Source organism: Rattus rattus, chromosome 1 (genome assembly GCF_011064425.1).
Source record: "Rattus rattus isolate New Zealand chromosome 1, Rrattus_CSIRO_v1, whole genome shotgun sequence".
Classification (NCBI taxonomy): Eukaryota; Metazoa; Chordata; class Mammalia; order Rodentia; family Muridae; genus Rattus; species Rattus rattus.
Genome location: NC_046154.1, coordinates 27753838 through 27874470, shown reverse-complemented (window position 1 = coordinate 27874470; position 120633 = coordinate 27753838). Strand labels below are relative to the sequence as shown.

General features: G+C 47.5%; 3 protein-coding genes, 2 non-coding genes and 1 pseudogene across 7 annotated transcripts in view; 3 read left to right on the top strand and 3 right to left on the bottom strand.

Annotated features, from left to right (window-relative positions):
- LOC116890480 overlaps positions 1-117 on the bottom strand; it is a 188-nt gene extending 71 nt beyond the window's left edge. Inside the window, exon 1 of the transcript XR_004386668.1 lies at positions 1-117. This exon is cut by the window's left edge and continues 71 nt beyond it. This is a non-coding gene — a non-coding RNA (small Cajal body-specific RNA 16).
- A 27578-nt stretch (positions 118-27695) lies between these two features.
- On the top strand, positions 27696-34548 carry Fabp3 (fatty acid binding protein 3). The gene is made up of 4 exons (XM_032897011.1): positions 27696-27891; positions 31367-31539; positions 33024-33125; positions 34264-34548. Exons 1-4 carry the CDS (start codon positions 27819-27821, stop codon positions 34315-34317), a joined length of 402 nt encoding a protein of 133 aa, XP_032752902.1. The 5' UTR covers positions 27696-27818; the 3' UTR covers positions 34318-34548.
- Zcchc17 (zinc finger CCHC-type containing 17) lies at positions 34467-76230 on the bottom strand. 3 transcript variants are annotated; one of them, XM_032897004.1, is made up of 8 exons: positions 76136-76230; positions 70171-70291; positions 65255-65312; positions 54110-54210; positions 52390-52481; positions 46479-46579; positions 44376-44521; positions 34467-35855 (listed from the first exon to the last, which is right to left on the bottom strand). In XM_032897004.1, the coding sequence occupies exons 2-8, from the start codon at positions 70234-70236 to the stop codon at positions 35694-35696; spliced, it is 726 nt and encodes a 241-aa protein (XP_032752895.1). In that variant the 5' UTR covers positions 70237-70291; positions 76136-76230; the 3' UTR covers positions 34467-35693. The 3 variants fall into 3 exon arrangements, with proteins under 3 accessions (XP_032752895.1, XP_032752899.1, XP_032752896.1); XM_032897008.1 differs by lacking the exons at positions 65255-65312; positions 70171-70291 and having other exon boundaries at positions 76136-76215; XM_032897005.1 differs by lacking the exons at positions 65255-65312; positions 76136-76230 and having other exon boundaries at positions 70171-70281.
- Positions 58107-58209, top strand: LOC116890406. Its single transcript, XR_004386608.1, has one exon. It is a non-coding gene; the product is annotated as a U6 spliceosomal RNA (small nuclear RNA).
- A 177-nt stretch (positions 76231-76407) lies between the features above and the next one.
- Snrnp40 (small nuclear ribonucleoprotein U5 subunit 40) lies at positions 76408-108215 on the top strand. Its single transcript, XM_032897001.1, has 10 exons — positions 76408-76608; positions 78593-78722; positions 81066-81159; positions 83945-84110; positions 92949-93071; positions 98582-98702; positions 101558-101640; positions 103311-103372; positions 105993-106096; positions 107739-108215. The coding sequence occupies exons 1-10, from the start codon at positions 76465-76467 to the stop codon at positions 107786-107788; spliced, it is 1077 nt and encodes a 358-aa protein (XP_032752892.1). The 5' UTR covers positions 76408-76464; the 3' UTR covers positions 107789-108215.
- A 4007-nt stretch (positions 108216-112222) lies between these two features.
- LOC116893390 lies at positions 112223-114182 on the bottom strand (annotated as a pseudogene).
- Positions 114183-120633: the final 6451 nt, after the last annotated feature.

Sequence of the window (120633 nt, the reverse complement as noted above, 5' to 3'; positions counted from 1 at the left end):
ACCCCAGGGAGGATGCTCCTCTGGGAATTTACTTTAGGTCAAGGTCGAGCTATCTGGTACAGGGCTGCACCCACCTCGGGCAGGGTCAACCACACAAGGAGCCTTTCCCCAGACCATCAGAAATATCATGTTATAAAGAGGAAAAATGAAACAGGAAAGATCAAATAGGGTGGAGGATGGGAGGGCAGGATGGAAAAGGAAGTGTGGGAGTAGGGAACACTGAAGGCCTTTGGAAAACTCCAATGGAAACCTGCTAATATCTAGGCTTCCATATATTCATATGCATATATATGTATAGGTATACATATACATATACACACAGATATATCATATACATATGAGTTTGAATATGTATACATACCTGTATGTGTATATATACATGTATGTATACATGTGTATATATGTATGTATATGTCTATACATATATACATATATTATATATACATATACAATATAAATATATATGAGAGAATTTGAATCTAGGGAGTTACCCTGTAAAAGGGGACAAAACCCCAAGTAGATACCATACACTAGTAAGTCAAAACCCTAGTACTAGAAATGAGTCTCCTTAAGTTGTTGGCCAATGAGATCTCATAGATCCTAGACACGGTAGCTACTGCCATTACTCTTGGTTGGCCCCCAGAACACGACAGGAAGAGCCTATTGTTGAAGACACAGGGTACTCGAGTCATCGGGTAAATACTAACCTGGAAATTCCACTTACTGGCTAGGTGCTGGGAGATGCTAGTGGTGTGCAGTGTTAGAAAAGCAAGCATTGGGGTTGGGGATTTAGCTCAGTGGTAGAGCGCTTGCCTAGGAAGCGCAAGGCCCTGGGTTCGATCCCCAGCTCCAAAAAAAGAACCAAAAAAAAAAAAAAAAAAAAAAAAAAGCAAGCATCGTTCTCACTGGCCCGTTTTGTAACCGCCATCTTTCATCCCTTTTTTCTTTGCTCTGCTTGGCTGGTTTTTGAGTTGGAAGCTCCCTGTGTAGCCCCGAGCTCCCGAGAGCTGGAAATTTCCTGAATCTTGTGGATCCCATGTGTGCTGCCACACCCAACCTCTTTCACTTAAGATTTTTTTTTAAGATTTATTTATTTATTATAGATGAGTACACTGTAGCTGTCTTCATACACACCAGAAGAGGGCATCAGATCCCATTACAGATGGTTGTGAGCCACCATGTGGTTGCTGGGATTTGAACTCAGGACCTCTGGAAGAGGAGTCAGTGCTCTAACCACTGAGCCATCCCTCCAGCCCTTAAGATGTTTTTAAAATAACAATGTTGGCAAAGGCTCGTCCATGTTGGTGCTTGCATCCACACATCATTCTTAGACTTCCAAACACTTGACTGTTTAGAGCTGTCCAGCGTGTGTTTAACAGTTGATAGGCGTGCAGACTGCTTCCAGTCTGGCCTGCTATGAGAAGGTTAAAATACAAACGTCTGCGTGCACACAGCTGTCGGTTCTCTACAGTAATACCTGGGAGGTAAATTTCTGACTGATCTGGAAACCCTTTGCCTACCTTTTGAGGCTCTGCCACACTTTTCCAAAGCTACCTCCTCAAAATGCTTCCAGCAGCACAGGGGTATAGAAGGAAGTAACTTTCCTCTCCTCTGCCCTGGGGTTTCTCCCCAGATTTTAAAGAATTACTTAATCATTTTATTTACATGAGTACACTGTTGCTGTCTTCAGACACACCAGAAGAGGGCATCAGACCCCATTACAGATGGTTGTGGGCCACCCTGTGGTTGCTGGGAATTGAACTTGGGGCCTCTAGGAGAGCAGTTCATGCTGCTCTTAAGCATCCTCCTGCCTCTGCCTCCTGAGTTCCAGGGTAAGGTGTGCTCCACCATGCCTGCCATAATGCTCACTTTGTAGCTTTAAAAGTGTCTTGGCCTGCAGGGAGCTTTGCCATGGGACAGGCCCGTGGATGATGGAGAGTTTCTCTCTCTCTTCTTTGTGTACCTTGTTCTGCAAGCACACACACACACACTCAGGACATGATGGCCTGCCTGCAATCCCAGCACTCACGGACTGACTGTGTAGTGAGTTCAAAGCCACACTGAGCTACTGCGTAAGACTCTGTCTCAAACAAGCAAATAAATGTGATCACGCGGTCAGAGCCATTTAGAATCATGGGTTGTAGTTCCACTTTAATTAAAGAGCCGCCTGCCGCTGGACCTGACCATGTAAACCTGCAGTCTCATCATATGTGAGGCTGAAGTAGGAGGATGGCTTGTCCAAGCCAACATAGGCTCTGTAGAAAACCCTGTCTGAAAGAAAGAAAGAGAGAGAGAGAAAAGAGAGCAAGAAAGGAAGAAAGAAAAAGACAGGAAGGAAGGAAGGAAGGAAGGAAGGAAGGAAGGGAAAGAGAGAAAGAAAAAAGAAAGGAAGGAAGGAAAGGAAGAGAAAGAAAGAAAGAAAAAGAAAGAAAGAAAGACAGACAGACAGACAGACAGAAAGGGAGGAAGAAAAAGAAAGAAAGAAAGAAAGAAAGAAAGAAAGAAGAAAAAGAAAGAAAGAAAGGAAGAGAGAAAGAAAGAAAGTAAAAAGAAAGAAAGAAAGAAGAGAGAAAGAAAGAAAGTAAAAAGAAAGAAAGAAAGAAGAGAGAAAGAAAGAGAAAGAGAGAGAGAAAGAAAGAAAGAAAGACAGGAAGGAAGGAAGGAAGGAAGGAAGGAAGGAAGGAAGGAAGGAAGGAAGGAAGGAAGGAAAAAAGTAATTCCCAAGTGGCCCTCAGGTCTGACTGCAGCTGTCTTGCCCTTCTCTCTCTCTGCAGTGCTGTATGGGAACTTTCAGTTTCCAAAAATAGGTGTGTAACACCTCTTCTCCTGACTTTGGCAGTTGTGGCCATGACCTCTGCTCCGGGGGAACTGACCAGCACCAGCACCTCCGTCTCTGACGGACTCCCTGCGAGCAGGGCCAGCTTCCACGGTACACAGCCTCCACAGAGGAGCCTGCTGGTCAGGAAGGGCTCCGGGTCACCTTAACTCTCCACTGTCACCCTTGAAATGCATCATATTGTTTTAACGAGGGTCACCGAGTTTTCGTCCTGTGCTGGCACCTGCCAATTAGGTGACAGAGCACGCTTTGCCTTCAGCCTCTCACAAGGCATGAGTGCTTTGTCCTCAAGGATGTCCCGGCTCCTCTTCTGATCTCAGTGTCTGGTGGAATGAGCACGAATGAATGAATGAATGAATGGATGGATGAATGAATGAATGGATATGAGTGAATGAATGGATGGATGGATGAATGCTCAAAATGAATGACTGAATGGAAGTTCAGGCCAGCAGAATGGATGGGAAGGAGGGAGAAAAGAAGGAAAAGGAGGATGGGAAGGAGGAGAGGGAAGGAGAGGAGCCATTGAGGCCATGGGGAGCAGGGTAGTAGGAATTTCAAGATAGATGGAAGTTGGGAGACCATTGCCAAGCAGAAGGAACAGCACAGGCGAACAACCTAAAAAAATTCTGAAAGTGAGTCTTCTGGGGAGAACTCTGTGGCCTCCCTGGCCTCAGCCAAACCCCAGAAGTATGAGACTTGGACAATGGCTACCTTCTAGAAGCAACTGTTTCCCTGGCTCAGGGCTGAGAGAAAGGCCAGATGCAGAAGACAAAGCATGAATTAGTGCCCAGAGAGGGCCTCTCCTGTCATGGTGGAGGTGGCAATAAGTCAGGCTAGGAAGTCAGGGGGCTGATGGGATAGCTTGGCCTACAGTCAGACCTCCGTGGCTTGGTCATCTGACTGAACCATCAAAGAGCCTTCTCTTCTACTTTGCTACTTCTGAGTCCAGATCAGCAGCTCCGCCCTGAATCCCTCTCATCTGCTCCTGGGCTTTCTCTGGACCCCAGAGCATCCATTTCAGCCAGATCTTGGCTTCCCAACTCCCCATCCCAGGACCTGCATGGCTCTCAGTGAACTAGAAGAACCAGTGATTACAGTGGCCTCTGCAGTGGGCGTCCCAATGCCCATGGGGATGGGGCTGTAAAGACCTCTGTGGAGGTGGAGTTGTAATGACCTCTTAGGGTTTATGCTTTGAGACCTCAGCAGGGCCTAGCAGGAACAAAGAGGCCCCGAGAGCTGCTACAAGCCTCGGGAGAGACTGAGTAGTTGTCAGGATCGCCTGGCCCAGAGCGTTTATATATATACACTAGCCCCTTGCAAGATCAATACAGGCTCTTACCTGGAGCTTAGCAGGAACATGAGGCTGTGTCAGGATTTTATTTTGACGTGTAGGTGCTATAGGTTTGAATTCAGGTCCTAATCCTTGCGCAGCAAGCACCCTTCCCTGTGTGCCACCTCTCCAGCCCCTCGTTGTGTAATTAGTTCATTTTGATTTTTAAGTATGTGTATGCGTGTGAGTGTGTGCACATGAGCACAGGTCTATGCTGAGGCCAGAAGCATCAGATGCCCTGGAGCTAGAGTTAAAGGCAGTTGTCAGGCGCCTGGTCTGGGTGCTGGGACCTGAATTCTGGGCCTTTGCAAGAGTAACACAGGCTCTTAACTGCTCAGTTGTCTCATTAGCCTCTAGTTCTATGCTGCAGCTGCTGCTACTGCTGTCTTTCTTCTCCTCCTCCTCCTCCTCCTCCTCCTCCTCCTCCTCCTCCTCCTCCTCCTCCTCCTCCTCCTCCTCCTCCTCCTCCTCCTCCTCCTCCTCCTTTTTTTGATTCTGTGTAGCCTTGGCTGCCCTGAACTGACTCTGTAGACCAGGCTGACCTCAAACTTACAGAGATCTGCCTGCTTCTGTCCCTGAGTGCTGGGATCAAAGGCCTGTACCCCCACCACATGGAACATGAATATAACATGAAATTTTTTTTTAATATGACTTGTTTTTTTGGTTTTGGGTTTTTTTTTTTTTTTTTTTTTGTTTTTTTGTTTTTTTTTTTTTTTTTTTTTTTTTTTTTTTTTTTTTGTTTTTTTTTTTTTTTTTTTTTACCCCCTGTTTTTTTTTTTCCCCCTCTTTCTTTTTTTTTTTTTTTTTTTTTTTTTTTTTTTTTTTGGGACCTTGGGATCTGAATCCAGGGCCTTGCGCTTCCTAGGCAAGCTCTACCACTGAGCTAAATCCCCAACCCTTCTCTTTTTTTCTTAATTATTGTTGTTGTTTTAAATTTATTTTAGGGGCTAAAGAGCACTTCTCTTACAGAGGATCTGGGTTATATTCCCAGAACCACGTGAGGCAGGTTACAATGACCTGAACTGCAGTTCCAGGGGATCCAGCACCCCTGGCCTCCTCAGGCATCAGCATGAATGTGATATACATAGATTCATGCAGACTCAGAGGCACACACAAATTACATGTGTATATATATGTATATATATGTGTGTGTGTATATATATATATATACATTTGCAAGAGCAATACAGACTCTTAACTGCTGAACCATCTCTCTAGCCTCAAGTTTTTTGCTTCTTCTTCTTCTTCTTCTTCTTCTTCTTCTTCTTCTTCTTCTTCTTCTTCTTCTTCTTCTTCTTCTTCTTCTTCTTCTTCTCCTCTTCTTCTTCTCCTTCTTCTCCTTCTTCTCCTTCTTCTCCTTCTTCTTCTTCTTCTTCTTCTTCTTCTTCTTCTTCTTCTTCTTCTTCTTCTTCTTCTTCTTCTTCTTCTTCTTCTCTTCTTTGACAGGGTAGCCTTAGCTCTGTGTGTGTGTGTGTGTGTGTGTGTGTGTGCCCACACCCAGAGGCTATAAGAGGGCATTGCATCACCTATAGCCAGAATTACAGATAAATCCCTCACCATGAATGCTGGGACTGACTTATGTGTGTTTATTTTGAGTGTGTGTGAATGCTGTGGGCACATGCAGAAGTCAGAGGACAGTTTCAAAAGCTGGTCTCCTTTTGCACTGTGAGGTTCCAGTGACCAATCTCAGGTCAGCAGGCTGTGCTGGACACCTTTACCTGCTGAGTCATCTCACTTTCCCTTGGTTTGATTTTTGAGACATAGTTGGGCTATTTAGCCCTAGCTCAGAACTTGTTTTTATCAATCCTCCTGCCTCAGCCTCCCAAGGGCTGAGATCACAGTTATGTGGTGCTGGACTCAGCTTCACAATATTTCAGTAACTCTGTGACTAAAGGAGAGTTTGTGTACACTGAACCATGAGAAAGAAAAGGACTCATCTAGGCATGGTGCTATACACCCATAATCCCAGCACTGGGGAGACTGGGGCATTGCTAGGAGTAGGAATCCAGGCTGGGCTACATAGTGAATACTGTATCTGAGTACCAGAGCTACATAGCAAGTCTCTGCTTTAAATAAACAAACAAATGAACAAACAAAGGTTTCAAGCCAAGCCTGGTACCCAGAACCTGTGGTACCAACTACTTGGAAGGCTGACTCAGGAGAAGCAAAAAGTCAAGGTATTCCTGGGCCACAGAGAAAGTTCTAGGTCAATCTGGGCAACTTTGTGCAACCTTGCCTCAATGAAGAAAGTACGGTGAGCACGGTGGCTCACGCTTGCCACCCTAGCATTTGGGAAGTAGAGACAAAAAAAAAAAAAAAAAAAATCACCAGTTCAAAGTCATCCTCCACTATATGGTGAGTTTGGAGTTTGAGGCCAGCCTAGGATCCATGGAGACCTCGTTTCAAAAAAAATAAAATAAACAAATAAATAAGCAAGTAAACCAAAGAGGGCAGGAGAGACGCTCAGTGAGTAAGAGCAATGGCTGTTCTTGCAGCGACATGATCTGAGTCCCAGTACCAATATGGCGGCTCCCAACCATCTATAACTGCAGTTCCAGGAGAACCGACATCCTTCTCTGGCGTCTGTGAGCACTGACATACATGCAGGCAAAAACACCGGTGCACTAAAAACAAAATAAGTCATCTTTTATAAGAGGCGTAAGGGTGGAGATCGGGTCAGACCATTGCCCAGTTTAGGAAAGGCTTACGGGCTCTGTCCCAGCACTGGGGCGGGGGCGACAGAGGCAAAATCCAGGGACCAGAGAGGATAACTCTGCGGCTACGAGTATCTGCTGTCTTATCTGAGGACCAGAGTTGAGATCCCAGCACCCGCGTCAGGCAGCTCACAGAGGATTGTAACTCCAGCTCCACCCTCTTCCGACTTCCCAGAACACCTTTGGAGGTGCACATAACCCCCCACCCCACAACAGACATCCATATATAATTAAAGTAAATCAAAGTCGTAATGAATACATTTTTAAAAAAAGGGAAACCACTCATGGGCCAAGTAAAATATCAGCGCTCAATCTGACTTGGTTTCTCAGGTCAACAGAAACGTTGGAAACAATGAAACGCCCAGGAAGTGGCTGGTCCAGGGGCAAGGTGGTATTCTTCTAGAAGGATGGCTTTTTTCTTTATTTGATTTTATGTTTTACACTTTCAAAAATGTATGCATTCTCTTTTCATCACAGTACCAGTCCCCCTCTCGTTCCGCTGCACCCTTAGATTTCTATTTACGCACACGAGTGTTTTCCCTGCATGTATACATGCGTACTGCCTATGTGCGCTGGTGCTGGGGAGGCCAGAAGAGGGCACTGGGTCCCCTGGAACTCAGGTCAGTGCTGGGAACTGAACCTGAGTCAGATTGACCTCAAACTCTTGGAGATCTGCTTCCCAAGTGCTGGGATTAAAGGTGTATACCACCGGGCTGGAGAGATGGCTCAGTGGTTAAGAGCACTGGCTCTTCTTCCAGAGATCCTGAGTTCAAATCCCAGCAACCGCATGGTGGCTCACAACCATCTATAATGGAATCTGGTGCCCTCTTCCGGTGTGTCTGAAGACAGCTTCAGTGTACTCATATATAATAAACACATAATTTTTTTAAAAAAGAATGTTTTAAAAAAAAAAAAAGGTGCGTACCACCACTGTGGCTATCCCAGAAAGTATTTTGTATTTTTAGTGAAGTACTAGCTTTTATTAATCCCTGGGAGAGGGAAGAATCATTTTCATATCGACCCTCATTGATCCAAAGACACTTAGACTTTCTCACAGAGAGCAGGGATGAGGCCGAATGTGCCCAATGACAGTCAGTGTCCAGGTAGAGGGATAAACCCCAGGAGGGGTAGGGACACTGCCAGCCACCCAGAATATGCAGCTGATTGGTGTCAGAAGGCCCAGCTCAGAGGCTAACCCTGTCCCTATCTCTCGGGGTGACCTTTAGAAGTCTCCTTGGAATCTAATCTGACCCAAATGAGGATGAACTGTAAGGTGCTCCTAACCTGTCTCCTTGGTGCCCCCTGGTGGACATGTTGGTGTATGACACTATCTGCATTCACTACAAGACCTCCTGACTCTGGAGAAACTCAGGTGTCAATGTCCCCCAATCCCAGGTCTCAAGAGGAAAAGAAGGATGTCTGGGTGCCAGAGAAACCTTCACGTCAGTCCCTGTCACTTACTCTAAATCCTCTCTCTGAACCCGTTTTCTATCTCTTAGAAAGGAATGAGCGGGGGTTGGGAATTTAGCTCAGTGGTAGAGCACTTGCCTAGAAAGTGCAAGGCCCTGGGTTCGGTCCCCAGCTCTGAAAAAAGAAAAAAGAAAAAAGAAAAAGAAAGGAATGAGGGGTGTGAGCCACATGAGCCCACGGGCTGGGGTGTGGCTCTAAGCAAAGCTTCTCTCTAGCACGCAGGAAGTCTGGGTGGCTCCACAGGGCTGCACAGGCCCAGTATGCTGCACACCTGCAACCCTGGAATGCAGGAGCAGAGGCAGGAGGATCAGAAGCCCAGAGTCATATGAAGTTCAACAAAACACAACAGGATCAGACCAGGGTTTATGGCCTAGGTTTAACCACTCCCTGATATCATTAAAAATAATTAATAAGGCTGAGGACTGTAGGTCACACTTTTAATCCCAGCTCTTGGGAGGCAGAGGCATGTGGATATCTGTGAGTTTGAGACCAGTTTGGTCTACACCAGTGATTCTCAACATTCCCAATGCTGCAACCCTTTAATACAGTTCCTCGTGTTGTTGGGAATCCCAACCATAAAAAAAAATCATACCTGTATCTTTGCTGCTGCTGTGAAGTATAATGTGGACATCTGTGTTTTCCAGCAGTCTTAGGCTACCTCTGTGAACGACCCTCAAAGGAGTCATGACCCACAGGTTGAGAACCTCTGCTCTATATGGTGAGTTTCAGGTGACTCGGGGCTAGACAGTGAACCCCCATCTCAAAGGAAAGGAGAACGAGTCAGGCAGTGGTGGCACACAACTTTAATCCCAGCACTCAGGAAGCAGAGGCAAGTGGATCTCTGTGAGTTCAATGCCAGCCTGGTCTACAGAGTGAGTTCCAGGACAGCCAGGGCTACAGAGAGAAACCCAGTCTTGAAAATCAAAAAAAAAAAAAAAAAAAAAGGGACGAAAGGAAGGAAGGAAGGAAGGAAGGTGGGAGTAGAGGTGGGAACATGGGTGTGCATCTGGACATCAGAGGACACACTCAGCTTCTGTCCTCAGGGTCATTCTGCCTTTTGCTTGAGACTGTCTGTCACTGGCCTGTCTTCACCACAGGCTAGCCCACAGGTTTGCAGAGGCTCACCTCTTACTCCTCCATCACTGGGACGATGGGGCACGACATCACATTGTACTTTTTTTTCTCTCCATCTCTTATGATTTTTCTAGACAGGGTTTCATGGGCACTACCCAGTGAGATCCAAGCCAGCCCAGGCTGCGGTGCTGCAAAAGAAAAGAAAAGAAATCATATCACAGGTCAACAGAAGAGCACTGAGCACTGAACACGCAGGTATCCCTCATACCTCCTCCTTGTCCTGTTTTGGAGATTAAACCCAGGGCCATGTGTGTGCTCGACACGCTTATCACTGAGCCAAACTTCCAGTCCCATCTACTTTAGAAAATAATCGTTTGCTTTGTTTTGTTTTGTTTTTGTTTGAAATGGGGTCTCACTGTTACCCGGGCTATGCTCCATGCCAGGCGTTGCGGTTGGTGCAGGACTTACAATAAAGAGCGCAAAGGACATAGTCTTTACCCTTCGCATGCCAGCCGAAGGCACTTACTAGCACAAAGATGTTTACACTCTAGTCTGAACAAACCGCAACGGGAATGTGAACAAGTTAAGGGTGTTACTAGGGTGAACAAGAGCTGTCAATGGCTATGGCGAGTGGAGTGGATCTCAGCGTAGGTTACAGAGCTGGGCCGAGGCCAAGGGTAAGGCAGGTCTGCCTAGACGTAATAATGAAAAACGAACCCGCATTCTAATATGCAGGAACAAATCCATGGGGCCTCGTTGGCCGGCTTGGATCTTGTGGTTCCTGGATCAATTCTCGAAATAGAGAGGATAGATAGACTTTGGAAAGTCCAAATAATACTCCTGGCCTCAGGGCCACACCTTCTGGGCGGGGCTAGGGGGAAACTAGGTTATCAGTGAGGCCCCATTAAAGACAGCGTTCCCTTGGTTTCTGCCACTGAGAAAGTCCCTTAGACCAGGAAACGTGCCACTGTGAAGTGTCTGTGACTGACCACACACTCCTCAATGAAAACGCTTTGGCATAAAAAATACCAACCACAACCCCGGCAGTGGCGCTCGCCTTTGATCCCAGTACTCAGAAACAGAGGCAAGCGGATCTCTGATTTTGAGGCCAGCCTGGGTCTACAGAGTGAGTTCTAGGGTCGTCAGGGCTGCACAGAGAAACCCCATCTCTAAAAACAAAAACAAACAAACAAACAAACAAACAAACACCAAGCACAAGTCCCAGGACAACCTCAGCTACACAGGAAGTTCACGCCCACCGTGGGTTACGTGAGAACCCGTCAGAAACAAAAGCTGGTGGTGGCAAGCTAGCTCACTGAGGTACACAGCGCAGTGGGGCGAGGGCTCGGGACGAGACTGAATCCATAGCTCTATGTTAAGAGAACTTGCTACTCTTGCAGAAGACCCTGGGTTAGAAGCATCCACATGGCAGCTCACGACCAACCGTAACTCCAGTTCCAGGGAATGTGGCGCCCTCTTATGATGTCTGGAGGTGACAAGCACAAACCTACATGCAGGCAAAATTATGACATTAAAAAATAAAATAAAATAAAATAAAATAAGGGCTGGAGAGATGGCTCAGTGGTTAAGAGCACTGACTGCTCTTCCAGAGGTCCTAAGTTCGAATCCCAGCACCCACATGGTGGCTCACAACCATCTATAATGAGATCTGATGCCCTCTTCTGGTGTGTCTGAAGACAGCTACAATATACTTATATAAAAATAAATAAATCTTTAAAAAAAATAAATAATAAATCTTGGGCTGGAGAGGTGGCTCAGTGGTTAAGTCCTGAGTTCAACTCCCAGCAACCACATGGTGGCTCACAACCATCTGTAATGAGATCTGGTGCCCTCTTCTGGTGTGTCTGATGACAGCTACAGCGTACTTATATATAATATTATAAACATATCCTTAAAAATAAATTAATTAGGGGTTGGGGATTTAGCTCAGTGGTAGAGCACTTGCCTAGCAAGCGCAAGGCCCTGGGTTCACTCCCCAGCTCCGAAAAAAAGAAAAAAGAAAAAAAAAATAAATTAATTAATCTTAAAACAAACAAAGCCGGGGTTGGGGATTTAGCTCAGTGGTAGAGCGCTTGCCTAGCAAGCGCAAGGCCCTGGGTTCACTCCCCAGCTCCGAAAAAAAGAAAAAAGAAAAAAAATAAATTAATTAATCTTAAAACAAACAAAGCCGGTGTTGGGGATTTAGCTCAGTGGTAGAGCGCTTGCCTAGCAAGCGCAAGGCCCTGGGTTCGGTCCCCAGCTCCTAAAAAAAGAAAAGAAAAAACAAACAAACAAAGCCCAGAGACGGTAGTATGTGCCTTTAATTCCAACACTCTGAAGGCAGAAACCGGCAAACCTCTGTGAGTCCGAGGCCAGCCTGGTCTACAGAGCTAGTTCTAGGACAGCAAGGGCCACACAAAGAAACCCTGTCACAAAAACAAAACAGAACAGAACACAATGCTTACTGGGTAAAGGCCCTTGCTACGAAGCTTAATCTGGGTCCAACCCCCCAGAACCCACATAAAGTTGAGAGAGAGAACTAACTCCACAAAATGTACTCTGGCCTCCACACGTACCACTCTCTCCTGCATACAAAATCAGTAAATACATGTCATTTTAAAACTAAAAACCAAAACGTGGTGGTACAAGCCATTTAATTCCAGCACTCAGTGGGCGGAGGCAGAAAGATGAGGAGTCCAAGGCCATCTGTGGCTACATGTCCAGTTCGAGGCCAGCCTGAGCTACATGAGACCCGGTCTCAAAACAAACAACAACCAAATGCCAACTAGAAAGCATGGTTGGGCACATGAGGCAGGAGGATGCTAAGTTTGAGGTCCGATTGGGCTACACAGTAGTTCCAGGCCAGCCTGAGGTACATAAAAAGACATTCTTAAAAAACTAGATATAGAAATAGACATGTAAGTTATACAGATGTGTAGATGAGGAGCCATGTGGGGAGAGGTACAGCATGGGGGGGAGAGGTACAGCATAGGGAGGAGAGAGGTACAACATAGGGGGGAGAGGTACAGCATGGGGGGGAGAGGTACAGCATAGGGAGGAGAGGTACAGCATAGGGAGGAGAGGTACAACATGGGGGAGAGATACAGCATGGGGGGAGAGGTACAACATGGGGGAGAGGTGCAGCATGGGGGGAGAGGTACAGCATGGGGGGAGAGGTACAGCATGGGGAGGAGAGGTACAGCATGGGGAGGAGAGGTGCAGCATGGGGGGAGAGGGTACAGCATGGGGGGAGGTACAGCATGGGGGGAGAGGGTACAGCATGGGGGAGGAGGGCAGCATGGGGGAGGTACAGCATAGGGGGGAGAGGTACAGCATAGGGGGGAGAGGTACAGCATAGGGAGGAGAGGTACAGCATAGGGAGGAGAGGTACAGCATGGGGGAGGGTGCAGCATGGGGGGAGAGGTACAGCATGGGGGAGGTACAGCATGGGGAGGAGAAGTACAGCATGGGGGAGGGGTACAGCATGGGGGAGAGGTACAGCATGGGGGAGAGGTACAGCATGGGGGGGGCAGCATGGGGAGAGGTACAGCATGGGGGATATATAGGATGTGGATGTAGTCTGTCTTTATCACATGGTTACCTAGGGGCTTGGCCTGACTGGATCAATAGATTCAGGGACAGGTGCTAGAGTTTTATGAGAAAGTCAAGCAGGAGGCTGGCAGCATGGCTCTGGGGGTAAGGCACTTGCTACGAAGTCTGAGAACCAGATTAGATCCCTGGGACCCACACAGTATAAGGAGGGAACCAACTCCCACAGGTGGACCTCTGACTTTTCCTTGAAAACATACACACTCGCACAGACACACTCACACACACACAGAGACACACAGAAACACACACACAGACACACATACTACACACACACACAGAGACAAACACACACACAGACACACACACAGAGACACACACAGAGAGACACACACATACATACACAGAGAGAAACACACATACATACACACACACTACACACACACACAGAGAGAGACACACATACATACACACACAGACACACACAGACACACACACATACACACACACACACAGATACACACACACATACACACACACACATACAACACTTTATGCCCTGCCTCTTATCTTTAACACTGCAAATTGACAGCGTAACACACACATGCACACTCACTAGGAGGCACACACACTAATAAATGATTTTGTTTTGTTTTGAAAGATACTTTTTTAAAAAAAGATGTATTTATTTTATGTATGTGAGTACACCATAGCTGTCTTCAGACACATGAGAAGAGGGCACTGGATCCCATTACAGATGGTTGTGAGCCACCATGTGGTTGCTGGGATTTGAACTCAGGACCTGAAAGATAGTCGTTCAATGTAGCTCTGGCTGGCCTGGAACTCACCATGTACAACAGATCTGCCTGCTTCTACCTCTGAGGAGCTGGGATTAAGAGTACATGTCACCACCATACTAGCAATACACATAAAATTTAAAATAAAAAGAGAGAAAAAAGTCATATGTGTGTGTGTGTCTGTGTGTGTATTTATTGTCATATGCACTGTGGTGTGCCAAGAGGCCATTAGAGGGTATTTGATCCCTCTCAAACTGGAGTACAGATACTAGGAATTAAGCCCAGGTCCTCTGGAAGAGCCAGTGGTCCTAACCACTGAGCCATCTTTCCAGCCCCAGGCTGTTTTCCTGGATCACTAACTTTAAGTCTGAAGTTTAGTGGCCAGCAGTCCCTGGCCACCTTAGCCCTTACCTCCTGGTCTGGAGTAACAAGCCCACCCTGCCATGAACATTTTACATACGTGCTGGGGACCTGAACTTGGGCAGTCATGCTTGTGTGGAAAACACATGGCCCACCGAGCAGTCTCCCCGTCCCCACAGACACCCTCCTTGTCAGGTAAAATGACAACTCTGCTTTGAAAGAAATAAAATAGAGGTATTTTTCTGAGCCAGGAACACAGGTTCACAGCGTCCCGAATGGGGCTGTACCTCAGAAAGACTGATAGGAAGGAATGAATGCTTTCTTTGGCTGTAAACACAAAAGAAAGTTATAAATCAACATATTGACCAGTCATCTGGATGAGAGAATCAGATTAGGGGGCCGGAAGGCTACAGTGCACCTAGGAAATCTCTTCTGGGCTCAGATGTTGTTTTCTTGGTTTCTTAGCTTTAGGACTGGTGCCGGCTGGAGGTCTACAGAGAAATTTATCTGTTAAGTCACGAGAATGTCAGGTCCGATATAAGTTAATGGGGCTCTTCAAGGAATCAAGGTGGCTGGCAGTAATTCTTGCTTTAAGAAATTAAGATAGCCTGTGATAATTTTGTCTTAAGGGAATCAAGATGTCTACTCTAATTTTATCTTAAAGGAATTTAGACTGCTTCTGGAAAATCTTATCTTTAAGGAATCATGGTAGTCCATGATAATTTTGGCTGCGGATCTGTCACATTCCACATCTCCACAATCACATGCTCACACCAGCCGAGGTCAAGCAGTCTGCGGGGTCTTTAATACGGATGCAGCTTCTTCAGCGATTTCCAGGTCCCGCTCTCCACCTTAAAGTCTTCGCGCATGAGCAATGCTATAAAGAGCACAGTGCTAACACTGTGCCCTTCTGGGATTGTTGTCCTCCCTCCGGTTTCCTTATCCAGCCCTCCTGGGGTCTTCTACTTTCCCTCTCACTTTATTGGACAAACAGGGAGAGGGCAAAGAAAGTCAGGTACTTACCCGGTCAACTCAGAAGGACGGGGCTGCAATGCCTTACCTTTCCAGAAGGGGGCGCGTCGACCACGGACACCACAAGATGCTAGTCTAGAGAGGTGCTGTACCACTCCAGGACTGACTCCGCTCTACTGTTTTTGTGTTTTGGTTGTCTTGATTTTTTTTTTTTTTTTTTTGGTTTTTTTTTTCGGAGCTGGGGACCGAACCCAGGGCCTTGCGCTTCCTAGGCAAGCGCCCTACCCCTGAGCTAAATCCCCAACCCAGGCTTGTCTTGATTTTGAAGACCAGGTCTCACTATGTGAGACTATAGATGGCTATATAGATGGCGCTAGTTTTGAACTCCCAGAGATCTGCCTGCTTCTGTCTCCTGAGTGCTGGGATTAAAGTCACGTACCTCCACACTTGGCCCTACCTATCGATTTTCATATCGTTTGGCCAGAGGACAAAGACAAGCGATCCACATACTCTAGTAGGGAAGCCCAAGGTCCAGAGAGGGCAGTGGTGACCCCAGACTGGAGACCTGGGGTTTTATGGAGGTCCTTTTAAAGCAAGTTTGACTCACAGTTAGCTAAGAGCCCCATCTTCTGCCTGAGGGTGCCCAAAGTCTACAGCCCTGTGAACAGGACTAGGGAAGGGACTCCCGGCTGGGCTGTATCAAGCTGTGGAGTCCAAAGGAATGAGGTTCTAAAATTTTTACTTATTTGTATGTGTGCCCCCCGCCCCCTGAATACATACATGTAAAGATCAGAGGATAATGTCCAAAAATTCATTTTCTCTTTCTACCCTGTGGGTCCCAGGCTTTGAACTCATATCATCTGTCTTGAAGCAAGTACCTTTCCTGCTGAGTCAGCTCTGAACCAAGGAGATCACTTTTTTTATTATTTTAATTTAAGATTTTTTATTTTTTTTTTTCCGGAGTTGGGGACCGAACCCAGGGCCTTGTGCTTGCTAGGCAAGCGCTCTGCCACTGAGCTAAATCCCCAACCCCTTTTTTTTCTTTTCTTTTTTTTTTATTAATTTAAGATTTATTTTATTAAAAAATGTTTATTTATTATATATAAGTATACTGCAGCTGTCTTCAAACACAACAGAAGAGGGCATCAGATCCCATTACAGATGGTTGTGAGCCACCATGTGGTTGCTGGGAATTGAACTCAGGACCTCTGGAAGAGCAGTCAGTGCTCTTAACCGCTGAGCCATCTCTCCAGCCCTTATTTTATTTTATATGTATGTTTTGCTTACCTGGAAGTTCATGTATCATGTACATTCTTGGTGCCCAAGGAGGTCAGAAAAACTAGAGTTGTAGACAGCTGAGCCAGCAGGGAGGTGCTGGGAGGAACAGCCATGCTCCTAACCACAGCCATCTCTCCAGTCCAGGGAGAGCTTCTTCTTTTTTTTTTTTTTTTTTTTTTTTTTCGAGCTGGGGACCAACCCAGGGCCTTGCGCTCCCTAGGCAAGCGCTCTACCACTGAGCTAAATCCCCAACCCCAGGGAGAGCTTCTTAAGTCATCCATTCACACAAAGACACACACACACAGACACACACAGACACACAGACACACACACACACAGACACACACAGACACAAACACACACAGACACAGACACACACATACAAACACATACAAACACACACACAAACACACAAACACGTACAAACACACACACACACAAACACACACACACAGAAACACACACATACACACACAAACACACACACAAACACACACACTCTCTCACAAGCTTGCAAAGCCAACCTTCCTCTCTTCTCCCAGGACCCCTGTGTCATGTTTGAAGTATCCTTGGACTCAGTTAAACTATGGGATATGGTGGAGGGGCCGAAAGGCACAGCCCACAGACCTGCCTCACTCCCCGCTGGGAACTCAGATAACACTGTCCCAGAATTCTCCTCTTAGAAACTGAGAACAGGGCTGGAGAGATGGCTCGGTGGTCCTGAGTTCAAATCCCAGCAACCACATGGTGGCTCACAGCCATCTGTAATGGGATCTGATGCCCCCTTCTGGTGTGTCTGAAGACAGCTACAGTGTACTTATATGTAATAAACCTTTAAAAGAAAGAAAGAGAGAGAGAGAGAGAGAGAAAGGAAGAAAGGAAGGAAGGAAGACAGACAGATGGAAAGAGAGAAAGAAAGAAAGGGAAGGAAGGAAGGAAGGAAGGAAGGAAGGAAGGAAGAAACTGAGAACATCCTGGGCCTTTTGTGTCCTCCCAGGCTCAGAGACCTGCTGGGTACCAGCATATGACCCACATGTGCCAGCAGGAGGGGGACAGTTCAAGGAGAAGCCTTCCCTAGCTGTGGGTAATAGAAGTGGTAGCCACACACACCTCCCTCAGCCACAGACTAGACCTGTGCGCGCTAGAACAAGGAAGGGGCACTGGTGGTCTCTACCCACTGGCACTGCTGCATAGTCTTCCTCTGAAGACACTTTCCCAAGGTGCAGTGTTGTTTTAGCACTAACGGGGGACAGACAAGTTGCTCTCTACTCTCAGCCTCTGCTACCTTGAGGTGCGTGGGGGTTACTCGATGGTTATTGTACTCAGTATGGTGCCAAGCACTAAGCCAAGAGGCGGGTCAATGAGAATTGGCAGAGATGTTGCATGTGCATGGGTGTGTGTGTGTGTGTGTGTGTGTGTGTGTGTGTGTGTGCGCGCACATATGTGCCTGAATGCGTGTGGTCTGCTCCGTCTGGAAGTCCAGGCCAAGGAGACAGGACGAACGTTTAGATATGGCCCCAGCCTGGGGCTGGTGCCCAGATAAACTGATACTGTGTGAAAGGTAGGAGCTAGGGTGGAGTGTAGGTCAAACCGTCTGGGCCACCAGCCCTCTCGGCTGTCAGTCAAGGCGGATGGGCCCTGCCTGCATGCTGGCAGGCACTCCTGGTATTCAGACTCTGGTAACCCTCAGTGACCAGAGAATATTTTGGGCTGGGGCTGAGCATCACCCGCTCTCTTGGCTGCTCTTCTAGGGCAAAGGGGAACCTGCCAGCCTGTCCACTGATGAAGGCCTAAGATAGGGACACTGGAAAAAATCTGTCCTCACTGCACTCTGTTCTCTATTACCCTCTTCCCTACTTGGACATCTCCCTGCATCAGCCACAGCCAGAGCTTGAAGGATTTAGGAGCTCATCACTCTTCCAAGGAGCTGGGAGTACAGAAAGGAAGAGACAGGCCCAAGGTCGCAGCACAAAGCAGCAAGGCAGGAGGAAGGGGGTCAGCAGAGTGGCTGAGTTGTACAATCTTAAGAGTCGAGCTGATGAGTCTAAATCCTGGCTGTTTTTTGACCATGTGTTTGCACTATGAGTCTATCTTCAGGGCCACATGTTCAAGGGCAGGCATGGCGACCACACTGGTGTTAACTACCATTGTGAGGTGGGGACATCTCTACAAGGGCTCCAGGCCTGGTTGTCCCCAGCTGGTCCAGACCTTCCCAGGAACAAGTTCTTTCCACCTGATACCTATGTCTTTGTTGGCTGTAGAGCCCCTGCAGGCTGTTTCCAGGGACCTCTGAGGAGTCCAGGACAGCCCAAGCCTGGAGGCCAGCTTTGGCTCTGTATCTGCTTCCCGGAACATATGTGACCCTGGACTGCAGAGACCAAGAGCCTCTCCTTGCCGGCCCCCTCGCTCAGGAACACAGTGACCACTTGTCCTTGGGAACCAGGCCGAAGACTCCTGGAACTTCCTGGATCCTTCCAGAATCCTGGGCAGGCTGTTTCTGAACAGAGCACCCTGAGACGAGAACACAGAGATATCCCTTGTATACAAGGAGAGCGGCTGGAACAACAGGGAGGAACGCTACAACCCAGGGGCAGGTGAAGTGTTAGGTATTTTGCTTGTTTTTGAGACAGGGTCTCACTATGTAGCTCTGGCTGGCCTAGAACTTACTATGTAGACTTTGAACTCATCGAAATCCCCCTGCCTCTTTTTCCTGAGCGCCGGGATCAAAGGTATGCACTGCTCCACCCAAGCCAAAAGGTGCCGTTTTATAAAGCATTCGAATTACCTTTCTCGCTCACTTCTGGGTGAAAATCTACACCAAATTGACAACTTCATACATGTATCTTGTTCATATCCAAACCTAATCCCCTCCTACATCCCCAGAACCCCCATAACTCCCCACGTCCAACTGACCGTCTTCTTCTTGAGGCCCCACTGAGTCCAGTTAGCAGTGCTGCCAAGCCCCAAAAGAAAATGACTCCCCATTCTCTTAGCAGCCACTAACTGTTCCTGTCTTCTCATCTCAGGGTAGAGACTCACATGTCCCTCTCCCATCCCTGATGGAACGCTGGCTGTCCCATCTCGTGTTGTGAGTTTGAGGATACAATGGCCTTGCCGTGTGCAGGAGACAGCGGCTCACAGCACTCTGCCCCACCCTCTGGCTCTTAGCTGAACTGTCTTCTGCACGGTTCTGAGAGCCTTGAGGGGAAAGAGCTGATGTAAACGTCCCACTTGGGGCTGAGCACCCAACAGTCACGTATTCTCTGTTCGCTCACCAGTTATGAGTCTGCATAGTGACTGCTGCCCGCCATGATTCCTAAGCGTCTCTGACAGAGCTTAAGGAGAGCTAGTCCCAGCACAGATTTGCCTTTCCGTTTACTTCCAGTCCAGTATGAGGGCTTTCATTTTTTTGCAGAAGAAATCTTTTCGTTTGAGAGCTTGGTGAAGGAAAGAGGAACCAGCAAGTGTCCCAAGCCTGAGACCTGGTTTCTCGACTTTTTGGCAACAGCCCTGGCCCTGAAGAAAGCCACCTTTCAGATCCAGGCTGGCTGAGCAGCCCAGAGGACAGTCATCACCTGGGAACACGTGGAGCCTGGGGATGGGGCGTGAAAGGAGGACAGGAGATGAGATCAGTTGGCAGGGGAAGCTGAGAGCCGGTGTGGGAGGCGCAAACTGAGGACACAGAAGCAGGCCATCAAGACAGACGGCTCAGTGGACAAAGCCCTTTGCTGCTCCACAAGGCTGACGACATGAGCTTGGTTTCCAGAACCCAGGTAACGGCAGAAGGAGAGAACTGACTCCACAAAGATGCCCGCTATCCACATGTGTACTGGTGCACACACGCTCACATATACATCCTTGTGCACACGCGTGCACAACACAATAACAGTAATTAATAATAACAACGATAATAGTGTAAAACGACTTAGTGTCTCTGTGTGTCTGTGAGTGCGTGTACCACGTAGCACATGCATGGAGGTCAGAGGACAACTCCTGGGACGTGGTCCTTGTCCCAAGGATTCACTTACGTCAACAGGCTCGGCAGCCATTCTCTCTAAGGGCTGAGTCCCTTGGCTGGCCCCAAAAGAAAAAGAAGCAGAAGAAGGGGAGGAGCCAAGAGCACAGGGGTTTGCTTTGCTCTGGTCAGTTCGTCAGATGGCCAAACACTTGCCAGGAAGGCCCTATGTACAGCAGGGAGGAACACAGCCAGCCAGCCGGAGAATGGCTTCCAGTGAACGGCTAAGACAGAGCCGTAGACCCCCTCAAAGCAGGATAAACACAGCTCTGTGACTGTTAAGCTGAGAAACGGGTCTTTTTTTTTTTTCTTTTTTCTTTCTTTTTTTTTTCGGAGCTGGGGACCGAACCCAGGGCCTTGCGCTTGCTAGGCAAGCGCTCTACCACTGAGCCAAATCCCCAAGGGTCTTAACTAAATGAGACAGGGGCTGGGCAGAAAGAGCAAAGAGGCCTATGGTGGGACAAAGCCACCCCTGCAAAGCACGGGGCAATGGTACTGGAGAGGGAGACCTGGGAGAGCCCAGGGAAGAGGGCAGGGGCCTCTGCAAGGGAACACATGCTATGCAGCTAGCAAGAGAGTTTCGATGAAGGTCTTTGTTCCACACTCCCCGTGGGCCATTTCTCATCTTCTGAGTCCTCAGGGGGCCAGCTTGTTGGTGATCTTGATGGCTTTTACAGAGAAATTGGCCCAAATGGGAGGTCACCAGGTCATACAGCTGGTACATATGTAACAGATATGGGAAAGCAAGTCCCGCCCTGTGGCCCCCAAAGCTAGAGCAGTACGTTGAGCTCGGTGCCCTGAAAAGCCACACCCTTGCTGGGACTCTGCAGATGACTGAGCCCTCGGAACCTGGTGACTATGGAGAGTTGGAATGTTTCAGGCCCAGAGCTCAAAATACCTTGGGATTGTTTCTAGCCCCTAACGTCCTTGTAACTATCAGGGAACATCCCTTGGAATGTAGTCACTCTGCTGGGCGCCACCTTCCACCAAAGAATGTTATCAGACAGCACCTGAGACACAGAGTAAGAGTTCCTCATCTGTTGCAACACACCCCTTGGGTTTGGTAACTGCCCCGGTAGCACTTTCTTTAGTTCTGTGACTATCAAGGGTCTGTATAGGGCTAAGGAGACAGCCCCGTGGGGAAATGCGTTTTGTAGTGAAAGTCTGACCGCCTCCAGTCCATCTGTAATCCCAGCACTCCTACAATAAGACAGAGGCAGGGACAAGAAATCAACCAGGAGCCATCGGTCCACCTCTGCCTGGAGTACACAGCACAGCAGTAGAGAGACTAACTCAACAAGGATGAGAACCAGCTCCCCCAAAGCGTGCGCGCGCGCGCGCACACACACACACACACACACACACACACACACACACACACACACACACACAGAGAGAGAGAAAAATAAATTTTAAAAAATGAAAACCCAAGTATGCTGCTTGGGATAAGCTGAGTCCATGTTCCCAGGACCATGGTTGGTCATATCCAGTGTAGAATAAATCCCCTCTTCTTTCTTTTAGAGCGGACGTGTGTTGACAGTAGCTAGATTCGCTGGCTCGCTCCCTTGTTAGCTTGTTCATCCAAGCTTTCACCCACTCAATCAAGATATGAGCCCTACTCCCTGCCAGACACTCTTCTTCTTTTTATGTTTTAGTGATTTATTTTTCATTTTTTATATGCATTGGTGTTTTCCCTGCATGTCTGTGTGAGGGTGTCGGATTGCCAGGAGCTTGAGTTGATACAGAGCTGTCCTGTAGGTGCTGGGAATTGAACCTGGGTCCTGGGCCCTCTGGAAGAGCAGCAAGGGCTCTTAGCTGCTGAGCCATCTCTCCAGCTCCTAAACATTCTTCTTAGGACAGGATTTTATTAACAAACTAGAAAAGGGAGGGGGGAAGAGAGGGAGGGGGAGGGGGAAAGAGAGGGAGGGGGAGGGGAAGGGGGAGAGGAGGGAGAGAGAGAGACAGAGACAGATACAGAGAAAGACAGACAGACAGAGAGAGCAGGCCAATGAGTTTGGGTTTTATTCTGTGAGCCGCCAAGAGATGGGCTGTTTCCTAGAAGAGCTGTGTCGCTCCTCTCTGAGCTGGGTCCCCCTGAACAGGGAAAGCCACTGTTCTCTTTTCTGAGCACCTGCCACGGGCAGCGGTTTCTCAGAAGCACACTGCTGTTCAGTACACCTAGGCCTTTATCATCGCTTCTCTAGAACTCCTGAGGAACAAGGAAACGGATTTCCCAGTGGCAAAGGAACACTCGTGCGCATGCGCACATGCACTCGGGAGGCTCTGGTTGCTGCACTCCCTTTTACCTTGGACCCCTGCGGAGCTCAGCACAAGTAACAATGGTAAAAGGGCTATTTAAACAACGAGAAATGCAAATATGAGGGAATTTATTCACAGTATCTAAAGTCGGCGATATGGCCTCCGTGAAAAAAAACGCTATACATCCTTTCCTTCTGACTCAGGGTCTTAAAGTAACGTGGGGGCCTGGAAGGGAGAAATGAAGGAAATTCCTATTCATTGAATATTGATGGGCTGGGATTTCTATTTATTTATGTTCATCCCCACCTCCTCCAAAGTAAGAATCAAGGCCAGGGCCTCACACAGACTAGGCAAATGTTCTGTCAGTGAGCTATACTCCTAGGCCCGTTAATTTTTTTTTTCTTTTTTCTTGTTTTCGGAGCTGGGGACCGAACCCAGGGCCTTGCTCTTGCTAGGCAAGCGCTCTACCACTGGGCTAAATCCCCAACCCTTAGGCCCGTTAATTTTGTCTTAACGCCATGCTCTGAGAATCTGAAGGCCTTCCTTTATGAAGGGAAAGGAAACTCGGAGGTCAAGGGGCTTGCCTCAGTGTTCTACACAGTAAGGACAGGCCATAGTAAGGGATGGTAGTTCCACACAGTAAGGGAACTACCAAGCAGTTCTCTTTCCAAAGCGAGCACACTGTTCACTAAGAGGGGTTGTAGAGCAGTGGAGAAAGCTCAGACTCACTGATGCCGGGGTAGGCAGAAACAGAACGCTCTATTCCACCATTGCCAGGATAACTCCTATTGTATGGAGTAGGGATGGGCAGAAGAAACATGTCTCCATGTCTCAGGGTTGGTGGAGGCCCGGCTCAGCCTCTTTGGCCTCTACCTCTAGGCTCTCCCCCAAGCTAGTGGACACTCCCACGCAGAGGCAGCAAGATGGCAGAGAGGGTCCTGGAAACAGCCGGAGATGAGTATGCTTCCTCTTCCCCCTCCACAAGGAGCCACAGAGCAGCCCATCCCATGGTTCCCTCCTGGTTACTCACCTCTCCTCTTCATCTTCCCAGCCTGTGGTTGCCATGGAAACAAAGAGTCACTATATCACTATAGGGGGAAGACTGGAGAGATGCTGCTCTTGACAGGCCCTGATGCTTGCCAGATGTAATAGCCACACCTGCATCTACTGAGAGCAAGAAGGGTGAGAAAAGGGACGAGGCTCGACTCTAGCCTCTAACGTAGCAGGGTGAGGGAATATATTCCCTCAGAGAATGAAGTGTGAACCGTACATACTTAGAAGGGAGAATGAGCTGAAGCCAGTGGTACAAGTCTGGGAAACTGAGGCAAAACCTCCCTGGGCTATAGAGTAAGTTCAAGGCCAGCCTGGGCAAGTTAGTGAGATCCTGCTCAAATTGTAAAAAAAAACAAAAAAAAAAAAAAAAACAAAAAAAAAAAAAAACCCAAACAAACAAAAAAAAAGTTGTGAGATATATTAATAATAATGATAAATTTTTTTATAGCCTCATGGGAAGCACTTGCTTAGCATAGTACTGGGGGTAAACACACATACACACACACACACACACAGACACACACAGAGAGAGAGAGAGAGAGAGAGAGAGAGAGAGAGAGAGAGAGAGAGAGAGAGAGAAACAGGTAGTGGTCTGGTGAGATGGCCCAGTGGATAAATGTGTTTGCTATGAGCACGTAACTGAGTTCTATTCCCAGATCCCAGAGTAAAAGGAAAGAACAAGGCTGAAATTTGTCCTCTGCCCTCCACATACACAACATTTCACACACATCCCTGAAGCTCACACACAGCTGTCATGCACACAAACAACAAGAACAACAACAATCAATAAACCTAGCAGAAGGAAAGTGGGTGTGGCTAAGGAATCAACCCTAGTGGCCCAGGCCAGAGCTTTGCATAGGTCTACAGCTCAACTTCTCAACTCAAGATTCTGTGCTGCTCAACCCAGGCAGGGCTCAGCACAAGGAGCACAGAGATAGCACTGTGTCCTACCCGCTCTGAAGCCTAAGACCTGGTAGCCCTTCGTGGCGGTAGGGGTAAACATCAGCCAGGTGTGACAGGTGTCTCCTGTCACTTTCTACCCCTTTCTTTAGACAGGGTCTCATTAGCAGCCTTGGCTGGTGGCCTGGAATCCACAGATATATCCTCCTACCTCCACAGGGCTAGAATGAAAGGGGTTAAAGGTTTTGTTCTTTTCGTTGCCCACTTTATTTTTGAAACAGAGTTTCTCACTGAACCTGGGAGCCCACCATTTCTGCTACATTGGCTTACCAGCTATCACCCTTACCCAGAATGCACATGGCTTTGTGTCCCATCCAGTACTGGGGTTTCGACATGAACAACCATGCCCGGTTTTTATGTGGGTGCTGAAATTTTCATGTTTGCTCAGTAACCACCTTACCCACTGAGCTATCTTATCTCCTTTCAGTGGCTCTTCTTCAAAGCAAACAGGTCAGGTGACGGTGCACGCCTGCCTTTAATCCCAGCACTTGGGAGACAGAGACAGGTAGGCCTCTGGTTTCGAGACTAGCCTGGTCAACAGAGTGAGTTCCAGGACAGCCAGGGCTACACAGAGCAATCCTGTCTCAGGGGGGAAAAAAAAGGAGGAGGAGGAGGAGAAGGAAGAAAAGGAAGAGGAGGAAGAGAAGGAGAAGGTAGGTCCAGGGATGGTGGTACATGACTTTGATCCCAGCACTCAGGAGGCAGAGGCTGGTAGATCTCTGAGTTCAAGGCTACCCTTGTCCACATAGTGAATTCCAGGACAGGCAGGGCTACCTAGCGATTTTTTTTTTTTTTTTGGTTCTTTTTTTCGAGCTGGGGACCAACCCAGGGCCTTGCGCTTCCTAGGTAAGCGCTCTACCACTGAGCTAAATCCCCAGCCCCAACCTAGTGATTTCTGTCAAAGAAAGAAAGAAACAAAGGAAAGAAGAAACAAAGAAACAAAAAAAAAGAAACAATGAAACAAAGAAAAAGAAAAAAGCAAACCAGAGTCTTAAATGTATTTTCTCTAATGATTTCCGAATATCCCCCATTTCAAAGATGAAACTGATTCCGAGGGGCTTAAGTGAACTGCTCAAGACCACAGGGCATGGCTAGCACAGCTGAGATCTGGACTAGAACACGGGTCTTTTTGCCAACAGCTGTCTGCCAACCCCAGCTCCCAGCACTGTGTTCCAGAGTCCATGTAGGCAGACTGCTCTGGTCCCGGGTCTCAGACTTCTCAGTCTTTGAGAGAGGAGGCTCCTTGCCTCAGCTTGTGACCTTGAATCAGAAACCATCCCATGTCCTTCCTCCTTTAGCACCTGCTCCATTGCTGAGGTCACCAGGGCTCCTGGCCCAGCCCTGAGGCCTGTCCCTGTAGCTTTGGCAGAATTGGGCCTCTTAGCCTTTTGGCACCTGGAATCTCCAAAGGGATCAAGACAGAGGTGAGAGGACTTTTCCTTATTGGCTTCCCTCCCCTGAACAGCCCATGTTTCTGGGAAGAAAAAAACACCAACAAAAAGAGGCCCAGGAAAGAGGCCTTGCCACACTGCAGGTATATTGGTTAGGCTCCAGGGCTCTGGTCCTGCACATCCTTCTAGAGGCCGAAGTTCTGTGCACTCCACTTCCTTCTGTGTAGAGAGTCTGCACACTCAGGCCTTCATTGATGTCCCCCCCAAATCAGAACAGGCTCCTTCTAGAGTCCCTCACAGCATGACACTCCTAGAGGAAATATTTTAGCCTGAACCTTGCTCCATGTGGTCTTCTCCAAAGCAGGGCCAGCACAGACCAGGAATTTACTTTGAGAGAGGATCCTCCTTATGTAGCTCAGGCTGGCCCCCAACTCAAGATTCTCTTGCCTTCCAGGTGCCTTAATAACTAGTGACTGACGCCAGGCCAGCGGCACACAGCTGTAATCCAGGAGACAGAGGCAGGAAGATCTTTAGTTCAAGGTCAAGCCCGGCTACACAACTTGGTAATGATTAAACAGAAACTGCTGAACTAAGGAACGGGCTCCACTGAGCTTCCTATACTCACCTATGAAAAGGAGAAGATACCACCTACCAATGGAAAAGTTCAGTGGGTCCATGTCCTGAAAGCCGGCTACAACCATCCATGAAGTGGGTCTTATTTAATAAAGTGCTTTAAGGTGACAAGCAGTCTAGTGGCAGAAGTCAGAGATAAAACTGACTCCAGCAAAGGGTCGCGGCTTTCCGGCAGTTAAGGCGGCCGAGGCCAGAAGAACTAACTGAATAGACAAACTTTCTAGGCGGAGTGAAGAACGACCCTGGCGCTAGCTCGGAGGTCAGAAAAGCCTGGAGCGCTTTCAGGCAGCGGTGGGGAGTGGGACTGCGGAGAGAGGCGCAGGCAGGAGACATTCCGCAGGGAGGGGCAAGCACGTGTGGGGCTAGCATGAGGGAAGCAAGGTCATGTTCTCCCAGAGCAGGTGAGGCGCTGGGCAGCTCAGCCTCGGCGGTGTCCAAGGCAACTCTTCTCCACTTGTCTGGATGAGGCAAGAAGGCTCAAGGGCCACTAGACCACGTTCTCTGTCCCGGCTCCAAATCTTTTCTACTTATGGTGACCGCGTCATTCCCATTCGAGCCTCCGCGCCTCTTCTACAAGAAGAGGACATAGGGCCGTTGAAATGGGTCATTGGTAAAGGCACTTGCTGCCAAGCCTGAGGACCCCAGTTTGATACGTGGGACCCACACGGTGGAAGGAGAGAAGTGACTCCCGCGAGTTACAACGCCCCAGTTTCCCCCTCCCCAATAAGCGCGCCTACAGGTCCACGCACACTGTAATAAAACCACAGTGAAACAAGGCGCCAGAAGGATCAGGCGGCGTTTCCCCAGCGTGACGCCAGCTCAAGAACCAGTTTCCTTTCAGTATGGCGGTGGGATGGATGCTCTATTTGGGTTGCGGGGAGCGCCCGGCAATCGAGCAGGGATGGGTTAGAAGGCACCGGCGGGACCGCGGGCGCCGCTGACGTAGGCGCCCGGAGGGCTGTGGGGGATGGGCGCTAGCCCCTTGAGGGAGTGCAAGCCCCGGCTTCCTATTTCGGGAGCAAGGGGTGTGGGCCACTTTCATCATGTGATGCGAGGGCTATTTAAAGAGACTCTCCAGCCGGGAGCCGCGATTCTCACTGCCTGCACGCCTCCTCTCTCGTTGCACCATGGCGGACGCCTTTGTCGGTACCTGGAAGCTAGTGGACAGCAAGAATTTTGATGACTACATGAAGTCACTCGGTGAGCGAACGACTGGCGCAGGATCCAAGGGTCAGGAGGGCCCGCGAGGAGATCTTAGCGCTGAGCTCCTCCTGGAGGGCCCCGTGTGCCTCCTGCAACCTCCCTGCCAGTCCAGGCTGGGAATACTGGGGCGCTGAGGGTGGTCTGGGCTGGAGCACCTCCACCCCACCCTACCCCATCCCGGCCTCCTGGGAGGAGGTTGTCCGGGTCCAAGCTTGGTGAGCCTCCCTAGCTCGAGGGGTTGGCGGAAAGGCAGCCGTGGCTGCAGAGGTCCGGGCTGGGAAGCTTTCTAGGAAGCGATGTAGGCGATCTGGAGGTGAGGGGGGCAGTGAAAGCAGGAGGGAGGTTGGCAGCAGGAGCATGGTGGTCTAGAAACTGAATCCCGAAAGGGAACAGCAGATGGAGAGTACTGTAGGAAGAAATACCTAGAGGCCTGGAGGTAAACTAAAGAAAATCAGTGAATTCGATCTGGGAAGAGGTGAAGACTCACGCGGGTCAGTCAGCAACAGTCCTCCCCCTCCACGTTAGAGTACTGAAGAGGCCTCTCTCTGGAAGATGCCCTCGTTCTCACCAGCCTGACCTTCAGTGAGTGCAGCCACCCCTGGGTTCGGCCAGAGACTGCTGCTAAGGCAGGGCAAGAGGACACCACTGTACACATAGGCTTTCCGCCTGCACCAGTCTCCCATCCGATCAGCACCCGGGATAAGGTGAAGAAAGCTGCTATCTGAGATACGGACAGGGTGCCAGAAGGGGGAGTGTGGTTTGGGGGAGAATAACGCTCCAAAGAACATTTGTAAGACCTAGGAAAACTGTGTGTGTTGGTGATGACACACGCCTTTAAGACCAGTGCTTTAGGGGGCAGAGGCAGGCAAATCTCTGAGTTCCGGGCCTGGTCTATACAGAGAGAGTTCCAGGACAGCCGGGACTTCACAGAGAAACCTTATCTTGAAGAAAAAGGAAGGAGGGAGGGAGAGGAGAGGGAGGAAGGGAGGGTTCCATGATTTGCTTAGTAGGAAAACACCCCAGTATGCACAAGCTCATCATGATACGAAAACCCAGGATTTCTTCTCGTGGTACTGAAGCCTGAACTTAGAGCCTTGTGCATACCTGGCAGGCATTACAGGTTCTCGTTAACTTGCCCAGGCTGGCTTTGACCTTGTAATCTGCTATCTCTCAGCCTTCCAAACAGTTGGAAACCCAGAACTACCTAGAGCTCTTCCCATCTCAACAGAGGACAGGGAGTGGGAAATGGCATATGAATACTCACCTAGGACTGGCCCCCGCCCTTCCCTTCTTGCCTTGGGCTTACTAAAGACCCTTCCTGTGGAGTCGGTTGGGGCAGGGGAAACTGGTCTGTGTCGTGCCTGAGTTAGATTCCATTCCTTCTTCTTGAGGAGGGAGGGCTGGAATATGACATGTTGAGGGGTGTGTGTATGCCTCTCACCTACTTCTGGCTCTTCTCTGAAACAAGCCCACAAAGGATTTGCCATTTTGGTTTTGAGAATGGAACCCAAGGCCTTTTGCACTTGCTAAGCAAGCACCATGACTGATGGGCCACAGCTCCAGCTAGCGCTCCCACCAGCATCTACCCTACCCTGAGAACAGCATGGTCCTCCAGGAAGATCGCTGGTCTTGGTTTTTGTTTTGAGACAGGGTCTTAACTGCGCTCCCTGTGGAGATCAGGTTCTCTTGCCTCTGCCTCTCCCACACTGGGGTTAGAGGCACGCGCCCACGCCCATCTAGTTGGCTGTTAAGATGGGGAGTACTTACTAGATTACTTGGGTTTAGTTCTGCTTCCCTGAGCTGTAGCTGCCTTCCTAGACTCGGCCCCAGGGCCCGCTGTCATCAGGCCTTTGTTCTATAGGTACTGACAGAAACCAGGGCCTTGAGCAGGCTGAGCATGTCACCGTCCCATGCTGCACTCTTAGCTTTTGTTAGCGGACTGAAATTCTGTTTAGCCCGAACATATAGACAGGCTGAAGGCCAGTGAGGTGCAGATTCACCCTACCTTTCAGCCGTGGCTGGCTTCATGAGCACCCCACACCTTGTGGTCTTGGGAAAATGGCTGGTTCACTGCTGAAGCCAACCCACCCGATACCAGTAGGCAAAGCCAAGTCTCACTCCTTGCTGTAGTAGCCAAAGCCCCTGACGTATCCTATACAACCAAAGGTTTTTAGAACAGAGCAGCCCAGCCTCGTTAAGTGACCGCAAGCCCAGAGGGTGGGCTTGAAGGGTAGAGTATGCTGTTCCGAGAATGACAAAGTGGGAATCTACGTCACTAAACACGGATTATTGATTTATTTAGCCTTTTTGAGACAGGGTCTCACTATAGCTCACTGTTCTGGTGCTATGCAGCCCAAACCGGCCTTGAACTCTTGGCATTTCCCCTGCTCCCATCTCCTGAGTGAGATTCTAGGGGAGTCACCATGCTTGGCCTGTTTGACTTTGGCTAAGATGACACAGTGTCTAAGCCTCATTTGTGAACGGAAAGTAACAGAACCTATGCTTAGGGCTGTCCCGAATATTACCTGGCCACCATGTAGAGCTTGTACAATGTACACAGCTTCTCACAATACCATATCCCTACCTTGGGCTGCCTCGCCGGGAATGGCTCAGCACGTGCTGAGGTAGTCAAGAATGGAAGATTCCAGGAAAGCTACAACCCAAAGGGTTGACCTAAGGGGTCTGTGCTTCACCTGCTTGAGGGACACTTGGAACCTTACCTAGGTCTCAGAGCCAATGATTATGTCAGGAGTTTCCCTGGGGACTTCATGTCATCCCGTTGTTGCTATTCTTTCAGCCCCCTACGTCCGTAGAAGACAAAACTCCTTTGTGCTTCTAACCAGGAGGCTTTGAAGCTGTGGCATTGCCACAGAGGGCAGAGCATTGTCGTCTCGGTTTTCAGGGTGGAAACGGGAGACAGTCCTTGTCTAGGGAACTCTAGAAGGCAGTTGACTATCTCTTCTTCTTCAGTCCCTGGTCTGAGCACTCAGGAGGCCAGAAGGCAGCAGCTCTGGAGGGGACATGGTGCTTAAGCTTCCATCTGACTTGTGACCCTGTTCACATCTACAAAACCTTCCAGGGACAGGACTGAGCGAGGGGCTGGCTGTGTGGTTCATGTCCCTTGATATCTTTTTTTTTTTTTTGGTTCTTTTTTTCGGATCTGGGGACCGAACCCAGGGCCTTGCGCTTCCTAGGTAAGCGCTCTACCGCTGAGCTAAATCCCCAGCCCCGTCCCTTGATATCTTAACTTCCACTATTGCCAACCTTCCCAGACATCCACAGTCCTCATATCTGACATCAGTCTAACAGCTGCAGAGCTAAGGAAAAGACTGAACGAGAAAATGGCCCCCCACAAAGATGTGGGCCACTATGGACAGCCTTCTCAATGCCTAGGCCCCAAACTTCTCTTAGGTTTGAACAACACTTCTCTATCCTAGCTAATGGAGTCTCAACCTTCTGCCCCTGCCCTTAGGTGTGGGCTTTGCCACCAGACAGGTGGCTAGCATGACCAAGCCGACCACAATCATTGAGAAGAATGGGGATACCATCACCATAAAGACACATAGTACCTTCAAGAACACAGAGATCAGCTTTCAGCTGGGAGTAGAGTTCGACGAGGTCACGGCAGATGACAGGAAGGTCAAGGTGAGTCAGAGAAAGGGGTGTGGAGGGTAAGAAGCTGGTTCTCTTAGCATCTTGGCTTTTTACCCCAAGGGGCAGGTTCATAAAGCCTGCCCAGTGCTGGGATGGCTCAGGGACTAAGTACAAACTCTGGCCTATTCTCTTCTCACCTTCCTGGGAAGGATCTGTCAGCTGTCACTGGAGTGGGCAGCAGAGCCAAGATATTCTTCCGACCTTGTGTCTCCAGCTCCAGCTGGGTGACCTTGTACACCAAGGTAGGCAGCAGCTCTGAGGACATCAGTCATGGCTGTGACCTGAAGTGCTTTAGGAGTGATGCCCAGAAGTCAGTGCCCTACACTGAGGTCATCCTGGCTCTGGCAGCAAAGGAGGCAGCTGGGAACAAAAAAAAACCTGAGCTCTATCCTGAGATTTCCCGTTCTGTAGATCCCAGGCTAGACCACTCACCAGGACAAACTGTTTCAGTGCCACCAGCTGACAGGCAGAGCTGTGCTCTAGAACCTGCATTTACCAACATGAGTGCTGTGGGTGTCTGTAGTCTCCGTATTTATTTCAGGGGATCGGAGGGAGCGCCTGCCTCCAGTGTTACTCGGTTAACTTGTGGTGGTTGTCTTGGCAGCTTGCTCCGCTCCAAGTCTCCCAGCACTGGGCCAGGCACAGAACCGAGTAACGCTTTTATCTATAGGTTGTCCCTATACCGTATTTTCTGCATCACAACTCTAAAACTCATCTCTTCAGCTACTCCCTCCTCAGTTGCCCCCAGAAAGAACAGGGAAGGTTCCAGTCTTGCAGCTGCAGAGGCGCTAAAGCCCAGGACCACACAGCATGCTGGCTTTGGAGATGGGGAAGGCGCCCTGCTCCACCACATGTCTCCCTACCTACATCCGGGAACTTGCCATCTTTCTGCGGGACCAGATCCCACATTAAATACAACAGTGGTCCACTGGGATGTTTGGAGAACGGGGGAAGATTATTCCAGAAGGTGGAAGATAGACAGAAAAGAGCCATCACCTTTCTAGAGTCCTACCAACAAACCCTGCTTAGTTCTCCTTCTGACCTACAACTCCCAGGTTCCTAGAGAAGACAGCTCTGGCACAGCTGCCCAACACGAACTAGCTGAGATAGGCTGGCAGCACTGAGGAGCAAATGGTCACTGGAGTTAGAGCTGGAGAACACTCCAAGGATACCCAGGTCCTCGTCCAAGGACCTTGCGATTGCTGCTCTTTTGCCAGTTAAGGGAGGTCACGTGATATAAAGGGAAGTCTAATTTTCCAATATATCCCAAGGCTGAGCTGCCTGCCTCCCCCACTGCCTGAGGGCCCCTTCTCTGCCGAGCAGCCAGAGCAGGAAGCCTGTGCAACTGGGTTGGAGGTGGGCTTTCTGGATGCCAATCCCAGCACCATCACCGGTTAGGTTCCTGGTCTGTCTGGGCTTGTCTTGCCCTTCCATTCTGGCTTTGGTCACAACTTAGGCTCTACCTCTTTCTACAGTCGGTCGTGACACTGGACGGAGGCAAACTGGTCCATGTGCAGAAGTGGGACGGGCAGGAGACTACGCTTACAAGGGAACTAAGTGACGGGAAACTCATCCTGGTAAGATGGGCAATGACACGAACCATGCCTTCTTCAGGCCAGGGCCTTCCTGGGGTCGGGAGGAAGTAGGACGAGAGGCGGGGATGGAGTCATAGCTGTGGACTTACACAGGTCTTGGTTCAAGCCTCAGCCTAAAAGCTACCTGACTCTGGACACATAACCTTCTTTAACGGCCACTGGGATGCGTACAGTGACTGCAGCCTGGAGGCTACTGGGAGGCCAGTGTATTCATAGCCCAAAGCCCAGCCAAGCAGGAAGGATGCAGCAGCTGCCCACAAATGGTTCCTCCTGCTTGTGTTCCCGGGAGGAGGCAGAAAGCAGGGCCAATTGATCCCAGGAGGGGAGCAGCTGCCACTCTGTCCTCCTGAGTAGGAATGCAGGCATCTGCAGGAGCAAGTGTGTGTCTGGCTGGCACTGCAGGGAGCACCCCCTCCTTAGTCACGCTTTGTCTACTGTTCCTGGCTTCCTGAAAACATCCATTGTCTAGAGAGGAGGTGATACAACCAGGCCTGTAGATCTGCTTTGGGATAAGTTTGAGAGCATCCTTAGAATATAGTAACCTTGGAGGACTGCACCTGGGCCAGGAGCATGGACCACAAAGTCAGTACCACAGCCCTTGGTGGCTCCGTGGAACCTGCTGATTGTGTATTCACACGAGACTGGGGTCCCCTCTGAGTTAGAAGTGAAGTGCCTAACTCTGGAAGGGAGGAAACCATCAGGACCATTTCACCGGGCAGTAGAGTAAGAGGAGGCCATGGCTGGGCTCTACTGAGCTGAATACTGGATGGTCAGGGAGGAAGGGAAGGTTGGTAGCTTAGTTCCTCAAGGCTCTGGCTGCTCTTATCACCTGTTTGTCTGCCATACACCAGACACCCCCTTAGGCAGGTGCTGAACATAAAAGAGGAACAGGAATGTACTGGATCCTGACCAATTTACCTCTTCAAGGGTCTCTTCTCCCCGCCCCAAATCTCTAAAATGGTAATTATAACATCTACTTTAAAAGATCTGCATCAGAAAAAAAGAAAAAAAAAAAAAGGAAAGCGCCTGGCACACAGGGGTCCCCAAGTGCGGCTCAGGATGAGGGTGGGGAGTGCTCCCTCTCCTGCTCTGCTCCATCTGACCCTGTCTTTCCTTGCAGACTCTCACCCATGGCAATGTGGTGAGCACTCGGACTTACGAGAAGGAGGCGTGACCTGGCTGCCCCGTCACTGACTGCTCCTCTGCCAATGGCTACCCCTAACTCAGCACCACGTTGCCTCATGTTTCTCCCCTCTGACGTTTTATATAAATACTCTTTGGTTGGGCTTTTCCTGGAGATACGGACACCAGCCTGGACCCAGATCCCATTGTGTATGTGGTTTATTTTTTAAAACTGTATCCAAAGGGTGCTCCAAGGTCAATAAAGCAGAGCCAAGGCCACCCAGTTGCCTCTGCCTTTGGTCTTCTTTCCTGTGTGTCAGTGCTGAAGTGAAGGCCTGCAGGTCACTTGGGAAGCAGGGCTGATAAGGAGCTGAGTGGACAGTCTCGGGCTCAGTGCGGGGACAGCAGCACCTATGCGAGCCTTTGCACTGACCGCCCCTGCTCAGAGGAGCTGGCTGTCACTGAGTGGCTACTTCACATCCCTCCTGCACACAACAGTCCTGGATTAGCTACATGGTATGCTGTGGTCACCCTCCCTTTGGAGTACAAGCTCAGGACATCAAGGTCCACGCGTGGACCACTATGATGGGAGGTGACTGCTAAGAGCCACACACTCATGCCCAGCAAGTCCTCAGGTTACAAACACTGGTTTCCTAGTCAGCCCAGGGGAAAGAGGTCTTCACTGTGGAAGAGAGGGTTTATAAGTAATCTCAAGAAAGCTGTGACCTGCTAGTGGCCTTGGCTTTGTGCCTCTGCTTGGCCTCTTTCCAGGGTCTTGGATAACATATTAAGTGTTTTCTGTGAACTGATGTGTTAAGTCTCTAAGTCACCCAGGAAGGATTATAGGAGTGAAGCCTTCTGCAAAGTTTAAAACCAAACACATTTCCATTTATGCCAGGAATTTAAGCAGAGGCCTGAAATGGAACCAGTCAGTCACACAGTGATAGACAGAAGCAGAGCAATGACCTTGGCTACAGATCTCTGGTTCAGCGGTCACTGCAAACACTGTCCTCCTCACAGGCCCTGGCTGAGCGAATGGAGGCCCCAGAGTCCACCCACGACTGCCCCAGACAGCAGGCAGGTCAGGGTGGCTCTTCCGCCACAGCCAGGCTCACCTCCACAGTAGCACCTGTGGCTCCAGCACGGACTGCAGCGGAATCCAGCTCTGGCAGTGGCAGCCGGGGTGGTACTAGACCCTTCTGCTGAATGAAGAAACTGAGCGCGTGAATGCGATGGGTGCAGGGGTCACTTGCAAAGGGATCAGGAGCAACAAGGAAAAACCATTTTGGGAGCTGCCCTCTGGCTCCCCAGTCTGCTTGCTGCATGAGGAAAAGCCATCCGAGACCATGGGGACAGTCAGTGGGGTAGGAGGCCACATTCTCACTGGAGGTCTTTGCAGGAGCCAGGGCCGCTGCGGCCTGTTCACCGTCATTCCTTGTGCTTCTTCTTGTGCTTCTTCTTCTTCTTTTTCTTCTTTGGAGCCTTGCTGTCTTTTGCTGTGTGCCTCGCCTTCTTGCCCGTGTCACTCTCAGAGTCAGGGCTATCGCAGTCAGACGACTTCCTGTCTCTATGTTTCTTCTTCTTCTTTTCCTAAGAGGGAAATGTAAAGTTTCAACACGCGTGTCTGTCTCTCACATGGAAACCCCAGCGGTGACCACCAGGTAAACTACAGCTGTGTGTGGTGCTGCCTGCAATTCCAGCAGTGGGGAAGAGGGGACAGGGACGTGAGGATTTCAAGGTCAGGCAGAGCTGCATAAGCCCTTGCAAAAAGAAACCAGGGCAGAGTGGTGCATGCCTGCAATCAGTGCTACAGAGGCAGATTTGGGGGAGCTCCAGACCGGCCAGACTAAAATAAAAAGGCAGCAAAATCCCAAATGCGAGGGAGAACCAAGACACACAGCACTTGTAGACTTCTATCCTATTTGAACCACAGTGAAAGTGTGCTCATGTATACAACATAGACACTCCACTATGCGCGCGCGCGCACACACACGTGCACACACACACACACACCTGTGCAGGTAGTGCCCTGAGACTTCCCTGAGGCTAGAGTTAGTTGTACGTGGTTTTGAGACACCCAGTGTGGGTTCTGGGAACTGAACTTGAATTGCACTTCTCCAGCCCAGTGTTTTTTTTGTTTTCTTGTTGTTTTTTAAAAACAAGCAACTAGTCTTTTTCATTTGTTTTTGAGACGAGGTTCCTCTGTGTAGCCTTGGCTGTCCTGGAACTCACGCTATAGACCAGGCTGGCCTGGAATTCAGAGATCTGCCTGCCTCTGCTGGGATTAAAGATATTTTTTTAAGTACTTGCTGGGCACGGTAGATCTCAGCGAGTTCTTGGCCAGCCTGGTATACATAGTGAGTTCCAAGATAACCACAGCTGTGGAAAGAGACTCTGTCTCAAAACAAGTAAGTTTAGGTCAGTCCTTTTAATGGTTAAAGTATCAGGAAAAACAAGTATTTTGGGGGGAGGAGTTTTTGAAGCAGGGTCTCATGTAGTTGAGTTGATCCTCCCGCCTAGCTTCCAGAATGCTGGAACTGCATGAGTGTACTACCAGTCAGCCGTTTGCATTCTTTGGGAGAACGTGTACCCTAGGCTTTTCTCTCTACTGCAATTGTTATATTTATAAGTGAGTGTGTGTGTGTATGTGTGTGTGTGTATGTGTGTGTGTGTGTGTGCACGTGCGCGCACACAGACACAGACACAGACACAGACACACACACACACAGACACACACACACACACACACACACACACACACACACACACACACTCTGCACTCCGTAGCCCACAAGTGGCAGTTAGAGGACAGCTTTCAAGAGTTGGTTCTCTCCCACCAACTCAGGTCTCAGCTTGAGCAACACCACTGGCCCCTGCGCTATCCTTTTTAGTAAAAAACATCTTCATAAGCAAGTTTACTCTGCAGAGTACGCCATGGGAGGTCCAGAACCCTGGAGGGGTGAGGCGCTGCCACAGAGGATGGGGAACAGTCCTGATCCCCTGGTGGATGCCACTGCGATTCAAACTTGACCCTTCCCCTTAAGAGTAGCCTCCACTGACGTGCTAGCAATGGAAAAATGGCCTCTCTTCCCACTAATTGGTAATAACTATCATGAGCTGCAAGTGGTTGGTATAAAGGAGCTTCGGAGGGAGCATGATCACGTGACTTTTCCTCGCAAAGAAAGGGCAAGAGCTGTGAGAAGAAGCAGAATGTGCCAGAAAGTCTGAGAGGTAAACAAACATTTCACGTCTCTTTTTTTTTTCCCACATGGGGGGAGAGTTCCTACAGTTAGACACCCTACACACAACCATGTCACCAGCGCTAACAGCACAAACCCAGAGTTGGTAGGTTGGTTCCCAGGCTCCTGTGGGGCAACCTGGGTAGTTCCTCACACTGGATAAGCTGCCTCCTTGAATTAAGTACCTACAGTGCCTCAGCAAAGCTCCTAAGAGGAGACTACAGGAGGAGGGCGGGAGAGCAGAGCAGAGAAGCTCCTGCAGGCTTTGTAGCCAGCATCCTGCAAGCCTGTTTGCCTGGGCCATCCACCCTGAGGTGATGGGAGGGAACAGCGAGCCAGGTGTCACGTAGACCCAGGTGTCACGCAGACCCAAGCCTGAGCTCTACTCTGCAGCCTTGGCCAGTCATCTCACCTCACTGAGGGCTAGCGCTTCAGATGGAGAACGGCTAAGAATAGCACCCACAGCACACGCTCTGATGACTCAATGAAACAGTATCCACGGCCTGGAGAAGTGAGAAGCGCTTGTCCCACATTACGGAGGCAGGGTTGGACTCTGCATGCAGATGATGGGAGGATGTATCTCCCAGGAGCACTGTCCTCCTCACTCCGTACACCAGGTTGGCTCAAATTCAGAGACCCGCCTGCCTCTGCCTCTTGGGCTCTAGGATCAAAGGTGTGTGCACCACCACCCGACTCAAACTAAGGTCTTGACAGCTTCTCTAGTGTCTCTCACCTCAGATCTTTCAGGTACAGTCCAATCTTGATGCGGCCGTTATCAGTTCCCTCCCCTGCCGTTCATCCAGTCTCTCACCTGACTGTCAGCTCTGCCTTCAGATCTACATCAGGTCCTGTCTTGTCCTCTCTACCACAGTCATGACAGCACACTCCAGGCATCTGTGTCAACTGGCCTGAAGACTACGGCCTTACTTTCTGACCTGCACGTTTCCACATAGTAGCCAGAAAAATTATCTTTTTTAAAAAAGATTTATTATTTAATATACAAGAGTACACGTAGCTGTTTTCAGACACACCAGAAGAGGGCATCAGATCCCATGACAGATGGTTGTGAGCCACCGTGTGGTTGCTGGGCATTGAACTCAGGACCTCTGGAAGAACAGTCAGTGCTCTTAACCACTGAGCCATCTCTCTAGCCCCCAAAAAATTATCTTAAAAGGGAAGACAGAGGCAGGTGGACCTCTGTGAATTCAAGGCCAAGCTGGTCTACACAGTAAGTTCTGGGTCAGGAATCGCTACACAGTGAGACTGTCAGGTCATGTCCTTGCACTGCTGAAAAGCTCTATTTAGAAAATGAATTTCTTACAACCAGCAGCCGGCCCTCTAGTGTCTAGGCCTCCTTGTCTGCCACGCACTCTGTGCTACCTATCCAGCCTCCACATTCTCCTGACGAGTGCCAAGCTCACTCCCAGCACCCAGCTACTTCAATGCTGCAGATAACGTTCTGATCCAAATAATCCTCTCTTATTTTATTTTATTTTTTTGAGACAAGGCCTTGCTATGCAGCCCAGATAGGCCTTGACCTTGGAGTCCCCTAGCCACAGCCTCTCATGCTGGGACTACAGCATCGCACGTGGTTTCAGATGATAGTCTCTAAGAGTAGCACCCTATCTACAATGGCAATAAAGGGCTGGGCTGGGCTGTGGCCCAGTGGCAGAGCACGGGCCTACCATGCACAAGGTGCTGGGACCAGTGCTACAAAATAAACAACCCAGAGCTCTTTCTCCATGGCACCTGCCCTACCTGGTGTATTAAGGTCACACTGTTTTGTTTACATCTCTTCCATTAGACCACAATGCGACAACAACAGGCCATTTCCTCATTTTGCCCCTCAGTGACTGGAACAGAAGCTCACTCGTGCATGAAGCTGAGGTACAGTGTGTGTGGAGGGAATGGCGGGAGATGACATCATACTGCGAAGTGGATCAGTGTACCTGGGTGTACGCTCAGTATCTGGTAGATGCAGACAGCAAGGCCAGGCGCTTACGGTCATCCTCCACTACACAGGGAGCTGGAGGCCAGACCACGTCTCAAAAGTAGGAGTGGGTAGGGGAGGCAGGAAGATGGCTCGGCAGGATGAGCACTTACTGTACAAACCTGGTGACCCGAGTTCGTCCCCAGAACCCACAGAAGAGGAAGGAGAGAGCCAACTCTACGACGCTGTCCTCTGACCTCTGACCTCTCACAGGCTGTGGCACATGCATGCCGTCAAACACACCACAATACTGAAATAATTAACATGGTTTTTAAAAAGCTGAAGCAGCGAGGCTTCTGAGCAGACTTTGCCGGCATCTTCTGTCTCATAGGCTTAGTATTAAATATGTTCTTCTACCTGAATACGGAAGGAAGACACTGAAGCGACCTGAGAAGAAATGGGTGAGGTTCAGCAGCCTCCATGTGGACTTTCCAGCTGTGGTCCTGAGTCCTTGACTGCACTTCACTTCCTGTCCTTTGAAGGTCATGAGAGCCAGAGGCCTCCTTGGATGTGTTTCCTTTATTGCCCTGCACACCTTGGCTGATTATCTCTCTCGCCTTAAGCAACTAACTGATTGAATGAAGTGATCTTACGCCATCTGAGATGCCTTCCACAAATGACTACCACTACAGCCACTCCCGTTCCCACTCCTGTTGACAGTGTGGACCAAGTGTCCTTCAGATAAACTGTCCAGTTCTTTCTGCACATGGCCCCAGAACCACGAGTCCTGGAGTAGTGCACAAGCCCACACATGGACTCCTCAAGTCCATTTCTTACTGGAAAGGTAGCCCATCCCCTAAGAGAACCCAAGGTTTGGAGGGGCTGTGACAGTGACACTCAGGCGAGGCAGGAGGATAGCAAATTCAAGGCCAGTCTGGGATACCCAGTCTCCAAGAAGAGGAGAAAAAGGAAAGAGAAAAGGAGACTTAGAGGGTAAAAGGATAGGAGGACTCCTGGAACTTGGGAGACCTGAATCCTGATTTATATGATATATAGAAATAAATCAACATGCAACACCAAGAGATAAAGGCCTCTGCTTACAAAGCAAAACCCGGGGCAGGCAGGCTCAATGGGTAAAGGTTCTTGCTTCAGCCCTGACGACCTACTCAATAGAAGGAGAGAACAGTCTCCAAATTGTCCTTGGACCTCCACAAGAGCAAGGCGTGATGTCATTCCTCACCAACAAAATGAATAAATAATTCATTTTAAATAAACTGACCGAGCCATTTCTATAATCTCAGCACTCAGGAGGCAGAGGCAGATAGATCTCTGTCAGGCCAACCAGGGTTAGAGTGAAACCTTGTCTCAAAAAACAAAAAACAAACAAACAAAAAAACCAAAACACACAAACAAAACCCGGCTAAAAATGATCTTAGTGTCTTGCTATATCAAGTGCCTAAGACTACCCTGACACATGCAAGGCAGGAGCAACATCATTTTCAAGTGCCTGAAGTATGCCCTCTCCAGGCACAGCTACAAAGCCAGCAGCACTCAGGCGGCCAGCAGCAGGGTCACCGGTCCACGGCTAGCCTGGGATACACGTAGTCAGACACTGTCTCAGGAAAGAAGAAACAGAAGAGAAGAGAAGCAAGAGGGAAGGAGGGAAGGAGGAAGGGGGGAGGAAGAGGAGAAGGAGGAAGATGAAGAGGAGGGGGAAGAGGGAGGAGGAGAGGAAGAAGAAGAGGAGGGGGAGGGGGAGGAGGAAAGGGATGAGGAGGAGGGGAAGGAGAAGGAGGAGGAAGAGAGTGGAAAGCTTTTGGCAGGCCCACATTCCTGACTGAATGTCGGACAGACAACAGGATAAAGCCATATAGCTTCTCTCTTAGGGCAGAAACAGGAAATGTGGTGGTATGTGTGTATTTGGTCAGAGAGCTCATAAAAGAGATTATATGGGGGGCTGGAGAGTTAGCTCATTGGTTAAGGGTACTAGCAACTCTAGTAGAGGACCCAGGTTCAATTCCCGCCACACACAGTGCACAGACAAACATGCAGGCCCAATACCACAGACATTAAATAATAACAACCAAACCCCAAGAGACTGCAGTATGGCACTGTGTTTAAGAGTGTTGGAGCTAGGCGCTGTGGTGAAGAATGGCTTCCGAGGTGGAGGCAGGAGGGCCAGTTGACGGTCAGCTTGAACTGTATAAGGAGTTTGAACTTGGTCTGAGCTGCACGAGACCATGTCTCCTAAAACTGAGAATCAATTAGAGACGAACTTGTCATCACCTGCTATTCTGAGGGGTGGGCATTACCTGGGAGGGAGCACTGCCAGAGACCACAATAATCCCACTCTGCAAACCAAAGAACTGCAGTTGGTTCAAACTTACACAGCCAGCCACAGCACCCAAGGACCTCAACTGAGGCTTGAAAGACTCAACCCAAAGTCTCAGGTACTAGGGAGAGCCCAGGTCAGGGACATGGAGAGAATACAAGTCAGTGACTTTCATGCTACGGGGCTAAGTCATCCATCAGTATAATGCACCCTTTCCCTTACCTACACAGTGGCAAATCCAATTGGGAGGGTGCTCCTGAGTGAAAAGATCATGTCAGAGCCTTCACTCCGAGAGCTTGCAAGCTCAACACAAAAGGACCACTTAACAAATTTCAAAAGCTGAGTATGGGGGCTCAGCTGCAATCCCAGCACTCAGCACGCTGAGGCCAGGGAACCACTGAAAGTTCAAAGCCAGCCGGGGCTGCAGAGTGAAAATCAATCTTTTTTTTTTTTAAGATGTAATTATTTATTCTATGTATGTGAGTACATTGTTACTGTCTTCAGACACACCAGAAGAGGGCATCAGGTCTCATTACAGATGGTTGTGAGCCACCATGTGGGTGCTGGGAATTGAACCCAGGTCTTCTGTAAGAGCAACAAGTGCTCTTAACCACAGAGCCATCTCTCCAACCCCAAAAGCCCTCAAGTCTTCAATATCTTTCTGTTGTTGTTTTCTTTTGTTTCCTTTAGTTTCCCTTTGCTACAGGGTCTCTCTATGTAGACTGGCTGGCCTCCAACTCATGGCCCACCAGGCTTTTTTTCTAAAACAGAAACACAGTCCGCAGCCCCAAAATGCCTGGAGCTCACTCTGCATCCTATGCTGCCCCGCCCTGTGGTCATCCACTCTCCTCTGCCTCCTGAGGGCTGAGATTACCCGTGTGAGCAATCAGCCTGGCTCCCTTGACTCAGCAAAATTTTTTTAAAGCTTTATTCTTGCTGTTTTTCTAAAGATTGTGTTTAATGTATCTATGTATGTCTGTGACTTAGGGCAGAGGCCAGAGCTGTCAGACTCGTCTGGGGTCAGAGATACAGGTGGTTGGAGCTGACACAGGACACGAGGGCTGGAAACTGAACTTGGGTGCTCTGGGTCCAAGCTCTTATCCAATGACTCATCTCTCCAGACCCCTCCCTCTTCTGAGAAGATCAATTTATTTTTATTTTACATGTATGGGTCTCTGCTTGCACGTACATGCATGCGGTGCCCTTGGAGGCCAGAAGAGGGCGTCAGATCCCCCGCAACTGGAGTTACAGGTGGTTGTTAGCCACCACTGGGTACTGGCAGCTGAAGCCATGTGCTCTGCAGGGCAGCCAGTGCCCTTAACTACTGAGCCTCAACTCAGTAAGCTTAACCCAGGAACATACGTGAGGAGGCATAGCCTGGAGGTGAAGATGGACGGATAAGTATCTAATAACAATGATATAAATTATGACTATATCTAAGCACAGAGGTGCACTTAGGAGGAGGATCAAGAGTTTAGGGCATCCTTGGCTATCTAGCAAGTTGGAGCCAGTCTGAGCTACAAGAGAACCTGTCTCACAAATAACCCAATCAATCAATCAATCAATCAATGCTCATAGTCATAGCATAAAACTTTATGTGGCTTTTTTGTTTGCTTGTTTTTTTGTTTTAATTTCTAAAGAAAGATAGATTTGTTTGTTTGTTTATTTATTTATTTATTTAATATATGTGAGTACCCTGTAGCTGTCTTCAGACACACCAGAAGAGGGCATCAGATCCCCATTATGGATGGTTGTGAGCCACCATGTGATTGTTGGGAATTGAACTCAGGGCCTCTGGAAGAGCAGTCAGTGCTCTTAACCACTGGGTCATCTCTCCAGCCCTCTTGTTTTGCTTTTTAAGACAAGATAACCCTGGCTGGCCTGGAACTCTTGGGATCCCCCATTACATGGCTTTTTTTTTTTTTTTTTTTTTTTTTTTTTTCAGAGCTGGGGACCAACCCAGGGCCTTGCACTTGCTAGGCAAGCTCTCTACCACCGAGCTAAATCCCCAACCCCCATTACATGACTTTTAACATCAAGCTCTTAAAGACCACTTAAGAGTACTTAACAAGGGGCTGGAGAGATGGCTCAGTGGTTAAGAGCATTGACTGCTCTTCCAGAGGTCCTGAGTTCAATTCCCAGCACCCACATGGAGACTCAAATATCAGCATTGGGATATAACCCCCTCTTCTGGTGTCCATAAAGACAGAGCACTCATATAAAAAATAAATAAATCTTAAAACCATAAGAAAAGTGAAGGGGCTGGGGATTTAGCTCAGTGGTAGAGCGCTTACCTAGGAAGCGCCAAGGCCCTGGGTTCGGGTCCCCAGCTCAAAAAAAAAGAACCAAAAAAAAAAAAAAAAAAAAGAAAAAAAGTACAAACCAAACTACACCTACAGTGACTGTGCTTTTGTACTCTATGCATTTGTATAACCATCTACTTACACCATGGGCCAGGAGAAAGATCAGAATGTGCCAAAACTGCCAATACAATTCTCTCTGAAAAAATTATGAGGGCTTGCTTTCACACTTTTCTCTACTTCTAAACGCTTACAAAAAGCATTAGAGACCTACAAAACCGAGACACACAGCAGCAAGCCAGCCCTTACCTTCTTTCTCTTCCTGGAAGAATTCTTTGTGGGATCAGGCTTCTCAAGGCCTTCTGCCTTTGCCTCCTCTTTTTCCTCTTCCTCTTCAGGGACCAGAGAATACTTGGTTCCGCCTGGCTGCATGAAGCAGTCCTTTGCGAAGTGGCCTGTGGAAAAGAACACAGGTCAGAGAGGGAAGAAGCGCTCCCCTCTGAAGGCGATGTTTCCTGGGGGCTCAAACATTGCTGAGTTTATCTGGGGCAGTGTTTCTGCCACCTCAAGGTGGCAATGCTCACTCAACCGGAGCCAGGCGAGCAGCTGGAGTTAGAGCCGTGAGAGTCGAGGGTGCGGCTTTGGAAGTGGCAGAAGGTACGAGCAAGCAGAGCAAGGCGGCTTATGCTGCCCTCCCTCTCCCTTATTAATGTTTAAAGATCTATTTTGGAACTCGTTCCTGACAATGAAGGGCTGCTCCAGAGAGCAGAATGCTTAAGAGAGGGAACAGAGCGGCAGGCCAAGTCCTAAAGGAAGAGAGCTGGCGATACGTGGACACTCACATCCAAGCCAGCACAGAGACAGGCACAGACACCTAGGGTGCCTAAGAATTCACAGACCACAGCCCAGCCTCAGGTACCGAGCCCTGAGTTAAGCAGCTCAGGGTCACACAGCAGCAAAGCCAACACTTAGCTCAGGCTGGATGTCTCCCTGCCTTGGGCTGCTTTTGATGCACCAAAGCCAACCACCTTCACCCTGACCTTTGCTGGGTCAAATTCTACTTCTTGTTCTTGCTGCTCTGTGGAACGACAGGTGGATACAGGTAAGGTGCTCCACGCTGAGCTGTGGGATTACGGAGGGTCCCTTTTCTGTTGTCTTTGAAGAAGAGCTGGGTTTTTTTTAATTATGCACATATATACGTGCGCACATGTGTGTGGGTATGTGCATACGGGCGCAGGTGCCCAAGGAGACCAGAAGCGGGCGTCTGAGTCCCTGGAGCTACAGGAAGGTCTACACAGCTCATTTCAAGAGGAGGAAAGAAGTGCATGAGGAACTACAGAGCTAAGGGTAATGTTTGTACCCTGAGCCCACAAGTTAGATGGGGTCTGGAAAGGGGACACGGCAGCTTTCCAAATACCAGGAATGCCGCCACCATCTCCTCAAGGGGACGGCTTCCCTCACTGCTACATTCTCCTTTTCATTAACAAAAGTAAGGGCTTATAAAACCCCACAAACACAGGGCTGGAGAGATGGCTCAGCAGTTAAGAGCTCTGGCTACTCTTCCAGAGGACCCAGATTCTATTCCCAGCACCAACATGGCAGCTCACAACTGTCTGTAACTTCAGGTGCAGCAGATCCAATATCCTCACACAGACATGCATGCATGTAAAAACAGCAATGCACATTAAAAAAACAGACCCTCATCAATTCAACCAGGACACAGATCTGCTGCCATCACTGCCAAAAATGGACAAAGCAACTCTGACCCTCTTCTCTCCATGGCTCCTTTCTCCCTCTCTTCCCTCACCACTCCCCCATGTTCCTGGCCGGCCTCTTCTTTTCTCTCTCTCTCCCCTCTCTTTCTCTGCCTCTACTCCCTTCTCAACTCCCCTTCCCATACCCCTAAATAAACTCTATTCCATACTAAAAATGAATAAATTAGTAAAACTGAACAAAGCATGACGGATGGAAACTCGAGATGGGAGGTGACAAATTGAGGTCACTCTGCAAACGAGAAGATGGCAATCTCTCTCATTATAGCTCCAAGAGGGGAAGTCACGCTGAAAAGCTTTAATATTTGAGTAAGACTAGAAGAAACCTAAGGAAATAGAGCCAAAAGCAAGTGGCAATCCTCTATCTCTGTTACAAAAAGGGCACTCACTCTCTTAAGAATTCCGAACTTAATTCTGAGCTAAAGATGAGGAAGAAAGGGTCTAATTTAGATCCGTAAGGAATGTATCTCAAGACACTTCATTCTACAGCACAGCAACCATGCTTGGAGACAAGTGTGTCGGAGGACCCTGTGAGTGAGTGCGGCCAGCAGCTGCCTGAAGAAGGCACGAGCTACACTAACCCAGTCTCCCTCAGCCAGCAGAGCGTCCTCAAGGAGAGGAGAAAGGGTGGCTTCCCTACCTTTGCAGCCACACTTCTTGCAGGTCGTGTTCAGGACGGCCTCAAGGGTGATCTTCTGCCCAGTGTAGTCCTGGAAGGATCGCCTGCGCCTCTCTTCTTGCCTGTAATGAAAGACATCCTGACCACTGGTGCTTTGCAGAGAAGTGGCCAGATAGATTACAGCGCGCTACTGTGCGCTGGTTTCGTTTTGTTTTTGAACAAGAAAAAGGAAAAGAGAAGCGTTGGACAGAACGAGACAATGGGACAGCTCCCTCTTTTACTTTTCTCATTTAGAATGAGGCTTTGCATGAACATTATGAATGAGACCAGCTTTCCCTGCAATAATACACAGGGAAGATATTTGAAAGTATAATTGCCAGGCAGTGGTGGCACACGCCTAGCACACACACACAATCTAGCACTCTGGAGGGAGAGGCAGGTGAATCTCTAAATTCAAGGCCAGCCTGGGCTACAGGGTGAGTTCCAGGACAGCCGGGAACAGAGAAACCCTGTCTCCAGAAAAAAGAAAGGAAAGAGAGAAAGACACAAGACACACAAAGAGAGAGAGAGAATATAATTTCTCACCATGGGAAAACACCCTACAGACCCTATCAGATCACTCGAGGATTTAAAAGACCTTTACAGGATTTCTACAAACCAAGGCTGAGCTCCTGGGAGACCTTGGTTTTGGGGTTTTCAGTTGGTTTCCCCACTCCTTTTCCAGCTCCCTCTTCATTTTCCCTAGGACCTGGTAAAGAGCTAATTCTATCTTTCATAGGAGCTGAGTGCCTCTCCTTAGACAGATCCACTCTGTAATGCCCCTCCCCCCGCCTCCACAATGCACTCGATACCCAAAAGTTCCAAGGCTCCCTTCCCTCTTCCAAGGCCTCTCCCCCGGCTCCTGGGCCACCGTTGCCACAGTTACAGTTGTTTACATTCCTATCACACTGTTAGTGAGCATGAGCTCCTATAGAAAAGGCACATGCACTTACAGTAAGCATACAGCTTGTCTAGTTTCTAGTATGAACTTTCCCTCCCATATAACCAACACCGGGACTGATAACAGCAGAAATCTCATGCTTGTTCCTAGTTAGGCGTTTTCCCAGAGTGACCACCATCTTAGCTTCCAAAAGCATAAAATCACTTTTCCTTTTACAGTAGCTGGCAGTGTATCGGTTATGTGATACAGCCCTATGATCCCAGGCCTGGGGAGGTTAAGAGGAGCTTCATAAGGGCAAGACCAGCCTGAGCAATTTAGCAAGGAGCCATCTTAAAATAAAAGTACTAAAGTACCTGGGATGTTATGTTAACTTGGTGTCAAGAATAGATATCTAACACACAAAAATCCCCAGTTTCAAACCAAAAGGTGCATACACACACACAGACACACACACATACACACACACAGAGACAGACAGACACACACAGTTACACACACACAGACACACACACTCATAGACACACACACAGTTACACACACAGTTACACACACACACACAGACACACACACACACACACACACACAGACACACACACACTCATAGATACACACACAAACACATACAAACACACTCATAGATACACACACAGACACACACACAGAGACAGACAGACACACACAGTTACACACACACAGACACACACACTCATAGACACACACACACAGTTACACACACACACAGTTACACACACACACACACACACACACGATACTTCCTGTATAATTTTGTTGTTTGTGAAACTTATCTGCATCGCTGTTTATAGTTGTGAGTCATTATTCTCATTGGTATATGATATTATTTTGCTGATGTCAAAGACAGGCTGACTTTGACCTCACAGAATCCCATGTACCTCTGCTAGAGCTGAAGGCATACGCCACCATGTCAGAGCAAAATACGGTTACTAAACATTTTTAAGTGTGGATATGACTACAGAATTACTGGCCCACCCCATCTAACCCATCACTGAACTGCTGGAGTGCATGAAGGCACTGATTCTACAGATCCAAAACTACAGGCTCTCCATGACACAGGGCGCCAACAGCACATCCGAGAGGAGTCCCAGGGAGGATCCAGTGTTGATAATGCAGCAGAAGCCAGAGGCCTCCAATCAGACCAAACAATCACTACAAAGAACACTGCAAGAAAGAAGTGTGGACAAAGGGTGACACACTACAGCTTCCAGAACAAGGTTTCTTTCTTCCTTTCTGTTGAGGAGGAGATTGCAAGAGTGGAGGGTGGGTACAAGGGGCTGGGGCAGACCAGTGGGACTGGGGTGCATGATGTGAAATTCACAAAGAACCAAGAAAAAGTAAATAAGCTAAATTTCATGGGGCTAGAGAGATGGCTCAGAGGATAAGAGCATGTGCTGTTCTTCCAAAGGACTGAGGTTCGAATCCCAACACCCAAACAGCTCACAGCCATCTGTAACTTTAATTCCAAGGGATCAGACACCCTCTACTGGACTCCGAGGGCACTACACACAAGTGGTGCACACATACATGCAGACAAAACACCTACACTGATTGTCAAAAGAAAAGAAAACTGAAAAAGACTTAGATCTCCCTTGTTTGCACACCAGAGACGCTGGGCTTGAGCTGGCCTTCCTCCATGCAAGGCAAGTAAGTACGGCACCGAGCCTCACCCCAGCCTCCTTTTCACTTTGCATTTTGAGACAAGATGCTCACTAATCGGCTGCCTATGAAGCAGCTAGGGCTGCCCCATCAAACCTAGTTCTGAAATTTTACTTAATCTTCATTAATTTACATTTAAATGGCCCCATGTTTATTCGTAGCTACCCAAGTGGATACTGCAGACAAGCATATAATTTAAGTTCTGAAAATGTCTGCATGAATGTCTGGCCTTTGCCCTAGAAGAATCTAAGTGCACAAAGAGTCAATTTTCTGGTATGAATTAAAGAACTGGGCCCTTTCACACCACAGTAGTCTGAATAACAAAAGCCAAGACAGGCATCTGAGAACACAGGGCTTCAGGTGTCCGAGGCCTGGGCTGCAGCTGGATGAAGCACATCCTCCTTCTAATTCACTCCAGTCCTCTGGGATTTAACATGCTACATGCCCAATCAGACTTCCCACGGCACAAGTGTCATGGGCCAGCTCACTTCCTATCCCCCTGCCACTGTGCCAGTTAGTCAGCATCACAGCTCACCTCACCAGTACCTGGGACACAGAGGCAGGAGGATCTCTGAGTTCAAAGCTAGCCTGCTCTACAAAGTGAGTTCTAGGACAGCTAGGGCTATACAGAAACACACTATCTCTAAAAAAAATAAATAAATAAAATAAAATAAATAAAAATCTGTTCAAGATCATACACTAATCTGAGAAGAACTAAGTCTGGATTGATGTCTAATTCTAGCGTCTGCGACCCTTCCATTCCAGGCTGCTTTCCTGGATGTGCCCACAGTATATACAAGCTCAGCCCCTTGGCTCGTACTAGAAAATCTCTTTACAGAGATACAGCCTGCAAACAGAAAGCTTTTTCCTTCTTATCCTTCTTTCTGTCCTCTTACTTGTTCTATGGTTTACCATTGTAAGGTTAGCTTTGAGAAATCCACAACTTTTTTAAGTGAGTCTGCAGAGCATGGGATTCTTCCGAGAAAAGGTAAGTTTGTTACAATGTAATCAGCAAATGCCAGGCTTTCCCATTTCTGAGCAGAGCTATGAAAGATTACCACTGTAACTGAAGTGTTTTACAAATACGCAGACCCACGAGCACATCAATATTTAGCGACTAAACTACAAAACTATGGAAGGCTAAGTCCCATGCAGTGGCTAGAGGTACCCTGTGCTGAGCAGGATCTGTACTTTAACCCTGGTCCTGCACGAGAGTATCTGACCGCATAATTTGCTACACAGTCACGGGTTACTTATCTCCAGCTACACAGTAGGAATATGAAGTAACACAGAAGCCCACACTTACCTTACAGGCTACTGTGTGCATCACAGGCTTTTTTTTTAAAGATTAATTTATTTATTTCATATAAGTACACTGTAGCTGTCTTCAGACACACCAGAAGAGGGCATCAGATCCCATTACAGATGGTTGTGAGCCACCATGTGGTTGCTGGGATTTGAACTCAGGACCTTTGGAAGAGCAGTCAGCGCTCTTAACCACTGAGCCATCTCTCCAGCCCGCATCACAGGCTTGAGGTCCACCTGCCTTATGTCCGGTACACACACCTTTCCCATGAGCACTACCTCCCTACTTTTCAGATAAAATTCCTTCACAGCTGAAGCAATTTTTCTCAGGATGAGAAATATGAGGGCTTCAAATTGTTCTCTGCAGTGAAGATCTCATTCAAATTATATTCATTACTCTTTCTGTTTGTGTTCCCAAGCCAGGATCTCACTGTGTAGCTCAGGCTAGCCTTTAACTACATATCCTCTTGCCTTAGTCCACCAAGTACTCAGATTATAGGAATGTATAGTCACCATATCTGGTTATTTCTTAATCAATAATGTCACTGCCAGAGAGGAAGAACAAGATGCTTAACACCAAAATCAACAAATAATAATGTGGTTTACTTAAAGATAAACGTGTGATTTCGTTAACTTGCTTGAAACACTAGAAAGTTACTAAGCCCCTCAAGGGTTGGGAGTAGATGTACAACTTTACAGCACTGGGTCTCTCCGTCCACCTTTGTGTGGGGTTCAGAGACTGAACTCAGATTGGCAGGTTTCCTCAGCAAAGGCCTTTCCCTGGTGAGCCTCCCCCAGCAAGGGCTCTCAAGGATTAGGCAGATTCTGGCTAGAAATTCAATAAAGAACCAGACACATTGGCTTTTAATTCCAGCAGCTGGGAGGCAAAGGCAGGTCCATCTGGGTCTACACAGTAAGTTTCACAACAGCCAATGGGAATGTTAAGAGACCCTGTCTTGGGGCTGGAGAGATGGCTCAGCGGTTAAGAGCACCCAACTACTCTTCCAGAGGTCCTGAATTCAATTCCCAGCAACCACATGGTGGCTCACAACCATCTGTAAAAGAGATCCGATGCCCTTTCTGGTGTGTCTGAAGACAGCTACAGTGTACTTATATATAATAAATAAATAAATCTTAAAAAAAAAAAAAAAAAAGAGAGAGAGAGAGACCCTGTCTTAATAACAACAACGACAACAATAACAAATCACTAAAGGGACATGGAAATAACAGTGTCCCTGGAATCGAAACATTCCCTCCTGGGGTACACAGAGAGACACTCTCCAAAAACACACACCTTTCCCCATGAAACAAAACATAAGCATTTGCCACACAGGTCTGAGGAGCTGAGGTCTACCCCTGAGACCTGAACGGTAGCAGGAAAAGAACTGTTTCCACAAGTTATCCCCACATATGGTGCCTCCAATAAAGAAATGAATGTTTTTTTTATTTTTTATTTTTAAATGAAATACAGGATTTGAGTCAGATAGCAAGCTTCCTGGATCTCCAGACTCCACCCTTAGCTCAAGGGACAACCTTCCATTCTGAAGTAGAAGGCGCTATGTTCAAAGATGTGGGAGCCTAACACCACCGTCTCTACCTTTCCTCAGAGCCAATGTAGAAGCCTCTCAGGAGAGGCAGTGGCCGCACCTCATGAGCTGTTGACAGACAGGGTGGAGACAAGAAAGAGGAGACAGAGAACAAAACTGCTGAAAAGACACCCCGATGCCAGATCCCTGTGTGAGCCGCTCCTCTCCAGCTCCACACAGCAGGCTGCGTGGGTGGCATCCAGAAATCCAGCATGTGGGAATGGAAGGTAAGACACTGAGATGTGAGGCCACCCAGGCTACACAGAGAGGCCCTGCCTAGAAACTCTCAAGGAACACGGTTCCACCTATAAAGCCTGAGGACATCTGCCCTGCAGCGGCAGCAGCCCAGCCTATTCTAGCTTACTGCCGTCTGTACTTGTGGCTTTCAGCTCTCCAACCCTTTACCTACTCAATGATAACGTTGTTGGGGTCGAGGTCTTTCCCAGTTCCTTGGTTGACAACTTTCATGGACAGGGACACTTTTATTCTATCATTTTTCATCTGAAAAAGACAAAAAAAGAGTCACCAAAATCTGTGTGTATGTGTGTGTGTGTGTGTGTAAGGGAGTATTCATGTCAGTGCATGTGTGTTCAGAAGCCAAAGGCTACCTTGGAACATTCCTCTGGAACCCCTACATTGTTCTTTGAGAACTAGAAGCCCTCCCTCGCCCTCCATTCAGCCAGGGACCAGCAAGTCCCTGGGGTCCTCTATCTGCACCTTCTCAGCACTGGGGTTACAGGAGCGCACCGCTACACCTAGCCTTCAACTTAGGTGCTGGTGTAAGTGAACTCAGGTCTTCATGTTTGCACAGCAAGCATATACCAGCCGATCTATGTTCCCAAGCCTCCAAAGCCCTTGAATACATGACCACTGATCTGTAACACCTCAGAGTCCAACTTGTAACTATCAGAGCAAACACTAAGCTTAAATTGACTAAGAACAGGGGTTGGGGGCGGGTGGGGGGTATATAAGAAGTAAAAAGGGCAGATGTAATTAATGGCTGAAGAGATATAGGAAATGATCTTCATCCATTCCTATCCTGGAGGTAAAACAGAGGACAGGGGCCAGCAAGATGGCTCAGTGGGTGAAGGTGTGTGCTGCCAAGCCTGACAACATGAGTTCAATCCCTGAGTTCACAGGGTGCAGGGAGAAAAGAGACTCCAGCAAGCTGTACTCTGGTCTCCACACACAGTGTGACCTGCATGTGGGGCTAGGCAGACAGACAGACGACATACACACTTTCCTGCCTCAGCCTCCTGGATGCTGAAGTAACCATACCATACTCAGCCCTGGCTGTCTTAGAGCTTCAGACCCTAACACGTCAAAGCTGTCAACTGTTTTCAGCTTCTTGGTAGTGTCCCTGGCTTTCTGCCTGCCGTTCCCTGGTTAACCTGAGAAAGCACGCATTCCCGTGCCTGCGCTGCCCATCCACTGTGTGTCCCAAACTCTAGGAGAAATGTGTGTTCTTTTCCTTCAGGCCCAAGATGAAGTGCATGTGACAAGTGCTCTCTGAAGCTATGCTAAAGAGTAAATCTCCTTTCGCTCTTTTTTGAGCCTCAGGAGGAGAGTTCTATGAACACACACTCCCGCACCACACTTCTATACTTTGCGTTATTTCTCCCAAGTCTGCAGGACAGACAACCAGAAGATTCGAACTCAAGACAAATGACTGGGACAAGATTTACAAATAAGGATGTTAGCCAACATGAACATTCACATGCTCACAATCACAGAGTCCCAGTAAAACCTCACCACGAGGGGCTGGAGAGATGGCTTACTGACTGCCCTTCCAGAGGTCCTGAGTTCAATTGCCAGCAACAACATGGTGGCTCACAACCATCTGTAATGGAATCTGATGCCCTTTTCTGGTGTGTCTGTGGACAGCTACAGTGTACTTATATATAATAAATAAATAAATCTTTTTTTTTTTTTCAGAGCTGAGGAGCGAACCCAGGGTCTTGCGCTTGCTAGGCAAGCGCTCTACCACTGAGCTAAATCCCCAACCCCAATAAATCTTTAAAAAACAAAAAAAACCTCACCACCAGCACTCACACACCATCATGGAGTCACAGTAAAACCTCAGCTTGTTATAAACCTTTCAGACCACATGAAGGTACAGAAAACTTTACCTCTCGGCCGATAAGCTTCACCCACACTTTGTCTCCAACATCTACTATCTCAGAAGGCTTATCCACTCGACAAGACGACATGTGAGTTCGATGGACCAGACCTGAGATGAAAAACACACATTTATACTCTGAGTGCATGGGTAGGAAAGATAGGAGCTAGGGAATACAGGAACATTCTGATGAACATTTTATATAGATTAACACTATAAGCTAAAACAATTTAAGATCACCCTTTAACCTAGTCAACTAACCAACCAACACTTTAAATTTTACTTTATGTGTATGGGTGTATTGCCTGCAAACATGGTTGTACATCATGTGTGTGGCTACTGCCCAAAGAGGCCAGAAGAGGGTGCTAGACAGCTTCGAGCTGCCATGTGGGTGCTGGGAATCAAATCTTGGCCCTCTGGAAGCATAGTGAGTGTTCTAAAAATTAATTTTTTTAAAGATTTATTCATTTATTATATATAAGTACACTGTTGCTGTCTTCAGATACACCAGAAGAGGGCATTGGATCTCTTTACAGATGGTTGTGAGCCACTATGTGGTTGCTGGGAATTGAACTCAGGACCTCTGGAAGAGCAGTCGGTGCCCTTAACCACTGAGCCATCTCTCCAGCCCATAGTGAGTGTTCTAAACCACTAAGCTGTCTCCTCAGCCCCAATAAACGCTGGTTCAACAACTGCTTGGCTAGAGAAGAGTTCAGCAGTAGAATGTGCTTAGTTTGTACTAGGCTGGGGGCTCGATTCCTAGCACCAAGAGATAGGAGGAAAAGTAAAAATATGTAACAAAATGACAGCAACCACAAGAATATTGAATTGAGTTTTGTTTTCTGTGGTGCCCAGGATTGAAACAGAGCCCTGTAAATGCTAGATGGGCATTCTACCACTGAGCTTATACCCCCAACCCCTGAAAAGATTTCTTCTTAACTGTGTGGATATGTGTCTACATGCCAGGAGTGTCTGTGTATCTGTCTTTAAAGAGGCCAGAGGGGGACATCAGAGCCCCAGGAGCTGGAGTTCAGGCAGTGGTGAGCAGCCAACATGGGAGCTGGGAAACAAACTCTGGTCCTCTGCAGGGCAGCAACTGCGCTCAACTGCTGAGCCACCTCTCCAGCCACACTCATACAGTGTAGATAGAAATACAGTTGGTAAAATTCTTTAAAAGCCAAGGCTTCCTTCTGTGGTGTCGATCCTTTATCCTTCTATCCACATGCCAGGCAAATGCTTCTACCTCTGGCCAAGGCATTCATACCTTTGCTAGAAGATTATCTAGAATTGTTCCCAAAGAGAAAACATCAATAGAGGTAAAACACCCATGGGCAAAAGCATTGGAGGTGTTATTATCTATGAATGCTAAAAATGTAAGAACTGTAGCCTGCTGCTGCTGTTGGTGATGGTGATAGTGACAGCAGCAGCATGCGCCTTTTATCCCAGGACCTAGGAGGGAGAGCAAAGTGGATTCTCTGAGTTCCAGGCCAGCCCATCTACAAAGGGAGATTAGGATTACACAGAGAAACCCTGACTAGAAAATAAAAAACAAAAAACTAAGAATTGGGGATAGAAAAATGGCTTGGCAGTAAGAGCATTTATTTCCTGGAGAGATGGTTCAGTGGTCGAGAGCACTGGCTGCTCTTCCAGACCCTGGTTCAACTGCCAGCACCCACATGGCAGCTCATAATTGTCTCCAGCTCCAGTGCCAGGGGATCCAACACCCTCGCACAGACATGCATGAGAAACACATTCTGTGCATCCATGCAATGCACAGAAAGTACAATTAAAAGAGAGAGCACGTGATCTTGCAGAGGTGGGTTTGAGTCCCAGTACCCACACAATGGCTCACAAACACTAACTCCAGTGCCCAGGAGACCCACGCTTTCTCCTGACTTCTGAAGGCACCAGATATGTACATGTTCTCCATACATGCAGGCAAAAGACTTACTTGAATAAAATAAAACAATAAATAAATATAAGAAAAATTGTACACAGTGGTTAATACATGTTAGTCCGATACTTGAAAATTTAAGATAGGAGGATCGCAAATTTGAGGCTAGCCTGGTCTACATAATGAATCCAAGACAGCCTGGGTTAGAGACTGAAACCCAATTTCAAAACGAAATGAACAACACATTCCAAATTCCCTTAATAGCTAATAATTGGGAAACATTTTGGCAAACAATGGTAAATCTGTCAAGTGGAAAAGAAGGAAACCATTTAAATTAGTTACAGAAAATAATTACAGTTGATGTTAAGTGGAAAAGAAATACAAAAAGTACTTTTTAAAAACCGGTCTCGGGGGGTTGGGGATTTAGCTCAGTGGTAGAGCGCTTGCCTAGGAAGCGCGAGGCCCTGGGTTCGGTCCCCAGCTCCGAAAAAAAGAACAAAAAAAAAAAACCAGTCTCACTACGTAGCCTTGGCTACAGGTCTCAGCTACAGGTCTGTGCCACATGCCCTGGCAAAGCACTTTCAACATTAAACTGACACAGTGTTTACAAGACAATAACCAATATTGGTAGGAATAGAAAAATAAGGAACATTATTAAGTTAGAATTAACTTTCAGAAGTTATTTAACAATAACTATCAAAACCGAGGAGTCTGGGGGAGGGAGAGAAGGTAGCACAGGCATATGCTTGCCTAAATGTATGTCCTGAGTTTGATCTCCAGCACCACAAAAATAAAGTTTAAATCTTAAAACAGTTTAACTGTGGCTGGGCATAGAGGTACACAGCTCTTGGGAGGTAGAAGCAAGTGGATCTCTGTCGGTTCAAGGTCTACATAGTGAGTTCCAGGTCTGCCTAGGTTATAGAGAGAGACTTGTCTCAAAACATGAAATACACTGGGCAGTGGCACTCAGGAGGCAGAAGCAGGCAGAGCTCTGAGTTCAAGGCCAGCCTGGTCTACAGAGTGAGTTCCAGGACAGCCAGGGCTACACAGAAAAACCCTGTCTTGAAAAACCAGAACAACAATAGCAGCAATGACAACAACCCCACACACAAAAACAACTAACACGCTCTTAACCACCAAGCCCCTTAATAATTTTAAAATACCCCCTTCCTGACTGTTGAAGGTGAATTCCTTCAGAGAACAACCTTCTTTCTATATCCCAAGGAAATCCCCTGCAGTGGGCACAAGATAGAGTCTAGTCAATCAAGGAACTCCACCCTCCTGACCACAGACATTGGCTGTTTGGGTGGAGAAACAAGGAACCACTTATGCCAATCAATCATTCATCTCAAAAACAACAGCTACCAACTACAAACTGCTGTAAACACACAGCCTGACCAGTAGGTGTCAGGAGTCTGCCAGGGAAAAGGAAAGAACAGAAGAAGTCTAGAGGCATAAACTGGGCTAAATCATCTAAGCTCGTGGGAGAGAGGTCAGAGCTTGAGGCTATGAATGGACAGCCCTTCTTTAAAAGCAAAACAAAACACAAACACCTGATACATCTGGTACTAACGGAGGAAGAAACTAGAAGTCCTTGGCAATATCAGTCAAAAACACGTCTGTCCCTTCGCACCAGACCTGGCTATCGATCTCGCCATAACTACTTCTAGGAATCCAGCCTAAGAAAATAACCAGGCTGCATTGTGCTGTGCACTCAGGCTGACCTTTGACCATGCAGATGCATGTACTTGCCTTAGTCGCCTGAGTGGCTGGGGCAGCTACTGATGCAGGCTGCCATGCTGGCACAACGCATCATGCCAGGAGAATCTAGAAGCAAACTAACACCCAATGCGAGCAATTACATCAGCCCTGGGCTGTCGCCAGAAGAGCCAGCCAAACATGCCAGTGATTTATTTCATAGTAAAAATGTGTGCAGAACTGTGTATATCCAGCATTTTCCACGGCAAAATAAAAGTACGATCCAAAGATACATAGCGGGGTTGGGGATTTAGCTCAGTGGTAGAGCACTTGCCTAGCAAACGCAAGGCCCTGGGTTCAGTCCCCAGCTCTGAAAAAAAAAAAAAGAAAAAAAAGTTCAAAGTTACATAGCGTAGTGCTCGCTTCGGCAGCACATATACTAAAATTGGAATGATACAGAGAAGATTAGCAAAGTTACATAGCGTGACTATAAATGCCTAAAGGTGAATCTTTAAAATGCTAATTACTCAAAAAATGCTAACAGGGGATATAGTGTCTGTGCTGGGCAGATTTCTGTCAACTTAACACCAGCTAGAGTCATCTGGGAAGGGGGCACCTCAACAAGAAAATGTCCCTAACACACTGACTTAAGGAACCAGGCAGGTGGTCCTGGATGCTGTAAGAGAGTGGGCTGAGCGAGTCAGTAAGCAGCACTCCTCCACGGCCTCTGCTTCAGTTTCTGCTCCAGGTTCCCTCGGCTGATAGAGTGTGATCTGAGAGATGTAGGCTGAAGTAAACCCTTTCCTGGCAGGGTGGTAGCACATGTACTTGGATGGAAGAGTCAGGTGGATCTTGGAGTTCAAGGCCAGCCTAGACTACATAGTGAGTTCCAGGACAGCCAGGGCTACACAGAGAAACCCTGTCTCAAACAAACAAACAAACAAACCCACCCAAAACCCCCTTTCCTCCCTAAGTGCTTTTGCTTTGTTAAAGCAATTTACAGACACCCACTCTGTCACTCATTTTCAGATATCTTATAATGAAGAATATTTGGAGATTTATTTCTAGAGAAGACGAAAATAAGTAACTGCTTTAAAGCATAAGCCAGAAATTATATCTAAAATAAACCGCCTTCTCTTGTCAATTGAGAGGCTTCTTAGTTTCGTTTTTTTTTTTTTTTTTTTTTTTTTTTTTTGAGCTGGGGATCGAACCCAGGGCCTTGGCGCTTGCAGGCAAGCGCCTACTGCTTAGCTAAATCCCCAAACCCCTTAGTCTCGTTTTTGAGACAGGGTCTCACTGTGTAAACCCAGCTGGCCTCAGACTTGTGAGGCCTGACTGAGACTCAGTCTGACACTTGTGGACCAGCACTACCTCATCTGGCTGCCAGAGTCTCTTCCTCTCTAACTAACTTGCATGCACACATGCAAGTGTCTATATATGCTTGAAATTCAACACATTTATCCCTTGTCTTAGAAGCTCCTGTCTTCTTCATCTGTGGCCAATGGGTCTCTTACATCTAAGACAGATCAATCAGTAGATTGACACTTCTTCTCCAAAAAGCCTCCTGTGTAAGTATGTAGATAAGATGGTTTTAATTAGGCCACATATAATTTCCAAACTGAGCATAATTCATGCATCCAGGGTTTTTAATCGCCAACCACGATGATGTACTGAGCAGTCTTGCCTAACTGTAAAGTCTGAGGAGCAAATTCAGATGCCCTGAAGTAAAGGGAAGCCTCACAGTGGGACTTTTTTGACTACAATAGTCCTTTGACAACTGAAACTTCTTCCATTCCTCTATCATTAATGTATAATGTAAGGGAAATTAATGTGCCTAGGATATCCAACAGAACATTGTATTCCCTCCCTAGAACTAAAGGCCTACTTACTGGAAGCCACAAGGAAATATTAGCAATTAAACAGCATGGCCTTCTCTCACCAAGCATGCAGCGTTTCTTTCTGTTTTGTTTTGTTTGTTTGAGGCAGGGTTTCTCTGTGTAGCCCTGGCTATCCTGGAACTCACTCTGTAGCCCAGAATGACCTTGACCTCAGTGATCCACCTGCCTCCGCCTCCCCCATGCTGGGACAATGGAGTGTACCCAGTAGCTCGTCACTCTACTCTGGCGGATTCTCCAAGTGCAGACAGCAGACACAGAAACGTTTTCCTTCCCTCCCAGACGGAATCCCGAGGCGAGCTTTACCCTCAACTTCTGTGTCTGGATTCCTGACATGAAGCCACAAATGCCCAAAGGGCATATCAAATCTATCGTCATGTTCAATAAACCCAACATGACACTTAACAGAATGAGTCCCAACTGAATGTCTGTCAGCACAAGAAGAAAATAACACAACCCTGACACTTGAGAGAGAGGGAGGGAGAGAGAGAGAGAGAGAGAGAGAGAGAGAAGCATGAGCGCCTAGAATGTTCCCCATTGTTTTAGGCTCAGCATTAATCTCTTTCACTGTTTCCACTGGTAAGAGAACATAAGGCAAACTTGCCAATCCACAGATACGTTTGGCAAAAGGAACACTCTGCCTTATCTCTGGGCTACGTTCCCTCTCTAGCCTGTCTGGAGTCGTCTCCAGTGAATAGCATGTGATAATAATACTGGCAGAGAAGTTAATGCTTCCCATGCCCTTATAGTCAAACATTCACTAAGAGGATACTACAGGTAAAAGTGGATCGGAGGATGAATGAAAGACAGTCAATCAAATAACCAGAGTCTAAAATATGCAAATCATCCCCATTTTACAGATGAGGAAACTAAAGACTCAAAAATCAAGTGATTTTCTCAAGTCAAGAAGCTAGTAAATGACTGAGCTGGGAATTGAATTCATGTGTTTATGTGACAAGACTCATGGCTTGTATATCTCAGGCACTGTCCTAGGCCTGAGCCATCTGAGCAGCTTAGGTGAATTCAAGGCAGTCTTCATTACCTTCCTTACACACTGCTTTAACTTCCTCCTGTATGTAGTCGGATAGGGCTCCACTGTTACTATGACAGCTGCAAGCAATGTAGCTATTTTACACTTAATGGTCAAAACAAAAACCAGCAGTACAGCACTGGACTGCAGACATGGTAACACATGAAACATAAAGATACATTGGGCTGGGTAGACTGGCATTTACACATAATCCCGTCATCTAGACCTAATGCAAAAGGATTATTGTGAGTGCTAGTCCAGGATATAGTGTGAGAACTTGCCTCAAAAGATTAAAAATGGCAGCAAGCTGGCTCAGCAGCTAACTGATTGCAAGCCTGAGGACCCCGGTTCAATCCCTGGAACCAACACACAAAAAGCCAACTGCAGTGGCTCATGTCTGTAATTCCAGCACTGTCAGGGGAGTTGCCCGGAAGCTCACAGGCAGCCAGCCTAGAGTATACAACCAGGCAGAAGTAAGAGGCAGCATCACTAATGTGGAAGAAGAGAACTGACTCTCAAAAACTGTCCTCTGACATCCACATGCGCACTGTGACACCCATGTATGCCAACGATAATAATAAAACCTGAAAATACATGTGTGTGTGTGTGTGTGTGTGTGTGTGTGTGTGTGTGTGTGTACTGTTTTGTCTTTGTCCTTTTTTCCAGCAAAGAATCCATGAAACATGATTATCTGAATAACAGGACTATGTTTTACTAGTTTTAAGAAGCCCCCTTTGATCATACCCGAGTTTATGCCAGCAAGGTGACATAGTCTCTGGCCGCGGTGGTCACAGGAAGAATCCAATAATGGGAGGCCTGGAACACTCAGTGCCATCCATCCAACTCCCAGAGCCAGGAATGTAGGAGGAGTGGGGAGCAAGCGGCCTTCAGAACAGTCCCTGCACGTATCTGTCTACACAACAGTCCCTGCACGTATCTGTCACACAGCAGTCCCTGCACGTATCTGTCACACAACAGTCCCTGCATGTATCTGTCATACAATAGTCCCTGCACGTATCTGTCTACACAACAGTCCCTGCACATATCTGTCTACACAGCAGTCCCTGCACGTATCTGTCACACAACAGTCCCTGCACGTATCTGTCACACAACAGTCCCTGCACATATCTGTCTACACAGCAGTCCCTGCACATATCTGTCTACACAGCAGTCCCTGCACATATCTGTCTACACAGCAGTCCCTGCACGTATCTGTCATACAACAGTCCCTGCACATATCTGTCTACACAGCAGTCCCTGCACATATCTGTCTACACAGCAGTCCCTGCACGTATCTGTCACACAACAGTCCCTGCACGTATCTGTCTACACAACAGTCCCTGCACGTATCTGTCTACACAGCAGTCCCTGCACGCATCCATGCAGCTCATGCGTCGGCACAGAGTATGGCAGTGCTGGAGAGAGCAGACTTCACAAGCGCCTTCGCCCCACTCCACTCACCTCCGCTGTTTGTTTGTTCCTGAACTGCATTTACTGTAAACCAGCAAGGGTGAACGAACGCTCTGATGAGTTATGTGAACTTTTACTTTGGTGTTTTGTTTGTTTGCGACAGGGGCTTACAAAATAGCTTTGGCTGGCCTGGAACGAAGACCTGTCTGCCTCTGCCTCCTCCTGAGGGCTGGGAGTGAAGGAGTGCCTCACTTACCCTGCTCATTTGGTTTTTAAAGAGTTTCGTGTAGCCCAGGTTAGGTTGGCCTCCAATTCATTATGTAGCAAGGCTGGCCTGATTTCTGATCTCTGCCTTTATTTGCCATGTGCTGGAATTATAGGTGAACACAATACCTGATCTACATTAATTACCAAACTTAAGTAGGGGGTCATGGACACCTCCAAGTTAGACTGGCTGGTCATCTTTAGGGGTACCTGAGAGATGGCAATCTCGTGGGACAGAATCCCTTTAACATTTGGACCTGATATCAAGTCAAGGTTGATATGTCAGAACAGAACTGAGAGTTGTTGAATATCTTGTTGGTATCTAAAAAAAGTGAAAAATCTGGTTTGTGTGACACAACTACTTAGAGCAAATCTCTAACATTACAACCAGCACACTGATTTCTATTGAGCAACACCACAGAGGCGAGGTTAGGGCCAGGGAGAGGGTTCAGTGGGTAAGGCACTTGCCACCATCCTGACGGCCTGAGGTCAAACCCAGAGCCCACACGGTAGAGGGAGAGTACCTCCAAGTTATAGTCTGACTTCCACACAAATGTACGGCACGTCCTCAAGCCCCACCCCCCCCCCATTCACACACACAAAACGGATGAATGTTAAAAAAAAAAAAAAAGAAAGACTAGTTTTGACCTGAATATCAGGAAGGTGTCTTTAACTTGATAGCAGTTAAAGGATTCTAAGAACGGACTCTGAGAAAGTAATTCAAATTAGCACCTCCCTAAAAGACAGATGCTACATTCTGATCAGACCAGTTAACTCATTGCTCAGATCCTCCAAGGCCACACCTAATGATGTCCCTCTTTGGAGAAGCTAGACACGCTGTAGCGAAGTCGTCTGCCCAGTTATCCAGCACACCTACATAGGACGTTAGGATCAGAGCTCAGATCCCCGCCTAATTATCTGGCTTCCTGAGCTCTCGCTGCGCGTCTGACACAGCTGTCAGCCTGACAGATGCACTTGTAAGCTGTCAGCCACTATCACAGGTATGGTCTGACAGGGAACAGCCACGAGTGAGGTGAAAACTGACTGCTGAAAGGTAGCAGGCTTTTCCTCTCGACACTGTCCCCAAAGTGTCACATAAATGCCCACATGAAATTGGCACCAGCAGCCATGGCGAGCACACTAACGAGAAAATCTGTCTTTAGGCAGAAAGAGGAGTGAGTCCTGAGGGTGGGATGAGCTCACCTTCCCAGTCCCAGCCAACGTAAAACCCGGAACTTAATTACAGACTGCTGCCTGCCAGCCTGAAGACCACGGGCAAGCCACTAAACGCAAGGATGAAATGTGCCACACAGTTGTCACCGAGGCTAATGGAGCCACAGATCTGCAGCTTTGTGACAGAAAAAAAAACTATGAAAGACTCCAAAGGCTGAAAAATCCCTCTCCTCTGTACTTCCTCTCGCAAGCCAACTCCCCACAGGAGGCCCGTGGGAGGATGTGTTCAATAGTTTCTGAACGAACAGTCATTTAAAACACAGAGACGGTGCACTCTTTAAAGGGGTGAAAGGGGAAGAGAGGGCATGCCCACGAACGCTCTGCGACTGGTTTTAAATTCTTATTACTTTAGATTCTTCCCACGTCAGTAAACTGAGATCTGCCTTGCTTCATGTTTGCTTTTGTTTGTGGTTGATTTGAGTTTTTGGGATAGAGCCTCTCACTATAGCTTTGGAGGGCCAGGAACTTACTGAGATCCCCCTGCCTGTGTTTCCTGAATGCTAAGATTAAAAGTGTATGCTACCATGCCAACCAACCTTTTAGTTTTTACTGGTTTGCTTTTATTATGTTTTTACTAATTGTATGGGTGTGACGGGGACACACGTGGAGGTCTGAGAACTTGCAAGAGTCAATTCTCTCCTTCTACCACATGGGGGCAGCACTTTGAACTCAGGTCCTCTGACTCTCCATGACAGGTGTCTTTACCTACTGAGCCTGCTCCTGTTTCTGTGGCCGGGTCTCATGGCAGGAGCTGGTCTCACACTCAAGTGTGATACTCCCGTAATAGACCCCGGAGAGCTGGAATTAAAGGCATAAGCTATGACGTGCAGTTTTTAATCACGTGGTCCTCACTAGCTCCAAGTTCAGTCCTCCTGCATTCGTCTCTCTTAGGCTATCGTAGGATGCTCCATGGTACACGGCAAGATTCATTTTTCATTTCTTCATTCTATTGTCTCCGAGATCAGCCTACTTTTGTGTTTCCAGGGGTGTGTGTGTGTGTGTGTGTGTGTGTGTGTGTGTGTGTGTGTGTGTGTGTGTAAGTGCACATGTGCATGCAGGAGCCACAGTAGGACATCAGATGTCTTCCTCTGGTACCTTCTGCTGTCGTGTGTGCCCTTAGTCAGTGTCTCTCACTGAACATGATGGTTGCAGTTTATGCTGGGCAGGGCAGCCAGTGAGCTCTCAGGATCCACTGTCTCTGCCTTCCAGTGCTGGGGTTACCACAATGGAGGCCGGGCCTGGCTGTTTATGTGGGTGCTGGGGAGTGAACACAATTCCTCGTGTTCTCAGAGCCATCTCCTTCGCTCCTTTGTTGTTGTGGCTTTAACTTTTGAGACAGAGCCTCACTCTGTAGTCTTTGGTTGCTCTCGAACTTGTGGCAGCCCTCCTTCCTCTGCTTCCTGGGCGCTGAGTTACAAGCTTGAGCCACCACATACGGCTAAAATGCTTCTCCAGTCTCTTCTAAAAACAAACATCAATCTGGTGCTCAGTTAGCAGAGGCTGGTAAGCCGAAGATCAAGGCATGTACGCAGTGCGCGCGCGCGCGCACACACACACACACACACACACACACACACACACACACACACACACACCTCTTTATCCCTATCGCTCCACTGAGAACAGAGTAAAATAAACAAGCAACTATCTGAAAAATGTAGGTCCTGGAGCGAGGATGTGGGGCCACAGAACGAGTACGGGGAAGGGCTGAATCCCCGTAAGGGCTCCCACCTTGCTTCCGACAGCCTGGGATTTTGATAAAAGCTCCATAGTCTGTCACCATAGCAACCTATAAAGACAAAATAAAAAATCAATGTTGCACAACTGAGAATCAATCTTTCCTCTTTATTGTTTTTGACAGAGGATCTCAGGTAATGCAGGCAGGCCTCCAATTCACTGTATAGAAGGCATGGCCGACCATGAGGTGAAACTGTATTCTTTCCAGAGCCACCATGAAGAAAGGGTTATAACCCTAACATTCTATTCTCCTGAGGTATACAAAGGAATAAGCTATGGGAAAGTAAGGATAAAACAGTTTCAAACAAAACAAACAAACAAAACAACAACAAAACAATACAATTAAGAGATCACAACAAGTCAGAACCAGAAGGGCTTTAAGAAAGCTACTAAAGGGGCTGGAGAGATGGCTCAGGGTTAAGAGCACTTGTTCATATAGAGGACGCAGGTTCAGTTCCCGGCACCCACAGGGCGGCTGGCAGCCATCTGCATCTCCAGTGCCCTCTGCAGGTCTGTAAGGGCACTGCATGCCTGTGGTGCATAGGCACACACGCAAAGGGAAGCACACATACGCATGACATAAAGATAAGTATTTTTAAAAGGTAAGAGAAGATGCTAGAAAAGACATTAAAATGAGCTGGTCCAGCCAGGCACAGTGTGCACAGCCTGAGGGGGTGGGGACAGGGAAAAAGGTTTGGAGGAGCAGGAAGACTGCCGTGAGCTCATGTGTATTGGCAGAGTGGAATTCTGTCTCAAACAACAAAGACATAAGCTGATCCATCCTCTCAGTTTTTCAAATGAAATAACTGAAGGCCAGAGATGCCAAACACCCAAGTTCACAAAGCAGTTTGTTCCTTGTGAAAATGGTCCCAGATGGAGAACTATCTCCCATTTTTTAAAGAAAAATTATATTTATTTTATGAATCAGTGTTTGCCTGCATTAGTGCATGCACCCTATGCACATGCTTGTTGCCTAGAAAGATCAGAAAGGACACTGGATCGCCATGAACTGGAGTTACAGATGGTCACAGGCCACCATGTGGGTACCAGCTAAAGAACCTTTGTTGTCCTCTGTAAGAGCAGCAAATACTCTTAACCACTGGGCCATCTTTCCAGCCCCAAATCTTCCCATTTTTAACAAAAATAAAAGCAAATGTCTCAGCTAAAGCACTTTGATATTGCTCTGGGATTCTGACAGACAGACAGGTGAGCAGGCTCATACTGGCACTACTAAGGATCATGGTTATCTGAGAAACTCAACAACACCATCTGGAAGTTAGGGCCCAAACCACCTCGCTGTCATAAATTAAGACAAAATAACTTCTCAATCCTGAGGCTCCAGGGCCACATTATCATCTTTAGAGGTAATAACAGACCTTAATTTTGCCTCTCCCAAAGGGAGAGGGTAATGAGCTTCAGAGGAAAAGCGTGCAAGTCTTCAGTGAGGAAAGGTGTTCTTGCCTCCTTCCTGCACCAGGTGTCTCCCCCGTGTCGCCTAGGGTGCCGTCAGAGTTGAAATGAACAGGATGGCACCTGCCACGGATGAGCACACTGTCTTCCTGGGGTCCCAAGAATAATCACTCAAATGACTCAGGAGGGCGGGTGAGGGGAGAAATTCAGCCATTATCTCAACAGAAACTCAGGCCTTGGGTAAAATGACTTTCCTTCTTTAGATAAGAGCCTGTGTTGGTCCTGAAACCTGATCTCCTCACAATGTAAATGATGAAACCCAGGCTCAGGACTCCTGGTTCAGCGTTGGAGAGTAGCACATGCAGGCACGGAACATTCTTTTTTTTTTTTTTTTTTTTTTTGATATCTGGGGACCGAACCCCGGGCCTTGCGCTTCCTAGGCAAGCGCTCTACCCCTGGCCTAAATCCCCAACCCCCGGGAACATTCTTTAATTTGACTCCAGTGACATTTCTACCAACACTGATCGTCCTCTGGCATCTCCTTTGTCTGTGGTGAATCTCAGACAAACCCTAGGTCCCACTGCTGTCCTTGCACCCCCGCCATGTTTAACAGACACTGGCGGCAGATCTCAGAGGATGAGAAGAAAATGGATACTGACTTTGCACCTGCTCAGGCACTAAACACTGCCACCATCCCTGCTAAGGACAACTCACACTACCAGCCGGAGGGACAGTTGTACACCATCATTTCTATACCAGCTATGTATACCAGGTACCAAGCCAGTGAGAATGAAATAGAAACAACTTATGAAACAGATGCCTACTGGGAGGAGGGGGCACGCACCTGTCATCTCAGCACTAAGGAGGCAAAGGCAAGGGCATCTAATCTCTGAGTTGGAGGCCAGCCTGGTCTACAGAGCTAGCTCTAGAACACTCAGGGACACACAGAGAAATCTTGTCTCAAAAAGGAAAAAGAAAGAAAAAAAATGCCTAACCTGTTTTTAAAAGAATATGGATTTCTGAGATAAATCATTCCAAGGCATTGGTGAAGTAAAACTGCCACTGTGGCTATCGCTGTAGCAGAAGCATCCAGACACCCTGACCTGGCCTCCTCTCCACTGCCGCTCTCTTAAAACGTTCTCTCACATGGCTCCTGGTTCCTTCATACATGCATTTCAGCGCGACCCTGCAATCAGTCCCAGCTAGATTGGAGAGAGCAGACTTGGCAGATTTAGAACATAGCCTGGTCATTCATTAACCACTGGGGGATTACCGAGTTTCTGAGAAGAGCCTCTCACCTTCTAAAAGGAGTTACTTTTACGAAGAAATTCATAACACTGTGTGTGTGTGTGTGTGTGTGTGTGTGTGTGTGTGTGTGTGTGTGTGTGTCTCACGCACTGGGGCACACGCACTCGGTTGCACAAGCACACACACTAGCACACTTCGGAAGTTTTTTTTTTTAATTTTACTTGTTTTCAAGTGTGTTTTTTGATGGGGTCATACTTTGTAGCTCTGGCTGGCCTAAAATTTATTTTGTACACCAGGCCGATCTTGCACTCAGAGATTAGGCTGCCTCTACTTCCCAAATGCTGGGATAAACACCTGGCCATTGGTTTCAATCTTAATGTAAACTGGTCCTCCATGTAAATATTAGCTGATGAGCTCATTCTGTAGACCAGGCTGAACTCAGACTCATAGATCTACCTGCCTCTGCCTCCCGGGACTGTTCTTTTAATTGGTTTGTTCAAGACAGGCTGTCACTCTGTAGCCCAGGCTAGCCTACACAAATAAGATCCCCTTGCCTGCACTTGTCAAGTACAGAGAGCAGACTGGGAAGCATCCACTAACCAGCATGCACCAGTGTGTCTGAGAACCGTGCACCATGTGCTGCCGAGAAAGCATCATGACTACCGAGTTCTTCAGCACTCTGGAGCTAGCGGGAAGGGAATCACGAGTTCCAAGCTGGCCTGGACCACACAACTAGACTTGTAGACTGTCTTGTCTGTTGTCAACACGGCCCAAGCTCATCCAGGAAGAAGGAACCTCAACTGAGAAGATGCCTTCACCAGAGGCCTGTGGGGGCATTTTCTTGATTAATGATTTATGTGGAGTGCCCATCCCATTGTGGGCAGAGTCATGCCTGGGCAGGCAGTCCTGAGTTGTAATAAGAAAGCAGGTTAAACAAGCCCAGGGGAACAAGGCAAAAGCAGCCTTCTTCCCCGGCCTCTACATCAGTTCCTATTTCCAGGCTTCTACCTGACTCTCCGCCCTGACTTCTTATTTAGACTGTGATGTGGAAGTAAAATAAACCCTTTCCTCCCCAAGTTGCTTTTGGTTATGGTGTTTTATCAAAGCAACAGAAATCCTAAGGAAGATAGAGATCAACCTTGATTACCTTGTACAGACCTTGTCTAGAACACAAAGAAAAAATTAAAGGCTGGCTGTGTCAATGACATACACCTTTAATCCCAGCACCCAGGAGACAGAAGTAGGTGGATCTCTTGAGTTTGAGACCAATTTGGTCTAAATGGTGAGTTCTAGGCCAGCCAGGACTACAAAGTGAGACCCTATCTCAATAAATTTTTTTGAAAGGCTGTGAAATTCTACCTCCCCTCAGACCACCCTTCTTAATGATGATCCATAAAAACATACATTAGGCCAAGCACTCACGCTCATAATTCCCAATATGTGGAAGGCTGACACTGGAGTACTGCTGTGACTTGAAACCAAGGCTTGACTGCAAAGTAAGTTTGGGACCAGACTAGGCTACAGAGTAAGGCCCAGCCTCAAAATTAAACAGAACCAGGGCTGTCGAGTGGCTTAGCAGGCACAGAGCTTGCCACCAAGCCCGACAGCTGAGCGGAACTCCTGGTCCTCCGCACTGCTAGGATTACAGGCTCACAGCAGCACACCCTGGCTTTTGTGGGGTTGGGAATGGAACCCAAGTGCATGCTGGGTAAGCACTCTACCAACTGAGTCACATTTCTGGGCATAACCTGTTTTGGAATGATAATCTGGGTGCAGTCATGAGCAGATTGTAGAGGGGCTACAATGGAAGCAGGCAACTCCAGTCAGAGCCAAGCAAGAGAGGCAGAATTTGGACTACAGGGCAGCAGAGGCACGGATCACCTCACAGACTGGAGGTTTAATTAGGACTCATGAAGGAGGGAGAGAGCAAGGACCAACGGCAAATCAAAGGATGAAATCAAGTACAATGACCACATTTCCAGCTTTGGCACCAAATAGATAACAATTCCATCTGCTAAATTGAAAAAAGACTGGTAAAGGGACCCGCTTTGTGAAAATAAAAAGTTTAAACTCTAAGGCAGAGAGGCTCTGAGGTGTAAGTACCCAGAAGTCTGTAGCTCAGTGAAGGTCTGCATGTCCCAGGCCCCAGAGCATTTCCCATCAAAGATAGTTTCAAATGGGATAACCCGGATGCTTTCCTCCCTCGAATGCTTCCACACTCTAAAAGGGAAGTTTCAAATTGTAAAACATACCTCTCCTTGAAAAATAGTATATAGTGCAGGCAAGTTTTCCATGGTCTCAGGCCTTCCTGAATTCATCCTTAATAGTCTACGGCTCCTCCATTTCTCTTCCGCTAAAGCTAATTCAAACGTCCTTTCGGAAAGAAACAACAATTAGAGAGACATCTGTATTAAAGAAGGAGGAGGGGCTGGGGATATGGTTCGGTCACAGAGAGCCTACTGTATAAACGTGGGTTCAGATACATACAAATCCAGACTCAGTGGCATGGGTCGGTAACCACAGTGGTACGAGGTATAGACAGCTGGATCCCAAGTCAGTGATCTACGGACCAGATAGCCTAGCCAAATTCCTGAGCTCTAGGCTTAGTGAATGGACTTAGTGGATTTGAAAAGGTAAAGAGGTCAGTCCTGGTGATTGCACCTTTAATCACCGCACTCGGAAGGCACAGGAGGCAGACCTCTGGGATTTGGAGGTCAGCCCCATGACAGCCAAAGATACACAGTAAGACCCAGTCTCAAACAAACGACCACAAAAGGTGAGGTGAAGAGTGATCAGGAAGACACTGAACATCCACCTCTGGCCTCCATGCATCCCCACCCACGCACATACACCCATGCACACACACATGAACACATATATAACACATATAAATGAGGAATAATGAAGAGGGTTGGCTATGGAGCCCAATGGCAGAGTTGTCTAGCACTCAGCATGAAACCCTAAGTTCATCCTCAGAAACACAAAGAAAGAAATGTGCAGACAGGCCATGGATAACCTCCAAAAAGTAGTAACATCAGGCTACACAATGGACTCTCATCCCATCTCAGCATTCTTACTGTGGGACATCTGGGAACCTGGATGTCACTTCTTCTGATCTGTTACTTACCCAGTCACTAGGCTACAGAACTTTCAGTCTACATAGGTTAGTTCATCTGGGATGCTGTCGGTGCTTTTCATTTCATTTACATTTATTTGTATATATGGTATATGGGCATGCCTGTATATTGGCGCACATGGTGGGCACTCCATCTCATTCCCTTGACACAGGATCTCTTCACTGACCTGGATCTAGTCGGGCAGTCAACAAGCCCCAGTGAACCCTGTTTCCTCTGCCACAGCACTGGATTCATACACACAAGTAACCATAGCTTTCTGTGTGGACTCTGGAGTTTTGAACTCAGGCCCTCACACCTGCACAGCAAGTATCCTTACCATCCTAGCCTTGTTTTTTGGGTTCTTTTGAGACAAGAGTTTTCCCATGTAGCTTAGATTATCTTTGAACTTGCGAAGATCTTCCTGCATCGGCCTCCTCAGTGCTGGAATGACAGCATGTGCACCATGTTTGGCTTTATTCAGATCAGTTTTGTTCGTTTATGATAATGGATATCAAATCTAGAACCCGGTACATGGTATGCAAGACTTGGCGACTGAACTGCATGGCCACCATCACTGTTTTAAGATGTGGTCTCGGGGGTTGGGGATTTAGCTCAGTGGTAGAGCACTTGCCTAGCAAGCGCAAGGCCCTGGGTTCGGTCCCCAGCTCTGAAAAAAAGAATAAAAAAAAAAAAAAAAAAAGATGTGGTCTCACTGTATGGCCCAGGCCAGTTCTAGACCCCTGCTGAACTGAGATGAAGCAATCTTCCTGCCTTAGCCGCCTAAATCACTACTCCAGTGACATCATCCCTATGTGGTACTCCTTCTTTTTATCACTACTACTGTTACTCGTTCGTCATGGGATGACTTTGGAAAGAAAGAGCATGTGTGCCTAGATCTCAAAAACATTAGAAAGAGGGGTCTCAGGCCAGCTGAGCCACAATCTAGCCAAGGTTATACAGTTAAGACCTTGTCAAAAAAAAAAAGTCACACATGTAAGAATGGTAAGAAAACAACATTTACCAAGTATTTACTATGTCCAGGTACTATGCTGTTCAGGTACATGTAATACATCTTGAAACATAGCTTCCATTCTATGTATATTACTAATAAACAGCTTCTGGGAATCAGATCACCTAGCAATGAAGCTGGGTGTAGTGACCTCTGCCTGTATTGCCAATGATCCCAGTACTTGGGAAACTAAAGCAGGAAATGATCATGAGTTTGAGGCTAGCCTGGACTACACAGAAAGTCTGAGGCCTATGACTGGGGATATAGCTCAGTAATAGAATGCCTAGCATGCATGAATACTCAGGGGGGGGGAAAAGAAGAGAAAATTTGAAGACAGCCTGAAGTACATAGTAAGACACACACATACACACACACGCACACACACACACACACACACACACACACACATACACACACACACACACACGTGTCCTAGCAACAGCAGAATTTGATCCCAGAGTCTAACGCTCTTGGCCAGGCCTGAAAAACATTGAAAACAGAAGTCTTAGCTGGGTAGTGGTGCTATACCCTTGACTCTAGCACTGGGGAGACAGAGGCAGGCAGATCTGAGTTCAAGGCCAGCCTGGTCTATAGAGCAAGTTCCAGGACAGCCAGAGCTGCCCAAGACAAACCCTATCTTGAACCCCCTCCCTCTAAAAAAAGGAGGCTAAGGCAGGTAGATCTCTGAGTTGGAAACCAGCTTAGTCTACACAGTGAGTTCCTGCCAATCAAAGTTATACAGTAAAAAGGGAAATTTTATTTCTCTGTGTGTGTGTGTGTGTGTGTGTGTGTGTGTGTGTTCGCACTTGAGCATGCACGACACTAAAGGTAGAAGAGAGCATCAGAAGATCCCCTGGAACTGGAGTTAAGTTTGGTTGTGACTACCCAATGTGGTTCTGGGAACTGAACCCTGGTCCTTTGCAAGAGCAACAAGAGGTCTTAATGGCTGAGTGTTTCTCCAGCTTTTCTATGTGCTTTTAATTTTAAATGTATACCTTTGGGGGCTGGTGAGAAGGCTCAGTCAGAAAGGCTTGCCTTGTAATTATGAGAACTTGTTTCCATCCCCAGCACCCAAGTATAAAAACTGGGCCCAGATGTGCAGCTACATTGTAATCCCCGCTGAGGAGGCAGTGACGCCAGCATCCCTGGGGGGTAGGCAGCCAATAGATCTAGTGGACTCGGGGAGGTCAGGTCTAGTGATACTGTCTCAATAAATAAGGTGGAGGGCAACTGAAAAAGACACTCAGTATCAATCTCTCATCTCCATTCATGCGCATGCATGCACACCTACACACAGGAACATGTACACACTAAAGGAAGTACATGGGACGGAGGCTGATCTGCCCATTCTAGAGAAATGACTGAATGCCCCTCTCCTACTTCCCAGCTAAGCACTTTCACCTCCAGACTTTCCCTCCTTCTGTCTAGCATCCCTTACCTCACATCGCAGAACGGGTGTTATTAATTGGAACTCCGTGAGTCTATTAAGAGGCCTTTACTAGTCGCTACCACATTTAAAAAGCTAATTAGCCAAGTATAGAATCTATAATAGCACTGGGACACTCAAAATGAGGGCAGATATCCTAGTTCCTCTCCACACACATTAGTCATGGAAAGAGCAATACACTTAAGTGGTTCCTTGCCGAATTAGGCTGTGAGAGAATGAGAAAGAGTGGTGAGAGCTCCGGTATCCGGTAGGTAAACGCACTGCTCTTCCAGTGGAGCCAGGTTCTGTTCCCAGCACCCACGTGGTGGCTCACACCAGTATGTAACTCCACTCCCAGGGGATCTGATGCCTTCCTCTGGCCTCCTCTGGCACCAGGCTTATACACAGTGCACATACATACATTCAGGAAAAACATTTATGCACATAAAATAAAATTATTCTAAAAAAAATCTAAATAAAATTAGGAAGAGCTATATCTAAAGACACCCCCCCCCCCAATCTCTCTCCTGAGACGGATTCTCTGTATGTAGCTCTGGCTGTCCTGGCTCTCTATGTAGAACAGACTAGTCTTGAACTCACAGAGATCCACCTGCCTTTGCTTCCTGAGTGCTGGGATTAAAAGCATGTACCACTCACTCTACCCTGCCTAAGCTTTTTTTGTTTGCTCCTCCCACAGAACAGAAGCCTTAAACAGTTTTTAAACTTTGATGGGAGAGGTCTTTTTGCAGTGCTAAGAACTGAACCCAGAAGTCCCAGCCCCAGCCCCTGGCTTTGTGAGCTAGGATCTCACTACGCAAGGGCTAGAAAGAGATGTCTCATTAGTTGAGAGTACTTGTCATTCTTTGTGGTGGTTTGTATATTCTTGTCCCGGGGAGTGACACTATTAGGAGGTGCGGCCTTGCTGGGATAGGTGTGGCCTTGCTGGAGGAAGTGTGTCACTGTGGGGGTGGGCTTCGACACTCCTAGCTGCCAGAGAGATTCAATCTTCTAGAAGATGAAGGTACAGAACTCTCAGCTCCTCCTGCACCAACAGATTAAACCTCTAAGCCTGTAAGGCAGCCCCAACTAAATGTTGTCCTTATAAGAGTTTCCTTGGTCATAGTGTCTGTTCACAGTAATAAAACCCTAGTGAAGACACAATTGCAAAGGACTTGGGGTTAGAGTTTCTAGCACCTCATGGAAGTTCACATGCTAGCATTAGGCATTCATGAGGAACAAATATATACATGCACTTGGGAGGCAGAGACAGGTAGATCTCTGAGTTCAAGGCCAGCCTGGTCTACATAGTGAGTTCCAGGACAGCCAGAAGTACATATTTAGACCCTGTTTTGGGCGGTGGGGGCAGGGGGATGAAACAAGGTGTCATGCTAGCAGCCTGGTGTGAGTTGAAAGATCCCAATGTTGCCCAGCCTAGCCTTGGTTTTGTAGCAATCCTCCAGTCTCTCAGCCTCCAATGCTGGGACTAAGCACATAATCCTCTCTCAGGCATCATCCAATCCATCATCACCAAATCCTATCCAATTTACTTCCCTGCTATCCCAAGAAACTGTTAAACCTGTCTTCAGTCCCACCTCACCTTGATTCTCACTGACATTGCTGATAAGAACTACTGTTCATGCTCCCAAAATGGTCTATTTGTCCCCAGTAAACCTCCCCTTATCTCTCCAGTTTCATCACACCATTAAGTCTGAGGGATCAAGCCATCTTCTGCACCACATTCTGGAGAAGAGAGAAAACTTTGACTGGCTTCCTATTAATTTTAAAGTAAAAGCTTCAACTTCCTGCAAATCTTCATGACCTCCAAGTTCATCCCATACCATAGTCACTTCAATCGCTCTCTCTCTCTCAGCACACCCACTCAGACCCGCTGTATCTCAGTCATCTTCCCAACTGATAGGGCATTGCACATGCTGTTCTGTGCAGAACGTTCTCCCTTTCTCTCGTCCCATTATTAGAACTGTCCCATCAGATAAGAACAGCTCAGCCATCTTTTCTTTTGAAAAGCCTTCAAGCTTCTATTAGTAACTCATAGCATGAGGCATCGCTCGTTTAGGTAGTCTTCCGATCAACTGGTGAGATTTGCTTAACACGTTTTCCACACCCTGAGGTAGGGGACCATGTTTCTTCAGAATGACCTCCAACGCACTGCATCATAAATACCATTTGGACCACTTTCGAGAAGGCCTGGTACGTAAGCACGACTATTTGACTTCTCAATAAAATTGTGCTTTGGGGGAGCCATCTGATACTTTCCTTATCGCTGGCTGTCTCGGGGACATAAATAAGTCTTTAGAAAAGACAGCTAAAGCAGTGACAAAACTAAGTCCGCCGCCTCAGCCAAGCCAGGCACTGAAGCCTGGAGGCCGGGAGTCGGGCCTGGGAAGGCCAGCACAGAGTAGGACCCAGAATCGGCATCCTGCAGAGCAGCTGTCAATGAACAGCGGCCTGAGAGTTCGAGTCCTGCATCCAGAGATCCCAAAGCTCTGCTCCAGCCTACCAAGGGACTTCTCTTTCCGGGGACTCTTTCCGAGGACATCCCCTGCCACACCCTGCTGCCAAAGCTGGTAGCTGAAAATGGTAGGCTCAGGCCTGACTCGTAACTTCCAAATTGTAACAACCACCCGCCTGATTCCCCACACACTCACTCCGCGTCCGCTCCTAACAGGACAGCCGCTTCATCCCTAGGAACACTGAATCTGCTCCGCTCGTTCTCACCCACAATGCACGGCGCGCCTGAGGGGGCGGAGGAGAACGCCAGTTCTGCGACCCAATCCAGAGTGGAGTTCTCGTGACGTCATCAAGAATAGACCAATCGCAAGAGTGTATTCAGAGGGCGTTGCAGAAGGAAATGTTAGAAACCGATTGGTTGCTCTCTTCCGGAAGTTCTGGAGGAAGAACTCAGTTGAAACCAATTGCGCAGCGCCTGCTGCAGGCGGCGCGGTTACTGGCGGCGCCGAGGGTAGTGGTTGCCGCCATGATCGAGCAGCAGAAACGCAAGGGCCCAGAGCTACCCCTGGTTCCCGTCAAGCGGCCGCGACATGAGTTGCTGTTGGGAGCGGCAGGATCCGGCCCCGGAACCGGGCAACAGCAAGCGACTCCGGGGGCATTGCTGCAGACGGTAAGTGAGAAGGCATCCCGCCTTCGGCCCTCAGTCCCTCTTCCTACGGATGGTATCAGCTCTGCAGGAACGGAAAAGCAGTGAGCCTGAAGTTAAAATAGGCCTCTGTAAAGGTGCCTTGTGTTCTGTGTGTGCTCCATACGTGTTTCCCTGTTAGACGCCTGTTTTCAGCCCTTCCGGGGCATTGAATCATTTAAAACTTTGGCCTCAAAAGTCAAGACCCAAGCTTCCGCATCCCAAATCTTCAGGGATTTAGCATAAAAGAAACATTCAGGAAAGTTGGCAGAGTGAACGAATGAATGAATGAGAGGAGAAGCAATGGAAATGAATGATAGTGGCTCGCTTTGCTACCTGGTACAGCTTTTTTTTCTTTCTCTGCATTTATAATAGTAATTAACATTAGTTGGTTCTTGGATGTTTTGCGTGTGAAATTTCCGTTAATCTTGATAACAGCCTGGAAGCAGCTGTTATTTTGCAAAATGGGGAAAGCAAGCTTTTTTGAGTCAGAACCCATGCTCTTACCTACATGTCTTGTAAAATAGTAATCACACCCACCACACGTTCAGATGAGGAAATAGATGTACTCCTGCCCCAACTCTTTAACCAAATCCTGTTGCGGTGGTCTTTAAAATATACAAATAAAGTGAGCAAGGCGTGTGGGACTGTAGTTCCAGCTTTCCAGAAGACCGACAAGAAAATAATAAGGGAAGGAATTGGAAGCCAACCTGTACAACACAGAAAGACACCCACCCCACCCCCCAAAAAAGCTGGATATACACATTTATAATCATCACTTGAGAAGCTGGGGCTGGAAGATCCAGGGCTTCAAGCATCTAAGCTATTATTATGGCAAAATCCTGTTGAAAGGAAAGAGAACTGTGTAACCTTGATCCTTGCCTTCTAAAAAAGGAAATTCTCTGTAATAATTCCCCTCTTTACCTTGTTCATCTACTAGTTTTCTGGCATGTCACTTGGCTACACACACACACACACATACACACACATATGTTCTTACTTTTTCTATGGTGCATTGGCTGGAATGTTCTTGTAAATGCCCACATGGTCAACTATTGGCTCTTTCAAATCTTTGCTCGGATACCAGGTTTTCAGTGGGGCTCTTCTGACAACTGTACTTTAGGTTGAAGTGTCCTGCACTCTGGAACCCATATTGTTTCTTCCGATGGCACACAACAGGGGGTGTTTTACTTGGGTTTGCTTGTCTGCCTTTCTCACACTTTGTACTAGAATGCAGGGTCTATTGTTTTACCAAGTGCTGTCTTCTCCGGTGCCTAGATATGTTAGGTGTGTGTGTGCGCACGAGCGCGCGTGTGTGCTGGGGTTGGGGCTCAGAGGCCAGAAAAGAATGTTGGATTCTGGGCTGGAGAGATGGCTCAGCGGTTAAGAGCACCCAACTGCTCTTCCAGAGGACCTGAGTTCAATTCCCAGCAACCACATGGTGGCTCACAACCATCTGTAAAGAGATCCGATACCCTCTTCTGGTGTATCTGAAGACAGCTACAGTGCACTTATATATAATAAATGAATAAGTAAATCTTTAAAAAAAAAAGGGGGGGGGTTGGGGATTTAGCTCAGTGGTAGAGCGCTGGCCTAGGAAGCATAAGGCCCTGGGTTCGGTCCCCAGCTCCGGAAAAAAAAAAAAAAAAAAAGAATGTTGCATTCTCTGAACCTGGTGTTACAGCTGTGGGTCCTTTAGAAGAGCATCTCTGAGCCATCTCTCTAGCCAACATGTAACATTTTTGTGACTAAATATACTGGATGAGTATGACCATGGGACATTATCTGCATTTATGGATATTTCGTAATGAAACCCATTACTTGGTGTAGTTAGTACATGATAATAAAAATAACTAAGTATACTGGGATCTACTAAAGAGACTTCGGGATTATTGGTAGAGGTGCTGTGCCCTGAGCAGATGAATGCACTGCCCCAGCGTTCCATTCCTCACACTTGTCTTTGGTTTAGGGACCGCCAAGGTGTTCGTCCCTTCAAGCCCCCATCATGCTGCTCTCAGGACACGAAGGGGAAGTGTATTGCTGCAAGTTTCACCCCAATGGATCCACCCTGGCTTCTGCAGGATTTGACCGACTCATATGTAAGGCACAGTTTTTTAACTGGAGTTACTAACTGCTCTCTGCTAATATGATCTCTTTCATTTTGAGTGCCATCCATAGGAGGCATCAGACATCAGTCTAATTTGGCATCTGTCTAATTTGGGAGGTTAAGCCAGCTACGGTTAGCTAAAGCTGCGTGGTAAAATGCTGAGCACACGTTCTGGTTCAACCTCGGGTGCATGTGGTAAATAAGAAGAAGGAACCGTTGTGCTAATTGGAAAGTGGGTTGCTTTGGTTGGAGTTAAATAATCTTCTTGGCTCTCTTTCTCTCCTTCTCTCCCCCTCTCCTTCCCCCTCCCTCTTCCTACTTCTCCTACTTCATGCTCATGCTCTTACTTCTTCTCCTACTGTCATGCTCATGTCGCCAGACTGACCTTAAACTGGCTATGTAGTGAAAATGACTTTAGAATGTCTAATCCTCCTGCCACTGCCTCCCAAGTGTTAGAATTACAGGCTCGTGCTACCAAGAGAGATGAATTTTTTTTTTCCCCATGGAGACAACTCTTGAACTGATTTAGCAAGAGCATCAGTTTGGCTTTAATGGGTTACTGAGCACTAAGAAGAGAAAACTGTTCTACTTGTAAAAACATGGGGCCTTAATCCATACCTAGGACCCTCATATATGAGGGAGAAAGATCAGACTCTTCAGGTGGAACTAACTTAATAAGTACAGTTTGAATGGGTGGCTCAGCAGTTGCTAGCTGGACGTGCTAACACCTTTAATCTCAGGATTCTGGAGGCAAAGGTAGGTGGATCTCTGAGTTCAAGGCCAGCCTGGTCTACAGAGGGAGTTCCGGAACAGCCGAGCTACACAGAAAAACCCCTGTCTCAAAAAAAAAACAAAAAACAAAAACAACAGGCTGGAGAGATGGCTCAGAGGTTATGAGCACTGGCTGCTGACCTGATTTCAATTCCCAGCACCCACATAGCAGCTTGCAACTCTCTGTAACTCCTCCAGGGGATCCAACACCCTCACACAGACTTATGTGTAGTCAAATCACCAATGTACATAAAATAAAACAAAAGAACAACAACAAAAAGGACCACTTGCTGCTCTTCCAGAGGACCTGAGTTCAGTGCACCTGACATCACAACTATCTGTGATACAGTTCTCTCTCTCTCTCTCTCTCTCTCTCTCTCTCTCTCTCACACACACACACACACACACACACACACACACACACACACACACACACAGCTTAATAGAAGCTATGTAACTATGTTCTGACTGTCCCTCCACTTCAGACACATCAATAAATAATAAATATTTTAAAAAATCAATAGAACTGAAGAGAAGGTTCATAGGTACTATAGCTTAATGCTCCTCTGTTCAGACTCTAGATTCAGAGCATATAAGAAAAGGTACCAATTTTTTTTTTTCATGTATATGAGTACACTGTGGCTGTCTTCAGTCACACCAGAAGAGGGTATCAGATCCCATTACATATGGTTGCTGAGATTTGAACTCAGGACCTCTGGAAGAGCAGTCAGTGCTCTTAACCGCTGAGCCATCTCTCCAGCCCAAGGTACCAGCTTTTTAAAAATGAAAGCTGAGAGGCTGGAATGATGCCTCAGCAGGTGAGTGCAGATATTGCTCTTGTAGAGGGCCCAGGTTCAGTTACCATAAGCTATGTGGTGGCTCACGTCCATCTGTAATTCCAGTTCCAGGGAATCCAACTCCCTTTTTTGGCTTTCACAGTTATCAGGCATGAATGTGCTATACATATACATATATACATATATGTGTGTGTGTATGTATATGTGTATATATATGTGTGTGTGTGTGTGTGTATTTATGTATGTATGTATACTCGCAAGCAAAATACTCATATAAAATAAGAATAAATCTTGTCTAATAAAGCTGACAGAGAACAGCACAGTCAGTTAGGACCTGAGTTCCATTTTTAGAACTCATGTAAAGCCGGGTAAGGTGGCATGTGCTTGTCTCTCGGCTCTGGGGAGGTGGACAGGCAGATCTCTGGGGCCCATCAGCTGGCCAGCCTAGTCTACTTGGTGAGTTCCTGACCTCGAGAGACCTATCTCAAAAAAGAAGGTGGATGGTGCCCGACGAACACCACCAAAAGTTGTCCTCTGACTTCTGTTCAAGTGCGCTCATTTCCTTTCACACCTTCATGCAGGCGCACACACACACACACACACACACACACACACACACACACACACACACACGTGTAGTGTCAGGAAAGCAGATCTGATGATAGAACCAATGTTGTTCCATGGGTGTGTAATTTCAAAAAGACTTTTTGGTCATTTTCCAAGTGCCAGTTCTGTGGCTGACGGTGGCTTTTCGTGTCTCCCAACAGTACTGTGGAGCGTCTATGGAGACTGTGACAACTATGCTACGTTGAAGGGACACAGCGGAGCAGTGATGGAGCTGCACTACAACACAGACGGCAGGTGAGGGGGAGTGCTGCACGTGAGTGACAGCTGCTGCCCACATTAATGCTCAGCAAACCTTACCCATGGGTCAGCCCTGAGTTCTGTCTCTTCAGAGACATTAGCGGGTATGTGTTACTGGGGACATAGTGTTATAATCCTGTAATGTCAGACTGAGAAAGCTGCAGCAGAAGAATCATAGTTTTAAGGCCCTTGTGAGCAATGTAATGTACAATTCAGGGCACATCATCATTTTCTCCTAGTCTGCCAGAACTCAGCTAGTTTGTTATATGAGACATAAAGCAATGTGATTTAAAACTAGCTCTTTATGCTCTTATTGCCTGGTATAGTGGCACATGTCAGCTCTCAGGAGGCAAAGGCAGGTAGGTAGATCTCTGAGTTCAAGACCAGCTTGGCCTCCATAGTTTCAGGGCAGCCAGAGCTACATTTTTATCTATTGTGTATGTGCATGATGTTTCTCTGAAAGAGTGTGTATAGAGGTCAGGACAGCTTTGGGGAGCTCGTTTTGTTTGCCTTTATGTGGGTTTTGTATGCCTACATCTGTTAAAAGATTCAGAGGGCTGAAATTAGCTATTTTTATCATGAAAATAATAAACTATGTTTTAAAAAACTTAAAAATTAAAATTAACAAATAGATAAAGAAATTCTCCACATTTTACCTCTCCAAAGATAATTACTGTTTATATTATCCATTTTTCTGAAGTCCTTTTCTACCAAAATTGTTGAGTTTTAACATACTCATTAGGGAGGGGTGTATGTGTGGAGGAAGAGAGGAAGAGGGAAGGGGGAGAGGGCACACGGTATAGAACAGCCGTGGAGAGTAGTAGCCAATTTGGGGCATTGGTTCTTATTTTCTACAATATGGGGCACAGAGATGAGGCTTGGAAATGGATACCTTGATCTCTGAGCCATCTGAGCCCGGCAACAATCTCTTTACCCATCTAGTTCCCAAGGCAGCTTGCCATCATGCCAGACATACATATACCAATTCCGTGGTGGCCCAGTGTGTCCAGCCACCACACACTCTCTTGAACTCAATTAAATCACCACATGAAAGAACACACCACACAATAACCTCTGATCCAATTGATAAGATATAATTTGCTCAAAGCCCTGTACACATCCATCCCTTAAAAGTAATCATAACAACCTGTAAATGTACAGAGAGGAACCTTAACATCCGCCTCCGTGTTCTCGGCTGCTTCTTCTCTCCCTCCAGTCTCCTCCTCCTCTAAAACTTTTCTCCCGCCCATCCTTCCTTCTCGTCCAGTGACAGGCCTCGTTCTGTCTTATAGCTGCCTTCATCTGCATAATGACATCATCCTACACATAATCTTTCTTTTCTTTCTTTTTAATTTTTATTTTCACTTGTTCATAGCTCTGTATTCCAAGATATTAGCATAACGTTATGCTAATAGCATATAGATGGCATTTTGGAGGTAGAGTGTGTCTGCACTCATATGTGCATTTAAGGACAAAGGAACATTAGCTCTCCTGTTTTATTTCTGTACATTAGTCTCCTGAGACAAGTTTTCTCACTGAGTCTAGAGCGAAGTAGGTGGGCAGCAAGTCCCAGCGATCCTCTCCTGCCTCTGCCCGGTCAGAGCTAGGTTTACAGGTATGCATGGCCATGCCCAGTGTTTCATGTGGAGACTTGAATGAACTCTGGTTCTCATAGCAGCTAAACCATCTCCACAGCCCTTGTGTTTCCCTCTGAATCATTTACTCGGCCTGACCTTGAATTTGCAATCCTCCTGCCTCAGCTCCTGAGTAACTGGGACTGCAAGTATATGGCACTGCACCTGGCCTGTTTCTCATTTCTGATCTCAAACTTCACAGTGCTACATTACATTGTAAATTAAGAGTGCATTATAAGGGACTGAGAGGCAGTTCAGAGGTTAAGACCCAGATTCAGTTCCCAGCGCCCACATTCTTGATAACAACCCTCAGTGACTTAAGTTTCAGAGCATCCGAAGCCTCTTCAGGCCTATAGACACTGCACACACGTGGCACACACTTACAGGCAACATACCTGTTGTCATAAAATAGAAATAATGCTTTTTCCTTCAGCACTGTAATGGGTATTGCTGCATGTACTCCATGCCCAGCTCTTGGGTGGTGATGGGGCAGGAGCATCTTGAGTTCAAGATCTGCCTGGACCACATAGCATGGTCCTGTCTCGGAGAAAGAGAGAACATTGTGAGATCAACTTTAACTTAGAAACATTCTCAGAAACAGAACAAAGGATTGGAATTACTCACCTATTAAATCTAGAATTACCACAGTAGCCTCCTCCTGACCACAGCAGGCGGTGCTTAAATACTTCCATGTAAGAGGACATTGTATCCTCTTGTGTATCACAGAGAAGGAAAAGATCAGCTGATGAAACCACGGTCTTGTTTGTGCGGTCAACCTGATGCAGAATCTAGGCGGTGATAGGATGCCAAAGGCAGGGCGAGGCACCCTGTGCTCGTGAACACATCACAGCGCAGCAGGCACTTGGACACCTTCTGGAGAGAAAGGGGGAGGACTTTTTGAGAATTATCTTATCTTATGCACTTAGGTGTTTGCCCTACATGTATTTCTGTATACCACATGCATGCAGTGCTTGTGGAGGCCAAAAGAGAGCATCAGTTCCCTGGAACTAGAGTTACTGGGTCATTATGTGGGTTCTGGGAAACAAACTCAGGTCCTCTGGAATTGCAGCCAGCGCTCTTGACCATCATGGTCAAGTCATGGTCATCCCTCTAGTCCCTGTTTGTCTTATTTTGTGTTCTCTTTCTAGCATGCTCTTCTCAGCATCAACAGATAAAACTGTGGCAGTGTGGGATAGTGAAACAGGAGAGAGAGTTAAAAGGCTAAAGGGGCATACTTCCTTTGTGAACTCCTGTTATCCAGCCAGGCGGGGCCCCCAGCTTGTCTGCACAGGCAGCGACGATGGCACAGTTAAGGTAGGTATTATCTCTCTGTGTCGCTCTTTAAGACAGTCTCTATCCTACCTTCCTGCCAGTGTTCCAAAGCACACTCAAAAATTTCCTAATTAAAATAATACTCTATAGAGTTCTATAGAATATATTGCTATGGAATCAGTGGGCTGCGTGGATTTGACTCATGGCTCAGCTGTGAACTGTGTGACTAGTTTGTTGGGATTTTTGTTTGTTTTGGGGTTTTGTTATTACTTGTTTGTGGTTTCTTTTAGAGACAGGGTTTGTCTGTGTATTCTGTGTATGTAGAGAGACTGTCCTGGAGCTCGCTCTGTAGACCAGGCTGGCCTCGTGCATCACCACTGCCTTGTGGACTTGTGCCTTGTCAACCCTTTGAACTCTAATAGTAATAAAAGTGTCTTACAAGGGTGTTGTGAAATTACAGATGTCTAGAAAAGGTCAGCAAATGATCTCAGTCACCTAGGCTGGGAATTGCAGATCATTTAGTGGGATGATTCCCAAACTGTGTGTTAGAATCACCTGAAGAGCCTACTGAAAGTGCCCAGAGTAGAGCTGGTGTGCTGGCCAACCTCAGCTGGGTAGTGAGACAGTCAAAAGACAAATGATAACACTAACACACCCAGCCAGGTGGTTAAAGTCAGAAGGGCCATCCTGAGCTACCCAGCCAGACTGTCTCAAGAAAAAGAACTAAATAAGGAAGTAGCATGTAAGTAAAAACTAATCAGAACCTGATTCAGTGAGTCTCGAATGGTCATGGAAATCTTTAAAATGCTACTCCACTGAGAATTTAGAACCCACTGGTCCTCTCTAGCATGCTCACTTTACCAACAGAGAAAATGAAGCCTAGAAATAGGAAGGGGAAAAGCATGGTGCTTCATAATATCAACTGCATCATGGGTTTGTTTCACTGCGACACTTTCATACATGTAGTTCCTGATACTGTGTTCATACCTACATACATGCATGCATACACACTACTACTTCATACATGTATATCCTGATACCATTGCCATGTTTCTCTCTCTCTCTCTCTCTCTCTCTCTCTCTCTCTCTCTCTCTCTCCCTCCCTCCCTCCCTCCCTCCCTCCTAGTCCCCCTTCTCTGGCTGCCACATCCTGGCTTCTTACTTTTTAATTTTTTTTTTAAGAGACATTTGTTTTATGTGTATAGATACTCTGTCTGCGTGTTTCTGTGTGTATAGCATACATACCTAGTCCTTCATAAGAACAGTAAGTATGGGGCTTGAGAGATGGCTTGCCAGTCAGGAGCAGTTGATGTTCTTGCCCAGGACCCTAGGTTTGATTCCGACGTGGTGCCTCACAGCCCTCTGCGACTCCAGTTCTAGGAGATCAAGTGCCTTCTTCTGACCTCTGCTGGCACTTGAGACTGAATCTCAATAAGTTGTCCAGTTCAGCCCTAAACACCTGTAGCCCAGGCTAGCCCTGAACTACAGCATTTTAAGTAGTTGAGACCATGGGCCTGTCTTAGTTTAGAGTTTCTATTGCTGAGATGAAACAGGCATGACCAAAAGCAGCCCTTTGTCCTTGTGTTTCTGTGGATAAGTTTCTGTGTGTGTGTATGTGTGCCATGTCCATGCCTTATATCCACAGAGATCAGAAGGCTTTGGATCCCTTGCAACTGGATTACAGATGGTTGTGAACCACCTTGTGGTGCAGAGGCTCGAACCCAGGTCCTCTTCAATAGCAAAAAGTGCTCTTAACTGCTGAGCCATCTTCTCAGCCCCATCAAAGTAATATTTTGTAATATGGATTACATGTAATATCACTTAAAGATGACTACTTTTTGCATAGTTCTTTATTTTGAATTTATTTGAAGGCATCAATCAAACTTTTTCTATGGGACTGCGTTCTTGTGATCGGATCTACTATATTGTAAGGAGGTCAGCTCAGCCTAGATGAGAGGAGGATCCTTAAGGATAACCAAAGTGGGAAGGCACCAAGGGAGGCAAAGAGTCGAAGAGAAAGTGGGAAATTGGCTACATACACAAAGCCAGATCAAATGTGTAAAACTAGAATTGCAGGAAGATAACTCACTCTCAAAAGGTAGGAGAGAAAATTAAACAAGTCTTGTGGTACTGTGCTCAGATACAATCAGTATGAACTCCCATTTTCTTTTCAGAAGTTGATAACGTAAATTGAGAAATTCTTATTTGAGAATAAACATTCTTAGATAAGAGGCAATACTTACTCCAGAGGGATCAGAATGTGAACTCTCAGTATTTTGGGGAGTGAATCCAATATATATATACACGGCTGGGGAAATGGTGTAGGTGGTGTGGATCTTGCTTGCCACACAAAAAGCCTGGGTTTGATCCCCAGCACCACATGCATTAGTCATGGTGCACACTGTAACCCCAGCACGGGAGCAGTGAACACATGACGATCCAGATTTTAAAGTCACCGTCAGCTACTTGGCAGCTTGAGGCCAGCCTGGGATGCACTGGACATTTTTTGAGAAAACAAAAAGGATGTAAATCTGTGTGTGCAGGCATCTGTGTTCTGAGGTAAACACATACTGCCCAGCTTTAGAAGAAGCCTTAGGAGCAACAAGACTAACTTGACCTCCTGACTACCACCCCGGGCCTCAAGCATTTGAGAATGTGCTCTGCTCTGAACCACTGAGTCTCAACGTCATGGCTTGGTCTTTTTTGTTTAGTTTTTGGTTTTGTTTTGCAAGACAGGGTTTCTCTATATTGCTCTGGCTAATCTAGAACTTGCTCTGTAGACCAGACTGGCCTTAAACTCACAGAAATCTGCCTCTGCCTTCTGAGTGCTGGGATTAAAGGTGACCAAGAGTACTACCATACCTGCCCCTGTTTGCTTGTTTTTTTGTTATTTATGTCCTGGTCTTTAAATACCATTTGCCAATAAACAAAACTTGGGCTCTTAGCTTAGACCTAGTAAGGTAAAGTGCTTTAAGATGAGCGTAGGGCCTGGAGAGATGACTCAGATGTTAAAGACTCGCCTCACAGCTGAAAATATAAGAGGAGCCTAGAACACCTTGTAAAACAGTTCTAGGCGGGGTTGGGGATTTAGCTCAGTGGTAGAGTGCTTGCCTAGCAAGCAGTTTGAAGGCCCTGGGTTATCCCCAGCTCCAAAAAAAAAAAAAAAAAAAAAAACAGTTCTAGGCGAGTAATGCAGCCGAATGTCATTAACAAGGAGGCAGAACTGTGAGCCCTTTGCTGATACACGATAAAGATGTGTTAACATTTCTGTGACATCCCCACCAAAGATAACAAGTCTTCAGTCTCACCGAGGCAACACCGAAGAAATCCAAGTACAGAGAGAAAGATCTCTGTGGTCTTCAGAAGTGCTGGGGCCACAAAACTCAAGGGAAATCTAAGAGAGAAAAAAAGCCATGACAAATTTAACACATAATTACAAACTGAACTTTAATGTCTTTGCGGGGCAGGGGGATAATGGTTCAGCTTAAATGGCGTTTGAGAATTATGGTAAATTTAATTTCTTCATTTTGATGGCATATTGAGGTTAAGTAGGAAACATCTTTGGGACAGGCCCTAGGGTGCATTCAGGAGGATAGGGCATTAAGTCAGCAATTTGCTTTAAAATGATTTTAGAGAAAAAAGAAAAAAATTTACAACTTTTTAGTATGTTTGTGATTATTTCAAAAATTTTTTAATTATCTTAATCAAACTTTAAGTGGCTACCATACCTTTTAGGTTAAAGACAGATTGGTGCCAGGCGTTGGGCCACACTCCTATAATCCCAGAAACAGGAGGCTGAGGCAAGAAAATGGTGAGTTTCAGACTAGCCTGGGCTATATAGGGAATCCTGCCTCAAAGAAAGGGGGAAGGGGGAATGAGGGATAAATATTATTTTGATCTGAGTAAAAATTATTCATTGAGACAAAGATTGAAGAAAGGTTTGTCACCTATGTGGGAACTGGATTCTCAAAGCCTTGATTTTGATGCTAAGGAGTGTGGACTTTCCTGGAGGATTTTTTTGAGATAAACTTAAATTCACCTTGGAATCTTGTATAGTAACAAGCAAGACTGGGGCTAACTCCGTGCCTCCCACACACGGGCCTGGGTTCAATGCCTAGCATTTAAATGAAGTAAATCAAAATTAAAATGACTTTGATACCCAAACATTTCATTTTCTCCCACAAAACCCCAGCCCTGTTAAAGAAGTCAATCCTGTTGCTGTCCTATATATGACCCCTGGTAACTGCTGTGGAGTCTGGTCTGCCTGCCCTAGGTCTTTCCTACAACTGAAATGAGACAAGCTACAGTCTGAGTGTTGGGGGAAGATCTCAAATTTGAGGCCAGCCTTGGCTGTTTTTCTGTACAGTGTGATCTATGATAGCTGTACAAAATGACCCATGACAGTTGTGCCTTTGGATTCTAATGAGTGAGTTTATTAAGTACAGAACAAGCAAACATAAAAGAACAAACAGTAAGTAGCAAAAATCCTAGAATCAGTTCATAATGGCCATCAGAGACCTGAGGTGGCCTGCCTGAGAAAGAGACGGAGGAAACTGTCAAATCCAAGCTCACTCGAACGCCCAGCAGAAATGGACTGGGGAAATTGAGGCACTCTGCTGGAGTTCACACCGAGGGTTCTCCCATGGCTAAGCTCCTGGCTTCTGGTTCCCCTAAGGGCATTTTTAAATCATGGGATAATCAGTGGTGACTCCTGCTGGCATTGTCTACCTTCTCAGTGTTCTCAAGGGCACAGGGTCAGTCCCCTTGGCTGCCTGCTATCTCTCCATCTCCCCATTACACAGCCATCTTGACCCAGGATGGGGATTTAGAGAAGACAACAGAAGGTTCCTCTGCCCCTGGAGCGCCTACCTCAAGCACACTGCAGTGTACCACTGTAATTTACATGACAGCTACATAGTGCAACAGACTCATTTTTTCAGGGCTGAGGAAACATGTTTTTTGTGCAGGCATGGGGACCAGAGCTCAGATACCTACCTCCAAGTGCGAAAGATGCCAGCCCTATGGCTACTATAATCCCAGTGCACTGGCAGTGGAGACGGAATCCACGGAACAGGCGGCTTTACAGACTAGCCGAAATGACAAGCCTTGGGCTTAGTTAGAGGCCACCTCAGTGTGTAAGGTGGAGGGGCACCCGGTGTCGATGTCAGTGTACACCTTGTGCTTATGCATTATACACACATGAACATGCATCGCAGATGCACACTATAAACATGTATGCAAAGGTTTTTCACAGCTGAATGTGGTCCTCCACTCTGTGACCATGCTGCTTGGGAGGGAGGAGCAGAAAGATAAGGAATTCTTGGCTTGTGGGGGGGTAGTTTTTTTGAGGCAGGGTCCTACCATGTACAGAAACCTCACCTCAGAACCATTGTTCCTCCTGTCTAAGCCTCTTGGGTGCTGGGATGAGAGGTGTCTGGTGAGACTGAGTCTGTGCTGTGTGACCAGGCTAACCCCTGAGTTCAAATGACTGTACTGTGCACTACAGTGCCTAGCACTATGTGTTGTAGTTGATCAGTTGGTTGGTTTCAAGACAGACTTACTGTGTGGATATAGACTGGCTTGAAATTGGAAGCGCTCTGCCTCCCTCAGGCTCTGCACTGCTGGATGCTGGGTTATAGGCATGTAGCACTCCTGTGTGTGTTTGTTTTTCCGACCTAGGGCTTCTCTGTATCACTGGTTATTGTAGAACTCGCTCAGTAGATCAGACTGGCCCCAGATCCACCTGCCTCAACCCACCTAACCCTCAGTGCTGGGATTAAAGATATGCACCCCTACTGCCCAGCCCAGTCTGTTTATTACAGTAGCTATCCTGCTGGGCTAGCCTGGGTTACAGGATGAGTTCCAAGTTAACCAAAGCTCCAAAGTGAGACCTTGTCCTAAAAAATAAAAATAAGGTCATGATTATGATCATAGTGTCTTTTTTGTTAAGGCTCTGTTTGTTGCTTTTGGTTTTTGTTTGTTTTGATTTTTTTGAGGCAGGGTCTCTGTATCCCCAGCAGTCCTGGAACTCACTGTGTAGACCAGGCTGGCCTCAACACAGTCCTGCCTGCCTCTGCAGTGTACACCATGCAAGAGTAACTTTTTATTTGCATTTCTTTTATAAACTATGGTGTTGAGCTTTCCATGGTTTTTTGGCGTTGGTTGGGTTTTTATGCTGCCTAGTTTTCTGTCAGCTTGACATAGCTAGAATCTTGGAAAGGGGGACTTGGTTGGGAAAATGTCCTTGGGAAGTCTGCCTGTAGGTAGGCTGTGGGTATTTCCTTGATTGAGGATGAGTCCTTGCCTCCAGGTTCCTGCGCTGCTTCCTGCCCTGACCTTCCTTACTGATGGTTCCTTACCTGGTAACGTAACTGACGTGAACCCCTGCAGGCTGCTTAGGCCGTGGTGTTTTATCACTGCAATAGAAACCCTGACTGGCGTTCTTTTGTTTTGAGGCAGGGCCTCAGGTAGGCCACACAGACCCCAGCTTGCACTGTGATGACTTCTCTCCTGCCGCCACCTCCTCAGGATGTGCGGGTGTGCATGCCGTGCTCACCTTCACACAGGTGAAGGCCACCTCCTCAGGATGTGCAGGTGTGCATGCCCGTGCTTACCTTCACACGGGTGAAAGCCACCTCCTCAGGATGTGCGGATGTGCATGCCGTGCTCACCTTCACACGGGTGAAAGCCACCTCCTCAGGATGTGCAGGTGTGCATGCCGTGCTCACCTTCACACGGGTGAAAGCCACCTCCTCAGGATGTGCGGATGTGCATGCCGTGCTCACCTTCACACAGGTGAAGGCCACGGTCAACTTCAGGATTTTCCTCTCTCCACCTACTCTTTGAGACAGGCTCTCACTGAACCTGGAGCGCATCTGCTGAGCAAGGGTGACTGACTGCAGGCCCCATGATCCGGCTCCGGCTCCCCAGTGCTGGGCACTGCCATGCCAGCCTGCCCATGGATGTTGGGGGTCAATCTGAACCCTGTGCTCGTGTATCTAGCAAACACTTTCAACTGAGCCATCTCTAGCCTTTTAACTTTTTTACCTGTTTGTTTATGTTTATTGGGGGATTGGGGCATGCATACCATGATGTGCATGCGGAGGCCAGAGGACACCTAGGAGTCAGCTCTCTCTTACTGTTTGGTCAGCAGGCTTGCCAACCAGCAGCTTTACCGCTGAAGAGTTACAGCCCGCTTGGGGTTTTTGATCTTACTCTAGCTGACCTAGAACTTACTCCATGTTCTTATTGGTCCAAATCCCATATCCTGTTTATTCCATGTTTACTGGTCCTGGAGACACATGCCACAGCTTGGCTCAGCATCTTTTGTGTGAATAAACAGTATGGGCCATTTGTTAATCTGCTGTTTGTATTGTGAGCGTAATGTATGCATACGTGTGTCTCAAAATTAAGGTGGAGACCAGTAGAGAACTTGGGTAACATGCATCCATACACACATGTCCATTCAGACACATGTATGCACAAGCACGTACACACTTGCACTTTGTCTCCAAGCTTTGGGAGGTTTTGGGAGGGTGAATTTTTTGTTTGGTTTGTTAATTCAGGTGTTTAAACAAGCTACTTGTGGCCTAGAGAGTCTCAAGCTCTTGAACTTAAGCAGTTGGCGTGGCTCAGCCTTTCAGAAACTGGGACATAGGTGCACCGTCGTTATTCACGTTTAACAAAGGGATCTGAGCTGGCTGTGGCATGTGTATTTGGAACTAGCTACGTGGAAGACTGAGGCAATAGGAATCGTTGAGGCCAGGAGTTTGGGACCCTGTGCAGAGTAAGACCTTGTCTTTAGAGAGACAGAGAGTCTGAAACTGTTATTAAGATGTCTTATTCGGGGTTGGGGATTTAGCTCAGTGGTAGAGCGCTTGCCTAGGAAGCGCAAGGCCCTGGGTTCGGTCCCCAGCTCCGAAAAAAAGAACCAGAAAAAAAAAAAAAAAAAAAAAAAAATGTCTTATTCCACCGGCCTTCCATTGTGTGAGAAACTGATCTCACTTCGTGAGCCACTCTTGTTTCATAATGAAAGCACTGGAGATGTAGTGAGGTCAAGACAGTGGGGTTACAGCCTTGCTAAGTCGGGCTCAGCAGGCTTGCTGATTGAGTGCAGAGAACAATCTATGAACTTAGCGGAATGCACGATGGTCCTTTCTTGAGCAAGCTCTTCCTTGAGCAGCATCTTCGTCGTCCCTGACACTTGTTTATATATGTTTGTCTTTATGTTTTACATACTGGCTTTGTTTAAGATTTATTTTTATGGGGCTGGAGAGATGGCTCAGCGGTTAAGAGCACTGACTGCTCTTCCAGAGGTCCTGAGTTCAATTCCCAGCAACCACATGGTGGCTCACAACCATCTGTAATGGGATCTGGTGCCCTCTTCTGGTGCATCTCAAAACAGCTACACTGTACTCATATAAATAAAAATTAATTTTAAAAAATTTAAAAAAGATTTATTTTTATTATATGTGTATAGTTGTCTGCATATCTGTCTGTGCACCACTTGCATGCCTGATGCCTTTGAAGGCCACAAGAGGAAGTCAGATCCTTTGGAACTGGCTGCCACAGGGTGCTAGGAATCATATCTCGGTCCTCTGGAAGAGCAGCCAGTGTTCTTAATCACCGAGCCATCTCTCCAGCCCATATTCTGTTTATTTGAAAGTTTATCGGGCATGTGGCCTTGTAGGCAAGCTTGGCTGTTTAGTAGCTTGCTGCTCCAGCTTGGGTGGGGAGGAGGTAGCTCGATGGACTTTGCTTTTAGGGGGGGAAGAGCTGAGCTGCCAAGCATTAGCAAGGGTCTGACGTTTCCTGCTCATGTGAAGCTGAGTGGAGGATGTGCTGGGACATGTTACTGACGGTGCCTATTTTCTGCTTCAGCTTTGGGACATCCGGAAGAAAGCAGCCATCCAGACATTTCAGAACACATACCAGGTGTTAGCTGTCACCTTCAATGACACGAGCGATCAGATCATCTCTGGCGGAATAGACAATGACATCAAGGTATATTTGTTTATATGTATCTTCTACCTACATTTCAGAAACTAGTCTTTTTTAAGTGTTGAGATTGCAGGAGGTTAGCACTTAATACCGACTAAAAGGAAGAAAGTGACTTAAAATTTACTTTCTTTCTGTCCTATTCTAATCCTAAGTAAAGGTTATGTATAATAAATAAATGTTTCCAAGGGTCAGGTGATTAATACGAAGTGTGAAATCCTTGGGTAGAGGGGAACTATGAAAAACATAATGTATGGCCAGGCCTGGTGGCACACTCATTCCTTTAACATCAGCACTCAGAAGGCAGAGGTAAACGGATCTCTGTGAGTTCAAAGCCAGCCTGGTCTATATGGTGAGGACAGTTGGAGTTACATAGAGAGACCCTATCTCAGAAAAGAATATAAAAAAATACAGAGTGTATTCATTCCCTGCCTAGACATTGTTTATTCATTTTAAATTATACTTAATTTTGTATGCAAAGGGCAGGGAATAATTTGCAGTCAGTTCTCTTCTACCCTGTGGGTCCTAGGGACTGACCTCAAACTGTCAGACGTGGTGGCAGGTGCCTTACCTGCTGAGCCATGTCACCCCGCTAAAGACATTGAAAATGATTGTTTCAAGCTCTCCGGTCTAATGACAGAGGGATTAGTGTGGCTCTCTTTGACACTGTGGAAAGTAAGTTTTCTAAGCTTGTCCAAGAAGAGACAACTTAAAAGACATGGGAGAAAGGCCATGGAGCATTTGACAGTACAGTAGCACTCAGGCTTACAAGCAGCTTTCTTGGATTCTAGCCCCAGTCCCACCATTTTCTAGTGTTGTGATTATCACCTGGTCTTCAGCTCCCTTAAGCCCCAGTTTCCTCGAGTGAGCAGCTGAGGTGGCCATGACCCATTGTCTCCCCGTGGGGTCGCGGGGTTCAGCCAAGTCCTAGACTGGGTGAGTGCAAGTTGACAGGCAGTTCTCAGGCTACGCTCGCTGTCTGCCTCTGCCTGAGTCTGTGAGGAGCTCAGAGACTATCTTGTCCCACCGTCCCTCTCTCCTTTGCTTTTTCGAATGCGCCCACACACACATCTTATGTAGCCCAGGCTTGGGATCTGAGTCAAGCTTTCCATGTGGCTGAGGATGTCCTTCCCTGCTCCTCCTAGCGAGCCAGCCATGATGAAATGCTGAGAAAACAATAGATGGCTGGAGCTGCAGTTCAGTTCACAGGCTGGAATACCTCCATGGCATGCACAAAGCCCTGAATTTCATCTCAGCCTCAAATAAAATTAGAGGGATGAGGCTGCGAGTAATCCAAGCATTTGGGAGGTGGACGCTGGATTGGAGGTCACACTTCAACATCATCGTGTGGTCACCCCATGGATTATACCTTCACCACAGTATTTCACGAAGGTTGATTGTCCTGGTGGTGGTGGTGGTGGTGGTGGTGGTGGTGGTGGTGGTAGAGGAGGAGGAGGAGGACTAGACATCAACAGGGACAGACAGGCAAGCAGACAGAACCCAGATTTTGGATCCACAGTCATGCATGCTTGAAGAGTTTTTGGTACTATTTAATTTCTTCCTTCCTTCCCTTTCATTCTTCTATACTTCCACATTGCTGTTCATCACCAAAGGAAGTCGGGACTGGAACTCAAGCAGGTCAGGGAGCAGGAGCTGATGCAGAGGCCACGGAGGGTGCTGCTGACTGGCTTGCTTCCCCTGGCTTGCTCAGCTTGCTCTCTTATAGAACCCAAGACCAGGGATGGTACCACCCACATGGGGCCCTTCCCGATTGATCACTAATTAAGAAAATGCCTTACAGCTAAATCTCACAGAGGCATTTCCTCAAGGGAGGCTCCTTTCTCTGTGATGACTCCAGCTTGTGTCGAGTTGACACACAAAACCAGCCAGTATAGCAGGAGGGTCTAGAATCTCTGGGCATGTGTGTGAGGGTTGAAGTACTGAGATTACTGTAATGTGGAGTACCTACCATTCACTGGGTCTTGGACTGCGTGTAAAGAAGAAAGCTAGCTGAGCACCAGCAGTCCTTGCTCTGTGTTTCCTGACATGCGACCAGTTGCCTCATGTCCCTCCTGTGAGAACTCCTCACTGGGAGTACCCTCAGACCATGAGCCAGATTAACCCTCCTGTAAGCTACTTTTGTCCTTTAGTTTTACCAAGCAGCAGGAAAGTAGCGAAGACGTGACCTGTCACCACTCCTGAGTCAGGGGACCTAAATTCAGTCCCTCGTGGCCATGTAAAAGGAGAGAGCTGACTCCTGCAAGCTGTCATCTCACCTCCCTAAGTGCAGGTGCACTCTCCAAAGAAATGAGTAAATAAACGAATAAATACATGGGGAAAGATACATGTGATCTAACTTGGTGTGCACTTATTTTATGTTAATGCTGGGGCTGGAGAGATGGCTCAGCGGTTAAGAGCCCTGACTCCTCTTCCAGAGGTCCTGAGTTCAATTCCCAGCAACCACATGGGGGCTCACAACCATCTGTAATGGAATCCGATGCCCTCTTCTGGCGTGCAGGTGTACACGCAGGCAGAATCCTATACTCATCATTTAACCATGTTAATGCTTGCCCAGATCACATTCTCTATAGTGCTAAAGTAGGGAGGCTAGGGCAAGAGGATCACAAGCCTGAGATCAGCCTGGGCAACATAATAAGACCTTATCTCCAAAAGAAAACAAAAAAATTGCTAAGTAACCAGAGATGGCTGGTGGTTAAGAGCACTGGCTGCTCTTCCAGAGGACCCAGGTTCAGTTCTCCACACCCACATGGCAGCTCACAACTGTCTATAACTCCAGTTCCGGGGGATCTGACTCCCTCACACCAATGCACATAGGTAAAACACTAATGAATATGAAATAAAAATAAACCACAGATAACCAGAGTGTAGGACAGTTCCCATCCCCCAAAAATTTACAGTGTGGCCTTTGTTCCATGTCCCATCCCAGTGTCTGTCAGCCATTGTGTCTGTCCTATACTTCCCTTTCCAGAATGTATGGGGTATGTAATATGAGTGTGTACCTGTGTGGGACTGGCTTCTTTTTAGTCAAGCTGCAAGAATTTGGTTCTATCTGCACTACAGGGACAGACAGGCAGAGCAACCTTCTCGTGTTAACGACATCTTCTGACTATGAATAGTGTGGCTGCTGCTGCTCTGTGAACTAGAGTGTAGTGTATTTCTGAGGTCTGCCTGGTCCTTGTTAGGAGTTTCCTGTCTTCTCTGGAGACAATATATTACACCTTCTCGTAGGGCAGGTTCTCTGTAGAGGATAAGTCCTGGCCATTGAATGTTGATATTTGCATGTTCTGCTCCAAAATTTGAACTTATCTCAAATATGAGGAACATACAAATATAGTCCAAGAATATTGCTTTTAAATTTAGCTCTGTATTCTAGAATATCCTTCCTGTGTTTCTGGAAAGCGTCCTGGTTCTCATAAGCATGCAGTCTTCATCTTTCTGAGCTAAGACTTCTGGTTTGGCGTTCGCAGTAAATCTGTAGCTCTGGCTGGCCTTGAACCCTACCTCTGCTTCCTAAGGCTGAGGTTAAAGGTGAGAGCCACGGCACCCGGCTTATTTTGTTTGGGCGGCAGATTTTCAAACTCGCCTCCTTCCACCTGCACCTTCTGAGTGCTGGCGTTGGAGACATATATTTAAACACTCACAGTGGGTGTGTTTCCGTGTGCGCGTGTGGGTGCTTGTGTGAGTATATACATCCTTAGGAAGCAGAAGAGTGTCTGATCCCTGGGAGCTAAGTTAACTTGTAGCTGTAGTACCCTCCAGTGTATGTCCTGGAAATGCATCGGGATGCTCTGGAGCAGCGCGTGCTCCTAACCGCTGAGCCACCCTCCAGCCCCACTATTCAGACTTTACATCGTACATGCATTACCCAACTCCTTTCTGAAAAAAAGCGTCTTGCTTTAGGGGATGTCAGATACTTTATTCATTTAGAAAAATTACATGGCTGTATTAAATGAAGGGTTTTTGAATACCAATGACCTTCACAGAATTGCTAATCTTTTCCTCGTGACATCCAGGCTGCTTCTGTTGGTGTTAATGTTTATTTTTACATATATGCTTAGTCGTCTATTATATATATCTTTATATTTTGGCTTTAGAGTTATTTTTAGAGCCTGCCACGAGCCAGGCATGTGCACAGCCTTATTATTTGGAGTCCTTAGAATGGAAGGGCACCTGCCTGGTCTGCCTGAGCCCCTCGGTTCAGTCTCCAGCACCACAAAAAGACAGACACACACAGAAGATGTGGACACTGCTGAGGCCGGAGAATTAATTCACCGGTAGCGCCCAAAACCGTGGACTTGAACCTGAGCTCTAAACAAACAGCAGAGGACAGACACCTCCATACTCTTGTGTCTGTCTTCCAGAAGACGCTCAGAATGGTTCTTTGCATAAATAAGCTTTTCCTTTTCTTTTCTAAATGTATGTGTGCACATACATGTATGTATGTGTCGCTTCTGTATGCATATATATGACATAAGATGAAAAATCATACACAGTATTTTTCAGTTTCTTGTTTACTTTATATAATTTTGGGCTTTGTGTTCATTTGTCTTGTCAGTTTTCCTGAGTGTCTCTGGTTGGCCTAGAACTCCCTGCGATTCTGACTGTTTCCCAATGATGCTCCTAAATACACCATTGTGCCCACCATTGTGGGGTTTTTAATTTTTGTCTTGAAACCTCTGGCCTCAATGCATATATAGCTCAGAGTATCTTTCTCCTGATCCTTCTGCCTCTCTCCACAAGGGATGCTCTTGGCTTGGGGCTTGGGGGTTTGAGATGGTCTCGTGGCCAAGTTAGTCTGGAACTCAGTTTAAACTGGCCTCAAATTCAAACTCCTTCGTCATCTGTTTCCTGAGTGCTGGAATAGACATATACCACTAAGCCTGGCATCTGGTTTTACATAGGTTTTTTTTTTCTCATTTCTTAGATTTTTTAAAATTTAAATGATGTATATGAATGTTTTGCCTCCGTGTGTGCCCTGCGTGTGCACTCACTTGCTGTGTGTCAGAAGAGGGCACTGGATCCCCATTGGAGTGATAATTACAGACAGTGACCCGGTGTCACTGCTGGAAACCAAACCCAGATCCTACACAGGAGCAGCAAACACACTGACCTCCAGGCGCCTTCTGTAGACTCCATCCATCTGGTCTGTTGGTTGCTGTTTTTAAGACAAGGTCTCTCCATACAGCCCTGTTTGTCCTGGCTTGGCTGTGTAAACCAGGCTGGCCTTGACCTCACAGGATCTGCCTGTCTCTGCCTCCCAAGGGCTGGGATTAAAGTCATGAGCCACCATGTCCAGTGTCTCTGCTGGTCCTCTCATTTCTTTCCTTGTCTGGGACAGTGTCTATGTAGTTCTGGCTCTCCAGGTACTTACTATGTAGACCAGGCTGGCCTCAAAATCACAGAGAGCTGGGATTAAAGGTGTCTGCCACTACATCTGCCTTTCTCTACTGTTTTTCAATTTGAATCCTGAATGTATAGTTTTGCATTTTTTGCAGGTTTGGGACCTACGCCAAAACAAGTTAACCTACACCATGAGAGGCCATGCCGACTCTGTAACTGGCTTGAGCTTGAGTTCTGAAGGATCTTATCTCTTGTCCAATGCAATGGACAACACAGGTAACTTTGGAGAACAGCTGTTCTGGGGCTGGGGTCTGGCGACCCCAGATGGGGTTGGGGCATTTAGTGTACTTGAGTTTAAGCCTGGGGCTCACGTGATAAAAGAACAGTCACTCCTGTCCTTTAGCCTCCATAGACATTCCGTGCCACGTGTACCTCCTCGTTCATTTGTGAGCGAGCTCCCTCACATTTGCACACACTAAAAACATAAATCTTGTAAAAATATTTTTATTGGGAGTCTGGGGATATATCCAGCCACACAGAAGGTCTGGACGGAACTGTGCCTCAGGCTAAGTGAAGTCCAATGGGAAAGGGGCTGACAGATCCGCCTGTCAGCTAGGAGAGGTGATCTAGGATCCAGGGTTCTAAGACCAGGATGTAGAAGTCTCGTCCTAAGTCTCGTGTGCCGGTCTGAGCAGTTTTACACACGGCATCTCCTCCATGCACTGCCTTCCCACGCAGGTAGTCAGAGGGCTACACTTCCCTTTCAGCTCTGAGATGCTCTGGATGCAGACTTGATACTGGGATCTTTGGCTGACTACCAGTGACATGGGTGGTCGTCTGCTGACCGTTTGAAGCTTTCTTATGTGCTCTTTTCTGACAGTTGTCTTCCCTCGGTAGCAAAGTCCTCAGGAAAACGTGTCACCACTCTGGCTTTCCCAGCACATTCCCTTTCCCTTTCCCTCTGCTTGTCACTGAGGTACAGAGTGGGAGGATGGGTTTGCTGTAGTGAGACGGACAGTGGCAAGTAGGAAATGCCCTTGCTGTGCAGGCTGGCAGGCTTGTGGAGACCAGAGCACAAGTGTGTTTGGTGTGTAACAGATGCTCAGGAAGTGCCTGTTGATGGCTCTGCGTCTTTACTTCATGAACGTGTTCTCACGTCAGGAGCAAACGTTCCGATGTAGCCACCCTTGCTGTATAATGGCTCTCACTGCTGTTCACAGTGCATGATTGCACGTGACCTTGGGTGGATTTACCTTTGACTAGTCTATGTTCTGAAAGTAAGGAACACGAAGCCTTCCCTACATCGCTGTTAGAATAGTGAGAATCCTTGTTACTGTTATCCTTTGAATAGGCTTATTGTTTTAAAAGCTCAAAGTTAACCTCAGTTAATAGTCAAGGTTACCCAGGGCTACATGAGACTGTATCAAAAAAAAAAAAAAAAAAATGTGGTGTTTAGGTGGTGGTGGTGTTCTTAATTTTGCAGAGCAGGAAGCCAAGATGTATTCTCACTTTACCTGGATTACCCATATTTCTATATAAGATTCAAAATTAGATCGAGTTCGTGTTTTCTAAGGCACGAGTGTATGGTTGAGCACTCGCCTGGTGTACGTGAGACCCTGGATTAAATCCCCAGCAACTGGGAATGGGGACAGTGTTCGCATGTACTGGGGATGGGGAGCAGTGCGTGTGTCCTGGGGAGGAAGGACAGTGTCATATGCACTAATCTCACTAGGGTGGTTTCTGTCAGTGACTGTCAAGTAAAAAGGAAGGAGAAGTTGGATTTTACCGACCTCATCACAGCAATCGGTGGAGGCTAAGGGAGATGACTCAGTAAAGTGCCTGCTGTTCAGACCTGAGGACCTGAGTTCAGACATCTGTAATCCCCTGCAAGGGACTCCCTGGGGTTCCCTGGGGCTCCCTGGGCAGCCAGTCTAGCAGCTCAGAGTGTTTTAGGCTCAGTGAACCCTGTTTCAAAAAATAAGGTAGAAGCTGAGCACAGTGGTTCACCTTTAACCCCAGCACTTGGGAAGCAGAACTCTGTGAGTTTAAGGTTAGCCTCATTGATCTACATAAGGCAGTGCTACGACCTTTACTACAGTTCCTGTGCTGTGGTGACCTGGAAAGTTATTTTTGTTGCTACTTCACAACTACAATTCTGTTACTGTTATGACTAGAAATTAAATATTTTTGGAGATAGAAGTTTGTCAAAGGGATCTAGACCCACAGGTTGAGAACCTCTGACATATAGCGTTCCAGGCCATGGAATGCTGCAGAATGAGACCATGTCTGAAAGAGAGAGAGAGAAAGAAAGAAAGGCAAGGAGTCTAGCCTCTGATATCTCCACACAGGAATATACCTAAGCATGTGCTCACATTGTATCCCAAAAATATTTTTTCTTTTTATTCAATGTGTACAAATGTTTGCCCTCATGGATTTATGTGCTCCCATGTATGTGTGCCTGATGCCCTTAGAGGTCAGAAGGGGCACTGGACCTCCTGGAACTGAGTTACAGGTGGGTGGTTGTAAGTCACCACGTGGGTGTCGAGAACTGGACCCAGGTCCTCTGCAAGATCGACAAGTGTTCTTAAGCACCAGGCTGTCTCTTTAGCCACAGAACTTTTTTGGTGTTGTTGTTTTTAATTAAAAAAAAATTGATTGCCATATTGAAGCTTTGCTGGATATGACTGTAAACTGTCAGAGATCATTTGGGAAGTATTTTTTCATTTTGGGTGTTTTAAGATCCAGGGAGACCTTAAAGTCTCATTTATATTGAACCTCCTGCCTCATTTCCCACCCCCAAAAAACGGTGTGTGTGTGTGTGTGTGTGTGTGTGTGTGTGTGTGTGTGTGTGTGTGTGTGTGTGCGTGCGCGTGCGTTTGACAGGCAGATCTAACTATATTCAGTTGCAATCCCAACTGTGTTGTCCTCTCTCCTGCTTCCTCCGCTCTCCTCTGTGCTCTTAGCTTAGTGAGAAGGATGGCCCTGCGGCCCAGCTTTAGTGTAGATTGTTCCCACAGGAGAAGGGAAGTCATATGGGGCCTCCTCCCCAGAAGACAGCATTTGGTACTGACCTAGAAGCTGCTGGCTCCGGCTGTGTTTGTAGCGTGACTGCTTTGCCATTTGCTTTGTAGTGCGTGTCTGGGATGTCCGGCCATTTGCTCCCAAAGAGAGATGTGTGAAGATATTTCAAGGAAATGTCCACAACTTTGAAAAGGTGAGTAGGACTTGCCTTGGGGGTTGGTTTCACTGTGCGTTTGATCTGAAGAAGTATTTGAAGTGATGCTCAGGATAGAGTTGTTGACGCACTATGAATGAGTTAAGTCTGGTAATAGTAGCCATTCTTCATCAAAGCTGCCCTCCCTCCTGCCCAGCTTCCCATGTGCTCAGATTACAAGAGCTGCCCCCATGGCGGGCTCACAGCTCTTCTTGCCAGAAGCAAAATTAATACAGTGTATTAGAGAAGGCAGTCTCATGGGTTGCCAGACTGGGGCCCATTCTCATTCCTAGACTTCTGTCTTCAGCACCTCCCTGACAGGGCTTTCATTTCTGGCCTTATCCCTTGGGAATCTCGATCCTGTAAGTTACTGTCTGTGGCCCAGGCCCCCATTGCTGTTACCTAGATACCAGCTGTCAGAGCCCTGGTCTGTGTCTGTTCCTGGTCTGTGATGGCTCCAGTTCAGGATCGTTTTCTCCAACGTGTCCTGGGCAGCTCCTCTGGAGGCAGCTTCTCTGTCAGAGAGCTACTTAAGAGATGTCAGTGGTTTCCTTTTGCGAACTTACCCATACTGCTTTATTTTATAAATAAATTTTATTTCTATTGGGTTTGGTGGGGATTTTGTTGTTGTTTGTTTGTTTTTTCCTTCAAGATAAACAGCAAAGAAAAATAAAAACAAGATAAAATTTTAAAATATTTTAATAAGAGTCAAGGTAGGTGAAGCTATGAGCCTTCATTTAAAGACAGAACAAATTTTTATGGACAGATTTGTCCTTAATAACTGGGGTCAACCCAGCTCCGAAAAAAAAAAAAAGAACTGGGGGTGGTTGGGGATTTAGCTCAGTGGTAGAGCACTTGCCTAGGAAGTGCAAGGCCCTGGGTTCGGTCCCCAGCTCCAAAAAAAAGAACCAAAAAATAAAAAATAAAAAAATAACTGGGGTCAATCATCCCCCCCCCCCTCCCGGAGCTGGGGACTGAACCCAGGGCCTCGTGCTTGCTAGGCAAGCACTCTACCACTGAGCTAAATCCCCAACCCGGGTCAAACATTTCTGCATCTAGTATTTATGTGTAATAAGATTACAAAGCAGGCCTGAGAGTTGCCTCAGCAGTTAAAAGCACTGGCTGCCCTCTCAGAGGACCAGGGTTTGATTCCTGGTAACCACAGAGCATAATTGTTTGTAACTCCAGTCCCAGGGGATGTGATGCCTGTTTCTGGCCTCCTCAGTTGCTGGGCACACATGTGATGCCCAAACATACTTACAGACAGATCACCTAAAATAATACACTTAGACTGATAATAAATAAGGTAGGCCAGGCCATAGTGGCATATGCTTTTTTTTTATTCCCAACAATTGGGAGGCAGATCTTTATGAATTCGAGGCCAACCTGGTCTACAAAGTGAGTTCTAGGACAGTCAAGGATGTTGTTACACAGAAAAACCCTGTCTAGAAAAGCCAATACATGAATAAGAAATTTTTTTAGAAGTAAGATACGGAAATATTTAAAGAAAAATTAATGAGATTACCGAGCGTGCTGTTTTGAGCAGGAGTGTGATGGCTGATGACGTCTGGGAGATACTGAAGCCTAGTAGGGAATTAAGTCAGCTGACCCCTAGTGCAGCGAGACGGGTTTAGCACACTAACTGTTCATGGAGTCTCTTTTCATTGCAGAACCTCCTGAGGTGTTCCTGGTCACCAGACGGAAGCAAGATAGCAGCTGGCTCAGCAGACAGGTAAGGGTCCCTGGGTATGAGGTGGAGAATGGGGTGGCTATGCGGGTCCCACACCTAATGCCTAACTGTGAAGACAACAGAGGTACAGCTCTCCACGTGACTGAGGGGCTCTCAGAGGTGAAGCCGTGTGAAGATAAATGGTTTAGAGCCCATGTTGGACACACGTAGTTTTCTGTCTGTTTGTTTTTAGGCCTAGAGAGTCGACAGTGTGCTTATATCTGTTGGAGACTCATAATCTTCCTAGTGTCTCTGCCTTCTCCTTCCCGTCATGTAATACATTAGAGGCTGTCCCCTCCTGCCATTCTTCTCCAGGGTCTTTTACACCTCCCTCAGTGCTCTCTAGACTGTCTTCCCAGTAACCACTCTGCTCCTTCTCTGAGCTATCCATGGCACTCTCTCAATGTTCGCTCTCTCGCCTTCTCTCTCTTTTCTCCTTCCCCCTCTCCCTTCCCCCTCTCTCTCCCTTTAGCATGACGCGTTGCTTTTTGTTTCATACATCTAACTTTTATACATATTTTTCCTCCTTACATTTAGACAGACATTGGGGGCATCTCTGTGAATGGCTCTCACAGTCAGAACAATCTTTTGACATCCTCTGTAAACCCAGGGTCCTGGTTGGTGCTTGAATTCTGAGCGCTTGCTGTTTCAAGGACAAATTCCTAGGTCAGAGGTGACAATCAAATGCCACCCTTGTATCAACCCAGCATTTGGTCATAGCTGTCAATGTTAAAGATAATTCAGAATCAGCTCCAGGCTCGGTGGAAAGTGCCAGTGTCACTGAGGGAAGCAGGTTAGATAGCGTCCATCTCTGCCGAGTCACTAGGCTTTCCCGAGTATGAACTTAGAATGGCTCAAGGCCTTAGTTATGAATGGGAAACGGCAGAATTCACCTGTCAGATACAGGCTGGTTTTGGTGTCTGTGGTGCTGCGTACTTGGGAGAAAATCTGATGGAGTAGAGATTCTGAGTGCCAGTGACGGAGGACTTGTAAGTGACGCCTGGAGGTTCACGGTAGAGGCCTGAAAGCAGGGGTTCCCTTTGGGGACATGCTTAGAAACTTTGCAAGACAAGGTGTCATTATGGATCTCTGGCCGTCTTCAGACTCAGAGCAGGAGTGAGCTAGCGTGTCCAGCTCACATCTTCTGACTTACAATGTCTTCTTGCTCCTCTTCCTCTGACATGGCTTGGTGGAAGGAAAGCGTGCTCCTCTGCTGAGCTTGGCTGGATTTCACAGGCCACCCTGATAGCCTAAAGTCAGCAGTCAGTTCTGTTGTATAAGTAGCCTGGTTTCTACCAAATGGTGACATGCCCACGTGTGGGGAGGACAAGGAACCCTCTAAATTTAGCATGTAATTGGCAGCCATGAGGAGTGAGCAAGGCCTTGAAGTAAACCCTTGGAGATCTAGGCTTCTGCTGGTTTCTGCCAACTTGAGAGATAATATCCAACTCAGAAAACCACTTTCCAGCTGTGCCTGGGTCTGGTGGGTTTCCCCTTCTGCTTACAGATCACCTCCTCCTGTGCCCTCTAACCCTCCGCAGCCCTGTTACAGGCACCGGCCGAGCCGGGCCAAGAGGATTCAGGTCAGCCACATGACTTCATTGGCTCTGGCTGTGTAACACACTCACATTAGCAATAGCAGTCACTAATTCTGCGTGCCACTTTGCGTATATTCTTGTTCTCAAAAAGCTAGAATCCATTTTTTCCCCACTATTCTAACGAAAGAAAGGCAGTTGTCTGACGAGCTGGCCAGTGAGTCCATGCTAGTGGACCTTGCCCCACTATTCTGACTCCAGTGCCGTCAGCCTTCCCCTCTGCCTGGGGCGGGGCTGGTGAGGGACAGTGGCTTGTGCGTGGCAGAGAAAGGCATCAGAGGGCATGAGCACTAGCTCAGAAGCAGGGATGGGGTCTGCCTCCTGTCTAGACTATTTAGGTCTTATATAGCCCAGAATGGCCTCAAATTCACTGTGTAGCCCAGGGTGGCCTGTAAATTCCATGTCTTGCAGCCTGTTTGTACCAAGTGCTGGGTTTACACGCATGTGCCAATATACCCAACTATTCCAAGTGTGTTACTCAGATTTGGAGCCCACACGGAGAGAGCACGGGACATAACTAATGAACTCTTGTTCATTTGCTGAGTATAGGGGTTTAGAGCTTCTCAGTACATTCTAGGCTGGCCTCAAATCCATAGTCCTCCTGGCTTCCCTCTTCCCAGTGCTGGGATTGCAGGATAGTCTTTCTGTGATTTCAGAATTTTGTCAATTCTGTAAATAGCATAGTCAGTCATGGACTGTATCTATTTTGTTGGGGTTTGTTTGTTTTGTTTGTTTTTTGAGACAGAGTTTCCCTGTGTAGCCGTGGCTTTCCTAGAACGAACTCTGTATATCAGGCTGGCCTTGAACTCACAGAGATCTTAATGCTAGGATTAAAGGCATGCAGCACTGCTGCCCGGCCTCAGTTTGGTTGGTTTGAAGCCCCAAATATTCTGTTTCAGTTGGTGTTGTCCTATTTTCCAAAGCCCAGAGGATAGTTCAGTAAGCAAACATTTTCCATTTTGCTTCCAGCCCAAGTGCTCTGACCCTCTTCTAAGGGACCTTCCTTTGTTTCTTGTGGCATCTTGCAGGTTTGTGTACGTGTGGGACACCACAAGCAGAAGGATCCTGTATAAGCTTCCTGGTCATGCTGGCTCCATCAATGAGGTGGCCTTCCATCCCGATGAGCCCATCAGTAAGTCCAAGTCTGCCATGACTGCTCCAGATGGGAAGTGACCTCTCTCCAGGACCCTGGGGGTACAGAGGCAGGCAGGAGTCAGTTATGTGAATCCAGTGTTAACACTGGGGTTTGAGGGTTTGAGGGTGTGGGGATGTGGGGGCTGGGACAGTGACCAGAGGAAGGCAGTTGACAGCGTACAGGAGACCCAGCACTGGAGTAACCCAGGGGTTGCTTTTTATACGAATGCTCAGATGGAACTGGGAATCTTTTTAATTTTTCCAGAGTGTCTTTGTGTAGCCCTGGCTGTCCTAGAACTCAGAGATCTGCCTGCCTCTGCCTCCCAAGTGCTGGGATTAAAGGCCTGCACCACCATTACTAGGCCAAACTGAAAGTCTTTCTCTAGCTGGGTCTCACTATGTTTAGCCTTGGCTTAGCTGATGCTCACTATGTATCCCATGCTGGCCTCATCTGAGGTAATCTTCCTACCTCTCCTTCCTTGGCCTCCCAAATAACCAGGCTCTTCAGGTGTGAACTCAGCACTTAAACCATAGGAGGGGATCTCAGGGAGAGTCAGTATGAAGCAGTGTTGCAGCTTATTAATAATGAGCCTGGAGGGCTGGAGAGATGGCTCAGTGGCAAAGAGCACTGGCTGCTCTTCCAGAGGTCCTGAGTTCAATTCCAAACACCTACAAGGTAGCTCACAACCATGTGTAATTGGATCCAGAGCCCTCTTCTGGTGTGTCTGAAGACAGGGCTTACTTATATTGAATGAATGAATGAATGAATGAATGAATGAATGAATGAGCGAGCGAGCAAGCGAGTGAGCGAGCCTGGAGTAGACACATGCCTCAGGGGGGTTGCTGCCATCTATGGTTCAGTCTTGGAATTGCTGTCCTAGATGGTGAGGTAGCCATCAGTTCCTCACCTCAAAAAAGACTGAATAGACTGAGGCCTTTTGTCACCCCTCAGTTCAGGTCTCTCCATGTTTTTGTCTCTTCTGAGTGGCAGGGATTGTATGTAGTCAAGAATGGTTTGTGAATATTTAGTTTAAAATTATATTAAATTTGATTAGCTATCTAAGCCAATTAAAGAAAACCTGTTAGTGTTCTCCAGGACTCTATAAAGAAGCACATTGACTGGGTGGGTGGGGACTTGTAATCCCAGCTCTGAGTGGGCAAAAGCAGGAGGATCACTGGAGGTTTAAGGCTAGCCAGTCTACATAGCAGGTTCTAGGTCAGACTGGGCTGAACAAAGAGACTGTCTCAAACCTTGTCTGAGAATGTCACAGCCCCAAAGAAACACATAGGTGGGCACATGCATGTGTACGTGCGAGAGAAGGAGAGAGAGAGAGAGAGGGAGGGAGGGAGGGAGGGAGGGACGGAGGGAGAGACTGAGAGACTGAGAGACTGAGACTGACTGGCATAGACATCAACAGTGTTTTTCTTGGGTTTGAGCCTGGCTGTTTCCTGTGTACAGCCATCTTCCCGATTTCGAGAGGACTTGGATGAAAAGCCAGACTGCAATTCCCTGTGTGTTTAGGAGAATCCCAGCTAAATCCAATTGCTCTTTTTTGTCACAGCTGTCTCTTGACACAGGGCCCTTGAGCCCGAGGATTGTCCTGAGCCTTCATTGTCTCCTCTCGCTCTTTCTCTCTCAGTCCTCTCAGCATCCAGTGACAAGAGGCTGTACATGGGTGAGATCCAGTGAAAATGTGGAATGGAAGGCTCCGGCCCCGTGACCCGAGGCTCACACTACGCCATTGGCCAGAGTCAGATGGTGTCTGGGCTGACCTGCCTTCAGATGACCATCGTTAGCAAGCAGCTGGACCTGATGACCGTATTCCAGCAACCTCTTGTACCCCATTTACCAGAACCACTGTGGCCTCTGGTACCACCCGCCAGATTCAGGGATTGGTTTCTTCTCTTTAAAAATAAGATTTCTTCAGAAAGACAAACGTTGGTTTGATATTTCCTGTTTTTAATCTAGGCTGGAGACAGGGAGTGGCAATTTGAAATTTGTTAGTTGCATTTATTTTTGTTTTATTTTTAAATTGAGTAACTAGCTTGTATGATATTTCTTTCTGTGTTTGAGTCATTTTGTATTAAAAATCCAAACAGATACCTTTTTACAAGAACCTTGTGGCTTGGATTTATTGCTCTTTTCTCTGTGGCTTGGCTGCTGTAAGTCAGAGCAAGCACATGTCCAGGAGGTACATACAGTCCACTTACACGTCGGTGGCCCTTATGTGGAGCTCCCCTTTCTGTTGGTAGGTTTCTTCACTCCTGTGAAAATGACGTTGTGTAATTGTGTTCCATAGCTGTCAGGAGAAAATGCGTCTCTAACTAAAGCTGAGCATCCAGAGGAGATCAGTGATATCCGGAAGAGCCTGGCGCTCGTGTGTTTGGACATGTCTCTAACAAACAGGGCCTGTCTGCTCTGCCCCTGCCCAGAGCACTTGTCTTAGTGGCAGCCCTGTGCTTGGGGTCCTGGAGTAGACAGGAGTGTGACAGCCCCAGCCAGGACGCTGCTTCCCGAGCAGTACACAGGGGAGATGGGTGTCTGATGGGCCTAAGCCATGGCGGTTTCTGGGGCTTTTTATATCCTATTTTTCTGTCTGATTTTCCTGCTCTGACAGAGATGGTGAGAAATTCTGTCGTGTGCCTTCTACTAGAAACTTCTGTCTCAAAACAAGTTTTCCTATCTGAGTATGTTTGGCTTTAGACTTTCAGCTTATGATCTTGAATCATATTTATCCCATGTTACAGAGAGGGTGCTACCCTGGGTTTAGAGCATAGTCACTCAACAAGCACCTGTTATGTGACAGGTAAAGTCATCACTGCTGAAGACAGAGACAGAAGACATCCTGTCCTTGACACCGTGAGAAATGCACAGACCAGTAGAGAACACTGTCGGAAATAAACTCCTTTTTTTTTTTTTTTAAGTGAGCACAAGCCAGAGATTTATTTAACTTATTAATGAAGAAGGCGGCCGTATGGGAAGGCTCTCAGAGCAATTACTTGTAATACAGTGAATGAAGTTTGACTAAAGCACACTGGAAACACAGGGGGAAGCGATTTATTGTGCCTGGGAGAGAACAAGGAAACATCATAGATGGTGTGATTACGCTTGGATAGGGGAGAGGATGTGAGGAGGGCTGTCTAAAAACAGACACAATCCTGAGGGTATGTGGTGTGTCTCATGAACCAGAGGACCTCAGTGTGACAGAGACAGGGACAGCAAACAGAAGGAGCCAAGCCCCAGAGAGCGTAAACATCAGGTACATCCTGTAGATTGCCGTTTGCTGAGGTTCCGCAGACACTGTTTAAAGATTCCATTGTCAGATATTTTGTGGGAAGATGGGGTTAAACAGCATGGAGCTAATTTCATTACTTTGAGCCTTTACCTTATGGAAGGACTGTGTGCTATGAGATCAGGCCCCAGTACTTGGAACCAGGAGACAGGAGAATCGAGTTCAAGGTCATGCTCTGATAGTAGCTAGTTGGAGGCCAGCCTGAGTTGGTCCCCAGAAACTAAATAAAAATCCAGATGTACTGGTGCAAGATGAGAACTGGAGACAGAGGCATTGTCTCGAAGCTCATAGGCTAGCTAGCCTGAAGCACCCACACAGCATGACCCAGGAAAACCCTGCCTCAAAACTAACAGTAGAAGAAAAGAACCCATCAATCTGAAAGTGGTAACTCTGATGTCACATTGGGCCTGAACACTAATTCCATATATGGCTATGATGGCCTTCTCCAGGAAAGTGTGGCCCCAAAAGGCATTCGGCCTTGTTTTCCTGCCCCCACAGAAATCACAAGTAGCTTAAGATCCCTTTTTAAATATAATTTTTAATCTATGGGTGTGTCTTCTGAATGTGCACTGAGTGCATGCAGTACCTGCAAAGGCCAGTAGAGGGTATTGGAGCCCAGGGATCCTTAGTAACGAGCAGTTGTGAACCACCTGATGTGTGTGCTAGCACTCAGCAAGTGCTCCTAAGTCCTGAGGTATCTCCAGCCCTCTAACCCTTTTTAGCACCAGGTCCACATGTCTTGGTCCGGCCCCTTCTACTCACGCCATCGTGTTTGTTTGTAAACATGGTATATATGTGAAGATCCGAGGGCAGCTTGGTAGAGTTGCTTCTCTCCACCTTTACATGGCTTCCACAGGTTAGACTTGGGTCACCAGGCTACGTGCGGGGATGAACACGATACATATACATGTGGCGGTCACAGATAACTTAGAGTTGGCTCCCCTCTACCATGTGGATCCCTTGGGTCAAACTCAAGCTGTCAGGCTTTCCCTACTGAGCCTTTCTTCTCACCAGGCCCTTGAGAGTTGATGGTGACTGGAAGGCTTAGGCCTCGGAGACTGACTGCAGGTGTTCCCTCTAGCTTCAACCCCTTCCCAGGAGCCATTAGCAGTATCACTCAGGATTGAAGAGAACAGGCCCGAGCCTGGGAATAAAGATTTAAGCATAAAACATCTCCAGGGGGTGCAAATTGTCTCCTCACTTTGGGAGAGATAAATTACTCCCGAATGAGTAATGGCATCTCTGGCTTTCAGTTAATTTCCTTTTATGACTTTAGTCTCTAGCATTTAATACCTTGGGCACTTAAAGAGCCAAACTTCTTTTTCAGTGAGTGGCTTGCTGGGGGCTGAACTGTGCGGGAGGTGGGTTTTAAGTCACTGTTTTGAGCCACCTGTAGCCCCCGCTCTATCCCTAACCCCATAAGCAGCTTGTTTACAAACAGTTCGTGAGAGCACAGCCCTGGCTTCCCTACTTCCTGTAGCTGTACAGAGACAGTTGAGCCTTTCCGGGAAGAGAAGTTAATCCTTGGGAATGTCAGTGGCCTCAGTCTGGGATGAGTCCCCAAAAGAGGCAGTTCCAGTCATCCTTTGTCCCATGTAATCAGGTGACAGAGATGCTGACTGGTCCAAAGCCAACTGTCAGTTGCTTCTACATATCAAAACCAAAGTATTTGCTAAGCCATAGGTCCAGAGGCCTGATGCTGCTTTTGTGGTGTGTGTGTGTGTGTGTGTGTGTGTGTGTGTGTGTGTGTGTGTGTGTGTGTGTATTTTGTTTGTTTTTTGAGTGGGGTGGGGTTATTTTTAAGACAAAGTTTCTCTGTAGCCCTGGCTGTCCTGGAAACCACTCTAGAGACCAGGCTGGCCTGGAACTCCGAGATCTGCCTGCCTCTGCCTCCTGAATGCTGGCATTAAAGGTACACACCACTATAGACTGGCCTGAGCCTGCTGCTTCTTGATACCTCAAGATGGAGTGAAACCAAGGTGAAAATTAAGCCTTGGGGGAAACTGTCGGGAACTTGGGTTGACGGGACTTTTAAGGGATTTGGGATGCATTCACTGGGGTTGTAGATGAGGCCCTGGCTTTGGTCCTTAGCATCAAAAACCCAAAAAATAAATCAAGAGCCTGAGACTAGACAGCTAATACCCCAGGCCAAAGTGTTCTGGGGGAAGGGGTGAATTTAACATGGCCGCCTCTGTGTGTGTAAAGCACTCTGCTCTCATCAGCATATATTGTCCCTTCTCTGCAAACATCCTGAGTGAACCCCTACCGTCTGCACTGAGCCCTGGGCTGTACCAGACGCCTAGACTAAAGGGGTTTTTCTCATTCCATCCTGAAGATCAGCTAGACTCTAGCATTGCTGTTTAACTCGGGTCACTTCTGTCCTCCAGACAACATTTGCTGCTCCAGAAAGTCATTTGTTTTTTTGTTTTTTTCCAGAGCTGGGGACCAAACCCAGGGCCTTGCACTTGCTAGGCAAGCGCTCTACCACTGAGCTAAATCCCCAACCCCCAGAAAGTCATTCGTGATGCTGCTGAGAAAAACCTTCTTGAGAACAGTGATAGTGGTTCATTAATTCATTCAGTCATTCATTCATTCTGTTTCAGGAGAGGTGACTGAAGGCAGATGTAAATGTTTTATTTTATTTAAAGACTTATTTATTTTATGTATGCGAGTACACTGCAGCTGTCTTCAGACACACCAGAAGAGGGCATCAGATCCCATTACAGATGGTTGTGAGCCACCTTGTGGTTGCTGGGAATTGAACTCAGGACCTCTGGAAGAGCAGTCAGTGCTCTTAACCTCTGAGCCATCTCTCCAGCCCGTTAAGTATTTTATAACCAAGAAGTTGTGATTCTCAGTGGGTTTTCCTGGACCAGTAGCAGCAGTAGCAATGCATAGAACTTCTTTCTCTTGATGTGAGATGTGTTATTGACCATGGTTTGATAGGGTACAGGAGAGCACTGTGGAAGTCTTCGGGAATGCAGGGCTCTCCACTTGTCCAGGGAACCACGACTGGGGAGAGATTTGACACCACAGCCATCAGGACTGAGCCGCTTCTCAGCAACCAGGTCTTCGAATTCATGGGCATTAAATTTGGTGAAGCCTCACTTCTTTGAGATGTGGATTTTCAGGTGGCCAGGGAACTTGAACTTGGCTCTGCGCAGAGCCTCAATCTCATGTTCCTTATTCTGCTGCTTGGTACAGATGGACAGGATAGCCTGGCCAATGTGAACCCTGGCCACTGTGCCCTGGGGCACCAAAGGCACCGAGCATACCTGTCTGGAGCCTCTCAGCTCCAGCACAAGACAATGTCTCACCTGGATATGAAAGCCGTCCTTGCCACAACTCTTTACCATGTACCAGGGCTTCAGAAGAGAGTTGCTCATATTCGTCCGACACCATGTGGCCACAAAGTGGGAATTCGTCCACTTCTGCTTTCTTCCGTCCCAAGTCAAAGATGCGGATCTTAGCATCAGGGACACCATGGCAGAAATGAGACTTTGGGTATGGTTTGTTCTTACAATATGGATAACACTGGGTGGAGAGGCAGCCCACGATGACAATAGGATGGTCAACATCGAGCCAGAGGAAAAGGCCACATAGAACTTCTTAAAAGTGCAAATTCTAAAGTCCAAGTGGTGGTGGCACACACCGGTGACCCCAGCACTCAAAAGGCAGAGGCAGGCAGATCTATGTGAGTTTGAGGCCAGCCTGGTCTACAGCACGAGTTCCAGGATAGCCTAGGGCTACCCAGAGAAACCTTGTCTCAAAAAAACCAAAAGAGGGGCTGGAGAGATGGCTTGGTGGTTAAGAGCACCGACTGCTCTTCCAGAGGTCCTGAGTTCAATTCCCAGGAACCACATGGTGGCTCACAACCATCTGTAATGGGATCTGATGCCCTCTTCTGGTGTGTCTGAAGACAGCGACAATGTATTCATATAAATAATTTTTTTAAAAAGAGGAAAGGAGGGAAGAAGGAGGGATGAATGAACAGAAGGGGAGGAGAGAGAGAGAGAGAATGTTTAGCATTCTGTTTGGACAAGACCTCTAAGTAGCTCTTTTGTAGAGCTGCTGAGTTGAACCCCAACCCCATACACTAGGCAAGCATTCAGGGATAATACGCCTCCCAGCGTGCTTCACCTTGGTGCACCTGAGTCCCCTCGAGAAGCATTGTGTTCAGAGAGCGCTGGTGTCCCTTCTGAGGGACACTGCAGAGGCTCCTACTCCCCACTGCTATCATTCGCCATCCACTGCCTTTAAGGCTCAGCGCTGGGGCGGCGTATTACCTCACGAGGCAACAAGTCCAAAGACGGGAAAGCCGGCTTTTAACCTAGCTGGATCCTTTCCAGTCACCACAGTGTGGACCTTAATGGCTTTTTCTCATCTTGAGTGTACTCCAGAATCACCCAGGGAGCCTTTAAAAACCCCAGACTCAGACTGTGCCCCAAACAGCTAAACCTGAATCTTGGAGAAGGGCCTCAGGATAGCTCCTTAGGTGACTCCAAGGGGCGATCACAGTTGAGAACATTGGTGCTAGCCATCCTGTAACTACACCACGGGGCAGCATAAAGCCAGCCCCCCTCTCCATGCCCCTCTATATGCTTGCACGCATATACACGCAAACACACACACACACACACACACACACACACACACACATACACATTGTGTGATCCATCATCTTGCCACAAAGCCACACTGGCTCTCACCTATGCTATGCTTCAGAGTCTCTTTCAAAGCCCCTGGTGATTTATAAATGTTGGAGCGTGGCCAGCGAATCACGGTCATCATCCCTACGTGTTGGACTATAGAGCTTTGTGTAAAATAATCCCCTGAAAATGCCTCTAACTTCTAAGTTCCAAGTTCAAGGGCTATTGGGTGGCTTGATGCTAAGGCCACCGTCAATGGAAGTAACCAGGAAAACGGCAACACAGCTCACGCTGTCTTGGCTGGAATGTGCCAGGCTGACTGCACACTGTATTGGGGGAGTAACAGGTGAGCAGGAGCTTGGGGAACCACTGGGGCTACAAAGGGCTCCGAAGACAGTTGGAAGCTCTGACGTCATGCTAGGGAAAGAGCTCAGCGCTGTGCATTCGAGGCCCCCAACTGAAGATGCTCAGTGCTGTGCACACAAGGTCCCCAACCGAGGAGGCCCAGTGCTGTGCACACAAGGTCCCCAACCGAGGAGGCCCAGTGCTGTGCACACAAGGTCCCCAACCGAGGAGGCCCAGTGCTGTGCATGCGAGGTCCCCAACCGAGGAGGCTCTTGCTAAGGGCTGCCCACACACAGTCACAGAGGGAAGAGAAAACCGGGGCTTCTGCTCACCAAAGAGCTGCCTTGCAAAGCCTCAGGGCTTTTATTCTAGGACACAGCTACGACTGGAGAGTCCTAAGAAGCTAGTGAGGCAGAGGCAGGCAGATCTGAGTTCAAAGTTACCCTCTGATTTACAGAGTGAGCTCCAGGACAGCCAGGGCTACACAGAGGAACCCTGTCTCAAAAAACAAAAAAATTAAAACCCAAACAAACTAACAAAAAAAACAAAACAAAACAACAACAAAGCATCTAATGCTAGACATGGTGGACCACTTGTAATCCCGGCATTCAGAAGGCTGAGGCTGGAGATTTGGAGGCCAGCCGAGGTTACATAACAAGACTCTATCGATAGAAAGAGGAAGGGGGAGTTGGGAAGATACCTCAGTAAAAGTGTTTGCCACACCGCATGAGGACCTGAGTTCCATCCTTAGCGCCTGTATAAAAAAAGCCAGACCCGGGGCATACACACACACAAACACTATACCACACAGACACATACACACACACACCATACACACAAACATCACTCCACACGCACCACACCACAAACACATACCCCACACCACAGACACCACACACACACACACACACACACACACAAACACCATACCACACCACATACATACCACACACACCCCACATCACACACACAAACCAGACACACACACACATACACAAACACCACACTCCACACACAAACACCACACCACACACACACCACATACATACCACACACATATCCCACATCACACATACAAATACCCCACACACACAAAAACACCACACCATACAACACACCATATACATACCATACATCCCACATCACACACACAAACACCACACACACACATCACATAGACACCACATACATACCAGACACACATGTGTGCACACATGTACACACTAACACATTATCTATGGAGCTATCACTTAGCCTTTCCCGGCCTGGGACCCTGGGTGTTCAGATGCAGGTGTCTAGGTCGCTAACCATTGGGAATTGTTCATCGAGACCACTCTGGGGACTTCTCAGAGCCACCACTCTGTAATTTTAGGATGGCCTTTTCTGAGAGCCCACGATGGTCACCTCAGGCTCCTGTAGACTGCTAAGAGCAGGCACCTGGTGATAGACAGTGACAAGAAATGGACAGGTGGCAGGGAAGACCATCAGAGCACTCAAGAGCTGCTGAAGGGCCCAGCCCGAGCTGGCCCATTTGCTTCCTTTCTGCTGTTGGTCCTGGGACAGGCTCAGTGCAGCATACCAAAGGCCCAGCAGCAGTGTGGGGCTGCTGGGAGAGGGCCTTGCCTCATCTCTCAATGTCCCAGCTCAACTGGCCTCAGGGCCTACTTGAGCTGAAAGCCCACGTGTCCTCCAAGGGCTGGTGGGAAAGGAGATTTGTCTCAGCTGTCAGCAGAGTCTTTGCAGGAGACTCGGGGCCCCACAGCCTGGGAGAGGTCACTTTGCCACACCATTTAGGATCCGGACCTTCTGTCTGTGTACACCCCTCTCCATCCCTACACCCCTCCCACACCCTGTTTTTTAAAGATAGAATCTCACTCTAGAGCAAGCTACCAAGGTGTTAATGACATAGTTGGGTTTGTCCTTTAGTGGCTGGTGTAGAATCCAGCGAAGCCCTGGAATTTCCTGAATGATAAAGGAACCCGACTTGTAGGGTTGCAATGCTGGGGAGAGAATCCAGGCAAGCAGTTTAGCATCAGGGGTGTCTTTTTGTTATGTGACACAGGGTCTCCCATGGTAGCCCAGGCTGGATTAGAAGTCACTATTTAGCACAGGCTGGACCCAAACTCCAGTCAATTCTCCTGCTTCAGCTTCTTCTGCATCAGTTTCTGGGACAACCACTGTCACCATACCTAGCTATTTAGTTTGGGGGGAGCTTTTGTTTTGTTTTTGGTTTCTGGGTTTTTTTTTGTTTGTTTCTTTTTTTGTTTATCCTCTGTTGTGAGTGCCTTGTATGTACATGTGTGGAGATCAGAAGACACCCAATGCTCTCCTTCCATCTCGTGGGTATCAAGGTTCAAACTCAGGCTTGGGTACCTTTACCTGCGATCTGGCTCGCCAGCCCCACCTTTTGAGACAAGCTCTCTCATGGCAAATCATCAGGATGACATTGAATTTCTGATGTGTGATTTTTGGTTTTGTTTTTAGATTGTATTTTACTACACTGTCGCTGTCTTCAGACACACCAGAAGAGGGCATCAGATCCCATTACAGATGGTTGTGAGCCACCATGTGGTTGCTGGGAATTGAACTCAGGACCTCTGGAAGAGCAGTCAGTGCTCTTAACCACTGAGCCATCTCTCCAGCCCATTTAGTGTGGTTTTTAAGGCGAGATTTATGTAATCCAGACTGGCTCTGATCTTGCCTCTCTTCCTTTGAAGAGCTCGGATTAGAGGGGTGTATCAGGAGGCTGTATCTGGGGGCATCTTTTGTTAGTCACTAAGCACCTTTCTATCTGTCCTTCCAAGTTCATGCTCAGGAGCTCTCCTTGGCTGAGAGCAGCCCCTGGGTAGTTTCAGAAGAGGGCAGGTTATCACATCAGAGAGATCAAAAGATTAGCGTCCGGTTGGAACCATTAGCCCCGCCTACTGTTCTTCCCTGAGGATGGATATTTGCAAACCTTTGAGCAAAGAGTCCCTTTCAGAGCTGCCAGGTTGATGAACCCTGAGCACACAAACGCCACAGAGACAGAACGGCCCACACTGAGGACCCTATCAGATCCTGCCCTAGGTATGCCTTTTCATCTGGCCATCCACTGGTATCCTTTATAATAGACCCATTCTGCAAGGTTCTGCAAGCCAATCTAGCTAATTATGGAACATGAGGAGGGGGTCCTAGAAGCCCCATAGACAACCTATCCATTGAAAGGACAAAGGGTAGCCTGAGGCTTGGGACTGGCCTCTTGCAGGGGTGCCTGCTTGTGAGACTGAATCCTTTGCCTGTAGGGGTCTGTGCTAAGTCCCAGGTAGTTCAAGCCATAAGTGAATTGAATCATCAGACACCCAGCTGGTTTGAAGAATTGGCTAGTGACAGAGAATGTCCCAGAAGCTATAATTAGTGAGCGCGTTCAGCCCTCCAGTGTGAGAGGAGGGGGAGTTCTCAGCCAGATCATGAAAAACTGCTCATGGGCCGTCAGTTTCTCACCCCCAGAGGGTGAAAGTCACAGACCCTGCCTAGCCTTGGGTTAGGGTTTAGAGCAGAGGGTCCATCCCAGTACCCTCTTCCCATCCCATCTGTCCGACCTCTCTCGGGCCTGACCATGATCCTGCCTTCCCACTCAGGAAATGGAGCTGTGCTCTGAGTCATGTCTGTCTTTCTTTCCATTGTGAGTCCTGCTTCATCTTTCGCACAGCCTTTCCTAGTCCTCTGTTAGTCATCCTTTGTGATAAGGATTGCAAACCCCCACCCCCACCCTGTGTCATCCCCAGTTCTGAACCCCTTGCCAGAAATGACTGCCTCTGCTTGTCCAGCTATGTTGGCTCTTTCTGAGAACCCCAAGCTTCAGAACAAAAAGGTGCCCACTGGGACCCAGGGCTGGGAAGCAGCACGTGGCTGACTACTTTTATGTCAACTTGACACCACAGGCTAGAGACATTTGAGAGGAGGGAACCCCAATTGAGAAAATGCCTCCATAAGATTGGGCTGGAGGGCTGGAGAGATGGCTCAGTGGTTAAGAGCACTGGCTGTTCTTCCAGAGAGCCTGAGTTCAATTCCCAGCAACCACATGGTGGCTCACGACCATCTATAATGGGGATCTGATGTCTTCTTCTGGTGTGTCTGAAGACAGCAACAGTGTATTCATATACATTAAATGAATCTTTAAAAATAAAAAAGACTGGGCTATAGACGGCCTGTTAGGCATTTTCTTAATTAGTGATTGATATGGGAGCGCCCAGTCCACTCCAAGTGAGCCCATCCCTGGGTTGATGGTCCTGGGTTCTGTAAGAAAGGACACTGAGCGGGGTTGGGGATTTAGCTCAGTGGTAGAGCGCTTGCCTAGGAAGGCGCAAGGCCCTGGGTTCGGTCCCCAGCTCCGAAAAAAGAACCAAAAAAAAAAAAAAAAAAAAAAAAAAAAGGACGCTGAGCAAGCCATAGGGAGCAAGCCAGTAAGCAGCACCCTTCCATGGCCTCTGCATCAGTTCCTGCCTCCGAGTGAGTTCCCATCCTGTTTGAGTTCCTGTCCTGACTTCCCTCAGTGATGGACTATGGATCTGGAAACATAAACTAATAAACATTTTCTTCCCTCGACATGCTTTCAGTCATTGTGTTTTATTCTAAAAATGGTAACCCGAATTAAGACACAGGCAGTGTAACAGCTGTGCCACCCCAGTCTGCTCACAGCCAAAGACTCCTGCCACGATCCAAGGTCTGAGAGGACAAGGCAAATGACCAAAGTAGAGTTCTCACAGTGCTCACCATACCTCAGGAAACAAAAGCAAAGAAGGTTCTAGAATGAGCTACCATGGAGGTATCGAAGGCTGGAGTGAGCCAGAGAGGGGACCTCCCTAGGTGACCAAGGGTCAAGGGGTGAGGCCTCAGCTGAAACGCTAAAGATGAACCAGAGTCCACTGTACTCTACACAGGGATCCCAGAGTAGAACAACCCTGGGACTCAGACAAGGCTTTTTGTAAAGACACTTGCCACTGAGTTTGATCCCTGGGACCCACACGGAGGACGCTAACTCCTACTTGTTTTCCGCTGAGAGCCACAGAGTGTTCTAGCACGCGCGCACCCAAACACAGACACATACAACGTAAATAAATAAAAAAGAACAAGCCTAAGAGCCGAGAGGGGCCAGAGGGAGTGAAGCCCAGGATTCAAAAGGGCAGGATATGGAATAAATGACCTGGGTAATTCAGACTTGGAGTGAGGTGGGTCTGTGGCACTTGGGACATTCAAGAGCCTGGCAGAGCCTGGCAGAGCCTGGCTGAGCAGAACACGTCACCGTAAGGAGAGAGACAGCATGTGTCCAGTGCTTGGGTCGGCGAGGGCTGACTAATCGTCCATAGGAGTCTGAGCACACTGTCAGCATAGAAGAGGAACTGGCCTGGGCTCGCCGGGAAGCGCCAGGGGTTCCCACAGGGGAACCAGTCTACCCAGGCTGGATCTCCATGGTCTGGCTTTTCTTTTGTGGGAAACAGGACTCTGGAGACTTTGATAAAAGCTGGGGCCCAGTCTCCACAGAAAGTTATGCTCTGCTTATTGTGTTAGGGACTTCCTGGACAGACTCCGGGAAGTCTAGCTAGTCATGGAAAATGGCTAGACACGGCTGCCATTCCCCACCAGTGGCTGAGAAGATTGTCTACTGCTATCTCAGTTGCTACGCTGCGGTGTGCGTGTCTGCGTGTGCGTGTGTGCTTAGTGCGGGGGAGGTGTTCTGAGCATGTGCGATGGTTGACTCTGGAAATAACCTAGGAGGCCTTTTGTTTTGTCATTGTTGACAGTACTAGGGATCAAATCCAGGGCTTTTATGCACCCTTGTCTTGCGTGTTTTAAAACTCGTTTATCTGGGATTTGGGAGGCTGAAGCAGGAGGATCTCCGCGAAGCCAACCTGGAGGTCAGGTTTGTCCCATCCCTGAGCTATGAAGATTCATGAGAACGTAAGAGTGTTTCAATCGCACTCTGGCTTCCAGAAACCCAAGATATATCAGGAGAAGGAAAGAAAGAAGAAAATGTGCCCAGGAAACCAGGAGGGCTGGCGAGCTGGGTTGAGAACCCAAATGAAAATAAAGGGCAAAGTTAGAACTCTAGGACTCTCCAGGCAGGGTGGTTCCAACTCCCTCAGCTGGTCAAGCTAAGGGCTAACGCTCGGTTTACAGGACTGCCTCTACAAGGGACTTTTATCCTACTTTGTTCCTGAGGCTCCCGGTGGGGTGGTCCAGAGAGGTAATGTGATCTGCCTAAGGTGACA

Excerpts from the sequence above, each read along its gene's own strand:
- Fabp3 (XM_032897011.1), top strand. The coding sequence starts at position 27,819 with ATGGCGGACGCCTTTGTCGGTACCTGGAAGCTAGTGGACAGCAAGAAT. Across the intron at positions 31,540-33,023 it reads CAGATGACAGGAAGGTCAAG|TCGGTCGTGACACTGGACGG; the intron begins GTGAGTCAGAGA and ends CTCTTTCTACAG. Across the intron at positions 33,126-34,263 it reads GTGACGGGAAACTCATCCTG|ACTCTCACCCATGGCAATGT; the intron begins GTAAGATGGGCA and ends CTTTCCTTGCAG.
- Zcchc17 (XM_032897004.1), bottom strand. The coding sequence starts at position 70,236 with ATGAATTCAGGAAGGCCTGAGACCATGGAAAACTTGCCTGCACTATAT. Across the intron at positions 65,313-70,170 it reads ATACTATTTTTCAAGGAGAG|GTTGCTATGGTGACAGACTA; the intron begins GTATGTTTTACA and ends TTGTCTTTATAG. Across the intron at positions 46,580-52,389 it reads CCCAACAACGTTATCATTGA|GCAAGAAGAGAGGCGCAGGC; the intron begins GTAGGTAAAGGG and ends CTTTCATTACAG.
- Snrnp40 (XM_032897001.1), top strand. The coding sequence starts at position 76,465 with ATGATCGAGCAGCAGAAACGCAAGGGCCCAGAGCTACCCCTGGTTCCC. Across the intron at positions 78,723-81,065 it reads AGGATTTGACCGACTCATAT|TACTGTGGAGCGTCTATGGA; the intron begins GTAAGGCACAGT and ends GTCTCCCAACAG. Across the intron at positions 106,097-107,738 it reads CCATCCCGATGAGCCCATCA|TCCTCTCAGCATCCAGTGAC; the intron begins GTAAGTCCAAGT and ends TTTCTCTCTCAG.